Source organism: Salmo trutta, chromosome 10 (assembly GCF_901001165.1).
Source record: "Salmo trutta chromosome 10, fSalTru1.1, whole genome shotgun sequence".
NCBI classification, from domain to species: domain Eukaryota; kingdom Metazoa; phylum Chordata; class Actinopteri; order Salmoniformes; family Salmonidae; genus Salmo; species Salmo trutta.
In genome coordinates this window covers 9,803,602-9,913,177 of record NC_042966.1, presented here as the reverse complement: position 1 = coordinate 9,913,177, position 109,576 = coordinate 9,803,602, and the positions used below count along the sequence as shown (strand labels likewise).

Genomic DNA, 109,576 nt, shown 5'->3' with positions numbered 1-109,576 from the left:
CGAGGTCAGGCAGACGTTCAGATGGGTACAGGACGACAGGCAGGCTCGAGGTCAGGCAGAAGTTCAGATGGGTACAGGACGACAGGCAGGCTCGAGGTCAGGCAGAAGTTCAGATGGGTACAGGACGACAGGCAGGCTCGAGGTCAGGCAGACGTTTGTAAACCAGGTCAGAGTCAGATGGCTACAGGACGGCAGGCAGGCTCGAGGTCAGGCAGACGTTTGTAAACCAGGTCAGAGTCAGATGGCTACAGGACGGCAGGCAGGCTCGAGGTCAGGCAGACGTTGTAAACCAGGTCAGAGACAGATGGCTACAGGACGGCAGGCAGGCTCGAGGTCAGGGAGACGTTTGTAAACCAGGTCAGAGTCAGATGGCTACAGGACAGCAGGCAGGCTCGAGGTCAGCGAAGACAGAAAAGGTTGGAACCGGGACTAGAAAACAGGGACTAGAAAAACAGGAGTACGGAAAAAAACACGCTGGTAGGCTTGATGAGACAAGACGAACTGGCAACAGACAAACAGGCATCTCCAAACTCTGATGCTGCTAATGGTTATTAGCAGGGCCGCAACTTTCACCGGGGACGGGGGGGGGACATGTCCCCACCACATTTATGAAATTGCATTTTGACCTCCCCAGTTTAATCATTGGAATGTGATACAAAACGATGCAATAGGGTGCTTTAGGACCAGACTTTTTCTTAAATGTAGATGTTCCAAAGGTCTTGATTGATGGCTTGATTGGCTATGGGTGGAAGCCAGGAGATGCTAAATGTGTTTGTTAATTAATGGTCAATTACCGTGAGACCGGCAGTTATTTGCTTGACAATCACTGGCTGACAAAATTGAATGACAGCCATAGCCCTAGTTAAAGGTTTCATTTCTATTAGGGCTAGGGAGGGGGTGTTGGTGTTGGCCGACAATGAAGATAACAGGAAGTAGACATTGTAGATTGGCCATTATTGTACCTTAGGTGTACAGAGGGCTTAGATGTCAAGGTTCTCACACAGTAAGATTATAGATTTGAAGGTTGAGGGTTTTATCTGAATGCCTAACTTTACAGGGAACGGAAACTTTACAGTGGTGCATGTACAAGAATCAGGATTACTTTCTGAAATTCCTACAACTTTGCACTGGAACCACACATAATAGTGAACAAATATGAAAAAGGACAACTTTACAAGTTATACTTTGGGATAAGGTTTATTCTTTTCCAAAACTGACGAACTAAGACACATTGGAAACCCGTAAACCTATGAAACATAGTTTAGATACTGTACCTGTGGTTAAGTTAGTCCAAGTGGTTCATACAGTTATGAGAGTACACAGACACAGATAACCTGTGAAGCGTTGTCTGTGCGTGAGGATTGTTTAGATCCACGGCCTTCCCTGTCATTACAGGGTTGAGTTGTTTACTTTCTAAATGTAATCCATAACAGTTACTAGTTACCTGTCCAACATTATCAGTAACGGTAGAAATCTGTCTTTCTGCCCCTGAACAAGGCAGTTAACCCACTGTTCTTAGGCCGTCATTGTAAATAAGAATTTGTTCTTAACTGACTTGCCTAGTTAAATAAAGGTCAAATATATATATTTTTTTAAATCTAAATGTTTTTGCACCTCAACTTTATTTTACCAGAAAATTATCATAATCCATTTGATAATTTGTACATTCTATATACATAAATAAAATTGTGCTAGAAACGTCACTACAGATGTGGTTTCGATCCCATGCTGTGTCACAGCCAGCTGCGACCGGGAGACCCAAGAGGCGGCACACAATTGGCCCAGTGTCATCCGGGTTAGGGCGTGTTTCGGAGGACGCATGGCTCTCGACCTTCGCCTCTCCGTACGGGAGTTGCAGCAATGGGACAAGACTGTAACTACGATTTGGATTTTACGAAAAAGGGGTAAAAAGTTTTTTTATATAACTATGAAATAACTCACTGGTAGAAAACAAATCATGTAGAAACCAAATAAGTGTTAAACAAATACAAAAATGTTATATATTTGAGATTATTCAAAGTAGCCACCCTTTGCCATGACGACAGCTTTGCACACTCTTGGCATTCTCTCAACCAGCTTCATGAGGTAGTCACCTGGAATGGATTTCAATTAACAGGTGTGTCTTGTTAAAAGTTAATTTGTAGAATTTCTTTCCTTCTTAATCCGTTTGAGCCAATCAGTTGTGTTTTGACAAGGTAGGGGTGGTATACAGAAGATAGGCCTACTAAAGGACACCAATAATAAGAAGAGACTTGCTTGTGACAAGAAACACGACCAAATCTATCGTGTTTGGAGGAAAAAGGGGGACGCTTGCAAGCTGAAGAACACCATTCCAACCGTGAAGCACGGGGGTGGCAGCATCATGTTGTGGGGGTGCTTTGCTGCAGGAGGGACTGGTGCACTTCACAAAATAAATGGCATCATGAGGCAGGAAAATTATGTGGATATATTGAAGCAACATCTCAAGACATCAGTCAGGAAGTTAAAGCTTGGTCGCAAATGGGTCTTCCAAATGGACAATGACCCCAAGCATACTTCCAAAGCTGTGGCAAAATGGCTTAAGGACAACAAAGTCAAGGCCCTGACCTCAATCCCATAGAACATTTGTGGGCAGAACTGAAAAAGTGTGTGCGAGCAAGGAGGCCTACAAACCTGACTCAGTTACACCAGCTCTGTCAGGAGGAATGGGCCAAAAATCACCCAACTTATTGTGGGAAGTTTGTGGAAGGGTACCCGAAACATTTGACCCAAGTTAAACAATTTAAAGGCAATGCTACCAAATAATAATTGAGTGTATGTAAACTTCTGACCCACTGGGAATGTGATGAAAGAAATAAAAGCTGAAATAAATCATTCCCTCTACTATTATTCTGACATTTCACATTCTTAAAATAAAGTGGTGATCCTTACTGACCTAAGACAGGGAATTTTTACTTGGATCAAATGTCAGGAATTGTGAAAAACTGAGTGTATGGTGTATGTATGTAAGGTGTATGTAAACTTCCGACTTCAAACTGTATATAAAATAGCTTAACTGGCTAAGGTAGACTATGAGGCTTAACAGCCTAATAGAAGTAGGATTTTTTTATTAGGCCTACGTACAATTGCAACTGGTCAAAAATGTAGCATCCTACATAAAACAATCATTTAAAGAAAAAAAGTCTGCACATTCGAACTAAAACAATGTAACTAATAATTAAAAGCACACATTTGTAAATCCCAAACTCTAAAAGTAATTGGAAATGTAGATACAAATTATGTGTGACATTGTGGTTACAATAAAGAATGTAGCCCATCATGCAAATGTTTCCTATTAGCAGGACAATAGACTTTTTATAGCCTGGCTACTGTTGTGAAAATCCCTCAACTTGCAATGTATTCAATGCTTAAGTACTCTAAAGTGTTACATTTCAAACTCAAAACAGCATTTCTTCATCAACATCTTTATGCTTTCGTTAATCTTCTTGATCTTCTTCCTTTTTTTTCATGTAGCAATTTTGAGCAAATTGCTCAAGGGCCACGGTTGATTCGTCTGTGGAGATGACGTTATTGAATGTCTCGCCAGCTTTGATCCATGCCTGGGCTTGCAGGACGCAAAGTTATTTGTTTGTCAGACGAATCATTGACTCACTCACGCGTTGAAAAGGGCGAGGATCGAGATGAAGTCACAATCCATGCCAGGCACACCTGTGAGCTCTGGAACTCCACCTCCGACATACCTGGCGGGTTCATCAGGTCTTCGGTTCACCCTGGCATTTCCATTCCTCTTCTGACAACAGAACTTGACCAACTGCTCACCAGGCACAGCAAGGGCCGCCCGGACCGTTACGCTGTTCTGCTATTCCAAGGATGTGTAACTGAAGAGAGATACCACGAGTGGGCACAGAATACATAGCCTTCCTGCTGTGGACCGTTTCACGCTGCTCTGAAACAAATATGCCATGATATTCTTAAAATGTGTTGACTGAATATATAAGCAAGTGATGTCTGATAAATAATCAAGTTAGGTTTCTCCAGAAATAAATCATTCTAAATAACAAACTGTCTTTATTTACAAATTAGTGAGAATGTCTCACCCCATGTTCAAGAATTGTCTATTTTAAATGAAAACGAAATCTCTATTGTTACTTTTTAAACAAAGCGATTATTATTATTATTTTTGAATTATATAAAAGCCCCTTAGATATTCTCAGATATTCTCACAGATCCAAACAGAAAATGCACCTTAGATATTAATGTAGATTCCTCCAACCCTCTAAATGTAATTATTGGCGGAGAGTCACGTCATTGAAAAAAAGATTTTTCCATATACCGTAGGCCTACCATAGGCTTAAAAATATATATATTTTTTAAACACTTATGCAACTAAGGGTTACCTTCTTTTTTTTTTTATAAATGTGCAGAATTGTCTAAAAAAACTGTTTTCGCTTTGTCATTATGGGGTATTGTGTGTAGATTGACGATGGCACAGCTGTATTTGGGGAGTTCCTCCCATTCTTTTTTGCAGATCCTCTCAAGCTCTGTCAGGTTGGATAGGGAGCGTCGCTGCACAGGTATTTTGAGGTCTCTCCAGAGTTGTTTGATCGGGTTCAAGTCTGGGATCTGGCTGGCCACTCAAGGACATTCAGAGACTTGTCCCGAAGCCACTCCTGCATGTTGGAAAGTGAACCTTTACCAGGTTTTCATCAAGGAGCTCTCTGTACTTTGCTCCGTTCATCTTTCCCTCGATCCTGACTAGTCTCCCAGTCCCTGAAAAACATCCCCACAGCATGATGCTGCCACCACCATGCTTCACCGTAGGGATGGTATTGGCCAGGTGATGAGCGGTCCCTGGTTTCCTCCAGTCATGAAGCTTGGCATTCAGGCCAAAGAGTTCAATCTTGGTTTCATCAGACCAGAGAATCTGATTTCTCATGGTCTGAGGGTCCTTCAGGCAAACTCCAAGCGGGCTGTCATGTGCCTTTTACTGAGGAGTGGCTTCCGTCTGGCCACTCTACCATAAAGGCTGATTGGTGGAGTGCTGCAGTGATGGCAGTCCTTCTGGAAGGTTCTCCCATCTCCACAGAGAAACTCTGTGGAGTTAACTACCTCATGAAGCTGGTTGAGCGAATGCCAAGAAGAATCTAAAAAATACTACCGGTCAAAAGTTTAAAACACCAACTCATTCAAGGGTTTTTCTTTATTTTTACTATTTTCTACATTGTAGAATAATAGTGAAGACATCAACACTATGAAAGAACACATATGGAACCATGTAGTAACCCAAAAAGTGTTAAATAAATCAAAATATATTTTATATTTGAGATTCTTCAAATAGCCACCCTTTGCCTTGATGACAGCTTTATACACTCTTGGCATTCTCTAAACCAGCTTCACCTGGAATGCTCTTCCAACAGTCTTGAAGGAGTTCCTACATATGCTGAACACTTGTTGGCTGCTTTTCCTTCACTTTGCGGTCCGACTCATACCAAACCATCTCAATTTGGTTGAGGTTGGGGGATTCTGGAGGCCAGGTCATCTGATGCAGCACTCCATCACTCTCATTCTTGGTAAAATAGCCCTTACACAGCCTGGAGGTGTGTTGGGTCATTGTCCTGTTGAAAAACAAATGATAGTCCCCCTTAAGCCCAAACCAGATGGGATAGCGTATCGCTGCAGAATACTGTGGTAGCCATGCTGGTTAAGCGTGCCTTGAATTCTAAATAAATCACAGACAGTGTCACCAGCAAAGCACCCCCACACCATAACACATCCTCCTCCATGCTTCACGGTGGGAAATATACATGCGGAGATCATCCGTTCACCCACATCACGTCAAACAAAGACATGGCGGTTGGAACCAAAAATCTCAAATTTCGACTCCAGACCAAAGGACAAATTTAAACCGGTCTAATGTCCATTGCTCATGTTTCTTGGCTCAAGCAAGTCTCTTCTTCTTATTGGTGTCCTTTAGTAGTGGTTTCTTTGCAGCAATTCGACCATGAAGGCCTGTTTCACACAGTCTCCTCTGAACAGTTGATGTTGAGATGTGTCTGTTACTTGAACTCTGTGAAGCATTTATTTGGGCTGCAATTTCTGAGGCTGGTAACTCTAATGAACTTATCCTCTGCAGCAGAGGTAACTCTGGGTCTTCCTTTCCTCATGAGAGCCAGTTTCATCATAGCGCTTGATGGTTTTTGTGACTGCACTTGAAGAAACTTTCAAAGTTCTTGACATTTTCCATGTCGACTGACCTTCATGTCTTCAAGTAATGATGGACTGTCATTTCTCTTTGCTTTTTTGAACTGTTCTTGCCATAATATAGACTTGGTCTTTTACCAAATAGGGCTATCTTCTGTATACCCTATTGTGTCACAACACAACTGATTGGCTCAAATGCATTAAAAAAATACATTCCACAAATGTACTTTTAACAAGGCACACCTGTTAATTGAAATGCATTCCAGGTGACTACCTCATGAATCTGTTTGAGAGAATGCCAAGAGTGTGCAAAGCTGTCATCAAGGCAAAGGGTGGCTATTTGAAGAATCTCAAATATAAAATATATTTTGATTTGTTTAACACTTTTTGGGGGGTTTCTACATGATTCCATGTGTTATTTCATACTTTTGATGTCTTTACTATTATTCTACAATGTAGAAAATAGCAAAAATAAATTAAAACCCTTCAATGAGTAGGTGTGTCCAAACATTCGACTGGTATGTATGTATGTATGTATGTATGTCTGTATGTATATATATATATGTGTGTGTGTGTTACCTGTTAGATATTGGGGGCTTCCAGGGATATGCTTTTGTATGTTATTGCTGTAAGAGTGAGTTAGCTAGCATGCTTAATTGTAATAAGGCATTAGCTCCCTGCTAATTCACAGTTATTTCCATGCTAACAGACAAATCATGAATCTACAGCCTCTAACATACTGTTGTCCTGCACATCTAATTTGCTTCCTTGTATGTATCGTCAGGTAATTACATTTATTGTATTTTGTACTGTTTTTGTAATTGTTATTTTTGATTACAAAATACCCAATCTGATATTGACAAGCGAGTGATGAATCATGAATCTACAGCCATCAATATATTGGGAGGAGGTCAGATACCTGGCAGCGTGGGGCCGGAACAACAACCTCTCCCTCAACGTCAGTAAGACCAAGGAGCTGATCGTGGACAACAGTAGAGCGGGTCGAGAGCTTCAAGTTCCTCTGTCTCCGAATCACTAAGAACTTATAGAAAAATGGTCCATATAATTGTGCACAGTTGTGAAGAAGGCGCGACAGTGCGTCTTCCCCCTCAGGAGGTTGAAAAGGTTTAGCAGACGGCCCAGTACATCACTGGGACCGAGCTGCCTGCCATCCAGGACCTCTATATAAGACGGTGTGAAAGGAAGGCCCGGGAAAATCGTTAGACTCCAACCACCAAAGCCATAGACCGTTCTCTCTGCTTCCGCGTGGCAAGCGATACCGCTCCATCAAGTCTGACACCAACAGGCTCCTGAACAGCTTCTATCCATCCCCATGCCATAAGACTGCTAAATAGCGAACTACATAGTCCATGTAGCCATTTTGTTAGCGATCTGAGTTGACCATTATATTTTATTATTATTTTTGTACTGTCTCGATGCACACTCACAGGACCTTACACACTTACATACACTGACACACCAACACACATAAAAACACTCACTCCATAATTTGCTCACACACATAATATGCACATACATTTATACTGACTCTACTACACGCACAAACACAATGTATGCTGCTACTACTCTGTTTATCATATACTGATGCCTAGTCACCTTATCCCTATACATATCTACCTCCTTTCTTTAAAAACACAATGCAAAAGTGTAATGAAGTATGATCACATCGGTTACAGATCCATGGACTTTTTTCTCTGACAAATATTTTGCCTATAATAAGTCTATAGCTACTCATAACAATAGATGGTCTGTGTCCCTCAACAATTCTGCCTTTTATCTGTGTGATGTAGGCATGGTGCATACCATTCATGTTTTGAAGACAATCCATCATGTTGAGAATAATTCATCACGAGTCCACTAACATCTGTTATTTTGAGTTGGAATACTTCAGTAAAGTTTGTGTTTAAAACAAGCTTTGTGGATTTGGGAAAGAAGACACCCTGATATATCACCTCACTGGAGAGTCAGTGCACATTGAGTTGAATGACAGAAGATTCTACTACTTACTGCATTGATCCGAATCTATTATCTGCCACTGCACACCTTGCATTGCCAATGAGAATCAAAAGTAGTTGGCTAAAATGTGTAGCTAGTTTCACTTCCTTGTCTACAAATCCTTTCGGCCCCGTGATTGGATAACATGGTATAACAGGAGGGGTCTTTAAATATAATGGGCGATATGATTGGATAAGATTAATAGTAGGAATTGCCCACACACCGGTGTCTCATGAGCTGCGCAAAACGCCATTTTGGAGTGACTGAAAGAGACGAAAGATCGAGAAGCCGTGTTCTAAGGTGAATATATCATACCTACATAACAGCGTACATGACGTTATGTTAACATACAATAATGTATATGTTCGAGTGAACTAAAATCAGACAAAAATGTCCCGTTTCCGCTTGCTCGAATGACGTCATCATTTCCTCTACATCTGACGCGTCATTAGCTAGCTACATATGCTATTGCTAAGTTAACTAACATTGCCTCGTCCTTCAGGCCATTTGCTGACCATAGTTTTGACATACGATTGGTACCAAATGTGTGTAAAACGACACGTTCGGTCAACGTATGAAATACCTGAGATCCTCCGTTTGTTGTGTTATGGTTGTCTTAACTAGCATCCGCCCATGCTGGCTAACTAGCTAAGCTTCTTCGTTTAGCTTTAGCTAGCTAGAATAAGAATATTGTCGGCCGTCCAGTTCACTGTCTACCGGGTACGACTGTTGCGAAGTAAATGTTTATATTTGAATCACAATTGTATGGTGCTTTCTAGATCTGATGGGAAGCATTCAGGCTTAGCTAAGCGAGAGGCCTTCCTCGGCCAGTACTAATCGTGCTGTTTGGATAGCATGGCTAACGTAGGTGCATTCATAATTGCATCGAGTATTGAAACTAGGACGGAGGAGCAATCACAAACTTGGCAAAATAATGACTACATTATGGTGATGATTATTGTCCCAGAACTCCAGCTATCGAGCTCATACCCCTGATAGGCTCAAAGCAGCTTGCAGTGGCCTGTCAGCTGACATCAATTGTACTGCAGGTTGTATGCAGCGATGAAGGAAACGGGATATTTTCGACTTGGAAAGTCGTAGACGGAGGTCCGACTTTTCCAGTTGGAAAGTATCAGAATCAACCAATAGGAAGCTCCACGGAAAAAAGCGTACGCAAATTTTAACTCGTAGGTTCCGAATTGTGTTAAACAAGGCAGTAGTTTATGCTATGTGCACTTAACGTGGGTGGGAACTAATTTTGTGGGCCACATTGGGTTTTAAAAATTCAGCAGAGCCACACTGATTTTTTTTCTGGACTGATTTGTTAGTCAAAAGCAATTTGCCGGGCTGATAAAGTGCAGTTATTTGAAAACGTATAGGTTCATTATAATTTCTACATACGTTGTCTAGTTTTAGAAGTTCAGGAGTGGCCTGGAGTTTATTTTTATTTTTTTACCCCCCAACCCCAATTTTTTTGTTGTTGAAATATATACATAAAAGTACAATACCAGTCAAAAGTATGGACACACCTACTCATTATAGAGTTTTTCTTTATTTGTACTATTTTCTACATTGTAGAATAATAGTGAAGACATCAAAACTATGAAATCAATCAATAAAATGTATTTATAAAGCCCTTCTTACATCAGCTGATGTCACAAAGTGCTGTGCAGAAACCCAGCCTAAAATAAAACACGTGGAATCATGTAGTAACCAACAAAGTATTTAAACAAATCAAAACATATTTTATATTCTTCAAAGTGGCCACCCTTTGCCTTGATGACAGCTTTGCACACTCTTGGCATTCTCTCAACCAGCTTCATTGGACTCCCGAGTGGTGCAGCAGTCTAAGGCACTGTTTAGCCCTATTTGGTAAAAGACCAAGTCTATATTATGGCAAGAACATCTCAAATAAGCAAAGAGAAATGACAGTCCATCATTACTTTAAGACATGAAGGTCAGTCAATCTGAAACATTTCTAGAACTTTGAAAGTTTCTTCAAGTGCAGTTGCAAAAACCATCAAGCGCTATGATGAAACTGGCTCTCATGAGGACCGCCACAGGAAAGGAAGACCCAGAGTTACCTCTGCTGCAGCTGATAAGTTCATTAGCGTTAACTGCACCGTCAGATATTGCAGCCCAAATAAATTCTTCAGACTTCAAGTAACTGACTCATCTCAACATGAACTGTTCAGAGGAGACTGAGCGAATCAGGCCTTCATGGTCGAATTGCTGCAAAGAAACCACTACTAAATGACACCAATAAGAAGAAAAGACTTGCTTGGGCCAAGAAATGCGAGCAATGGACATTAGACCGGTGGAAACCTGTCCAAATTTGAGATTTTTGGTTTCAACCGCCGTGTCTTTGTGAGTAGGTGAACGGATGATCGCCACATGTGTTTCCCACCGTGAAGCATGGAGGAAGAGGTGTTATGGTGTGGGGGTGCTTTGCTGGTGACACTGTCTGTGATTTATTTAGTAATCAAGGCACACTTAACCAGCATGGCTACCACAGCATTCTGCAATGATACACCATCCCATCTGGTTTGCGCTCAGTGAGACTATCATTTGTTTTTCAACAGGACAATGACCCAAAACACACCTCCAGGCTGTGTAAGGGCTATTTGAACAAGAAAGAGAGCGATGGCATGCTGCATCAGATTACATGGCCTCCACAATCACCCGACCTCAACCCAATTGAGATGGTTTGGAATGAGTCGGACCGCAAAGTGAAGGAAATGCAGCCAACAAGTCCTCAGGATATGTGGGAACTCCTTCAAGACTGCTGGAAAAGCGTCCCTCATGAAGCTGGTTAAGAGAATGCCAAGAGTGTGCAAAGCTGTCACCAAGGCAAAGGGTGGCTACTTTGAAGAATCTTAAATATATAATATATTTTGATTTGTTTAACACTGTTTTGGTTACTACGTGATTCCATATGTGTTATATTATAGTTCTGATGCCTTCACTCTTATTCTACAATGTAGAAAATAGTCAAATAAAGGAAAAACCCTTTTAATGAGTAGGTGTGTCCAAACTTTTGACTGGTACTGTATGTGGACACACCTTAAAACTAATGGATTCGGCTATTTCAGCCACACCCATTGCTGACGGGTGTACAAAATCGAGCACACCGCCATGCAATCTCCATAGCCCAACATTGGCAGTAGAACGACCTTACTGAAGAGCTCAGTGTCTTTCAACGTGGCACCGTCATAGGATACCACCTTTCCAACAAGTCAGTTTGTCAAACTTCTGCCCTTATAGAGCTGGCCCGGTCAACTGTAAGTGCTGTTGTTGTGAAGTGGAAACCTCTAGGAGCAACAACTGCTCAGCCGCGAAGTGGTAGGCCACACGAGCTCACAGAGCGGGACCACCGAGTGCTCTGAATCTTATTTAATTTGGTTGATTCTGGTACTTTCAAGTGAGGAAACTCATCTTTCTACAATGAGTTTCCAAGTCGGAAATGTCTACGTTTCCTAGTTCCGACTAGCCAGTGAACGCGGCATTAGCTCTGACGTGCTAAATGCACTGAATGCATGCACAGTCATACATCTAACTAAAGCTGTAGGCTACATAACATAGGCTGTTGGGTTTGGGGAATATGTCGGTGGTTGGGAGTTCATTTCTGCAGACTTATCTGCCCCCTTGAATTTACATAGCTAATAGTATTCCGTTTACTGATTACCTCATTTCACCTTGCATTCCTCTTTCTCCTCATATAAGTTACCATGGGGAATATGTTTGGAAGCCTGTTCAAGGGCCTATTTGGCAAGAAGGAGATGAGGATTCTCATGGTTGGACTCGATGCTGCCGGAAAAACAACCATCCTGTACAAACTCAAACTAGGAGAGATTGTCACCACCATTCCTACAATTGGTAAGGACAATTTTCCTTGAATGCATTAGCCTATCACCAAAAGGAATTCCACTGCCAGATTCGGCTACGTATGGAATATGTGCCTCACTAATGCCTCTGTAACATTCTGTGTTCTTTGTCCAGGTTTTAATGTTGAAACGGTAGAATACAAGAACATCAGCTTCACAGTGTGGGACGTTGGCGGTCAAGACAAAATCAGGCCGTTATGGCGCCACTACTTCCAGAACACTCAAGGTAAGATCCAATGGTGCTTTGAAGAGCGTTGGCAACGGTGGTCCATAGATGGCCCCATCATTACAAGAACAAGGCTCGCTAGTCAGAGAACCAGTGTCACATTCTCAATATCTAACTGTGTACCTCTGCAGGGCTTATCTTTGTGGTGGACAGCAACGACAGGGAGCGAGTGAACGAGGCGAGGGAGGAGTTGCAGAGAATGCTCGCAGAGGACGAGCTGAGAGATGCCGTGCTGCTCGTTTTTGCAAACAAACAGGTGAGCTTGTTTACTTTGTGCAAAGGAGGGTGTTCATATCTGAATTCTGACTGCCCTACCTCCTTGTAGTGCTCTTTTCTCCTGCTGAACATTATGTGAGTGGACTGATCATGCACACATAATCATTATTTGCATTGCCAACCCCTTGCGCTATCACTGGGCTTGAGTAAGATATTATAATTGCACAGTGTGGTAGAGGATAAATCATTTGAACCCCCTTTCTCAGGACCTTCCCAATGCAATGAATGCTGCGGAGATCACAGACAAGCTGGGGCTCCACGCTCTCCGCCAGCGCAGCTGGTACATCCAAGCCACCTGTGCTACTAGCGGGGACGGCCTCTACGAGGGCCTCGACTGGCTCTCCAACCAGCTCAAGAACCAGAAATGATCCATTCCACCATTTCCCCCCCCCCTTCTTTCTGTCTGACAAGATGGCAGCACCGGTTCCAAGCCCCTGGACCTTCGGAACTCCTCTCTCCACAATCTTTCTCCAAAAACCACATCCTCCATCTCTTTTTCTGTATCAATCCTTACTCCTGGGGCTCTAGCCTGTGCTGCTTGTGTGTGTGTACTGTGTGTTTGCAGTCGTGTGTGGGTGTGAAGGAGTCCCTGTGTCTGTTAGCTGGGATTGGGAGTAACCCTGGCGTGCCTTTAACACACCTCCGGTGGAAATGGTGGTCTGGCTCCTCAAGCGCCACCCCACCACATCCCACCCAGGCCAACTCTGTCTTGCACGATCCCCTCTTCCCCATACCAAGCATGGTTTTTACAAGGCAAAGAAAGAGCAAGAGTGCAAACGGTTCTCCTCTCTCTCCTTGGTAGATATTTAACTTTATTTGTCCCACCAGTGTTGAGACTGAATAATAGGCCTTGCATTTTAACGTGTTTGTTTTGAAACCTTACCTAGCCCCACCTGTGATAAAACCACATCGTGACCTGTATCAGGTTGAAACAAATCAAAAAGATCTCCTTCCACTCTTGGTCGTTCTTTGCATCATTTGAAAACCATGCTTTTCTTTTTTTATTATTATATTACCAACATCTCTTAGCAATGGTTCTCTAGCGAACACTACCCTTTTCCCTGCAAGAGAGGGAGAGACCATGAAGCACAAACCAACAACCATAGGGAAATATTCTCCCTCTAAGGTTAAAATTCGCTTTGAATTTTAAAACGGTAAATGTTACATGACTTCCTTTTTGGTCATTTTTGAATTGTGAAAACTTGACACATTTTGACCAAATTTATTGACTGAATTTAAAGCAAAGGTTGTCCTAATGGCAAAAGTTGTTCCTGCATTTTCAATTTGTCACCTATTTATTCAACTGAGCATTTCGACACATGGTTGTTTTCATAGGCTGCATTGGGCTGGTCGACTGTTGACATTCAGAAGCTTCAAACTTTATTCCTTGAAATGTTCCATGTCTGTTGTCTCTAGTTCTAGCATTTCTGTTTGTTCAACTGCTGAACCAAATGCAGTATGACAAATCTTGTATATTAAACGTAGTGTACCCTCAAGGGTGTAAACGCTCTACATTTTGTGTTCTACCTGGAAATGTTCAAGAGATTATTATTATTATTATTCTTGTCTCAGAGGTTGGCTGTACCCAGCTTCTTGCTCATTTTGTGGCTGTGATGAAGGAAAAGCACCAAATATGCTAGGGCTAGGCTAATGAAGAAAATAAGCCTAGCTCAAGGGTCTGAGTGCTAACATTGGCTACATTTAGCAACTTTGTGCTTCATACTTGAGTTACTAAGACCAACCGGTATTGGTACCAGTACCTCCATTCCAAGAGCTGTAAGAAGGACTACAGAGGGCATGGGCCAGGGGGATAACCGCCCTCTTAAATTGTGTGACTGGAGGTTATGCTGGCACTTCTGTTAAGAATGATTGTAAATCTGTAAGTTTTCCCCTGCAACTGTTTCTGTGGGGTTTTCCTGAACACATTAAACGATATGATTTGATCCGAACAACTTGTGTTGACAATGAGATGATTTGTGTGACAGTGGGAAGAGTAGAATTTAGCTTTAAAGAAAAAAATGTATAGATCCCACAAAGCATTTACCAACTGCAACGTATCTTTTTTGGTGCAGTCCGGACCGGCCTTGATTTCAACGTACGAGAACGTTTGATTTTTGGTCTGGATCAAACCAATCATAGATGTCTATGTTTGGTTCAGATTTGGACCGGCCTTGATTTCAACATCCACAGACATTTTTTGCCCAAACATAGACGTCGTCTATAATTGGTTCAGATTTGGTCTGGACCGGACCAAATCTGAACCAATCATAGACATCTGTTTCACAAGTTTGGACAGTACATTACAATACAGTACAGTAAAGAGAGTATAGTACAATACAGTAAAGTACAATGAAACTATTGTACCCTACTTTACTGACTACTTTACTGAATAAAGCTCTACTGTTCTGTACTAAACTGCCGCACTATAATAAACAATAAGGCCCGAGGAGGTGTGGTATATGACCAATATACCACGGCTAAGGCATATATCACAAACCCCAGAGGTGCCTTATTGCTATTATAAACTGGTTACCAACATAATTTAAGCAGTAAAAATGTGTTTTGTCATACCAATCAGCATTCAGGCCTCGAACATCACAGTTTATAATGTGATGTTCAACTAGTGAAACAGCCTAGACGTCTATGATTAGTTCAGATTTGGGTCTGATCTGTACCGACCAAATTTGTACGTGCTCAAGTGTTTATTTTTTCATTTACATGTTGGTCACTCAGCAAATGCTCTTATCAAGAGCGACTTAGTCAGTGCAGCCAAATAAGATAAACAACCCCATATCACAGTCATAGGAAGAAGAAAAATATCTGTAATCGTTACTGAGAATGTTATTGTAGTTGAAGTTAATTGTTTTGTTCTGTCAGTTGGAATACTTTGACCATCTTCGCTGCCCGTTTTAAAGCTTTTGACATAAGTGCATGTCACAGATGGGACCAATAACACAGTTGAAATCAAAAGTTTACATACACTTAGGTTGGAGTCATTAAAACTCGTTTTCAACCACTCCACAAATTTCTTGTTAACAAACTACAGTTTTGGCAAGTCGGTTAGGACATCTACTTTGTGCATGACACAAGACATTTTTCCAACAATTGTTTACAGACAGATTATTTCACTTATAATTCACTGTATCACAATTCCAGTGGGTCAGACGTTTACATACACTAAGTTAACTGTGCCTTTAAACAGCTTGGAAAATTCCAGAAAATTGTCATGGCTTTAGAAGCTTCTGATAGGCTAATTGACATCATTTGAGTCAATTGGAGGTGTACCTGTGGATGTATTTCAAGGTCTACCTTCAAACTCAGTGCCTTTTTGCTTGACATCATGGGAAAATGAAAAGAAATCAGCCAAGACCTCAGAAAAAAAAGACTGGTTCATCCTTGGGAGCATTTTCCAAACGCCTGAAGGTACCACGTTCATCTGTACAATCAATAGTACATAAGTATAAACACCATCAGACCACGCAGCTGTCATACCGCTCAGGAAGGAGACACGTTCTGTTTCCTAGAGATGAATGTACTTTGGTCCGAAAATTGCAAATCAATCCCAGAACAACAGCAAAGGACCTTGTGAAGATGCTGGAGGAAACAGGTACAAAAGTATCTATATCCACAGTAAAACGAGTCCTATATCGACATAACCTGAAAGGCCACTCAGCAAGGAAGAAGACACTGCCCCAAAAGCCAGACAACGGTTTGCAACTGCACATGGGGACAAAGATCGTACTTTTTGGAGAAATGTCCTCTGGTCGGATGAAATATAAATAGAACTGTTTGGCCATAATGACCATCGTTATGTTTGGAGGAAAAAGGGGGAGGCTTGCAAGCCAAAGAACACCATCCCAATCGTGCAGCATGGGGGTGGCAGCATCATGTTGTGGCGGTTCTTTGCTGCAGGAGGGACTGGTGCACTTCACAAAATAGATGGCATCATGAGGTAGGAAAATCATGTGGATATATTGAAGCAACATCTCAAAACATCAGTCAGGAAGTTAAAGCTTGGTCGCAAATGGGCCTTCCAAATGGACAATGACCCCAAGCATACTTCTAAAGTTGTGGAAAAATGGCTTAACAAAGTCAAGGTATTGGAGTGGCCATCACAAAGCCCTGACCTCAATCCCATAGAAATTTGTGGGCAGAACTGAAAAGGCGGGTGCGAGCAAGGAGGCCTACAAACCTGACTCCGTTACACCAGTTCTGTCAGGAGGAATGGGACAAAATTCAACTTATTGTGGGAAGCCTGTGGAAGGCTTCCCGAAACGTTTGACACAAGTTAAACAATTTAAAGGCAATGCTACCAAATAGTAACTGAGTGTATGTAAACTTCTGACCCACTGGGAATGTGACGAAAGAAATAAAAGCTGAAATATATATCATTCTCTCTACTATTATTCTGACATTTCACATTCTTAAAATAAAGTGGTGATCCTAACTGACCTAAGACAGGGAATTTTTACTTGGATTAAATGTCAGGAATTGTGAAAAACTGAGTTTAAATGTATTTGGCTAAGGTGTATGTAAACTTCCGACTTCAACTGTATATGAGAGGGCCATTGATCCTGATGCAGAACTCGCTCTCTTTGGCTGCTCAGAGTCTGTTCTAAGATAGACCTATGAGGAACAGGCTCTGATGTTTGGAATGGTGGCTGCAAAAAAAATTGCCTCACAGAATGGAAGTCACCCACCCCCTTTGTTCAGTAGATAGCTAGCAGAAATTATTAACACCATTAACTTGGAAAATATTTATTTTTTTAGGACCAACTCCTCCAGCAGATTTCTCAAGGTTTGGGGTCTGTTTCTGGACCGTCTGGACAGAGACTGACTGTGAAAACTGACTAGGAACACTTACTGTTGTTGTAACTGTCATTGTTGCTCTACTTCATTTCATATGTCTGGCAGCTATGTTCTTTTTTTGTTTTTTTTTGTTCTTTTGTTTTGTACTAAATTGCAAAAGAAAATCCTTTAAAATAAATATATATATTTTTTTTTAAGTGGTCAGATGACGCAGATGCTAAGCTACAGGACTGTTTTGCTTGCACAGACTGGAATATGTTCTGGGATTCTTCCAATGGCTTTGAAGTACACCACATCAGTCACTGGCTTCATCAATAAGTACATCGATGACGTCGTCCCCACAGGGACCGTACGTACATACCCCAACCAGAAGCCATGGATTATGGGCAACATCCGCACTGTGCTAAAGGGTAAAGGGTAGAGCAGACGTTTCAAGGGGCGGGACCTTATTCCGGATGCTTATAAGAAATCCCGTTATGCCCTCAGACGAACCATCAAACAGGCAAAGTGTTGAATCGTACTACACCGGCTCTGACACTCGCTGGAAGTGGCAGGGCTTGCAAACTATTATAGACTACAAAGGTAAGCACAGCCGAGGGCTGCCCAGAGACACGAGCCTACCAGATGAGCTAAATTACTTTTATGCTCGCTTCGAGGCAAGCAACACTGAATCAGCTGTCCCGGATGACTTTGTGATCAGACTCTCCATAGCCGATGTGTGTAAGACCTTTAAACAGGTCAACATTCACAAGGTCGCAGGGCCAGACGGATTACCAGGACGTGTACTCTGAACATGCGCTGACCAACTTGCAAGTGTCTTTACTGACATTTTCAACCTGTCCCTGACTGAGTCTGTAATACCACCATAGTCCCTGTGCCCAAGAACACTAAGGTAACCTGCCTAAATGACTACCGACCCGTAGCACTCACGTCTGTAGACATGAAATGCTTTGAAAGGCTGGTCATTGCTCACATCAACAGCATTATCCCAGAAACCCTAGACCCACTCCAATTTGCATAACGCCCCAAAAGATCCACAGATGATGCAATCTCTATTGCACTCCACACTGCCCTTTCCCACCTTGACAAAAGGAACTCCTACGTGAGAATGCTATTCATTGACTACAGCTCAGCGTTCAACACCATAGTGCCCTCAAAGCTCATCACTAAGCTAAGGACACTGGGACTAAACACCTCCCACTGCAACTGGATCCTGGACTTCCTGACGGGCCACCCCCAGGTGGCAAGGGTAGGCAACAACACATCTGCCATACTGATCCTCAACACGGGGGCCCCTCAGGGGTGCGTGCTCAGTCCCCTCCTGTACGCCCTGTTCACACATGACTGCATGGCCAGGCACGACTCCAACACCATCATTAAGTTTGCCGACGACACAACGGTGGGTATGCCTGATCACCGAAAACGATGAGACAGCCTGTAGGGAGGAGGTCAGAGACCTGACCATGTGGTGCAAGAACAACAACCTCTCCCTCAACGTGATCAAGACAAAGGAGATGATTGTGAACTACAGGAAAAAGAGGACCAAGCAAGCCCCCATTCTCATCGACGGGGCTGTAGTGGAGCATGTTGAGAGCTTCAAGTCCACATCACCAACAAACTATCATGGTCCAAACACACCAAGACAGTCGTGAAGAGGACACTACAAAGCCTATTCCCTCTCAGGAGACTGAAAAGATTTGGCACGGGTCCTCGGATCCTCAAAAAGTTCTACAGCTGCACCTTTGAGAATATCCTAACGGGTTGCATCACTGCCTGGTATGGCAACTGCTCGTCCTCCAACCACAAGGCACTACAGAGGGTAGTGCGCGGCCAAGCTTCCTGCCATCCAGGACCTCTATACCAGGCTGTGTCAGAGGAAGGCCCTAAAAATTGACTCCTGAACAGCTAATCAAATGGCTACCCAGACTATTTGCATTGTCCTCCCCTCCACCATCTTTTAAGCTCTGCTACTTTCTGGTTATTATCTATGCATAGTCACTTTAACTCTACCTATATGTACATATTACCTCAATTACCTCGACTAACCTGTGCCCACACACATTGACTCTGTACCGGTACCCCCTGTATATAGCCTCGCTACTGTTATTTTACTGCTGCTCTTGAATTATTTGTTATTTACATTTTTTCCCTATCTATTTTTTTCTTGACACTTATTTTTCTAAAAACTTAAGGGCTTGTAAGTAAGCATTTCACTGTAAGGTCTACACCTGTTGTATTCGGCGCATGTGATAAATACAATTTCATTTGAAGCATTTCACAGCTTTACAAGTAGGCTGCAACTGGGGTGTGTTTCATGATTAACAACTCATTGTGAAATTCTAGGAACATTCAGGAACTCAAGTCATTTTGTTCACCCGACCTAGAATACCTCACAATTAAATACCGACTATATTATCTCCCAAGAGAATTCTCCTCCGTCATCGCCAAGGCCATTTCCCACTTCAAGCCGAAACCTTGACGGCCCTCAAAGAACTTCACTGGACTTTATGCAAACTGAAAACAACATATCCTGAGGCTGCATTTATTGTAGCTGGGGATTTTAACAAAGCAGGTCTAAGGATTAAGCTGCCGAAGTTATATCAACTTATCAACTGTACTACTCGTGCTGCTAAGACTCGACCAATGCTATTTATACTTCCGGAATACTTACAAGGCCTGCCCTCCTTTCGGCAAATCTGACCACGACTCCATCTTGCTCGTCCCGTCCTATAGGCAGAAACTCAAACAGGAAGTGCCCATGCTTTGTACTATTCAATGCTGGTCTGACCAATCGGAATCCACGTTTCAGTATTGTTTTGATCACATGGACTGGGATATGTTCTGGGTAGCTTGCGAAAAAATAATCTAGACGCATACACAGATACGGTGACTGAGTTTATAAGGAAGTGTAAAGGAGATGTAGTACCCACTGTGACTATTAAAACCTACCCTAACCAGAAACCGTGGATAGATGGTAGCATTCACGCAAACTGAAAGCGCAAACCACCGCATTAAACCATGGCAAGGTGACTGGTAATATGGCAGAATATAAACAGTGTAGTTATTCACTCCACAAGGCAATGAAACAAGCTAAACGTCAGTATAGAGATAAAGTGGAGTCGCAATTCAATGGCTCAGACACAAGACGTTTGTGGCAGGGACTATAGACAATCACGGACTACAAAAGGAAACCCAGCCACATCGCCGAGACCAACGTCTTGCTTCCAGACAGGCTAAACACATTTTTCGCACACTTTGAGGATAACACAGTGCCACCGACGCGACCCGCTACCAAGGACTGTGGGCTCTCCTTCACCGTGGCCGACGTGAGTAAAACATTTAAAGGTGTTAACCCTCGCAAGGCTGCCGGCCCAGACGGTATCCCTAGCCACGTCCTCAAAGCATGCGCAGACCAGCTGGCTGGTGTGTTTACGGGCATATTCAATCTCTCCCTATCCAAATCAAATTTCAAATCAAATTTATTTATATAGCCCTTCTTACATCAGCTGATATCTCAAAGTGCTGTTCAGAAACCCAGCCTAAAACCCCAAACAGCAAGCAATGCAGGTGTAGAAGCACGGTGGCTAGGAAAAACTCCCTAGAAAGGCCAAAACCTAGGAAGAAACCTAGAGAGGAACCAGGCTATGAGGGGTGGCCAGTCCTCTTCTGGCTGTGCCGGGTGGAGATTATAACAGCACATGGCCTAGATGTTCAAATGTTCATAAATGACCAGCATTGTCAAATAATAATAATCATAGTAGTTGTCGAGGGTGCAACAAGTCAGTAACACAAGAGTAAGTGTCAGTTGGCTTTTTCATAGCCGATCTTTGAGAGTATCTCTACCGCTCCTGCTGTCTCTAGAGAGTTGAAAACAGCAGGTCTGGGACAGGTGGCACGTCCGGTGAATAGGTCAGGGTTCCAGCAGGTCTGGGACAACAGGTCTGGGACAGGTAGCACGTCCGGTGAACAGGTCAGGGTTCCATAGCTGCAGGCAGAACAGTTGGAGCTGGAGCAGCAGCACGGCCAGGTGAACTGGGGACAGCAAGGAGTCATCAAGCCAGGTAGTCCTGAGGCATGGTCCTAGGGCTCAGGTCCTCCGAGAGAGAGAAAGAAAGAAAGAGAAAGAGAGAATTAGAGAGAGCATATTTAAATTCACACAGGACACCGGAAAAGACAAGAGAAATACTCCAGATGTGACAGACTGACCCTAGCCCCCCGACACATAAACTACTGCAGCATAAATACTGGAGGCTGAGACAGAAAGGGTCAGGAGACACTGTGGCCCCATCTGATGAAACCCCCGGACAGGGCCAAACAGGTAGGATATAACCCCACCCACTTTGCCAAAGCACAGCCTCCACACCACTGGAGGGATATCTCCAACCACCAACATACCATCCCGGGACAAGGCCGAGTATAGCCCACAAAGATTTCCGCCACGGCACAGCCCAAGGGGGGGCACCAACCCAGACAGGAAGACCACGTCAGTGACTCAACCCACTCAAGTGACGCACCCCTCCCAGGGACGGCATGGAAGAACACCAGTAAGCCAGTGAGGCAGAGAACCCCAGTGGAAAGAGGGGAAACCGGCCAGGCAGAGAGAGCAAGGGCGGTTCGTTGCTCCAGCCTTTCCGTTCAACTTCACACCACTGGGCCAGACTACACTCAATCATAGGACCTACTGAAGAGATGAGTCTTCAATAAAGACTTAATGGTCGAGACCGAGTCTGCGTCTCTCACATGGATAGGCAGACCATTCCATAAAAATTTTGCTCTATAGGAGAAAGCCCTGCCTCCAGCTGTTTGCTTAGAAATTATAGGGACAGTAAAGAGGTCTGCGTCTTGTGACCGTAGGTATGTACGGCAGGACCAAATCGGAAAGATACAGTGAGGGAAAAAAATATTTGATCCCCTGCTGATTTTGTACGTTTGCCCACTGACAAGGAAATTATCAGTCTATCATTTTAATGGTAGGTTTATTTGAACAGTGAGAGACAGAATAACAACAAAATAATCCAGAAAAACGCATGTCAAAAATGTTATAAAATGATTTGCATTTTAATGAGGGAAATAAGTATTTGACCCCTCTGCAAAACATGACTTAGTACATGGTGGCAAAACCCTTGTTGGCATTCACAGAGGTCAGACGTTTCTTGTAGTTGGCCACCAGGTTTGCACACATCTCAGGAGGGATTTTGTCCCACTCCTCTTTGCAGATCTTCTCCAAGTCATTAAGGTTTCGAGGCTGACGTTTAGCAACTCAAACCTTCAGCTCCTGGCTAGGCCACTCCAGGACCTTAATGTGCTTCTTCTTGAGCCACTCCTTTGTTGCCTTGGCCGTGTGTTTTGGGTCATTGTCATGCTGGAATACCCATCCACGACCCATTTTCAATGCCCTGGCTGAGGGAAGGAGGTTCTCACCCAAGATTTGACGGTACATGGCCCCGTCCATCGTCCCTTTGATGCGGTGAAGTTGTCCTGTCCCCTTAGCAGAAAAACACCCCCAAAGCATAATGTTTCCACCTCCATGTTTGATGGTGGGGATGGTGTTCTTGGGGTCATAGGCAGCATTCCTCCTCCTCCAAACACGGCGAGTTAAGTTGAGGCCAGAGAGCCCCAGGCCGAGGGAGATTGACAGTTCTTTTGTGTTTCTTCCTTTTGCGAATAATCGCACCAACTGTTGTCACCTTCTCACCAAGCTGCTTGGCGATGGTCTTGTAGCCCATTCCAGCCTTGTGTAGGTCTACAATCTTGTCCCTGACATCCTTGGAGAGCTCTTTGGTCTTGGCCATGGTGGAGAGTTTGGAATCTGATTGATTGCTTCTGTGGACAGGTGTCTTTTATACAGGTAACAAGCTGAGATTAGGAGCACTCCCTTTAAGAGTGTGCTCCTAATCTCAGCTGGTTACCTGTATAAAAGACACCTGGGAGCCAGAAATCTTTCTGGTTGAGAGGGGGTCAAATACTTATTTCCCTCATTAAAATGCAAATCAATTTATACATTTCTTTGTCAGTGGGCAAACGTACAAAATCATCAGGGGATCAAATACTTTTTTCCCTCACTGTAGGTAGGAGCAAACCCATGTAATGCTTTGTAGGTTAGCAGTAAAACCTTGAAATCAGCCCTAGCCTTAACAGGAAGCCAGTGTCGAGAGGCTAGCACTGGAGTAATATGATATTTTTGGGGGGTTCTAGTCAAGATTCTAGCAGCCGTGTTTAGCACTAACTGAAGTTTATTTAGTGCTTTTTCCGGGTAGCCGGAAAGTAGAGCATTGCAGTTGTCTAATCTAGAAGTGACAAAAGCATGGATTCATTTTTCTGCATCATTTTTGACAGAAAGTTTCTGATTTTTGCAATGTTACATAGATGGAAAAAAGCTGTCCTTGAAATATTCTTGATATGCTCGTCAAAAAACAGATCAGGGTCGAGAGTAACGCTGAGGTCCTTCACAGTTTTATTTGAGATGACTGCACAACCATCAAGATTAATTATCAGATCCAACAGAAGATCTCTTTGTTTCTTGGGACCTAGAACTAGCATCTCAGTTTTGTCCGAGTTTAAAAGTAAAACATTTGCCACCATCCACTTCCTTATGTCTGAAACACAGGCTTCCAAGGGAGGGCAATTTTGGGGCTTCATCATGTTTCATCGAAATGTACAGCTGTGTATCATCCACATAAAAGTGAAATTTAACATTATGTATCCGAATGACATCACCAAGAGGTAAAATATATAGTGAAAACAATAGTGGTCCTAAAACGGAACCTTGAGGAAAACTGAAATTTAAAGTTGATTTGTCAGAAGACAAACCATCCACAGAGACAAACGGATATCTTTCTGACAGATAAGATCTAAACCAGGCCAGAACTTGTCCATGTATACCAATTTGGGTTTCCAATAACTCCAAAAGAATGTGGTGACCGATGGTATCAAAAGCAGCACTAAGGTCTAGGAGCAGGAGGACAGATGCAGTGCCTTGGTCTGACGCCATTAAAATGTAATTTACCACCTTCACGAGTGCAGTCTCAGTGCTATGATGGGGTCTAAAACCAGACTGAAGCATTCATATACATTGTTTGTCTTCAGGAAGGCAGTGAGTTGCTGCTCAACAGCTTTTTCCAAAATCTTTTGAAAGGAATGGGAGATTCGATTTAGGCCAATAGTTTTTAAAATATTTTCTTGGTCAAGGTTTGGCTTTTTCAAGGGAGGCTTTATTACTGCCACTTTTAGTGAGTTTGGTACACATCCGGTGGATAGGGAGCCGTTTATTATATTCAACATAGGAGGGCCAAGCACAGGAAGCAGCTATTTCAGTAGTTTAGTTGGAATAGGGTCCAGTATGCAGCTTGAAGGTTTAGAGGCCAAGACTATTTTCATCAATGTGTAAAGAGATATAGTATTAAAAAACTTGAGTGTCTCTCTTGATCCTAGGTCCTGGCAGTGTTGTGCAGACTCAGGACAACTGAGCTTTGGAGAAATAAGCAGATTTAAAGAGGAGTCCGTAATTTGCTTTCTAATGATCATGATATTTTCATCAAAGAAGTTCATGAATTTATCGCTGCTGAAGTGAAAGCCATCCTCTCTTGGGGAATGCTGCTTTTTAGTTAGCTTTGCAACAGTATCAAAAATACATCTGGGATTGTTCTTAATCTCCTCAATTAAGTTGGAAAAATAGGATGATCGAGCAGCAGTGAAGGCTCTTCGATACTGCACAGTACTGTCTTTCCAAGCTAGTCGGAAGACTTCGAGTTTGGTATAGCGCCATTTCCGTTCCAATTTTCTGTAAGCTTGCTTCAGGCCTCTGGTATTATCTTTATACCAGCAATCTAGTTTCTTATGACAAATGTTTTTTGTTTTTAGGGGTGCTATAATATCTAGGGTATTCTGCTAGGTTAAATTTAGTTCCTCAGTTAGGTGGTTAACCGATTTTTGTACTCTGACATCCTTGGGTAGGTGGAGGGAGTCTGGAAGGCATCTAGGAATCTTTGGGTTGTACGAGAATTTATAGCACGGCTTTTGATGATCCTTGGTTGGGGTCTGAGCAGATTATTTGTTGCGATTGCAAACGTAATAAAATGGTGGTCCAATAGTCCAGGATTATGAGGAAAAACATTAAGATCCAAAATATTTATTCCACAGGACAAAACTAGGTCCAGAGTATGACTGTGGCGGTGAGTAGGTCCGGAGACATGTTGGACAAAACCCACTGAGTCGATGATGGCTCCAAAAGCCTTTTGGAGTGGGTCTGTGGACTTTTCCATGTGAATATTAAAGTCACCAAAAATTTGAATATTATCTGCCATGACGACAAGCTCCGATAGGAATTCAGGGAACTCAGTGAAGAATGCTGTATATGGCCCAGGAGGCCTGTAAACAGTAGCTATGAAAAGTGATTGAGTAGGCTGCATAGATTTCATGACTAGAAGCTCAAAAGATGAAAAAGCAGTCATTTTTTTTGTGTAAATTTTAATTTGCTATCGTAAATGTTAGCAACGCCTCCGCCTTTGCGGGATGCGCAGGGGATATGGTCACTAGTGTAACAAGGAGGAGAGGCCTCATTTAACACAGTAAATTAATCAGGCTTAAGTCATGTTTCAGTCAGGCCAATCACATCGTATGTCAAGATTATGATCAGTGATTAGTTCATTGACTATAACTGCCTTGGAAGTGAGGGATCTAACATTAAGTAGCCATATTTTGAGATGTGAGATATCACAGTCTCTTTCAATAATGACAGGAACGGAGGAGGTCTTTATTCCAGTGAGATTGCTAAAGCGAACACCGCCATGTTTAGATTTGCCCAACCTAGATCGAGGCACAGACACGGTCCCAATAGGGATAGCTGAGCTGACTACACTGACTATGCTAGTGGCAGACTCCACTAAGCTGGTAGGGTGGCTAACAGTGTGCTGCCTGCTGCCAGACTAGTCAAGGATCATATCACCTCTACCTTACCTGCCTCCCTAGACCCACTTAAATTTGCTTACCGCCCCAATAGATCCACAGACAATGCAATTGCCATCACTCTGCATACTGTCCTATCCCATCTGGAGAAGAGGAATACCTATGTAAGAATGCTGTTTATTGACTATAGCTCAGCATTCAACACTATAGTACCCTCCAAGCTCATCATTAAGCTCAAGGCCCTGGGTCTGAACCCCGTCCTGTGAAACTGGGTCCTGGACTTCCTGAGGGGCCGCCACCAGGTGGTGAAGGTAGGAAACATCACCTCCACTCCGCTGATCCTCAACACTGGGGCCCCACATGGGTGCGTGCTCAGCCCCCTCCTGTACTCCCTGTTCACCCATGACGGCATGGCCACGCACGCCTCCAACTCAATCATCAAGTTTGCCGACGACAACAGTAGTAGGCTTGATTACCAACGATGACGAGACAGCCTACAGGAAGGAAGTGAGGGCTCTGGGAGTGTGGTGCCTGAAAACAACCTCTCACTCAACATCAACAAAACAAAGGAGATGACTGTGGACTTCAGGAAACAGCAGAGGGATCACCCCCCCCCCCCTATCTACATAGACGGGACCGCAGTAGAGATGGTGGAAAGCTTCAAGTTCCACCTACAGCACCCGATGTCACAGGATGGCCAAAATGATCTTCAAGGACACCACCCGAGGCACTGCCTGTTCACCTGGCTATCATCCAGAAGGCGAGGTCAATACAGGTGCATCAAAGCTGGGACCGAGAGACTGAAAAACAGCTTCTATCTCAAGGCCATCAGACTGTTAAACAACCATCACTAGCACATTAGAGGCTGCTGCCTATAGGCATAGACTAGAAATCACTGGCCACTTTAAGGAATGGAACACTAGTCACTTTAATAATGTTTACATATCTGGCATTACTCATCTCATATGTATATACTTTTTCTATACTATTCTACGGTATCTCATTCACTTAATAATGTTTACATATCTTGCATTACTCATCTCATATGTATATACTGCATTCTATACTATTCTACTGTATCTTAGTCCGTTCCGCTCATCCATATGTATATAGTCTTAATTAATTCCTACCTAGATGTGTGTGTATTGGGTATATGTTGTGTAATTTGTTAGATATTACTTGTTAGATATTACTGCACTGCTGGAGCTAGAAGCGCAAGCCTTTCGCTATACCGCAATAACATCTGCTAATCGCGTGTATGTGACCAATCAAATTTGATTTGATTTGAAATAATTGTGAAGGGTTACACACAAGGTTACATTACACACCTTGATAAAAAAATATTCAATGTGACCAATCCTATCTGTGAATCTGTCATTATTTGAACAATATGTCCTACTTTCTGGAACTGTTCCCAATAGGCGAGGAAGGACATTTAGCCTACTTTACCTTAGAAGAAAGGGGTGTGTGTAGTTTACCTACCACCTTGCACGACACGCTCCTCCCAAGTGTGTGTGTGGTAAGGGCACAAGTGAAGTTACGGTTGCGGGGAAGCTGAAAACATTACTACGTCCGAAGGAAGAGGTGGCTGAAATTCGCTGGTAGTGGTTGTTCAATATGCCCGGCAGCTGACATCTCGCCAAACCCAATTATAAGGTAAATTTCTTGGATTGAAATGGCGCAGTATCTGGACCAGATATTGCGAGGAAGCGCTTCATATTAGAATATGCGAGCGATGCGTGATCTAAAGTTGCACTGGTAACACATAGCCCTGTTGTTGACGGCTGAGGTGCAAATGATATATAGTTTGACAGTAGTGTTCTCAAAATGAAAGACAACTACCCGTTTTTCTCCACCGTGCAATGAAATGCCTAGTAGGATAGGAAAATGTATCCCAGTACAGCTTCATTTGAGGGTGAGCATAAGTTATTCTACATATGCTTTAAATGTTGATATTTAGTTGCGTTGTCAACCAAGCACATGACTTAAATATGACTTGTGTCATACAGTAAATAGCCATAGCGTAAAGTTATCTTGCAAACGAATGTAACAGTATTTAGTCAACCTTAAAATGAGTAACATCTGTGTCTACATTTTGAGGTTAGCCTAATGCAACTCTACATGTCTTATGTAATCATAAAACGCGTGTATGTTCAAGATCGGATGCAAAAGTTGCAGGTCTTAACAATTACTATAAAAATCTGCCAGAATCTCGAACAGCATTGATCACTTGCGGTATGTAATTTTAGAAGTGAACTCAACTGCAATCCAGGCTATTTGGTTGTGCTATTAGATGAGGCACAGTGATAACGCATGAAGTTGTTGCATACATACAAAACATTTAACGTCTAACATTCTCCTTTTTAAATGGTTGAACGTGCAGTGATGACGACTAAACCAAAAATCTGACATTGTTTTTCCATTAGAATTTGGTTGTGCTTTTATACTTAACAAAAATATAAACGCAAGAATTTCTAAGATTTTACTGAGTTACGGTTCATATAAGTAAGTCAGTCAATTGAAATAAATAAATTCATTACATTTACATTTTTACATTTACATCATTTAGCAGACACTCTTAGGTCCTAATCTATGGATTTAACATGACTGCAGCCATGGGTGGGCCTGGGAGGGCATAGGCTTAGAGGTGGGCCTGGGAGGGCAGCCAGGCCCAAACAATCAGAATGAGCTATTCCCACAAAAGGGCTGTATTACAGACAGAAATACTCCTCAGGAAATCCTGGGCTGGCGTGCTTACACGTGGTCTGCGTTTGTGAGGCCGGTTGGACGTACTGTAAATTCTCTAAAACAGCATTGGAGGCAGCTTATGGTAGAGAAATTAACATTCAATTATCTGGAAACATCTCTGTTGGACATTCCAGCAGTCAGCATGCCAATTGCATGCTCCCTCAACTTTAGACATCTGTGGCATTGTGTTGTGTGACACAACTGCACATTTTAGTGGCATTTTATTGTCCCCAGCACAAGGTGCACTTGTGTAATGATCATGCTGTTTAATCAGGTTCTTGATATGCCACACCTGTCAGTTGGATGGGTTATCTTGGCAAAAGAGAAATGCTCAGTAACAGGGTTGTAAACAAATTTGTGCCCAAAATTTGAGAGAAATAAACTTTTTGTGTGTATGGAACATTTCTGGGAGTTTTTAATTCAGCTCATGAAACATGGGACCAACACTTTTATATGTTGTGTTTTATACTTTTGTTCAGTGTAGATGGTTGTAAGCATAGTGATATTACATTGGGAATTCAACAAACTTCTGGCACTTTTTGAGCGGGTGAATAAAGGTGGAAATGTCATTGATCAACGTCAACCAAATATCACCCACATTTCCATGTTGAAATGACGTGGTGTTCCCAGTGGGATGTTAAATGAATTTGGCCAAGGGGTAGTGGTGGAAAATGTACTCAATTGTCATACTTGAGTAAAAGTAAAGATACCTTAATAGAAAATGACTAAAGTAAAAGTGAAAGTCACCCAGTAAAATACTACTTCAGTAGAAGTCTAAAAGTATTTGGTTTTAAATATACTTAAGTATCAAAATTAAATGGATTTGTGAAAATGTACTTAAGTATCAAATGTAAAAGTATAAACCATTTCAAATTCCTTATTAAGCAAACGAAACTGCACAATTTTCCTTTTTATTTTATTTTTTATTGACGAATAGCCAAATGGCACACTCCAACACTTAGACATAATTTACAAATTAATTATTTGTGTTTAGTGAGTCTGCCAGATCAGACGCAGTAGGGATGACCAGGGATGTTCTCTTGATAAGTGTGTGAATTGGACCATTTTCCTGTCCAAATGTAAGGAGTACTTTTGTCAGGGAAAATGTATGGAGTAAAAAGTACATTATTTTCTTTAGGAATCTAGTGAAGTAAAAGTTGGCAAAAATTATAAATAGTAAAGTACAGATACCCCAAAAAAACAGCGTAAGTAGTACTTTAAAGTATTTTTACTTAACTCTTGGCAGTGGTGTAAAGTACTTATGTCGAACAAATTTAGGTGGTACAATTAAAATCCAACGTAATAGTACAATAGGCTACCCTTGATGCACGATAGGGCCTGGGCGGCTCACAGGGATCCACATTACTCGATCACTGATCCAGTATTCAACTCAATACTTGTATTCCCTAAAAAAAAAAAAGTTTACACTGTCATTTAAGATTTAAATTGCAAAATGTTCTCTCTGTCCCCTGGCAAAATGTGGGGAATTTCCCTGGGCCCGAGATGTAGTTAGTCCAGCCATGCGCTGCAGCAGTCATAGTAAAATAACCTGTGTGCTATTTTTATCGCACTCTAAAGTCATAGTTGTGTTCTGATTTTGACACCTCTGATGAATTTGCTATCTCAAAAGGAATCGCTGGGCTAGCCTACCTGCCTACCGATTTTACATTTCAAAATTTTGCCTAGAACAATTTTCTTTCTTTTTTTTTTCTTTCTCTTCCTTTATTTACCATAGACAGGATGAGGACATGTGTCTGAGTATCAGTATGTGTTGTTGACACAGTCAGGACATGCCAGTGCCACAGACAATTGTCTGGAGTTTCTGTCTGTCTGGACTCTATGTACTGAACCTTTCTGGCAGGGTGCACAGGTGAAGTGGCAGCTCACTCTATTGCTCTCTTGTGTGGGTGATCTCATCACTGTTTGCTTATCTCTTTGTTGATTGATGGCCAACTAATCAGTTTCCAAGTATTTGTCCACCCTTGAGTCAGTATCAGGAGTAACAGTATGTTTTTCGAAGGATTATTTTTTTATTAAGTCTTGTGACCTAATTATGTAATACTATTTGCTGGTGTATTTTAAGAACATACAAACACACCATCACACTGCCCTATCCCGTCTGGACAAGAAGAATACCAATGTAAGAATACTGTTCATTGACTATAGTTAAGTATTCAGCCCCATAGTACCCTCCATTCTCATCATTAAGCTCGAGGCCCTGGGTCTGAAGCACGCCCTGTGCAACTGGGTCCTGTACTTCCTGATGGGCTGTCAACAATGACGAGACGGCCTACAGGAGGTGAGGGCTCTGGGAGTGTGGTGCCAGGAAAATAACCTCTCACTTAACGTCAACAAAATAAAGGAGATGATCGTGGACTTCAGGAAACAGCAGAGGGAGCACCCCCCTATGCACATCAACGGGACCGTAGTGGAGAGGCGGTGAAACGCTTCAAGTTCCTCTGTGTACACATCACTGACAAACTGAAATGGTCCACCCACACAGACAGTGTGGTGAAGAAGGCGTAACAGCGCCTCTTCAACCTCAGGAGGCTGAAGAAATTTGGCTTGTCACCTAAAACCCTCACTAACTTTTACAGATGCACAATTGAGAGCATCCTGTCGGGCTGTATCATCGCCTGGTACGGCAACTGCTCCGCCCACAACCGCAGGGCTCTCCAGAGGGTGGTGCGGTCTGCCCAACGCATCACCGGGGGCAAACTATCTGCCCTCCAGTACACCTACGGCACCTGACATCACAGGAAGGCCAAAAAGATTATTAAGGACAAAAACCACCCGAGGCACTGCCTGTTCACCCGGCTATCATCCAGAAGGCGAGGTCAGTACAGAGGCATCAACGCTGGGACCGAAAGACTGAAAAACAACTTCTCAAGGCCATCAGACTGTTAAACAGCCATCAGTAGCTTATTAGAGGCTGCTGCCTATATACATAGACTAGGAATCACCGGGCCACTTTAATAAATGGAACACTAGTCACTTTAATGTTTACATATTTTGCATTACTCATCTCATATGAATATATTGTATTCTATTCTACTGTATCGTAGTCTATGCCACTCTGACATTGCTCGTCCATATATTTATATATTCTTAATTCCATTCCTTTGCTTAGATTTGGGTGTATTGTTAGATACTACTGCACTGTTGGAGTTAGAAACACAAGCATTTCGCTACACCCGCAATAACGTCTGATAAACATGTGTATGTGACCAATAAAATGTAATTTGGTAATTGGCGCTCAAATAAAGAGAAGCAGCAGGCTTCACCCGATACACATTGTACATCTTCTCCATACAATGGCCCTTTGTCCACTCAGCGGGAGCCCCATAACTCTGCCTTCCACTGAAACAATTACCGCACCTCACCCAGTCTAGTCTGCCTGCCTGATTCAGGCAATTTGTTCCTTTCAAAACTGAATGTCTGCCAGCATTCTTCTGATCATTATAAGCACTATGTTCTGCATAGCAACACTAAGCAAAGGATATAGTTTGTCAATTTGAACGAGAGAGAGAGAGAGCTTTGATGTCTTGTCGGGCCGGCGTTGTGGCTGAGGATGCCACGGACTTGGGAGCAGGTGTGACGTTTTCATTCTCAACTGTTGCTTCTGTGACTAATACGTTGTCATAACACTGAAACCGAGCAAGGTGTTAGACATTAATACATGTTGTGAAATCTGTCACGTACTATAGAAATACTGGTTTCCTTGTTTATCTTAGGCACATGGCTCATTGGCTGTAAATGTTTTTTTGTTTTTTTTTTGGTCACAAAACTCTGGCTTAACTCTTGAAAATACTGCATGTGATAACTAAGATACTTTCTCACTCACTTACTGAGCCAGGTCATTTTTAATGGAGGTCCAAGGGCAATGGGCGGAGGTCTTCGAGGGCTCTGACAGACAAGAGGACTCTGGTGGGGAGGGTGAGCTGCTGGGTAGCTCCACAATCACCTTGGCTCCTCTGGTGGCCAACCCTCCTCCTCCCCCCGTTCGCCGCTCCCAGCCCCTCGTCATCCACAGAAGCAGGTAGGGCTACCTGACTTAACTTACACAATGGCCATGACTCCATTGGTTGTCAGTGACTGACTCAATAGCATTTGACACGTCTTATACTTGCAACCGGCACAGAAGTCAATGAGTCATGTTCGGATATTGAGTCATATGTCACATCCTGTTGTTTATGAAGGTTACAAAAGACTCCTAACAATAGACAGACCCTTTTTAATTGAAATGTATTGGTTATATTGTGTGAATGTTATAATCCTTTTTATACATTGTTGTATCCATTTGTATTGTATTTGCGATTGACTTATTCCATTTAAAAAGTTATTTTTTTTTCCTTCACATTTTTCCAGAATGAATACCGTGGAACGGTTCTCTGTTCCTTCTATACCCAATCCCTTTCCAGAGCTGTGCAGCCCCTCTCAATCCCCAGTCCTGATTGGCTCTCTCTCACCGCCGAGAAGTGACACGCATGTAAGATCAAGGGCTCGTAATTGGCTATGCAATCTTCAGGGATGTTGTTCTGAATTAAATTGATTGGCAATGGGTAGGTAGAACTGTCACATTGATAACATTGCCTCTTTGGAATACAGTATAAGTTAATTTGACTGGTCTGGCAGAGGGGCCTCCAGAGGGGATAGTATGGATTCATGTTATTGACTGAGTGGTTCGCAGGGGTTAATTTGATTGGCAGAGGCCCCTGGGTATGCTTGTGCGTATTTAACGCTAGGCGACAGACTGTCACAATGCCATAGATGCTCCTGGGCATGACACTCACCACATACAAGCGTGCCACAAGCACATTCTAATACACACACATAAAGACAAACAAAAACACACCTTGTTCCTCCAATTACTGCCACAGCATCTTTACTTGTGGTATAGTTGCACAGACAAATTCCACCATGTTGTGACACCATCCATCATTGTCTGGATTAACATAGATTTATTCGTTTGTTTAAAATGCCATACTTATGTGTTTAATGTACTGTATGTACCTAGCTACTAGGTACAGGTTGGTTTTGTTTTGCCCCGTGGCTATTGCAAACATCAGAGCAAAAATGTTCAACATTTAACTAAGCTATTTTGCTGAAAGGATGAATTCAGCGGATATTGATACCTTGCTCGGAAAGAATGTGCAAACATCCCCCACGAGCAGTGTTGGAGAACATCATTTAAAAAAAGAACTTATGCTACAACGTTACTGACTATGAAAAGTAACTTGTTACATTACTATTGCGTTACCAAAAACAGAAAACCCTCTGAAGATGCCTTACGCGTGTTAGTCATTCATTCCTATGGCCAGTAAAAGGTGCACACTACCTTTGAATGGATTGCGTAGCCTAAACCAGGGGTGCAACTTTCAACGGGGACATGTCCTCCCCCCACATTCTGAAATTGCATTTTTGTCTCCCATTGTATCACATTCCAATGATATTAACGAGACAACTGTGTGCTTTAGGACCCTGGGGCCGCCTTCGAGTGGTCGGGTAGGCTGTTCAGAGTGTTTATCTGACTGAACAAAAGAATATATAATAATTACGTCCCCCCCACTTCTAAAACCAAAGTTGACCCCCTGGCCTCAACCCTCCGCAGCCTAATCTATAGCTCTGGACTATACCAGCTCAACTAATAATGAGACACAATCTCTCCTTTACAATACTTTAAATAAATTATTTTGTTGAATTATTTATACATATGTAAATGCATATACTGTATGAAACCAACTGGGCAAAGTAAAATGAGAGTTCAAATACAAGAACAACTGGCTACCAAGCTGTTTTACCCACCGATATGTACTGGTCTGTGAACTGTGTAATTGTTGTTCCCTTTCCTTTCTGTTTATGGCGAAGACGGAGCAGGAGAAATTTAAATTCTTATCAACTGAGCCTAACTTGATTATCTAGCTACACTGTTTGCTTTATTACCAGGCAATAAATGGGTCAGTCGCCTGAACCCGATGATCCTGTGTTTGCGTGTGAATCCTGCAAGTAGCGTCAGTCAAGATTCGAGGAGTCACGTCTGTCCTTTTCTTCTACCAATTCAAAGTAATGTGAATACTGCCACGATAACGGCTATTGTCTCAGCTAGCGAGATGGCAATCTATCTGCCGGCTACCATGCCAGAAACCCACCACAACGTTTGTGCAGAAACAGGAAGAGTGTGATCAACATAGCTTAGGTAGAGGGATTCCATTTTTTAAAAATTGCGCCAACAAAGAAAAAAAGAAATATTGTAAAAGTAACTGATTACTTAAATAAAAAAATTAACGCTTTAAGTTACTCGTTACCACCAAAAAGTAATCTGAGTACTCTAACGCGTTACTTAACACTGCCCATGAGACTCCAAGCATTTGTCCATTGTCTGGCCTGTCTTCGTCTCTTGCGGGAAGGAGTCTGCTTTTGCTAAATAACAGGTGAAGTTTAAATCCGGTTGTACTGGTTTTGGAGTTGGCTGAGGAGAGAGACTGAGCTAGAGGTTGCGTCGGGGGGTGTCACAAGTCCTCAATTTAACCTGTACCTGGCTCTCCTCTCAGGCCTTGGGGGCTCGGCCGTGTGCCAATCCCATCAGACTGGTTCTGGAACAAGATAGGAGGGACAGAGGAGGTGTGAGTTCTTGTAAATAAGAGAGAGGGAGCGGGAGAGATTGAACAAGACAAGTTCAAGGGGAGGGTGAAGTGTCAAGGGAGTTAAATAAAGGATTATTATTGGCTGTCTCTATGAAAGCTGTTGACTTATTCATCAAAAACCCAGTCTCTCACCCTGGTTAAGCTTTATGTGACAGTTCCAGAATTGGCCTATTGCTGTGCATTCCTATAGTTCATCTATGATCTCTTTTAATCCTTCTAATTTCTTTTCATTATGTAATTTTTGCCTTGATTTTTGGATTTGTTTTCTTTTGTGTTTGTCTTGGTATGCATGTGTATGTTCGTTGAATATTACGCAATGTACTCTGTTTTCTCAATGTAGTGTCTCTCTGTCTGCTTCTCTGGTCTAGCTGATCAAGGTGTTCGGCGAGGACAGTCACAGCCGGTCCCTGTGGGTGATACCCAGGGCCACAGCCAGGGACGTGTGCCATTTGTTGGTGCAGACAGCCCACTGTAGCGACCAGGAGAACTGGGCTCTGATCGAGCTGCATTCAGCCTTGGGCCTGGGTAAGACTGGACTGCACACTGTCCAAACATTGCCCAGCAAATGCCATTGGCATTCCAATTATTTGCAATTGTTTTTGGAATGCTCGTGGTTTGTCTAAAGGCGAGTCGACATCAAAAAGTTTGGACGAGATGAGACAACTGGAGTACGGTGTCCATATTAGGACAGCCTCAGAGTTGGTTTGGTTTCAGACTCACTCTGACTTGAGAGAGCCTGCATACCAAGTAGCTCTCCAGTGTAGCTGTCCTACACTGTGAAGTATTTCTCTCTCTCCCCCCCCCCCCCCCCTCCCCAGAGCGAGTTCTGGAGGACCACGAGGTGGTGGTGGAGGTGCAGGCTGCCTGGCCCTCCGAGAGCGACACCAAGCTTCTGTTCCGCAAGAACTACGCCAAATATGAGTTCTTCAGGACACCTGTGGTAAAGCCTGCTGAGCTCTTCTGCATCCTCCACCATTTTGTCTAGGAAGAGAAGCCATTTCCAAGCCAAATGCATGGTCACACAGAGATCAGCTTAGATGGCTGGAAAGAAATGGTGATGAATAGTATAGCATACAAGATGCTCTGACATGCATTCTGTACAAGGATTCTGCTAGGATCTTATGTTATGCCAGATGTTAGTCAGACGTGTGAGCAACGGGTTAGTATGTTAATCATCACCGGCATCTGGATGCCCTGGTAGAATCGTTGTTAACGTTGTGTTCTTATCACATTCACGTTGCTCATCCTGTTCGTTAACACGGCTGACTTCATACACCCACGCACGCACGCACGCACACACACAATATTTTATAAATTTTTTTTGATTTCTTTACTTATAAGCATGGTAGGCAGGTTGATTCGCACAGGTGTGCGTGTCTTAACAGACCGTGGGCAAAATAAACCTTTTTTTGTCAGGTTTTAAACATTTGGTTTGCGTGACGTCTTGCCTTAACCCCCTTGAAACACTGCTATCAAGACTCAAGCCATTGCTCATAACCCTCCGTACAGGCTCTAGAGAGAGGCCTTATGTTATCGAAATAGCCCTTTGGTTTACAACTGTAGCTTCCTGTTACAGCTGTTCTTCCCCAAGCACATGATCTCAGACAGTGCTGATGTCACCAAGGGAATGACCTCAGCCGAACTCATCCAGGTAAGCAGCCTATTGTAGGGAAATAGAGCAAGGCCTACTGCTCTGGTATAGCTTCTCCTTTGTTGTGTGTGTTAGGTTTCACTCTAGCTGAGGAGAAACTAGATGTGAACCCCTATATCAGGTTGCCAGGGAAGTGTATCAGGAAACAAATTGAATTGGCAGATATTGAGAATGACATTTCCATTATGTCAGAGGATGTACAGAAACAGTCTTTTGGAATAGTTTTTAGTTCAGTAGTTGAAGTGATTCCATTTTTAACCTTGTTGATTTTCTATGCTTTTCTTCGGTTTAGACAAAGATGCATTGGATTTGACGCAGATGTTGTTTCCTTGCCTCTATCCAGAATCTGCTGCAGTCGGGGACATGTCCTGAGATCCAGGGCTTCCTCCACGTCAGAGAGCCCAGCCGCAAAGCCTGGAAGAAGGTCTACTTCTTCCTCCGACGTTCAGGCCTCTACTGCTCCACCAAAGGCTCATCAAAGGTCAGCCATGGAGCACCAGATTTTGACAGAAATAGAACATCCAGAACTGAAAGTAATTTACAGGAAATGGCGAAGGTACATGAGATGGTGGATTTCAGAAATGACTTCATTGTTTTAGCACTATGCTCAGTTTCTAAACTACGGTGTGTGACATGGTTCAACAAATAAGCACAATCTACTTTTTTTAGTTTTTTCAAATTGGTGAAGTCTTGGAGCTAGAATTGGGATCATGTATACTGTGCTAATGACGACACCAAAAAAGGGTGACGGAGAGTAATGTACAATACGTCAAACTTAGCACACGAGGCCTTTGTGGTAAGTGTATGGGATCCACCATTTTTATTAACCTCCACTATTTAACGCCCATTTAATTTAGTTTTACGCTTTTCATTTCAAATCGATGGTTAAGCGACTTGGGGCGGCATAGTTACTGTACAGGTATGAAGATATTTGTAGTATATTGTTTCAATATGCCCCATCGACGGATAGCCTGGTCGGTGTGACGGTCTGATTGTCTGTCTCTGATGGTCTGTGTGTCCTAGGAGCCCCGTCACCTCCAGTACGTGGCTGACCTGGAAGACCTGAACGTCTACAGTATCACCAACAGCCGCAAGCTCTACGGTGCCCCTGTGGACTTCACCTTCTGCATCAAGGTAACCATTACAACCGTCCAGGGCTTCATTCAAGAGAGCAATGTTTCGAAATTGTTCTGAAATAGGATGCTGACACGTTTCTTTGTGTGTAGCCCAGCAAAGACCGTATTCGTGCGCAGGACTTGAAGCTGCTGTGTGCGGAGAACGAACAAACGCGCACCTGCTGGACCTCTGCATTTCGACTATTTAAGGTGAGGAGAAACCAATACTTGGATATCAATGCATCATGACCTGAACTTTATTATGGAAGCAGATTCATGCCAAAACAAACACAAATAAAAACATTCAAAATGTGGCATACCCTTACTGGATAAGATGGTGGATACATAATAAAAATGTGACAGATGCACATGCTTACCCTTTACTTTTTCCTCCTGTGTCTGCCGGAGCAGTATGGGAGGCAGCTGCATTGTAACTACCAGCTGTCCCAGTCAGCACCTCGTCTACAGGAGGTTGTGTCTCAGCGGTGTGAGTCGGAGGCCAGCCTGGTCGCCATGGACTTTTCAGGGAAGGCGGGGGGCCGGGTCATCCAGAATGCCTGGGAGGCCCAGAGCGCGGAGAAGGAGGAGGGACAGGCATGGAGGGTGAGGATAACTGGGTAGGATGGCGGGGTGGAGAATGCAACTGGACAAGGATACAGATAGGTGACGTGTTGTAGTATTTTTATTTGTAAAAATTATTTTATCTTTTATTTAACTTGAACAGTCACATTTAGATTTACATCTCTTTTTCAAGTCAGCCCTGGCCAAGAGTGCAGCATACATACATTCCACATAAAACACAACACCACATAAAACGTAACAATGAATGGAAGTTAAAACAGTGCATAAAAGAACATGTTTAAAAACATGCACAGTCTGCGGTCAGCAGCCCTCCAATCAGGGATTTAAAATCCTCAATCAGAATACAATCATCGAATTTTAAGTCATTCTGCGACGTTCCAAGATGGAAAAAGAGCGGTGCGGTGACGAGGAGAAGGAAAAATAGGGATTGGGCTAAGAGGGTCACAGGAGGAATAACGACAAGCCAAACGGAACAAAGTTGTTGTTGGATTTGTGTGTAGCAGTCTGGAGTTACTAGTGCGTATGACCTCTCTTGTCTCTCAGAGGAGAGAAGCCTTGAGGTGCAGCCTACCCAACCTTACCCCGGGATCTCGGCCCTCTTGTGAGTCCAGTCAAACAAATACTGTGTCAAATTGGTTCACATTCACAGTTTTTCCCAAACAGAATATATTTGTTCAGATCATTGATCTAAATGGTAAATGAGTGTGTTTGTGTGTTACGCAGCCATACACCGGACCCAGCTCTGGTTCCATGGTGGTGTGTCGAGAAAGCAGGCCCAGAGGCTGATCGAGGAACAGGGATTGGTGGATGGGTATGTATGTGTGCTTGTTGTGGGCACATCTTTGCATGTAGCTCCTTTGAATGTAGCTCCTTTGCATGTAGCTTAGTTTGTAAACAACATGCTCACCTTGGATGACATCTACCACATTGTGTGTGTGTGTGTGTGTGTGTGTGTGTGTGTAGGATGTTCCTGATTCGTGAGAGCCAGCAGCATGCCCAGTGTTTTGTCCTCTCGTTGTGTTACAAGCTGAAGACCAAACACTACCTCGTCATCCCTGTGAGTGGACTTTCCTCTCCCCCATCATGTGAACCTTGCCCTTTCATTATGAGATAGCAAGGCTATAAGGACAGTCTAGTCATAATTGTACTAGGTAGACATGAAATAAAACTGTATCCCAAGTGGGTGTGACACCTACTCCCGTTGCCTGCTTCACTGCTGCTTGGATTCCACCTGGAGATCTGTTCACCATCTGCACTGGCCTGTTTCCCCCTAACCCCCCCCCCCCCCCCCCCCCCCCCCGAGTTTTCGCTCACCTCCAGCACACATGCACAGTTGGGGCGAGTGACTCTGAACTTACAATGGCTAGCCCATTGCCTCATAACTCCTGCGTGCTTTGTTGACTATGAACTCACATGTTTACCCGATCGTGGGACAGACTGTTTGTTCCCACACTCGGGACTCTGGCTCTCTATTGGTTACACAGACACTTGGCCTCCTATCCTATTGTAACCAGTGGTGAAAAAAGTACCCAATTGTCATACTTGACTAGAAATAAAGATCCCTTAATAGAAATTTACTTAAGTGAAAGTCACCCAGTAAAATACTACTTAAGTAGAAGTCTAAAAGTATTTGGTTTTAAATATACTTAAGTATCAAAAGTAAATGGAATTGCTGCAATATACTTAAGTATCAAAAGTTCGAGTAAATTTGGTTTTAAGCGTTAAACTTTCAAATGGCTCTTTGCTTCGGTGTTATCGTCCTCCATCAGCACCGGCCTGCACCCTACCTGCCCTAAGCTCTCTCCTGGCCCCTTACACTAAGTCTGAATTTGTCCTGCTAGGTGATCTAAACTGGGACATGCTTAAACCACCTGACCAAGTCCTAAAGCAATGGGACTCTCTAAATCTTTCTCAGATTATTACCAATCCCACAAGGTATGACTCCAAACACCCAGAAAAGCTACTCTCCTTAGTGTTATCCTCATAATGAATCCTGATAGGTATCAGTCTGGTGTTTTCTGTAATGACCTTAGTCATCACTGTTTTACAGCCTGTGTTCATAATGGCTGCTCAGTGAAACGACATGTCCAGATTTGTCATAGAAGCTTGCTAAAAAACTTTCATGAGCAAACCTTCCTTCATGACCTGACCTCTGTAAATTGGTATAGAATCATCTTGAACCCCTCTGTCGAGAAGAAAATTAGAATTACAAACAGGTTCCACCCCAGGTTTGAACGCGATGTGGCAGAGTTACTCCACCTCAAGAATTTCATTTAGCGACAGGCTCGGCACACGCATACTCATGCTGAATGGCTCTCGTTCAGGCAAATGAGAAATAATAGCACTCAGACTATCCGGAAGGCCAAAGTTAGTTAGTTTAAGGAGCAGTTCTCTCTCTCTCTGGGTCTAACCACAAGAAGTTCTGGAAAACGGTTAAAGACCTGGGGAATGAACCCTCCTCCTCACAGCTGCCCATGTCCCTCTGGTGGAATTATTGTAATCAAAAGGAGAGACTTTTAGGTTTCTTCAAAACAATCAAACTTTATTATTTGATTACTGCAGTAATGGAGCTGGTCGGTAACCACCCCTGGAGGTGATCACTGAGAACTCAACCAGCTGGTTTGAGCCACAGCATTTTTATAGCAAAGTCCATCCTCCTTCAGTCTACTTTACAACAGATGTATGGAATGGGTCACATGGTTAAGATTTGTATGAAATATACTTATCATTCACAGCAGACAGTATCTGCTGTAAAAAATGTCCTCATTGTGTAGAGACCAGGGTCTGCCCCCCCAACTCCATACTGGAGCCATCTCACCCCCAGTACCCAAGTGCAGAAACATTAACTCATGCTCTGGAATGCTGTATCACCCAAAGACATCGTAAATCTCCTGTCAGTGTTAAAATCTCCCAGAGGCCCACTTTCACACAGACACAAAAGAGTTATAAGAACCGTTTATCCTGTTGCATAAAATAACCCTTTGATGCAATTACAACATTATAACAAAATTTTGCTCTCACATCCCTTAATTGTGATGATATGGTTGTTACTGACAAGGAACACATGGCTGAGCTCTTTAATCACCACTTCATTAAGTCAGGATTCCTATTTGACTCCTTGCCCGTCCAACTTTTCCTCATCTCCCACCTCGTCTAATGTGACTAGCCCTGATGCTCCTCCCTCTTTTTCCACCTGCCCTGCTACCAAGTTTTCCCCTGCAGGCGGTCACTGAGTCCGAGGTGCTAAAGGAGCTCCTTAAACTTCACCCCCAAAAAACATCTGGGTCAGAGGGTTTAGACCTTATCTTCTTTTAAGGGTACTGCCCCTATCATCGCCAAGCCCATCTCTGACCTTTTTTAACCTGTTTCTCCTCTGGGGAGGTTCCCATTGCTTGGAAGGCAGCCATGGTGCATCCTTTATTTAAGGGGGAGATCAAGCTGATCCTAACTGTTATAGGCCAATTTCTATTTTGCCATGTTTATCAAAAGTGTTGGAAAAACATGTCAATAATCAACTGACTGGCTTTCTTGATGTCTATTGTATTCTCTCTGGTATGTAATCTGGTTTCTGCTCAGGTTATGGATGTGTCACTGCAACCTTAAAGGTCCTAAATGATGTCACCATTGCCCTTGATTTTAAGCAATGTTGTGCTGCTATTTTTATTGACTTGGCCAAAGCTTTTGATACGGCAGACCATTCCATTCTTGTGGGCCGGCTAAGGAGTATTGGTGTCTCTGAGGGGTCTTTGGCCTGGTTTGCTAACTACCTCAGAGTGCAGTGTATAAAGTCAGAACATCTGCTGTCTCAGCCACTGCCTGTCACCAAGGGAGTGCCACAAAGCTTGATCTTAGGCCCCACGCTCTTCTCAATTTACATCAACAACATAGCTCAGGTAGTAGGAAGCGCTCTCCTCCATTTTGTATGCAGATGATAGTCTTATAATAGTCTCTCTACTCCTCTGTAAACTGGTCATCTCTGTATACCTGTCTCAAGACCCACAGGTTGATACCTATTTATAAAACCCTCTTAGGCCTCACTCCCCCCTATTTGAGATACCTACTGCAGCCCTTATCCTCTGCATACAACACCAATTCTGCCTGTCACATTCTGTTAAAGGTCCCCAAAGCGTGCACATCATTTGTCGCTCCTCTTTTCAGTTCGCTGCAGCTAGCGACTGGAACGAGCTGAAAAAAAACATTAAAACTGCATAGTTTTATCTCCATCTCTTCATTCAGACTCGAACATGGACACTCCTACTGACAGTTGGCTGCTTTCCGTGATGTATTGTTGTCTCTACCTTCTTGCCCTTTGTGCTGTTGTCTGTGCCCAATAATGTTTGTACCATGTTTTGTGCTGCTACCATGTTGTCATTTTGTGTTGCTGCTGTGCTATGTTGTTGTCTTAGTTCTCTCTTTACGTAGTGTTGTGGTGTCTCTTGTCGTGATGTTTGTTTTTGTCCTGCATTTTTAATCCCAGTCCCCGTCCCCGCAGGAGGCCTTTTGGTAGGCTGTCCATTTGTAAATAATAATTTGCCTAGTTAAATAAAAATAATAAATATGATAGTTTTGTTGTACAGACAGGTATGCAGATTACAGCTAGTTATCTAACTCGTATGTTTTTGCGCTAATTGTTTGATCCTGACAGATGAGCATATAGATGATTTGTTTTATTGTGAAACCCTTATTTCTCTGCAGTGTGAGGAGGGCGGTAGGAAGTACTACACCATGGACGATGGCCTCACCCTCTTCATTGACCTACTGCAGCTGGTGGAGTTTCACCAGATCAACAAAGGCATCCTCCCTGTCTGCCTCAAACACCCCTGTGTCTGTGTTGCCCTCTGACCTCTTGGTTAGGAACACCTCATATGACCCCAGGGACACCTCATTATGACCCCAGGGACACCTCACATCACCACTGGGCTAGGTATATATGCAAAGTAGTTCAAACGCTGTCAGTTTCACTGTAGCTAGCTAGCCGTACGCTGGTAGACCGTGTCCTTCGCCCCTGTGTTTCGGGCACTGTTATCCAGATGGCGAGGGCAGATGTTAGGCAGGCGGGAGCGAACGACACTGTGTGCTACCTTAGCCAGCTAATCCTGAGGACGACTCCGGTACACGGGAGGCGGGAGCAACACTGTTTGCTAGCTAACTAACAAGCTAGCTAGCACGCTGTGTCGTTAACTGTCAAGTTAGCTAGTACACAGTATTTGCTCTAGCCGCCCGTCTGCTATGCTAGCAGGAGGCGGGGACGACCGGTAGACAGTGTCCTTCGCCCCCGCCTGTCGGGCATTCATGCAGGAACCAATGGGATGCTCGAGGTGGGAACACCCTTAATTGTGAGCTGCAGTTGCACACTTTTGAAAAGTTACAAATTGCAGCTTGAAGTCACATGCAGTAACTAGTGTGTAGGGGTCTAGACATGGGTGGTCACAGCTATATACACCCCTAGCAGTAGCTTTTAAATCATGTATTTTTAATTGAATCTAACTCATTTGTAGTTTCAGACATCCCCCCCCCCCATTTTTTTATGTTTTAATTAATTACTTGCAATCCCTGTGAGGGTACGTTTAATTACGCATTTTGCACAGCTTTAGGATCTTAGAGCGCCATCATTCGTGGTAGGATTTTGTGCTGTAACCTAAAGAATTTGACTTGCTAAAGGGCTTGTTCACTCCCTTGTGAAGCAATACCTCTGTGGATAGTTGGCTGGATGGCTATAACTGATATCACTGAGTAGATTCTTCAATTTTAGAAAGTAACATTGTTTACGCACATCCTTTAGGGGCTTGGTGATTTACATGTGGAATAGAGCCCCTTTCAATGTGTGGGATATACAATGTGCAGGTTCCTGAGTGTACCACAAGGGGGCACTCTTCGTACACCGGATAGTAGAGCCAAAGACGTGAGAGTTGATTTGTCATTGAGGAATTGATCAGGGGCTTACCCAGCGAGGTGCAATGTTTAGAATCAGAAATAAACTCTATAGAGCTATTGAAAATCCATATTCTTCACATCAGGAATTATCAAGCCTTTTCAGCACAATACATTTCTATCTGAATGTTCTGTAAAATTGCACCATCTTGAATAAGCCCCAGGATTGGTGAAATACTGTAGCTATCTCGGAATGCCTTCTGAATGTTTTACAATGATGTGTACATGTATGTTTTTAATTCTTATTTTATAGTTCACTGCGTATGGTTTTCATACTAGGACACACTACTAGTAAGTGCCTTGTAAATTCATATAACATTAAGCACTCTTAAATGCATTTTTTTTGCACAATGTTGGTTGAGGGAGAACTAATCTGATGTCTTGTTTTTGTCGTTAGCTGAAAAAGAGATGCGAGCTGTTCGTTCCTACCCTGTATGTTCATAGTGTATACTTGCACATATGGGTTTTCTATCAATGACATCCTGAGACTTATTTGAAATCTTGCAATTGCTCATAGCTTTTATTTGAATTAAGTGGTATACGTTGCACATCGAACACATCTCAAGTTATTCAATGCCCAAGGCCAGTTTACTTTTGTGCCACGATTTACGTTTTTTTTTTTTTTTTTTGCATTGAATTCAATTGTATTGTGTGATATGCAACATGGCAAATATTTATCTCTTTCATAACTGTTTAATAAATAATTGATTTTCTTATATGGTTTGAATTGGATCTGATTTTTACATTTTTGCACTGTAAACATGGTCAGGATCAGATGGATTTGTCTTATCACTATGGCTACAGTATCTGCATATACTGTAAATATCTTCCCATCAAAGCACTTTACAACTAAAAAAATAACAAGAATGGACCTTTTTAATGTTACTGTTAAATATACAGCCTACTGACATGTACAGTTCCTTCAGAAAGTATTTACACTTTTACTTTCTTCACATTTTGTTGTTACAAAGTGTGATTTTTAAAATTGATTTGTCTACAGAAGTCAGCGGAATAATTTTTATTAATGGAAAATAAACAGTTGATTTAAGTATACAACACCGTAAGTCAATACATGTTGGAATCACCTTTTGGCATCGGTTACAGCTGTGAGTGTTTCTGGGTAAGTCTCTAAGAGCTTTTCACACCTAGATTAAGAATAATTGACATATTCAACCAAACAATTCTTCAAGCTCTGTCAAGTTGGTTGTTGATCATTGCTAAACAGCCATGTTCAAGTGTTGACAATGATTTTCATGCCATTTTAAGTAAACTCTAACTAGGTAACTTAGGAACATTCAACGCTGTCTTGGTAAGTAACTCCAGTGCATTTGGAAAGTATTCAGACCCTTTGACTTTTTCCACATTTTGTTACGTTACCACTTTATTCTAAAATGGATTAAATAAATTCCCCCTCATCAATCGACAAACGATACCCCATAATGAGAAAGCAAAAACAGTTTTTAGAAATTTCTGCCAATTTATTAGATCACATTTACATAAGTATTCAGACCCTTTATTCAGTACTTTGTTCAAGCACTTTTGGCAGCGATTACAGCCTTGAGTCTTCTATTGGTATGACGCTACAAGCTTGGCACACCTGTATTTGGGGAGTTTCTCCCTTCCTTCTCTGCAGATCCTCTCAAGGTCTGTCAGGTTGGATGGGGAGTGTCGCTGCACAGTAGATCAGTGACACAAAATTCCAATTCAATCCATTTTAAATTCAGGCTGTAACACAACAAAATGTGGAAAAGTCGAGGGCTGAGAATACTTTCTGAAGGCACTGCTTGTGAGGTTTGAAAGCAGAGTGCACAGGCAGACCATGCTGTATAGCTTTCTGTAGGTTATTAAAGCTCAAGACTTGATTTCGCTGGTGGTCTAGAACTGTATGTGGTTAAATAAATAGCTTCGCTAACCCTTCAGATCCACTCGGGCAAGCTTCACCAACCCTACACCAAGGCGTTGCCACAGCAACAGGTTTTTTTCCATAGGCCTTTAGATGGGCAGGTAAATTTTAATGACTTAAAGAAGAGGATGTGTCAGATCGTGAAAGGCTAGATTCTAATGAATGGCGGATATGGAGAGAAGTGGACCAAGACTGCAGCAGTATAAGAAGGGTTAAATATCCTATACATATATTTGACAGATTGTCATCGTAAAAGACAATGTGTTGATATCCTGCATGGGAGGCAATAAATAAATACATCTGTTCCTGTTTAATTTCTCATCTCCCATCTTTTTCCCTCCCTCCCTCCCTCCTGTGTGGGGATTGTTGCTGGGTCAGTCTAATGAATGTAGCATTACTGAATCATTCTGCAGCGTTGCCTGGAACCAGATTCATTATTCAGTTGCTGTGCCTAGACAGTGCAAGAGGAACTGCACTTGCTGTCAAAGGGCAGCAATGAATCTGTCACTAGTCTCTCTCCCTCCCTCCCCTTATCTCTCTCCCTTCTCCTCTCACAGTCACCCTCCCTCTTCTCCCTCTCCCTCCACTCTGTCTTTTTCCTTTTAACTCCCACCTCTCACTTTTCTTCCACCTCTACATTCCCTTTTTCCTTCTGTTCACTCTTTGCCTGCTCTTCCCCTCTTCTCTGCAGACCTCATTAACCTCTCACTCTTTGTAGGTGTGATTAACTCTCCATGTCTCCATTTCTTAATTATACTCTGAAATAATTCAAGTGTTTTGAACCGCCTGGAATTCAGTGGAAACTAAGATGAGTCTTGCAGTATCTTCCCATCTTGACCTGTCTTTTCTTCCTCTACTGATGGGTCTCTGAAAGTGACGTGATGTTAGAGAGAAGCGCGCCTAGTGAATACAGTAGCTCGCCCAAGGGCAAAGTGAAGGCCTCACTCCAACTTGGCCCAGCGAGAGCATCACCCACTCACAGGACTCAAGGCCGGGCCAGTCCATCTTTAATTTATCGCGATGTTTTATTAACCAGCCAACAAACAAAACGGACCACTAGACGGGCACTGTGGTACATGACTCCACACACACACAGGATATACAGTACACAAACATGTTCTCTCTTTTTCATTTATTTTATTTAACCTTTATTTTAACTAGGCAAGTCAGTAAAGAACAAATTCTTATTTACAATGACGGCCTACCGAAAGGCAAAAGACCTCCTGCGGGGACGGGGGCTGGGATTTAAAAGAAAAAAACAACAACAGGACAAAACGGACATCACGACAAAAGAGACAACAACACTACATAAAGAGAGACCTAAGACAACACAGAAAGGCAGCAACACATGACAACACAGCATGGTAGCAACACAACAGGACAACACGGTAGAAAAACTTGGTAGCAGCACAAAACATGGTACATTAATGGGCACAGACAACAGCACAAAGGGCAAGAACGTAGAGACAACAATACATCACGCAACGCAGCCACAACTGTCAGTAAGAGTGTCCATGATTCAGTCTTTGAATGAAGAGATGGAGATAAAACTGTCCAGTTTGAGTGTTTGTTGCAGCTCGTTCCAGTCGCTAGCTGCAGCGAACTGAAAAGAGGAGCGACCCAGGGATGTGTGTGCTTTGGGGACCTTTAACAGAATGTGACTGGCAGAACGGGTGTTGTATGCGGAGGATGAGGGCTGCAGTAGATATCTCAGATAGGGGGGGAGTGAGGCCTAAGATAGTTTTATAAATAAGCATCAACCAGTGGGTCTTGCGACGGGTATACAGAGATGAGGAGTATAGAGTGCAGTGATGTGTCCTATAAGGAGCATTGGGGGCAAATCTGATGGCCGAATGGTAAAGGACATCTAGCCGCTCGAGAGCACCTGCCGATCTATAAATTACATCTCTGTAATCTAGCATGGGTAGGATGGTCATATGAATCAGGGTTAGTTTGGCAACTGGGATGAAAGGGGAGCGATTACGATAGAGGAAACCAAGTCTAGATTTAACTTTAGCCTGCAGCTTTGATATGTGCTGAGAGAAGGACAGTGTACAATCTAGCCATACTCCCAAGTACTTGAATGAGGTGACTACCTCAAGCTCTAAACCTTCAGAGGTAGTAAATACACATGTGGAGAGAGGGGCATTCTTCTTACCAAACCACATGACCTTTGTTTTGGAGGTGTTCAGAACAAGGTTAAGGGCAGAGAAAGCTTGTTGGACATGAAGAAAGCTTTGTTGTAGAGCATTTAACACAACATCTGGGGAGGAGCCAGCTGAGTATAAGACTGTATCATCTGCATGTAAATGGATGAGAGAGCTTCCTACTGCCTGAGCTATGTTGTTGATGTAAATTGAGAAGAGCGTGGGGCTCTTGCATGACACACACCCAGGCATAAACCTAGACACACACACACACACACACACACACAAGCATGCATTTCTTAAAAAGCCATACGCATCAATTTGTGTGCAACAAACAAACTAAATGGGACTTTGTGGTCAACGGACGGTAGCCTTCATGTTGTGTGTGTTATCTTGTGTCATACAGCATATGATGCATACCAGCCCTGGACTCCTCACCCTGAAAACACACTGCTACCTTCTCATTAATTCATGGCCTTTAATACTGGATTGAATTACAGCCTAAGGTGACCCAGGATTTACTTTGACTGTGTCTGTCCTGTGTCCATTATCATACTACCACACTAGCGCTTGCACACACAGATATAGCACTACTTATAGATCCTTTGTGTCCACTTCGTATCTGGAACACCCGTACAGAATACTAGATGCTAACCCACACATGGGACTCTTTTTAGTGCTCTTGTCGAGACACGTCATCTTCGTTCATTATTTATCGCAACCGTCAGTAAGTTTGGTGAAAGCGTCAGACACATCTCTAGAAAGAAAGGTATGAGATGACTCCGCACACTGTCCCAAATGTCACGCCTTCAACCAATGGTAAACATAGTGGTCGGTGATAAATACATAGTTGGGACGTTATCATTGGTTGAAAATCATTTCTCATAAGAACATAATTCCCTTACAAGTCGCACTTCCTGAAGAGTATCCGATTAAATAACATGCCTAGATTGAATCTAGCATCCCTGGTCATTTGGACCAGATATCAGTCCCTGATTTTTAAGGCCACTGTTCCTTTAAGCAGAATGTGTTGGGGGAGGGGTCCACATTTATAAAACATGAGTTTATTCAGTGGACATGCAAAAGACATGGGGAGAGGCTCTCCTGCTCTGTAGCACGCTGGCTTTCACATACACACCCACCCACCCACCCCTGCCAACCCACCCGAAACAGACACAGTCACAACCATACCTAACACACTCTCCCGTGCAGTGTGGCCGTACCAGAAAAACTGAACGGAGACAAAATATGGATGCAGAGAAAACAGAAGAATGAAGATAAGAGCAGAAGAGGATTGAAAGAAAGAAGAGCTAATAGTAATAGAAGAAGAAATACTATGACAGGAGCAGAAACCAGGGTGAAAGGAGAAAAAGGAGAGCTGTGAAGAGAAGGGATCCCGTACCAACACGACACAGGACAGTGTAGAAGTGTGACTGTCGTGGTGCAGAATGGGCAATTCTTCATCCCCAGGCATGTCAACTCTATCTCCGTGCATACTGTAGTTACTGCAGGTATTTTTTTTAACTCGAGTGCCTTTCTCTCAAATGGGGCTGGAAGTTCTCTTTGATCTGTTTACCTGGGGGATGGAAGCTGATTTGGGAATTTCTTTGGAGTATTTTCGTGTTCTCATTGATATGCTAATGTTTCATTTCCTGGTTCGAAGTCTTATTTGTGCATGTGTTTCATCGCCTTCGAGATGATGATTATTGATAAATGTTTTAAAATGTACAGCATTGTATTGACGTGCTGTATTTTAAATACTGTTGCAGGTGGGATGTCAGTGGCTTAGACTATCAGTTGGTTGAATTGTGTTTTTTAAGAATGGGACAGTTTATGTATAAAGTGTTACAGCGGTTTGAAAGGATATTTCACAGGCAAAATGGGAATAAAATTAGGTATTGATGTTGATGATATTGATTTAGTGTTGATGGTCATACAGTACTTGCTGAGAGAGAGAGAGAGAGAGAGAGAGAGAGAGAGAGAGAGAGAGAGAGAGAGAGAGAGAGAGAGAGAGAGAGAGAGAGAGAATGAAATAAGAGGATAGGGGTATGGGATGCACATGCTGTGCTCTACGGTCAAGATGTTGATATTATCCCCACTCTGACATTCGATTGGTATTACTGAACTCCACGTGAAGATGTTGCCTTGGGCTGTACATCAAGGCAGCCCTCACTTTATCTACTATTGATTAATAAACAGGAAGTTTATATACAATTGATATTGATTTTTAAACAGGAAGCTGTCTTATGCTGGCCTGAGTGGAAAGGACGTCAGAGTAAATTTAAGATTAAATATATGGGTCGTGTATTACTGTGGGCAAAAAAGTATTTCCTGTCTTTGAAGAAGTTTTGCCTTATACATGAGTTGAGATTTTTTTACTGAATGAAGAGATTGCCCTGTGTTGTTCCATAAATGTCTGTCATACGTTATGGGTTTGTATTTAGAGCATTTCTTTGACCTGTACAGAGGTTTTCTAGGTACTGTTGCGTTTTCTCAGACTTGAATGCCTGAAATTGGCCTCTTCATGTGTAGTGACAATGAGTCAAGTTCTTTTCTGAATGAGTCAAGCTCACTCTTTAAAAAGCCTCGCGGAATAAACAAACATGATATCAGATACATGGAAAGTAGAAGTGACTGACCGAGGAAGAAAAGGGATACAGGAAAGAGTCTGTCTCACGGAAACGGGGAAAATAAGGTTTTCCTGTGCAGTGGTGGAAAAAGTACCCAATTCTCATACTTGAGTAAAAGATACCAAAAGTAGAAAATGACTCAAGTAAAAGTCAAAGTCCTGGTTTTATATATACTTAAGTATCAAAAGTAAATGTAATTGCTAAAATATGCTTAAGTATCAAAAGTAAAAGTATAAATCTTTTCAAATTCCTTACAATAAGCAAACCAGATGGCACAATTTTCTTGTTTTTTTGTTTACGGAGCCAGAGGTACACTCCAACACTCAGACATCATTTACAAATGAAGCTTGGGTGTTTAGTGAGTCTGCCAGATCAGAGGCAATAGAAATGACCAGGGATGTTCTCTTGATAAGTGTGTGAATTGGACCATTATCCTGTCCTGCTAAGCATTCGAAATGTAACAAATAATTTTGGGTGTCATGAGAATGTAAAGAGTAAAAAGTACATTATTTTCTTTTGGAATGTCGTGAAGTAAAAGTACTACTTTACACCGCTGTTCGTGTGTCATTTGATCTAGCTGGTTGACAGTGGGAGAGATGGCAGAGGCAAGGAAACACACAGAGATACAGAGAACACTAGGAAGGGCATTGAAGCATAGACCTGAAAGAGCTCATTCACACCAAGCACACACAGCAGGTGAGATGACTTTGAGTCCTCATGATTACTCAGGCCAGTCAACTGTAGGAGAGATGAGATTGAATACTGTAGGAGAGAAAGCCAGTTACTCCCTGTGTCCAGGGTTAAAGTAACATATATGTAGCCCTGAAGGGAGATATGGGGTTCTTTATATTCATATACAGTATCAGTTTGGACACATACTCATTCCAGGGTTTTTCTTTATTTTTACTATTTTCTACATTGTAGAATAATAGTGAAGACATCAAATCTATGAAATAACACATATGGAATCATGTAGTAACCAAAAAACACACCTCCAGGCTGTGTAAGGGCTATTTGACCAAGAAGGAGAGTGATGGAGTGCTGGCCTCCACAATTGGGATGGTTTGGGATGAGTTGGACTGCAGAGGGAAGGAAAAGCAGCCAGCAAGTGCTCAGCTCATGTGGGAACTCCTTCAAGACATTTGGAAAAACATTCCAGGTGAAGCTGGTTGAGAGAATGCCCAGCGTGTGCAAAGCTGTCATCAAGGCAAAGGGTGGCTACTTTGAAGAATCTCAAATATAAAATATATTTTGATTTGTTTAACACTTTTTTGGGTTACTACATGATTCGATATGTGTTATTTCATAGTTTTGATGTCTTCACTATTATCTACAATGTAGAAAATAGTAAAAATATATATTTTTAAACTTGAATGAGTAGGTGTCCAAACTTTTGACTGGTACAGTGTACTTACATATGCACATATACCACATACCTTCAAACATATAACCCACAATAACCAATACCGCTGGAGAGAGTGAGAGTTCCCAAAGTGAAACTCTCAGGGAAAATTGATACATTTGGACTTGTGAAAAGGGTTCTTAGCTGAATGCCTTTGGATACAACAGTATTGAATTCCCATACCGATTTGGCCCAAATCCATTCCCAGGGTGTAAACTATAGGGTTGAAAGCTTTATGGCCGAAGCTCCCATAATATATGCCCAGTGGAAGGCTAGGTTGAGCCTTGACTGCCAAGACATGGGGGCAAAGGGGTTATTTTCACACTGGTCTTACTGACAGTGGATTGTCATGGAGGAAATTGAGCCATGATTGGTGTCTGAGTTCAGAAATAGACATCCGTCTTCAGGGTTCCCTCTCCGACATTTTGTATGTGACAGATGTGGCATTTCCCCACCCAATCTTTACTCCTAAGCAGGTTTGATGATTTGACATGTGTTGACTGAAAGCAAACAAACCCGAGACTGAAGTCTGATTACTAAATTACAGCGTGGATGTGTAACTACCCATTTGTTGATTATACGCTCGGCCCGTCTGAAATCCTGATATCTGACAGTGAAACGTCATGTTTTGTCCTGAATGACAAGAAGACGTAGCACTTGTTATTTCTGTTCCTTTTCTGTTCTGGTCTTTAGGCATCGGTTCATTATTGGGTGGCATGGATCAAAACTGATTGGCAATGGCAATCTCTTATCAGCAATCCTTTGACGAGATAAAAAAAAAAACCCTGAAAGGTAGGTAAGAAAGAGTATGGAAGAGAAAGAGAGAGGCAGAGAGGGAGTGGAGAGGAAGAGCAAGAAAGCGCTTGCTGATTAGATCGCGCTTACTTGGGTTTTTGCTCACACATTCGCAAATGAATGTGCAAGTGCGCCTGCGCGCGCACACGCGCATGCATATGCGCACACACACGCACACACACACTGCAAAAGCTTGTTCCTTACCCTGCCTTTACTCTTTACAAGTGAGTCTGTCCCTCTACATTTCTGCAACACAGGTTTCAGCCTGAATCCCAAACCAGTCTGCACTAATCAGCCCAGTTGCGCTGTTCCTCACTGCTCCTTACATCGGTGGGAATCTGGTTTGAATATAGAATTGGGGATATCATTACTACCCACACTTTCTCCCTTTTGTTAAACAAGCACCACGTGAGTCCAAATACAGCACCGTTATCCATTGTCTATATCTACATAGGTAAAAATGTAACCTTTGACACAGTGCTAAAACCTTCTACCAGTTTGATTCTGTTACAACCTTAAGGCTCTATCGCTCCCCCATAATCATGATGAACCACAAATTAGATGTGCTTGTGTATCAACATCACAACACATTATCAGTGTGTCATAATGTGTTGTGTTATGTATTGTTTCATTGTGTGTAACTGTGATTGGACCTCAGGAAGAGTAGCTGCCGCCTTGGCAGGAACTAATGGGGATCCAGAATAAATACAAACTATGTAAAAAAAAAAAAATTATAATAATTTGTCCCAATACTTAGCTGTGTAACCGCACTACAATAGTGGGTGGGCAAATACCATTCTTAAATCTATTAGCATTATATTTGAGTCGACGACCAAGACAAACAAACGCAATATTGACGGTAAACCAACATCCCCAAAAATATGTTCTCATCAACAGTGACTGGATGTGTATATACAAAGTAAACATCCCTTTCGTAAATGTGGACTCACAAACCATCTCTGAATACATAAACATCCCTAATTGAACGGGCATGTGTGTTTCACCTTGGAGTGGACCAGTGGATGTGTAAACAACACGCATGTATAAATCCAACAAAAGAGTGGATGTCTAATCGAGTACACGAGCTACGCGAGACGTTGCGGCGCCGACAGCGAGGAGGACACCGAGACGCGTTGAAAAGCAAAAAGAAAAGTGGAAGAGAGAGAAAGATACAGTTATAGTCATTAATAGAGAGAGCGAGAGAGAGAGACAGCTCTCTGCATCCTGTCTTATCTGGCGAAAGGTGGAGGCATGGGAGGATCATTGTACTGGAGGCTCATCTGCGAGTCTGAGATACAGTGAGAGAAGAGAGGGAGAGGGGAGAAAAAAAGAGGCTGATTTGCAGCTTGTCCCTGAAGACGGGGAAAGGATTATACTCACAGAGAGAGAGAGAGAGACACATACATACACACACACACACACACACACACACACACACACACACACACACACACACACACACACACACACACACACACACACACACACACACACACACACAGTCTCAGCAGCACAGTCACAAACCCTGCCTACCTCCAATCTCCAGCACTGCACTTTGCACTCCTCCTTAGCTCTTCATTGGCGCTCGATACACACACACACACCACACACACACTCCACTGCCATGTAGAGTCTCTGCAAAGAATACACCGGCACAGGACCAGCCAGGTACGATCCATCCATTCCTGCTGCTCTATAATTGACAAATTCTGCATCAGTGGACTGGATGAGTGGTGCTGAAATGAGCCATGCAGGGCAGTCAGCTCAGCTGCATACAGTAGCAGACCTTCTCCTTGCAAGCTGCATGCACCAAGATTATCTGGCTTTTGCATAACCCAGGAAGAGAAGCAGAGGGAGAGGGGCTGGATGCTCGAAGTGTGGTGGAGCCCAAATCCTCCAGTGCTCCGCTCTGCTGCCCAGGGAGAGAAGTATGCGGCAGCCAGGCAAGGCACATCAGCCTTAACCCGGATTGACCTTGATAAGTTAATGGACTATTAGACACCATGTGGAGCACTAGCCAGTCTCACCTTCTTAAATGGCACAGTTAGCCTTCATACCAGTCCATTTCTCAAGTGGCTGGGGCAGCCACGAATATGGATGAGGTTGTAAACTAAAAGACATGTCAGAGCAAGACGCAAATGGTCATGTCGTTTGCATGATATATTAATCTTGTATTTGGTTGTGAAATAGCCGTGTAGACCATTTTTGAAGGGGGAAATTCTGATGAGCATGTTGGACTATGCCGTGCACCCCTCTGGCTTTTTACGCGGATGGCTTATGATAATATCTTACTTTATTTTTAGCATACTTCGAGGTTTTGCTTCGTATATCGGAAAGAGCCTCAGCTTTGGTGATATATAAGGGCTTGTCTATACAGCCCAGAGAGAATATTGCTGACTCAAAATCAATTGGATGCTTTTGAAGTTTATGTATTTTCCAAATTCCCCGACTTAGAGAATCTAAGACTTCCGAATCCTTTTGATGTCAGTTTGATATCAGTTTGTAAATCCCCAGATATCTAGAGCTTTCTTTTCTTGAAAACAACTTTCAATGAAGTGGCTGTGTACTATTGCAGCAGAGAATGTCAGCTCCAAATTGAGGGGGAATTTGCGTTTCGTTGTCACTTTGATCCAGCTTTAAATTTTTTAAAGAATTGTGTATCTTTGATCAAATGTCACCCATCTCGCAGAGCACTTAATTATGTTTTCGCTATGATGGCTTAATTTCTCAGTACATGTGTTCATCATATAGTAATTTATAGCCAGGTTCCTATCAGAATACTCATATACACCGCAGTTAAGGTCAACTTGACAGACATAGACCACCCTTTTGATACACTCTCAAAGCTGTCATTTCCCAGTTACAAGATGCTGCATTTTTTCAAAGCTGACATGAGGGGGGTAGGGCTGGTCTGATTGTTGTTGTCTGTCTCATCTGGCTGTGGTCTGACTGCGGTCTGTCTGTGGTCTGGTTGTCGTCTGGCTGTGGTCTGACTGAGGTCTGTCTTTGGTCTGGTTGTGGTCTCTGGACTGGTTTTGATAGGGTTGTGGTCTGGCTACGGTCTCACTATGTTCTAGCTGTGGTCTGGCTGTATGGTCTAACCATGTGGTCTGGTTGTGGTCTGGCTACGGTCTCACTATGTTCTAGCTGTGGTCTGGCTGTATGGTCTAACCGTGTGGTCTGGTTGTGGTCTGGCTACGGTCTCACTATGTTCTAGCTGTGGTCTGGCTATGGTCTCACTATGTTCTAGCTGTGGTCTGGCTGTATGGTCTAACCATGTGGTCTGGTTGTGGTCTGGCTACGGTCTCACTATGTTCTAGCTGTGGTCTGGCTATGGTCTCACTATGTTCTAGCTGTGGTCTGGCTGTATGGTCTAACCATGTGGTATGGTTGTGGTCTGGCTACGGTCTCACTATGTTCTAGCTGTGGTCTGGCTGTATGGTCTAACCGTGTGGTCTGGTTGTGGTCTGGCTACGGTCTCACTATGTTCTAGCTGTGGTCTGGCTGTATGGTCTAACCGTGTGGTCTGGTTGTGGTCTGGCTACGGTCTCACTATGTTCTAGCTGTGGTCTGGCTGTATGGTCTAACCGTGTGGTCTGGTTGTGGTCTGGCTACGGTCTCACTATGTTCTAGCTGTGGTCTGGCTGTATGGTCTAACCGTGTGGTCTGGTTGTGGTCTGGCTACGGTCTCACTATGTTCTAGCTGTGGTCTGGCTGTATGGTCTAACCGTGTGGTCTGGTTGTGGTCTGGCTACGGTCTCACTATGTTCTAGCTGTGGTCTGGCTGTATGGTCTAACCGTGTGGTCTGGTTGTGGTCTGGCTACGGTCTCACTATGTTCTAGCTGTGGTCTGGCTGTATGGTCTAACCGTGTGGTCTGGTTGTGGTCTGGCTACGGTCTCACTATGTTCTAGCTGTGGTCTGGCTGTATGGTCTAACCGTGTGGTCTGGTTGTGGTCTGGCTACGGTCTCACTATGTTCTAGCTGTGGTCTGGCTGTATGGTCTAACCGTGTGGTCTGGTTGTGGTCTGGCTACGGTCTCACTATGTTCTAGCTGTGGTCTGGCTGTATGGTCTAACCGTGTGGTCTGGTTGTGGTCTTTCGTCGGTCTGACCGTGAGGCTACAGCAGGTTGGTTGTGATCGAAACTCTGACGCCAAGAAGAGCTGACCTAGTGGACCACACACACACACACATTTCTTTCTGTTTAATTGTCTGCCAGACTGAATCAATTTCACATTAGCCTTCCTTTTCCTTCTGCGCATCAGTCTTTTTAATTGCTTAGCCTACTTCACTTTCCATGTAGCAGTTGACTTATGACCATTGTTGAATATTTATGTAAAATGTTGCCAGTTATGAATTGCTGCCGTGTGAATTGCCTCAGAGTGCATCCCGTTTGCAGTCAAAGCAATTATGCTTAAGCAAAATGAGTGGATTCAGCAAATTGCTGAAGATTAACCAAATAAGTGCCGTCATGCAGTGATCTTTACGGTACACGTGCTATCCATAGAAAATGTTTCCCTTGGTTGGCATAGTGTATAATACTGATGTAGTATGCTTGTGTTATGACTCCAAAACAGGGCTATTCGATTAGGGTCTCGCAGGACTGAAACACTCCTGGTCGCGATCCAATCAGAGACCATGACTGAACTTTGTAGCTAACGAATGACATCCATTTATCAATTAACTGGCAAGCAGAGAAGAAGCCAGCAATACTTCAACCCTGCAGGGCTGGTAATTAAATAGCCCATCTGCTCCATAATAATGCACTTTCCTCACTCCAAGGATGCAATATAGATACATTATGTTATTTGTGTACCATAAGGTATTGTATGCCCTGAGTAGGCCTCTCTCATCACGCCTACTCCTCGTATTTGTCTTATTGAACCTGTAGTAAACCCTTCTTCATGACATTGTGTACACGCTCCACCCTAATGCCGCTTGGTTGCCCCTCATTCACAGAGCTAGCTGCCTGGCTGAATCCCAGTCTTAATTAGTCTGCGTTAATAGCTCACAGACTATGACTCATCCAGCCCTTCAGTCAATGACACACATCACTCAGCAAGAACCTGTGTCTGAACCCAGAGGGAGAGAAAGTCTCCTCACTTCCGAGCATAGATCCTGGCCGGGGACAACGTTCGCAATAGCAAATGACTGTGGCCATGGTTAACACAGTGTGCATTGTCAAAACTTAAAAATGACATGCACCAGCTGTCATAGTAGTTATGCACAGGTACTGTAGAAAACATATTCCAAAACATACTCCAAGGTATAGTCATAAAGTGAATTGAGGTCCATACGATATCCAATGGAATATCGTCATCGTTATGTAATTACCATTTCAACATAAAAAAAAAAAAAAAAAGCCAAAAATCTGCCCAAACTGATTTTAATTAGGAAAAACGGTTCCCATGTATTCCTATGCATAATAAAGAGACGTGATCGAGTACAAATGTAAGCAAGGTTTGAAACAATTATGTTTTAGTCAAATATTATGAAACTGTTTGAATTGTGGTCCATTTGCAGTCTACAATTGATCTGGACTTATGTTCCGGCCCCCTCGACCATCCGCTCAAGAAAATATCAGCCCGCGGCTGAATCTTGTTGATGATCACTGATCTACAGTTTCCTCTGACAAACTGTCACAACTTTGTCTCAGGTCCTCCCAGTGACACTTCACTGAACAATCTGTTCTTGATTGTAATTCCAGGGTGTCATGTGCTTAGCTCTGTGACAGGCTGTCGGCTGATGGACTGCGGTAAACTGTGGTACTGTACTGTAAGATATGAGTGGGATCTTTAGTAAAGAATGTGGTATACGCTATGAATGTACGGTTTGGGCCAGAGGCCATTGGAATAGAATGAGAGGAGGAGAGAGCACAATAATGAGAATCTGCAGTGGTGTTTGTTTGTTTGTGTGTGTGTGTGTGTGTGTGTGTGTGTGTGTGTGTGTGTGTGTGTGTGTGTGTGTGTGTGTGTGTGTGTGTGTGTGCGCGCGTTCGACGTGCGCACTCATATATATGTGTGTGGAGGACATTGAGTTTTCATCGTGAGATGTTTATCTCTGGCAGAACCAATTCCCTCTGCTGGGAGCACAGGGACACACTCAAATAATATAATTTTCATGGAGCGCCAATATATTTCAATATTTTGTCCCTGAATGGATGCACACAATTTTCGTGCTCTTCATAATTCTGAATAATACATGCAGACAAACACGACTGTCTGTACTTGATGACAGATTTGTTTCAATATCCTGTGCTCAGGACCCAGCACCCAAAACATTGATAATCTATTATTTTCCTATTTGCATTACCAATGGTCAACATGTCAAACCCTCCATTCACATTGACTAGAATTAAATAGTGGAGTCAGTAGGGTTTAATCCCCTATGTGTTCCAGTGTTATTCTGAGGGGTCAGTCGTGCTCTTCCAGTAACCAAGCTCTTCAAAAACAGGAAGAGCTAACTGAATGCTAACTGTTTGCAGTACAGCTGTTGGGTGGAAGGAAGCAGTGTGTCGAAGCCTGGTCCCAGATCTGTTTGTGCTGCCTTGCAAACGTTTGACAAGACAGCACAGACAAATCTGGGACCAGGCTAGTGCGTCCATGGTTCAGTAAGAAAGCAGAGATAGCTGTGTGATATCAAGTTGTGAAAGTAATATGGCTGACATCAGTGACCATCGACCAACTTAGGGAGGGAGTAAATGAAGGAAGGAAGGTTGGAGGGATAGGGAGGAAGGTGCAAAGGAGGCAAGGAAGGAAAGAAGTGATTACTTTAAGGAGGGAAGGAGCTATGAAATCATTTTGATAGAACTTGGCCAGAACACAAACTTGCCACTCCCAGAGCTGAGCAGAAATAATCAGGAGTCAGTGTGATGAAATCATAAAAATTTTTTTAAAAAAGGCCTCTGTCACACATCCCATGTCAGCAGCGACCAAGGTTGTTGTGTTTGCCCCATAATGAGAAATGTTTGGCCACAGCCTTGAGCCAAAGCCATTTGGAATTTGTCCAGACTCCAGGTCGGCTGAAATACGACGGCGCCCGGGGCAATGACTATCACTCACCGCGTCTTAAGTTCCCGCTTTAACTCTAATGAACACTCGCTCCGATGATGAATCTCTGGCCGCCTCACAAACTGTGACGGGATGATGACACTTTATGGACGAGGTAGGTAGAGGAGTGAAGGGAGAGTAGGAGGGGTGAAGGAGAGAGATGGCCTCCCCCTACACTGACACGTTTTACATAAAAGATTCAGCAGTGTGAGTAGGAGAAATTAAAAGGATGTTCGTCACCGGTATTAATGGTGTAATTAACGTTCCCGTAACATTTCTAATAACAGGTGAGGATGGGACCTGTGTTGGAGGTGACGGGTCATTAAGAATCCCACTGCTGTGAGTTATACTGCCATGTCAGGGGGTGGAAAAGCACCGGGAGGTACAAGGTTCCTTGTATATAGATGGATTGAACTGGTTTCATTGCAAATGTCATTTGTTATATTAATATAATTTGAATATCAAATGAAAGTGAATATGTCATCTATTAACATCACTTTAGAATACAATAGAACTGTAAATACTATTTTGTCCAATCGATGTGAAAATATGCCTTTGGCTTCACACATGTTCCATTAGAAAGCCTTCAGTCGCCGATAGATTTTCCCTGTCTCCTCTAACAGATCTTTTGCTGTCATGGCTGCATCATGGAATCCCTGGACCCCTGCCCTAATCCACCACATAAGCATCATCACAGTTATTGCTATGTACTGAACGTCTTCTACATAAAAAGAAAATAGACTGCTGACATGCACGATTTTGGGGAATTGTGGACTAATGAACGAAATACTAAAGAGTGTTTTTGAGTGAACTAACCCTTTAAACTGGGTGCAGGGCACCAGCCCTTGACTGTATTACCTTGAGAACACGGGTGGCGTTCGGAGAACCTTAACATCTGTGTGGCTGTGGCTCTCTAACCCTTGAGATAATCACACATAGAGCTGCCCCTCCACAGACTAAGTAATGGGGCTAAACTGCAGAAAATCAATATGGATCCCTCTATCAGCGTGGTCATAAGACATTTGATTTACTGTATGGATTCAGTACTGTCAGCTGTTTAGCTACTGTAGGCCGACGTGCCAAAACAGAGGGGAGTGCAACACTGAATGGTTAACGGCTCGTGTTGCATGAGGCGTGGTGAAGGGACCTTGTGGAACATTTTGAAATAATGCATTGACGCATGCACTGCTATGGCTGATCACGTTATCTGATGCTGACCATTTTCTCCTTTATTTATGAGTTAATTGGTGGACTGTATTGCGTCCAATTCTGGATGCCCAGCTGCTTTTGCAGACGGAGAGTTTGTGTCGTAAGAGCCTGTGTGTGTGGGACTTCACGTGCCTTCTCTGTCTCTCTGTCTCTCTGTCTCTCTGTCTCGCTGTCTCTCTGTCTCTCTGTCTCTCTGTGTCTCTCTCTGTGTCTCTGTGTCTCTCTCTGTGTCTCTGTGTCTCTCTCTGTGTCTCTGTGTCTCTGTGTCTCTCTCTGTGTCTCTGTGTCTCTCTCTGTGTCTCTCTCTGTGTCTCTCTCTGTGTCTCTCTCTGTGTCTCTCTCTGTGTCTGTCTCTGTGTCTCTCTCTCTCTCTCTCTCTCTCTCTCTCTCTCTCTCTCTCTCATGATCTGCCCATTCAGTTCACGGGAGACAGTGGAAAAGCTGTTTTCTACGGTCTGGTACCGCCTAGCCAGCAGATCTAGTTACTATGGATGTTCTGAAAAGGGGCATTGACTGGGTTTCCCTAGGCAGCTCATTTAGCTCCTGACCGTCCTCGCTCAATTTATTCAAGCTATACATCTCCACGGCCACATGGTGGCGCTCTGAAGGAACAGCTCACAACCAATCACGGCTTCTAACACAGAATGGTCCTGACACGCATGGGTGACAAACTTGCTGTCATCGCCAAGATTTGTGACCTCACCCTGTGACAGTCGTGTCCCCTTGAGGCCCCAACAAGATAGGCTTGACTGTTGTGGGCTTTGGCAGATGCTTCAGCTGTTGGGGCTATAGATATACATTGTTTGTGTGTGTATGTATATGTGTGTGTGTTGTGTAGCTGAATGAGATTTCCTTTGGCTCGGGGATTATCGGTAGCCAATGACTGGATCATACGTACATGTCAGATGGCTCAGAGACTCCTATCTCTCCATACAGCTCCTCCACAGGAGGTTGGTGGCACCTTAATTGGGGAGGACGCGCTCATGGTAATGACCGGAGCGGAATCAGTGGAATGGTATCAAATACATTAAACACGGTTTCCAGGTGTTCGATGCCATTCCATTAGCTTCGTTTCAGCCATTGTAATGAGCCGTTCTCCCCTCAGCAGCTTCCACTGATCTCCTCCTATAACACCCAACATATGCCAGCATTATCTATCCTGTATTTACCTTTATGGAAAACGAATGACGATATCAAATATTTAGCATTTGTTATTAAATCTACGTATAACCACAGCACATTTTCTCACCTTTCACTTCCTCTCTCCAATCCCATGTTTCCTCACTTTTGACCCCTTCAGGTCGGGAGAGAAGAAAGGGTCACAAGGCCTCCGCTGGGGATGCCGAGTTCCCGCGGGAGTACCACACCCTGGGCCACGGTGGCACGCGTCGTTTCCCTGACAACAACAACGGGGGGCAGGCGCCCACCTCGGGGGACCGCCAACGCCACAACGACGTCGCTGCCAAGAGCCTGGAGGCCCTTACGAACCTTCACAAGGCTGACATAGAGCGCCAGCGCGAAGCCTTCATGGACCTCCAAAAGAAGCAGAAGTACCCGGCCAGCCCCTGTATGTCTCAGGGCCAGGGCTCACCTAACTGTGGCCGCCAACAGCAGGTAACATCTCGATACTCTCAACACCATGGCCAGAATCAAACTCCAGCATCTACCCTGATCTCTTTTCACTTGGTATAGATCTGAAATAATTGGTGTAAAGGATATGGTGACAAACTATGTTGCTTATCAAATTCTTTAAGATCTACCTCGGCCGTAGCCGTTGCCCATCCCAGGTACAAAAACAGTTGAGAACCACAGGAGTATCCAGGTTACATGTCAATTCATCAGTTCATCATGACATCGTTGGCTAGTAGAGTTATCAGAAGGTGTCAGGGGGAGAGGAAGATGGAAACAGAGATTTGAGATAGGAAGGACAAATAGAGATACTGTATATACCCTTATCCCTCGCCATCCCTCTATCCTGATCCCTCCATCCCTCTACCTCAATCACCTCCCTGAGAATTCTGCCGTCTCTCCACACTCTCTCCTCCATTGGCCAAGTATCCCTCCATCCACTTCTCCCTTTCCTCCCCTGCTTTTCATTTGCTCTGTGTATTTACCCTGGCGCAGCCATTTATCTCTGCACACAAGCGAGCGAGAGAGAGAGAAAAAGAGGGAGAAAAAGAGGGAGAGATGGAAGGACAAATAAAGAGAGAAACAGGTGGAGTCCGTGGTTTCCATGGCAACCCCCACCCCCTCCCAATTCCCATATAAGGAAGTCAATGATATCATATGGCTGGCAATGCCTAGGCATGAAGAGAGTGGAAGAGAGTACGGATGGCAGCAGCAGAGAGAGAGAGAGAGAAACAGAGAGGGATGAGTTGTGAGAGAAAGACTGAAACTGGTATTGGGATGTAGTGGTATAGAGACAGAGAGAGAGGACACTCTACTCTGCTTGGCTCTACTTTGTATATAACCAGACCAACACTGCCTGGGATTTACTGATTCCTCGGGGGCTCGTGGGAGAACAGAGCGAATGCCGTCAGAAAATGGAGAGGGGGGAGGAGGAAGGAGAGGGAGGCATGTGGAGCAGCATGCGAACCGACGAACCACCACCAGTCGCCAGCAGCGGCAGGCTCGATAAGTAACGACAACGGTACCGGTTCTCCCTTTCATTATTTATTGGAGACGTGCAGAATCCTGTGTGTTCTGGTGTTACTGTGGGAGAGATGACTTTCTGCTGCCTCATGTGATGCAGAGAGAGGGAGAAAAGGATAGACAGAAAGGGGTGAGGGAGAAAGAGAGCGCGTGCAAGAGAGCTGTGTCTGTACCTGACTGCGTGCGTGTGTGCATGTGACCATGATCAGCAAGTGTCTGTGTGAGTCTGTGAGTGTGTAGGGGAGACCAGTGCAGGTAAGACATGATGTAATGGGTATGCCTCTCCTCTACTCCCTGCTTTCTGCAGGGATCAGAGGACGGGTGTGTGAGTGTGTGTATGATATGTGTGTGGTGTGTTTGGGCTGGCTCATGTCGGGGTGGTACTGGCGTGCAGGTGTTGGCCAGGTGTGGATGTGGTGCCGCAGTGTCTGAAAGACTAGGAGGGGGCTTGCTTTGTGTGTGTGTGTGTGTGTGTGTGTGAGAGAGAGAGAGAAATTAGCTACTTGGCATGCAGGTCAGGCATGTGTCTCTCTCTCTCTCTCTCAGTACATGTCCATCGTGGGATTCAGCTTGTGTGATTGAGAAATATGGCAGCTCATATGGGCATTGTGTCACGGTGCATAGGGGCTCGGGTTTATTGTGTGAGGGGCAGATTTAATGTTCTGAAACGCCCTCTTGTTAGTGCATATTGGAGGAGAGGTAGGCAGGGGGAGGCTGAGGTAAGAGGAGTGAAGACAGAAAGGTGGATGAAGACATGAATAGAAAAAGAGTGGGATGTGGGAAAATGTTTTCAAGAGGATGCATATGCATAAGTCTACTGGTCTGTTAGCGGGTGGAGTTGAGTACAGTATGGACGTCTAGCGGTAGGTGCTAGTGAGTACGTGTTGAGTTCAGGTAGACGTGTATGCTGAGTTCCACATCTGACCGTAGCACCTACTCCCTAGACGGTAGGGATTGATTTGGAATTCAGCATATGGTTAGGGGTAGAGTGTTCAAGAGAGATCTGCTCCAAGATGCTAGCAGGGTCCCAGTCTTCCAAGTAGATATACACAGTCGGACACATACATGACATCCAAAACAAACAATGTGAGCAACTATTCTCAACATCATACTTCAAGTTCAAGTAAAAGATGTAAAAAGTAGACACTGATATACAGTATGGGTATAGGGTAATACAAATCAATAAAACACAATTTAAACAGAAAAACACAAGAACGATGAGGACATAGAATCCTAAAATAGGGGTCCTAGTGACATTTATCAATAAGAGCCTTGTGACTGTGTGTCGAGGCATGGCCTGTAGAATGGGGTCTGATTGGTGGTAGTATGGCCGTGCAGGCTGACAAATGTTCAGGTAGACACATGATTGCTAGCTCCGACTCGGACAGAAGCCTGCAGGACACACAATGCTCTATGTATCTGGGTCACAGGAGCCCGCAGGCCTCTGTTCTGTTGGTTTTTTATCCCCAATTCGTATCTTCCTCCCCTCCTGCCTATGCTCTGCTCTGTCTATCCTCATCCAGCTTTTCTCCTCCACATCCTCTCTCAACAGAGGGTAGGAACTCATTGAATATTTCCTCTCAAACCAGTGTAGGACAATTTTGACTTTGCAGCTTGCCCATCTAGCCGGAGTCAGTTCTGCCTCAAGGGCATGACTCATCCCAATAAACGTCAACCTGCTCAAGAGCTATCTATTGCAGGATAAATCATGTTAGATTAAACATAGCTGGCCATAAATGGATGATACAATTCACTTTATGGGTTGGTTATGTAGGCTTCTACTACAGATAATAATATGATTAGACTATATCTTTGTATAAAACAAAAAAACTGAGTTTGTCAGATTTCCAGTCATTCCAATTAATTTTATACCCCTTGATCTTCAAGAATAGGACTTGGAAATATGGAAACATAGATTAGCCAAACTGTTTACCTGAGCGTAAGCCAAAAACAAAGGACTTATTAGCCTACTCTGTTGTTTATGATTGTGTTATCATGGAGGACTGATTGGGCTCATTGCTTCGAGTTGAAAAGTGCTATTTGCGTGTGAAAAATGAGCGCCGTATGCTGCATTTGCTATACTGTAGGCCTATTGTTTACGTTTTTATTGGTGACACGTTGATATCTTGATCATTTGCAGCTGTTTGTGTCCGTTCAGCATAAGGGTATTTTTGGAGGGAATCAGCACAAATAAGATTGAGAAATAAAAGCTCTACTTGTGGTCATCTTAAAATAAACGACTTTTGACAGTATGGAGCACGACACCACGTGGGGTTTACACAGGAGGAACTCCCTTAAAAATGTTATTCCATAGGCTGGGATCTGCACTGCAGCTGTTGCAAGAGCACATTTCTCACTAGCTAGGTGTCCTCTAGTCGCAAATATAATGATTGATAGGCAGCTTAAACGTCTTCAATTCAACCATTATTGGGTTGAAATATGCATGTACATTTGGGAACAGCCATCCGCAATCTGAAAGGTGCAGATTGTCACAGGGGTCGTGGAATGGAGACCAAGACGCAGCGTGGATAGTGCTCATTCTTAATCTTTAATGAAGACACCTCAACAAAAAAACAACAACAAACGACCGATAACAGTCCCGTCAGGTACTAAGACTAAAACGGAAAACAACTACCCACAAACCCCAAAGGAAAAAAGGCTGCCTAAGTAAGTATGGCTTCCAATCAGAGACAATGAAAGACACCTGCCTCTGATTGGAAACCATACCCGGCCAAACATGGAAAACAACACATAGAAATAGAAAACTAGAACACTCCCACATAGAAAAAATAAAATAAAAAACCCACACAAAACAACCCCCTGCCACGCCCTGACCATATTACTATGGCAAATGACCTCTTTACCTGGTCAGGACGTGACAGGTGCCCCCCCCCGAAGGTGCAGACCCCGACTGCACTCCACACCAAAACCCACAAAAACAACCCTAAACATAAAGGGAGGGCAGGGAGGGTGGCCACTGTCAATGACGGCTCCTATGCTACACCCAGACCTTCCGCCAATCCTCCAGCTCCGGTGATGGCTCCGGCTCCGGGCGTAGCCCCCGTTCTGCCCGCAGATCCCTCTGCTTCTGGAACCCTGACCTGTGGATCATTACCAGAGGTTCTGCGTTGCCGACCACCGCTGAAGGCTCTGAGTTGCAGACCACCGCTGCAGGCTCTGGGCTGCAGACCACCGCCGAAGGCTCCGGACTGAGAGGCGTCGCCGAAGGCTCCGGACTGAGAGGCGTCTCCAGAGGCTCCGGGCTGAGGGGCGTCGCCGGAGGCTCCGGGCTGAGGAGCGTCGCCAGAGGCTCCGGACTGATGAGCGTCGCCAGAGGCTCCGGGCTGAGAAACGTCGCCGGAGGCTCTGGACTGGTGACCATCGCTGGAGGCTCCGGGCTGAGGAGTGTCGCTGGAGGCTTCGGGCTGAGGAGCGGAGGGCGCACTGGGGGACGAGTGCGCGGAGCCGGCACCGGACGTACTGGGCCATGGAGGCTTACTGGAGGTCTGGTGCTTGCGGCTAGCACAACCCGTCCTGGCTCGATGCTGACACTAGCCCGGCAAGGGCGGAGTGCCGGCACAGGACGAACTGGGCTGTGCTGGGGAATGCGGGGTACCGTACGTGGAGCAGGCGTAGGATATACTGGGCCAAGGATTCTCACTGGAGGTCTGACGCTTACAGCTAGCATAACCCGTCCTGGCTCAATGCTGACTCTAGCCCGGCAAGGGCGAAGCGCTGGCACAGGACGAACTGGGTTGTGCTGGGGAATGCAGGCTATCGTACGTGGAGCAGGCGTAGGATATCCTGGGCCGAAGAGCCGCACTGGAGGCCATATACGTTGAGCCGGCGCATTTTTACCTGGCTGCCGGCTAACTGTTGCACGACAACGTTGAGGAGCCTGTATCGACCGCACCGGACTATGAGTGCGTATGGGCAACCTAGTGCACATTACTTCATACTGCATTGCTCGCCCCGCTGCGCGCCTGCTCCATCATGCCCTTTCCGCCAGTCCCTCTCTCAGGAATCTAGCGTCGTACTCCTCTCTTGATTCCCTGACTGGTTCTGGTTTCCTCCATGGCTCTCTCCGAAATGCCCGGGAAGTTAGGTCAGGGCCCCCCCTGACCTAGCCAAACTCCCCTTATGCGGAGGTGAAGAGGCAGCCCCCCCAAAAAATTTGGGGGGGCTGCCTCTTCACCTCCTCAATTGGAGGATACAACGCCTCGTAATACCGTCGTTCCCTCTTAGCTTCTTCCAGTTCCTCCTTCGGGCGCTGGTACTCCCCAGCCTGGCTCCATGGTCCCTTTCCATCAAGGATCTCTTACCACGTCCATGACTCCAGGTACCTCCTCTCACGCTGCTTGGTCCTTTTATGGTGGGTAGTTCTGTCACAGGAGTCGTGGAATGGAGACCAAGACGCAGCGTGGATAGTGCTCATTCTTAATCTTTAATGAAGACACCTCAACAAAAAAACAACAAATGAACGATAACAGTCCCGTCAGGTACTGAGACTAAAACGGAAAACAACTACCCACAAACCCCAAAGGAAAACAGGCTGCCTAAGTATGGCATCCAATCAGAGACAACAAAAGACACCTGCCTCTGATTGGAAACCATACCCGGCCAAACATGGAAAACAACACATAGAAATAGGAAACTAGAACACTCCCACATAGGAAAAAAAAAAATAAAAATACACAAAACAACCCCCTGCCACGCCCTGGCCATATTACTATGGCAAATTACCTCTTTACCTGGTCAGGACGTGACACAGATAGCTAAATGACAGAGCAGCAGTGTGATTCACATCAATTCGCTATGTATATCCAACCCAGTATTACAGATTATTGTGAAATAGACACAAATTGCTTATTGGAAATTTGTGACAGGCACATGAAAAATATATATTTTTTGTGTGCTGTACATGATTTTGTATACAGTGCATTGGAATCCCGGATGAAGACAGTAGGTTACTTAAATTGAATTGAAGACGTTTAAGCTGCCTATCAATCATTGTTTTTGCGACTAGAGGACAGCTAGCTAGCGAAAAATGTGCTCTTGCAACAAGCTGCAGTGAGGATCCCCGGCTTTGGAATAAATGTTTAAGGGAGTACCTCCTTTCTGTGGTGTTGTGGTCCATAATGTCAAAAATAGTTTAGAAGGGAGGTTGGTCGGGGAGGATGAGTAGGCGTATAACGGGAACGTCTATCAACCCAAAGGTTGTGTGTTTGAATCTCATCATGGATAACTTTAGCATTTTCGCTGATTAGTTACTTTGCAACTACTTAGCATGTTAGCTAACCCTGACCTTAACCCTTTAACCTAACTCCTAAACCTAACCTTTTAAGTACAGCTAGCATGTAAACTAGCCCTAACCTTAACCCCTAAACCATACCCTAACCTTAACCCCTAACCCTAATGTTAACCCCTAGCTTAGCTAACGTTAGACACCTAACTAGCCTAGCTAACATTAGCCCCAACAAATTGTAGTTTGTGTAATGTACACAAATGCATTATGAAGAAAGACACAAACCGGTGTGCGTGGCACCTACTACCATACCCCGTTCAAAGGCACTTAAATATTTTGTCTGGCCCACTCACACTCTGAACGGCACACAGACATAATCCATGTCTCAATTGTCTCAAGGCTTTAAAATCCTTCTTTAACCTGTTTCCTCCTAAATCTACAGTGATTGAAGTGGATTTAACAAGTAAAATCAATAAGGGACCATAGCTTTCACATGGATTCACCTGGTCAGTCTACGTCATGGAAGCATGTTTTGTACACTCAGTGTAGCTTGGAATGTAGCGTACAAAAGCCTATTCCTGCCCTTTTCCCGCGATCCATCAAACGCATTTGGTGTCATAGTGGTCTCTGACTTGTGGTCAGACTCGCTCAGGCGGAGCAAACTTAAACTTGCAATGATGATTTCAATGTCGTTGAGAAAACAGAAATCCGTTTTTTTGTTATCCATTACATGTAACAGTCTACATGTAATCCGTTACTCCCCAATCCTGAGTATGATATATTTGAATGTAGCAGGGTCATTCTTGAATTGCGGTGGTGTTTGCGTCCCTCGCCTTGAAAAACACTTGACAAATAGTTACATATACATGGCATTGTTGAGTACTCGTTTCTGATTGGGTTGAACAGCATTCTAGAGCATGCATTATTTCCCTTTATAAATTGGGTGGTTCGAGCCCTCAATGCTGATTGGCTGAAATCCGTGGTATATTTAAGCAATATGGGGGGGGGGGGGGGGGGTTCGGGGGGGGGGGGTGATATATGGCCAATATACTATGGCTAAGGGCTCTTCTTAGGCACAAAGCATCGAGGTGCCTTATTGCTATTATAAACTGGTTACCAACGTAATTAGAGCAGTAAAAATAAATGTTTTGTCATAGCCGTGGTATATGGTCTGATATACCACGGCTGTCAGCCAACCAGCATTCAGGGCTCGAACCACTTTATCCCTTTCATATTGAACTGTTTATTAATCACAAATCATAATGCAAGTCCTTTATACTGCAAAACTTTAAGTATATGCATTGTTTAGGGCAAGCATATTGGCTTAACCGAGTAGTGATGAGTACAGTTGTAGTGACATGTTTTTGGCATTTAGGGATATTTATCTATTATTTTGAAAGCTAGAAAGAAAACATAGTATTTAGTACTGTATATTGTATAGATCAATGAAAACAAAAAAGGCTATTAAAATACATTTCTATTTGAAAAAATGTAATATTTGCCCCTATGTTTTATGTAATTTGTGCTACTACCTTGAAAATAACTTATTACAAAGATATGGAAGGACTTCGACCATTCCTTCCAGTGGCAAACTGTTATCGGGGGAGGGGTCTCAAGATGCTATTTTCGAAACTTGGTTTTACATCAGCAATTTTCCTGTTATTATACTGTATGTCACTTGGTAAATTAGTGTAGTTAGTTAGTCTAGCCAGCTACAGTATCTAAACGTAGTAACCATGTCCGAATTACACCCAGGCACGCAGGGAACGTGCCCAGGGGCCCTGACTTCTAGGGGGCCCCATTTGATTTTGTTAGTCACTCTCACTCAGATATCATATTAACATGGCTTAAGTCATGTGTAGAATTGCAGGAAATTAGCTTTTAAAACTGCAAAAATGTATCCCCACCCCATGGCAAAATGTGTAGAATTGCAGGAAATTTGCTGTAAAACTGCACAAAAATATGTTTAATGTTACGCAAACGTATTTGTTAATTTTTTGTTAATAAAATACTTTTTAATCCCACCGCTGCGTTAATGTGAGTTAATGTGTAGTGGCTAATTGTATAGCTAATAGGCTATGTGTTTGTAGATCGACTGAGGTAAATGAAGCTACAGCAACCAATGTGATAATGGCTGGGATAATTTTTGCTAGTTTTCGCTGTTCTCCAAATTGCATTCTAGTGTTTTAACATTGTAAAGAAATGCAGTAAATGAGCTTCAACTTTCTTAAGACTTCCCTTCGGACCTCACTTAAACTCAGACCCTGACTAAGAAAAGTATTAGCTAATTCAGGGCCGGCTCTAGCCTTTTGGGGGCCCTAAGCGAGATTTGGTTGGTATTTGGCCATGATTGTCACTTTAGAAAATCCAAAATTACCTAAAATGTGTCATTGGTGTTAGCGTAATTGGTGTTACTAATCCTACTGGTGGCACAGTGTTATCATAATGGTAAAAATTATTTAAAGTCATTAAGCTGCCATATTAGTTGATGAAAATACACCCCCCCCCCCATAAAAGTTAACTTTTTCCTAAAATGCCATGCCCAAATGCCACTGCAATTCAAGAACGACCCAGTTGTTTAGATTAGTGATAAACTAGTCCGCTAACATCCCCAATTTAGACAAACCAAAAAAGTATAGTGTACTTGACAGGCCTACATAATGTTGTGACAGTGTCTTGGTTATAGCCTACCATTGACACTGTGACTCAAGGACTCTACACACAGTTACAATAGCCAAATACATCCTAATAGATTCAATGAACTTTGCCCTCTGTGTTGGAGGCTGCCCAAATTCCATTAAAAAGCCAAGCTTCTTAAATCCAGTGTCTGTGTATTACTTTAATCCGCTCCTGAATTTGAGCCAGCTAATTGTGTGAATGGTAGGCATTCAGTTGAATTGCTAGCCAGCCGGTGTGGGTGTATTATTGGTATGGGTGTAGTGTCTGGTAAACATTTGATTAATTGTTCGGAAGCAGTTACAAGCAATTAAAATACTATTATGATGGCACTGAAGGACATTGGAAATTAATCTGAGCTATCATCACAATAATTAGCCCCTCACTTTCCGACTGGATCTGATGGAGAGAGAAATATGATGATATTTTATACCTCTCCTTTTTTAGTCTTCAGAAAGACTTAAACTTCTCCCTCTCTCTACACCGATAAAGTATACTTTCAAACCTTCCCAACTTTATTTGTCACAGCTGCGTTATCTCTGAAACGTCTGACTGGCAGCGGATAGACGGGTCTTTCTCACTCGCTCCCCCCTTTTCTCCCTCTCACACATTTCTCTCCATCCTTCTCTCTCTCTCTGACAAAGTGTTGTCTGGCCTAATGGATGGAAACATATCTAACTCTCTCTCTCTCTCTCTCTCTCTCTCTCTCTCTCTCTCTCTCCCCCTAGCAACAGCCAAACTACTGGAGCTTCAAGGTCAGTTTGTGTTTTAGTGTGAATCTATGTCTCTGTCTCTGTGGATTGGTCTAGAATGGGACAATCTGTGTGTGCATCTTTGTGCTTCTCTTACCTCAATGTGAGTGTTGTAGTGTTGGAACACACTACTGAGACGTATCACTGGTGTTGAAGTACATCTGCTGCTATGTTTTGAGTCCCTCATAAAGGGCCAAATCCTAACTTGATATTCATGTGCTGAAATTGCTCATCACGTAAAATCATGCATTGATGTCAATGGGAGATTTGTGCGAAAAGTAACTTGTGCCTGGAACTCAAGTTAGGATTCGGGCCAAAGAGAATTACAAAAGCAGGCATCCTTGAATAACCCTAATGAATATGTAATATTTTATATAAAAATATATGCATATGTAAATAATTTGCCTGATTTGCAAAAGTTTGGGGTTACATTCCATTGCTTATAAATCACCATGGCTGTAGAACAGTTCTGTCTACAAGGTTGAGGTACTCTTAGTGGACACAAATCGCATTCTGGCCCAATATGGCTGCCGTGCATCACCCAGGTGGGCACTTTATATCGATTCCCCCATATTCTGGAATGTCACTATGTAAAGCTGATACAGATCATGTGGAATGGAAGGGCTACTGATTCTGTTGCCTCATCAGATAAGGCCCTATCATATGGAGGGGGCAAGTGACGCTACAGTACATATGTGACCAACCGCCTCAATTCGGTCTTATGTAGCAAAATTTGAAATTGTGTTTTTTACATTGGATAAAAGTATAGACTAAGAGCTACAAAATGGTATATCATACACTGCAGTTGATGAACAATGGGAAAGTAATTCTGCTTTGAAAGTTGATAAACTTGCAGCCCCACTTTTGAGAAAATGGCCCTTGAATGTTTTGGTACACCTACTGGATAACTATTCTTTGTCTACACCCATTCAGCATTGTTCACACCCTCTTAAGCTTTAGCCACACCCATCTCTTTAAGGATTCACATGTGAGGCCATGTGCTAAACAGAGTGAGTAAAATAGTGTAGTAAACAACCAAAAATGTCAAGACTAAAAGTGGTGGAAGTAGTAGCCTACAATAAGGAAAACATCCAGGTAAAAATACACTTTATCTAGTTCATGGCCTATATCCTAATCCAACTTTGGTGCAGGTCATGTTGTTCTTCACATTACCATCTCTGGTAAACACACACTATTTTAAAGGAAATCTAAGTGGCACAAGATACAGAAGGTGTAAACTGTACAGTGAAATAGTTATTTGCAAAGTTGCATAGTTGCAATATCAAAAATAGAAAGTGTTCAGATAAAATATTTAATAATTATTAGATGCTTACCCAGACACACTTGTCTAAATTGATGGGTCATGTGAAGGAAATGCTATAGATGGGTCTCTATTGAAATACAACAGATGGCCGTAATCACCCCCAGACACACCTGGCTAACTTGATGGGTCATGTGATCATCTGGAGTCTTTTGTTTAGAAATGCAACTAGCTAGCTAGCTAAGCAATGAACTATAATTCCAACCCATAGCTACAGTACAAACAGATTGTCATAGATAGCCACCATGCATGAAATGCTGTAGTATGAATCTGCATGTCGCTAAAGCTAGCCAACTAGGTTCAATGTTAGCTATCTAGCTACTAATAATCTAGATACTAGATACTAATAATATTACTACACAGATCATACACGTAACATTAGCTAGCGAGCCAGCAAGCTAACATTCGCTAGCTAGCTAACAGTACGCTTTAACTTGCAATGAAAACAACTTTCTGACAAAATTAGAAATGTATAATATCTGAAAATATAGCTAGACTCTTAAGGCGTCAGCATGCTTCAGTTTGGCTGGCACCTAGCCGAACTCGGCTAGCCGAACCGAACCGAAGAGTGCTAGCGGTGGGAAGGATTATCTACACATACTGAGCAGCTCATGTTATAGACAGAAGCGTGCTACATGGCAGACCAATCCGAAATCGGCATGTACAGCCCACCCATTATCTCAGCCAATCATGGCTAGCGGGAAGGTTCCTGCCTTTTTCTGTGGCTAAACCAACTAGGCTTGGAATTTAACTATTTTATTAGTATTTACAGATGCCATGCAAATGCGTTATTAAGGCACATGAAAGTTCACATGTTCCAGAAGGCATTTCTGCCCATTTTGATAGAAAAAATATATGAAAACAAATTACGTTCAAATGCCTATCCTGTGAAGTAGTGACGTGTGACATAGGGAATAATTCCCTATGACAGAGATTTGACTGCTGTGTGTTGCTGACAAAAGAACAAAGCAGGAGAGGAGAGAGGAAAGAACAAGGGATGGCAGGATGTTTAAAGCCCATGTTTTTCCTACTACAAGTTTCTACATTGGCATGAAGGGCAGAGTTGATGCTATCAGAATGAATGGATGACAAACAAACATTTACAGTGTAGGATGGTACTGTCAAGTATCTGTGTAGCATCTACACAGAAGCCTTCTACACACAGAGGCATTCCCTTAGTGTTACAGTCGCTCCACTGCATTTCCATTGTAAATGTACAGAATATTTCATAGTTTAGTCACAAATGCGCATTTCCTATTTGGATTTACAATCCCTGTTTGATCAACTTACATGTCATACAGTACATCCCTCACAATTACATAACTGGTGGTTTCCTCATATGCCAGAAGTCCATTTCCCTCTTATCTCGGTCAATGTCACACACACTAGCTTTATTGAATCCCATGTTTGCTGTCGGCTCCCAGCTCTAACGGGATTGGTTATCACCCGTCTTCCCTTCCTCTCAGGGAGTCGGGTAGTCTGCTGCTCTGCTCTCACTATTCTGCAGCGGTGCTCCTCGCTCGCTGCGTGTTTCTGTGTGTGTGCGTGTGTTTGTGTCTCAATGTGTGTTGATGTGTGTGTTTGTAACGTTCCCATGCTGGTCTCTTTTGATGTTTCATTGGCTTGCTTACACTCCACATGAGCATGTACACACGCAAACACACACCCTGTAGATTATCATACAAACATGCCTACATTCACGTGGACGGGCGTGGATGGACCCATACTGTAAATACACACACGCACACATCAACACCTGGAAAAAAATGTGGATAATAATGTTCCAAGGACTCCCCTCCTCCTCAAATTCTCTCACATGCTCCAACAAGACGGTGGGATTGTCTGTCCGTCTGTTTAAACTAGTCTCCATAGGGAAGGCCCTGCCGCGCATTCATATGCTTGCAGTGCCCTCTCTCCACCTCTTGACTGCGAAGACTGCTAGGCAGCAACAGAGGAACGGAGGACTGTATAATTCCCTCCCTCTTTGCAAATCTAAGCCCCACTAATAGAAACGTTAGTACCGTCGTCTGCACCTCATAGGCCTCTGTCTGTCTCGAGCGGGGAAATAATCCAAGTCCATTGTCTCCTCTCTCCAACCTTACTGCTGAATCAGGCTCGGAAGTCTATATACTATAGTTAAGGTGCATTCCAAATGGCACCCTATTCCTGACGTAGTGCATTCCTTTTTGACCGGAGTCCTATGGGCCCTGGTCAAAAGTAGTGCACTACAAAGGGAATAACACAAGCTTAGAACCACGTAAAGGCTCCTATTCAGTGACACTCTCTGTATTCACATGTACAATGAGTCATTCATCAGATCCAGGGGAAGTAATCATGTGTCCTAAAGTACATGGATTCCTTGAGCTCGACTCCTTTCATCCAGAGCTGTTCACCAAAGAAAATGGATTCAATGCAGGAGCTATTGTTAGGTATTCTGTAAGTGGCTTCCAAGCTAGCACATTTGGTTCCTTGGAAGTTGTGGGAACATATGTTTTTGGTTTCACATTGGTTGTGGGAACAAAGTTATACATTCCCTGACCGGTAAAACGGAACATTTTTAAATGTTCTGAGAACACATGAAAGTGTTGCCTGTTCTGGGTAAGTGTATTTTTAGGTTGCGGGGAGGTTCTGAGAACGTTTTACTCTGGTCCCTTCTTGGGAGGTTTTTATTAACGCTCTGAGAATGGAAATGATAGATTATTTGGAGGTTTTTTAATAACTTCCTTAAACTTTCACTCCACGTTTCAATAAGACTGGACTGTTAATAACATTGCTAGCTTATTTTGGAGACTTTTTTAATACTCCAAGCACAAATAGGACACATGAAAATGAATTTCCTTAGGCATTCATTTTTTATTGTGAAACGGCATCAGTGAGATTCAAACCTATAATCTTCTGTTCTCCATCCATGAAATTCGTCCACTGCGCCACCAGGATGGAGCTAGCATGCCATGTTTTTTTTACGCATACAAAGCTTTGCGCCACCAGGATGGAGCTAGCATGCCATGTTTTTTTTACGCATACAAAGCTTTGCGGTTTGCTGAAGTACTGAAATTCCCACAGAAGAACATTATTTCCTAACGTTCTTGAACAATTTGAGAACATTCCAAATGTCAAAACAGTTGGAGAATGTTGCTAGAACATTGCCAACATTTAAATGAAATGTAACCACGTTTGAACATTTAGGAAATGTTCTGTTAAAGTAAAGACATACCAACACATTTAAGATTTTTTGACAAGTTCCGTAAATGTGCTGAGAATGTTCCAATGCCAAGCAACTATCCTGCACTATTCACAGAAAGTTGTGAAAGGTTGTATGCAAAATTACCATAGGACAACCATGCTCTCACCAAGCACTAAGAAACGTTCTCAGGACGTTATGTAATAGCTGGGTTAACAAAGAAGCAGAGTTGAACACACACACACACACACACACACACACCCACACACACACACACACACACACACACACACACACACACACACACACACACACACACACACACACACACACACAACACCACCAACAACAATAGCAACAACAAAAACGCTGTTTCACGTAGATGAAATCCCTGGACCATCCATGACACTCGGGGTCCTATGGCTAGCTCAGTAGCTAAACCATTTGGACAGCTGCTATTGTTGTCTTTGGCTGTTTGTGTGTTGATATGACATTGGGTGGAAAATTACTATTCCCTGATATCTCAGAGAACGGCCTGCGTGGTGTTTTTTTACAGCCCTAAAAGGCGTAGGATGCCAGCGGCTGCCATGTTTCCCCTAGCGACTGCCTTATGCTGTGGCACGTGGTCAGAATCACTTATCAAGTGCTTGACTATGATTCGCCAAGACAAAGACAATGTTTGGTGCTTAAGTTAATAATTTAATGAGAACTTATTAAGGACTTCTTTTACACTGGAGATGCAAAATAAAAATCCTCAGAAAAGTAACTGCTTTGTTAAGTAACTGTAATTAGATAAATGTTATATGAGGCGAGATCGGCTTTATGTATACAATTTTTGCACAAGGAGTGGTTGTAAGGGAAAATGTATGGAGTAAAAAGTACAATATTTTCTTTAAGAATGTAGTTAAGTAAAAGTAAAAGTTGTCAAAAATCGAAATAGTAAAATAATGAACGAAACAACATCAGTAGTACTTTAACGTATTTTTACTTAAGTACATTACACCACTGCATTGTACATCATATGATTCAATTGTGCAGGTCAAACCTGTGCTCATACACATAGCCCAAAGACACTGAGGTCAAAGGCTAGCCTAACTCCAAAGCATACACTACTTTGCTTTATTGTCCATTACAACACTATTACTACGGCTTATCAATGAACATCTTCTTCAAGGCTTTATATTCAGTTCAGTTAAGCAACTTAGGGGTGAATCCCCACTTCAGTCAAATTTTAAATTAGTCTCCCACTGACATCAATGCTAAGTGAAAATGTGACTTCGGTTGTGGTTAGGATTTGCCCCATCAGGATGTCCATTGAGTGACTCCTTGGTATTCGTTTTTAGGGATTTGTATAGACGGGCCTCATCCCCCAATTACAGAGCTCACTGGAACGGTATGCCAGGACTGCATGGTGCTAATGGCCATCAAATAGGAGGGGGTTGCCCGAGTTCCACAGGGGGGCGGAGACAGGGGTGGGGAAGGGGTTCAGGGGGCGTGGGTGGCACAGCTGTGCACAGCTGCCGTGTCAATCATCACATACATTGCTTATTGATCTGAGAAAATCCACGTTTGACAAAGCCAGCCAATCGGTGGTGAGAAATCTGTGATGAGGTATTGGCATTTGGACAGACAGGACTTAGGGGAACAGTAATATAGTGAGTTTAAGGATGGTCAAACAGACCAAGGGCAATGTAACTATACAGCAGTACATGAATGACTGGAGAGAGAGAGCGAGAGAGAGAGAGGGAGAGAGCGAGAGAGAGAGAGAGAGTGAGAGAGCGAGAGAGAGAGAGGGAGAGAGCGAGAAAGAGAGAGCGAGAGAACGAGAGAGAGAGAGAGAGAGAGAGAGAGAGAGAGAGAGAGAGAGAGAGAGAGAGAGAGAAAGAGAGAGAGAGAGAGAGAGAGAGAGAGAGAGAGAGAGGGGGGGAGAGAAAGAGAGAGAGAGAGAGAGGGAGAGAGAGAGAGAGAGAGAGAGAGAGAGAGAGAGAGAGGGGAGAGGAGGGTACAGAGATGACTAAGGCAGCATCTGCACAGATAATACCAACGTGATGACATTCTGGTAGAGATACAGTAAAGTGAATGATGGAGACTTAGGATTGTGAAGAAATTGTTTTAGACAGTTGACAGTTTGAGACAAACAGTATAGTCATACAGAGACCCACAATAAGGGACCAAGATGCTGAACATAGAGGTAAGAAATGATTGTGCAAATGAGTGACACTTTCTCGCTGCTACTAAACTTATCAGTAAACGTGTTGTCTGTTACTTGACAAATTATTGATTTCCAGTTATATTGCTTATACGGTTGTCCAGTGTCATACATTGTATTGTTTTGGTATTTTCTCCTCATAACGGAAGAGTTATCCATCTGCATAGTTCTTCTTATTGACACAGATAACACTGACCGCTCCATGACTGATATATGATGCAATATAGCCTTTGTATTTTCAGTAATAAAAGAAATGGCTTTATAAAAGCCCATGGGATCTCCAGTAAAGATTACAGCGCCTTAGCAGGAGTCAGAAGAGAGAAGCACTGTCATAAACCAAGGGCAAATGCATTAGACAGAATGTCTTTATAAGACATAGATGAGGTCATGGGGTAACAGGACAAGCTAGTTCTTCTCCAGCAGTCGTAATGGCTTCGTAAGGCTGTTGACATAATGACGTAACACTGTCACAACAGATCATAATAGTTTTCCGACAACCAAACTGACTTATAACGGTCGGACCGGCTCGGATGTTATTTATTCATTAGAGGAGACCTTTATTACAGTATCTATCAAAGTTTGATTGCATAGGTAGAAACTTGTTTATGATTGACGAGGGCAAGGGTGGAATTCACTACTGTGAAATCTCCAGGCATCCCCTTCAAACATTTTTTTTGAATTTCCCCTGAGATTTTCAGTTTTGAAACCACATTCCCAGGTGCTCCTCCCCGATTCCTCTCCTGTCCTCCCTCGGAGTGTGTTGTTTAAGAGGACGGTTGTGTAGAGGTTTATTGGCCGTTATCCCAGTGAAAATAGCAGCTCTTAAAGTAGACAGACGCAGCGGGAATAAAACGTGGGCATACAGAGTGCAGCCGAGCTTGTCCTCTGGTTCCCAGGAACACCTGGAGAGAAGGCCTGCCCTCTGAGCCTCTCCGCAGCTGCTGCTTTCACACTGAAATGAGAACTAATTAGGAGAAAGCGGAGTGGAAGTCAACCACCATATTGCACTTTACGCCTTTTCCTCTCGTTTTTTGTTGGTCTCCCTCACTTGGGCTCAACATCAAGTGGCTATTGCGCTCTTACGGGCTTGCACGCAAACACCTGCATAAACACTTGCACATGCTTATTTGCTACACATACAAACTCCCGCTCTGTCTCTCGCCTTCCCTCCTCACACTTCTCCCTTGCTGTATGTTTCCAGTCTCAGGCTTCCTCCCTCGGCCCTTCTCTCTCTCTCTCTCTCTCTCTCTCTCTCTCTCTCTCTCTCTCTCTCTCTCTCTCTCTCTCTCCCTCTCTTTCTCTCGCTCTACCTCTCCCTCCCCTGCTCCCCACTTCCTCTCTACAGCTGACTAACCACAAACTTTGTAATTCCCTCGTGCCACCAACTTCTTTGCTCAACAGCTTGATGCTTGTGGGATGTTAGGAGCAGAAGGTGTACCGCTTCTGGCTCACACACGTGTCATACATCTCAACACAAATGAGGGGCACCACTTGCAACCTGTCATCCCACTCAATTCATGACAGAAGTGTGTGTTTGTGTGTGCAAGCGTGCGTGTGTGTCCATCTTCACCTACTGTGTGTGTGTTTCTGTATGTGCATGTATTTGTGTGTGTGTGTGTGTGTGTGTGTGTGTGTGTGTGTGTGTGTGTGTGTGTGTGTGTGTGTGTGTGTGTGTGTGTGTGTGTGTGTGTGTGTGTGTGTGTGTGTGTGTGTGTGTGTGCATTAGCGTGTGCGTGTTTGTATGTATTTGCGTGTGTATGTGTGAGTATACCCCCATGTACAGCTTGGGTGTGCCTATTGCTGGCACAACAAATCAAAGCGAGCCCAACTGTGGCGGTTGGGAAGAAAAACAAATGCATAAGTGAATGTGAGCAGTGTTCACAGAGAACTGTCAGAGCTCATTAGTGTAGTCTTTGGGCTGGAAAATGTCTGTCCGTAGGGATTCATTATAAACAACCTGCTCTAGCGACTCCTGCAATGCGCTGCTGTAACGAGAGGTCCATTTCCTCATATTTCCTCACATATTCATCTTCCCTCTGTGGTTCAAATTGGGCAGGTGAAGTCTTTTTTGTTCACCTTAATTTAACCAGGTAAACTAGTTGAGAACAAGTTCTGAAGTCTGAAGCCTTAGCTTTGTTCGTTAGTGTTCTTTTGGTTCCTCTAATTCTCTGTGGAGTTGATACTGGTGAATCTGGCATTAAACACTCAAGACCATATGATTTACATGGCGTTAATAATAGATATTTATATACACGTCAATAGATTTTCTGGGAGCTTTGTAAGATATGTTTATTGCAACCGTTTTGGTGGCTGCTGCGTCGTTGTGTTTTATGCAGTTGTCTCATCCTGAGGAAACTGCTATCCTGTTTTGTCTCTCTGTCTGGGATTGTTTTGTTGTGTCTGGTGGTTTTATCTCGTGCTATTGGTTTTCTTTCTTGCAGTGGTTGTGTTGTCTTGTCTGTGTTTTTGTGCTTGCCTTTTTGCAGTGGTTGTGTTGTTTTGTGTGTGGTGATTTGACAGCAGCTGTGTGGCTTTGCTGTTGTGTTTTTGTCGTTTTGTCATTTTGATTGTATCAATCTGTCTCTCCCTCTATCCCATAGGCCCGTACCCCCCGTGTGATCCGGCCCAACCCCAACCAGCCGGCTCTAGCCGACCAGGCCAGCAGAGTATCCTTTGCCTCGGCTGAGAGTCTGGAAACCATGTCTGAGGCTGAAGTTCCCCTCGGGTTCAACCGCATGAACCGCCTCCGCCAGAGCCTGCCCCTGGCGCGCTCATCCAGCCAGGCCAAGCTCCGCGCGCCAGGTCAGAACAACCATGGTCATATCAGGGTCATTTCACGGTCATATTAACCACAGTCGTAGCAGCCATCATCTGTGCCATCTTTGTGGTTGCAGATACGCTAGCTCTCAAGGTAGTTCTATTCGTATTCACGAGAGGTATTAGGATCACATTCTCAATATTTGGCTAATTACAGATCTAAGTGTGTACGTGATTCTATTTCGAATGAGTCACAAATTCATTTTGAAAAAGCCCCGGCATACAGGTGAGATTATTATCTCTGTCCTCTGTCCTGTGTGTAGAAGATCAGTGTGTGAGTGTTTGCGTGAACAATCAGGTCCCAAATTATTGTCACCCTTGACAAAGATGAGCAAAATATACTGCATAAAATAAATTAGATTGTATATTTTGTATAAATATATTGCATGTATTGTATGCTCAGAAAAATTCTGAAATTATATTATGTGATACTAATAATAATTGCTCAGAGAAAGATATTTTGTTGAACAAGTAATATTGTTTTTTCTCTAAAAGATAAGGGTAAAAGTTATTGTCACCCCTCTTTTCACTACCTTTCAATACCTCACTTTGCGAGGATAATTGCACTGAGCCTTTAAAAAAAAATTATGTCTTGATTGGAGAACACACTGGGAGGGATATTAGAACATTCATCCATACTGTCACGCCCTGACCTTAGAGAGCCGTTTTATTTCTCTATTTGGTTAGGTCAGGGTGTGATGTGGGGTGGGCATTCTATGCTGTATATTTCTTTGTTTTGGCCGAGTAGGGTTCCCAATCAGAGGCAGCTGTCTATCGTTGTCTCTGATTGGGAATCATACTTAGGCAGCCTTTTTCCACCTGTGTTTGTGGGTAGTTGTTTTGTATTCTGTACCTGACAGAACTGTGCACTTTTCGTTTTTGTTATTTTTGTTCGAGTGCTTCATTGTATAATAAAAATCATGAACATTTACCACGCTGCGCTTTGGTCCACTCCTTCAACTTCCGACGACAACCGTTACACATACAGAATCTTTCCAGATCCTTGATATCCTTCGCCTGCTCTTATGGACTGCCCTCTTCAATTCAAACCACAGGTTTTCAACGTGATTCAATTCCGGAGACCAAGATGGCAAAATGTTGATTCTGCGGTCAATTGGCCATTTATTTATGGATTTTGTTGTGTGCTTGTGGTTATTGTCTTGCTGGAAGATCCACTTGCGGCAAAGTTTCAGCCTCCTGGCAGAGGCAACCAGGTTTTTGTCTAAAATGTCCTTGTACTGGGTACAGTTCTTGATGCCAATGACCTTAAGAAGGGCACCAGGACCAGTGGAAGCAAAATAGCCCCATAACATCAAAGAACCACCACAATGTTTTACAGTAAATGTAGGTACAGTGCATTCGAAAAGTATTAAGACCCCTTCACTTTTTCCACCTTTTGTTACGTTAATGCCTTATTCTAAATAGATTAAATCAATCTACAAACAATACCCAATAATAACAAAGCAAAAACTGTTTTTTAGAAATGTTTGCAGATTTATAAAAATGTATAAAAACAAATATCACATTTACATAAGTATTCAGACTCTTTACTCAGTACTTTGTTCGCGCACCTTTGACAGTGATTACAGCCTCGAGTCTTCTTGGGTATGACGCTATAACCTTGGCACACCTCTATTTGGGGAGTTTCTCCCATTCATCTCTAGAGATCCTTTCAAACTCTGTCAAGTTGGATGAGGAGTGACGCTGCACAGCTATTTTCAGGTCTCTCCAGAGATGTTCGATCGGATTCACGTCCGGGCTCTGGCTGAGCCACTCAAGGACATTGAGATTTGTCCCGAAGCCACTCCAGCTTTGTCTTGGCTGTGTGCTTAGGTTTGTTGTCTTGTTTGAAGGTGAACTTTTGCCCCAGGCTGAGGTACTGAGCGCTCTGGAGCAGGTTTACATCAAGGATCTCTCTGTACTTTCCCTCGATCCTGACTAGTCTCCCAGTCCCTGCTGCTGAAAAACATTCCCACAGCATGATGCTGCAACCAACATGCTTCACCATAGGGATTGTATTGTTTCCTCCAGACGTGACGCTTGGCATTCAGGCCAGAGTTCAATCTTGGTTATATCAGACCAGAGAATCTTTTTGGCAAACTCCAAGCGGGCTGTCATTTGCCTTTTTCTGATGACTGGCTTCTGTCTCCCACTCTACCATAAAGGCCTGATTGGTGGAGTGCTGCAGAGATGGATGTCCTTCTGGAAGGTTCTCCCATCTTCACAGAGGAACTGTGGACCTTTGTCAGAGTGACCATCGGGTTCTTGGTTAACTCCTTGACCAAAAGGCCCTCCTTTACTGATTGCTCAGTTTGGCCAGCTCTAGGAAGAGTCTTGGTGGTTCCAAACTTCTTCCATGTAAGAATGATGGAGGCCACTGCGTTCTTGGGGACCTTCAATGATGCAGACATTTTTCTGTGCCTTGACACAATTCTGTCTTGGTGCACTACGGACAATTCCTTCGACCTCATGGCTTGGTTTTTGCTCTGAAATGCACTGTCAACTGTCGGACCTTATATGAACCGGTGTGTGCCTTTCCAACTCATGTCCAATCAATTGAATTTACCACAGGTGGACTCCAATCAAGTTGTAGAAACATCTCAAGGACGATCAATGGAAACAGGATGCACCTGAGCTCCACTTTTTGTCTCCATAGCAAGGGGTCTGAATACTTATGTAAATAGGGTATTTCTGTTCCTTGCTAAGATTTCTAAAAACCTGTTTTTGCTTTGTCATTATGGAGTATTGTGTGTAGATCGATGGTGAAAAATATTAATTTAATCCATTTTAGAATGAGCTGTAACGTAACAAAATGTGGAAAAAGTGAAGGTGTCTGAATACTTTCCCAATGCACTGTATTTGATTATTTTCTGCATATGCATATTTTTTCTACAGATGTGCATGGCCAAAGTGTTCTATTTTCATGCCATCCAACAAATGTAAACGCCTGGAGTTTGGTAAATGGCATTGGCACTTGGTTTGAAAAAGGTGCTATGGTCAGATGACTGGAAAATATACAGTAGCTCTTTGGCCATTCACATACCATGGGTTTTGCTTCGAACGAAAGATGCATATGCAGAAAAGAACCCGATACAAACTGTAACAAATTCCTACTGTAAAATATGGTGGTGGATCTTTGATGTTATGGGGTTATTTTGCCGCCACTGGTCCTAGGGCCCTTGTTACGGTCAACGGCATCATGAACTTTACCCAGTACAAGGACATTTTAGCCAGAAATGTTGGACCTGACTGTACAGCATGTGCATGTGTTGATTCATTACAGTCAAATGACACTTCTCTCCCCTCCCCTCTCCTCCTGCCTCCTGTCATCCCCCCCTTAGGCATTCTCTTCCTCCAGCTGGGGGAGGAGATGAGGAGGGTGCACCTGACCCATGAGCTGACCAGCCTGGAGACCCTGAGGGCCCTCATCGTCCACATGTTCCCCCAGAGGCTCACCATGGCAATGCTCAGGTGGATTTATCACACTCTACTAGAATGCTCTGTTATAAAGGCTACATAACACTGTCATAACAATTGACTTTACAAAAAAAATACTCTCGCTAAGATAATATCAGATTCATTAGCTGATAAGATGCAGATGAACCATATGAATTGAAACAAAAAAGTTTTTTTTATTTTTATTATGTAATTCAATTGTAAACGAAAGGTAATGTAGAGGTCAAATGCTCAGGTGTCAATGCCCATGTTCAGGTGCCCCAGCACGGCCCTGCTCATCAAGGATGAGGCCCGTAACGTCTTCTATGAGCTGGAGGACCCACGAGACGTCCAGGACCGCTGTGTCATCAAGATCTACTGCAAGGAACCTGTCTACGGCACCTACTCCGGTCACCACAACCCACACCTGGCCAACGGGGACCTCCGGGTGAGAGTAGAAGGGGGGTATTTGTGTCTGTCTGTCAGTCAGTCTCTCTGTCTCTCTGTCTATCCATCTGTATGTGTGGGCGTTGTTCGCCATCAGGAGCGGTGGTCACTAAAGGGTTACAAGGACCTCAACAAGCTCTCTACAGAATTGAGTACAAATACTGAGCCAAGTACTCCTTCGCCCTAAATACCATTATATTTGTAGCTACTCATGCTGTTCTGACATTGATAGTATGTTGTTTACAAATGGAAAAAAAGGATAGTCATTATGTAACCTACTAGAGCACAAATTAAACTCAGCCAGTCTCTATTAAATGAGTCCGCACGAACAAGCAATATGCTAGTACAATAGTAGCACCACTGTTGCTGTTTTGAATCCATGCCAACCTGTTTCCCTCCAAGGCAAAAAAAAAGTCTGTTTGCTGACTGATAATGTTGTGTAATGTTGTACATACACAGCTGTTCTCAAATGGTGGGTCGGTTAGAGGCACGGCTCTGTGTATTTAATGGGACACTGCAAAGTGTGATTTGAGAACCGCAAGTTCCTCAGTGTCCACATCACTAAGGACCTATCGTGGTCCAAACACACCAACACAGTCGTGGGTACGACAACGCCTCTTCAATCTCAGGAGGTTAAACAGATTTGACAGGGGCCCTCAGATCCTCAAAAAGTTCTACAGCTGCACCGTTGAGAGCATCTTGACTGGCTGCATCACCGCTTGGTACGGCAACTGCTTGGCATCCGATCTCAAGTCGCTACACAGGGTGGTGAGTACGGCCCAGTACATCACTGGGGCTGAACTCCCCGCCATCCAGGACCTCAACTCCAGGCGGTGTCAGAGGAAGGCCATAACATTTTTCAAAGACTCCAGGCACCCAAGTCATAGACTGTTCTCTCTGCTACCGCATGGCAAGCGGTACCGGAGCACCAAGTCTGTGAGCAAAAGGCACCTGAACAGCTTCTACTAAGACTGCTGAACAGTTAATCAAATGGATACCCGGACAATTTACTTTGACCCCCTTTATTGTTTCTTTTTTTATCTTAGTTGTTTTGCGCTGACTCCCTTGCACTGACTCCCTTGCACTGACTCCCTTGCACTGACTCTATGCACACTCACTAGACTCTAACCACACAACCAGCTCGAACCACTGCACACTGACTAGGTATTGGAGCTCCTTGTAAATTGCCTCGTTATTGTTTTTATTGTGTTACTATTTCCTTTTTTTATTTAGCAAAAGTACTATTATTTGTCTTACTCTTTAACTGCACTGTTGGGAATGGGATTATTAGTAAGCATTTCAGTGTGAAGTTTACACCTGTTGTATTTGGTGCATGTGACCAATAACATTTGATTTGCTTTAGGCTTTGGTGGACGACAACTCAAATACAGTAGATTGGGAAACGTTGGCATACACAGTGTAGAACTGGCATTGTGTTACTCTAGCCAGAGATGAAAAGAAGGAGAAAATAAGATGATAGAAAGTGAGAATAGAGGGGGGAAGAGAGGGGAGAGAAAGAGAGAGATTTTTCCACTTCTGCCACTTCCACTCATGTCAATCAACCACCCTAGGGGGCCCTTGTGTGTGTGTGTCTGTGTGTGTGTGTGTGTGTGTGTCTGTGTGTGTGTGTGTGTGTGTGTGTCTGTGTGTGTGTGTGTGTGTGTGTGTGTGTGTGTGTGTGTGTGTGTGTGTGTGTGTGTGTGTGTGTGTGTGTGTGTGTGTGAATTGCAGCTGCCCTGTGTGTTTTGGAGGTCAACTATCCCATCTCCCCCGAGCTTTACTTTGCAACCACCCTTGCGCACAATACAGCTCACCACAACTCAGCTCCGAATTTTCCCTCCACTCAGCTCTGAATTCTCCCTTGCGTTTCATGGCTTTATCAAGCGACTTGGTTTACCTTGGGTTTTATGTGCTGGAGGATAGGAGGAATCTGGGAGATAGGAGCTGCGAACAGAGGCGAGTAAAGGGGGCTTGACATTAGCCAGCCGAGCAGAGATTACTATCTGATTACAGACCGTAAACCATGACTGAGGACCACCGAGTAGCACTGCACTGAGACAGGGAAGGATGGAACAACAAATGGATGGACGACAAGGCTTAGTGGAGATTGATTGGCATGTTGGTTATGAGGTGACAGGCTAGAGTAGTGGGAAGAGATACAGCGACAATGTGATCTGCTGTGATCTATAACGGACATTCTGTATGACAGTGGGGCTTGGGGATCTAGCGTGAGATGTGGTGGTGGTCAGCCCCTGCCTAGTCGCTCACATCTAGTGGGATTATTTTCCTGTAGATATAGAGGCAGTTGCTAAGATACAGGATGGCGATGGTGGAGATGAAGGCGCTCCAGTCATTACTCCAGTGTGTGTGTAGAATCCATTGGGGGTTGTATTGTCAGGGAGGTTATTATACAGCAGGTATATACACTCAGTTGCCAGTTTATTAGGTACACCCATCCAGTACCAAGTCAGACACCCCTTTGCCTCCAGAACAGCCTTAATTCTTCGGGCATGGAAACGTTTCCCAATTGGTATTAAGTTACCTAACGTGTGCCATGAAAACATCCCCCACTCCAATACACCACACCCACCAGCCTGTACCGTTAACACCAGGCAGGATGGGGCCATGGACCCATGCGGTTTACTCCAAATCCTGACTCTGCCATCAGCATGACGCAACAGGAACCAGGATTCGTTAGACCAGGCAATGTTTTTCCACTCCTCAATTGTCCAGTGTTGGTGATCGTGTGCCCGCTGGAGCCACTTCTTCTTGTTTTTAGCTGATAGTAGTGGAACCCGGTGTGGTCGTCTGCTGCAACAGCCCGTCCATGACGAGGTCCGACGGGTTGTGCGTTCCGAGATGCCTTTCTGCACACCGCTGTTGTACTGCGCCGTTATTTGCCTGTTTGTGGACCGCCTGTTAGCTTGCACGGCTCTTGCCGTTCTCCTTCGAGCGCTCCTCAACGAGCTGTTTTCGCCCACAGGACTGCCGCTGACGGGATGTTTTTTGTTTGTCGCATCATTCTCAATAAACCCTAGACACTGTCATGTGTGAAAAGCCCAGGAGGCCGGTCTTTGATGTGCAATCTTTCAATCACCTGTAATATTGTGTGGTATCTGCTCTATTGTATTCTATTCTGTTGTACCTTAACCTGTTCTATTCTATTCTACATCAAATCAAATCAAATGTATTTATATAGCCCTTCTTACATCAGCTGATATCTCAAAGTGCTGTACAGAAACCCAGCCTAAAACCCCAAACAGCAAGCAATGCAGGTGTAGAAGCACTCTGTTCTGCTTCTGCTCTATTCTGTTATATTCCCTTCTATTCCACTCTATTCTATCATGAATGTTGCTGTTTATTTCTATCCTTCCTCTCTTCCTCTGGTGACAGAGGGATATGGTGTACACGCCCCAGCAGGATTCCCCGCCCAACCGTCGCCTCAGCAACGCCCCTGCCTCCTCCGCCTCTGCCCCCTCTGGCTCGCCGTCCCGCATCCGTCTCCTCTACGGTGGGGGCCGCCCATCCTCTTACGCTGGGCAACCTCACCCCCAGCATCATCCCCAAACCCACTCCCTCCCCCACCCCCACCACTCCTCGCCAGGTGGCCAGAGTGCGGCCCACCACCAGCATCACCCCCAGCAGCTCCACCACCAGCCCCAGCTACAGCACCACGCCCAGGCAGGTTTCTCCCCCAGTGCCATCCTGGAGCGTAGGGATGTTAAGCCCGATGAGGAGGTCCACGGCACTGGCTCCAGGAGCATGGTGCTCCTGCGGGGCGATGCAGGGGGGATCTATGCCGACCCCTATTCCCTGGGCCAGGAAGGAGGCCGCCTCAGCCTGGCGGGCCCCCACTCATCTCTACCCCCGAGAGGGGACGCCTACGGCTCTCTCTACCGGCGTGGAGGAGGCGGAGGGGGCGGAGGAGGGTTGGGACCCGGCTCCGTGCGGTCCCTCACTTCCTACTCGGCGGCGGCTCTGCAAGGAGAGCTGATGGACAGTGGCGTCCTCTACAGGCCTGGTGGCCCACTGTATAATGATGCAGCCTACGCCGCGTCCATGTTGGCCATGGGCTTCCGGGTGCCACCCCCCTCGTCTCCGCAGAAAATCCCCGACATGAGGGACTCGTATTCAGGCACCATGCCCGGCCGGGGCTCCCCTGGGAGGCAGACCCTGCGGAGGGACTCAGTATCCTCCTCCGTGTTCGGGGAGAGTCCCAAAGCTAGGGGTCAGGGGTCAGGGTTGGGGTCTGATCAGCTGTGCTTAATGGCTGGACCTGGAGGGGAGGGCGGTGGTTTCAGTTCACCGCTACCAGGCAATGAGACAGAGACCAGGTAAGAGTGCCAGTGTGTGTGTGTCTGGCGCGTGTGGTGTGTGCATGTACGTTTTATGTGTCTGTGATGGGTATTTTGTGTGCATCTAAACTGACTCACACCCTACGTTTGTCATTGCAAAGGGGGCGCATGGAGGCCATGGAGAAACAGATAGCCAGTCTGACTGGTCTACTGCAGACCGTTCTGACCAGGGGACCAGAGGCCGAGAGCCCGTGAGACACACACCCAAGCATGCACGCATGAACACACACAGGCGCACATGTAACGGTGGGGGACAGTGGAGGAAGCTAAACTGTTAGCGGCACACTGACGTCCATTTCACTGGTGCCGTGACCTGGATTGGCAGTTGGGCTCAGCTCAACGGCCGGGTCTCGCTTGCTGTGTAGCGAGTTTAGAAGGGGTGAGTGTAACGCAGTTAAGAACGTACCTTAAGCTCACTCCACAGCTAGATGGAATGTCGCCGATGGAGCTATCCAATTAGATATTTTTCAACCGCTCAAACGGTTGGTCCGTTGGCAAGGAGGACTGTCGTGTGTTGCGAAGCAGAGGATCAATGGTTAAAGCCCGGTATGGGGACACAGACAGTGGAGGAAGATATACTGTTAGCATCCCACTGACGTCCGTTGCACGCACGCACGCACGCACGCATGCACACACACACACACACACACACACACACACATTCAGTACATACAGTACACATGGAGTGGGGACCTAAAGTTATTTTGTCTTTTCCAGGGACAAGATTGAGACGGCCAATGACTGCTCTGAGACAGACAGTAAGTATCAATCAGGGATACCTGAAAACAAATATACATTGACTTTCACTGTATCCCATTGACTTGGCAATATAAAGAGTAAGGGTTAGGGTTGCAGAGCATGGCAGTATAAAGAGTAAGGGTTAGGGTTGCAGAGCATTGCAGTATAAAGAGTAAGGGTTAGGGTTGCAGAGCATTGCAATATATACAGAGTAAGGGTTTGGGTTGCAGAGCATTGCAGTATAAAGAGTAAGGGTTAGGGTTGCAGAGCATTGCAATATATACAGAGTAAGGGTTTGGGTTGCAGAGCATTGCAGTATAAAGAGTAAGGGTTAGGGTCGCAGAGCATTGCAATATAAAGAGTAAGGGTTAGGGTTGCAGAGCATGGCAGTATAAAGAGTAAGGGTTAGGGTTGCAGAGCATTGCAATATATACAGAGTAAGGGTTTGGGTTGCAGAGCATTGCAGTATAAAGAGTAAGGGTTAGGGTTGCAGAGCATTGCAGTATAAAGAGTAAGGGTTAGGGTCGCAGAGCATTGCAATATAAAGAGTAAGGGTTAGGGTTGCAGAGCATTGCAGTATAAAGAGTAAGGGTTAGGGTTGCAGAGCATTGCAGTATAAAGAGTAAGGGTTAGGGTTGCAGAGCATTGCAATATAAAGAGTAAGGGTTTGGGTTGCAGAGCATTGCAGTATAAAGAGTAAGGGTTAGGGTTGCAGAGCATTGCAATATAAAGAGTAAGGGTTAGGGTTGCAGAGCATTGCAGTATAAAGAGTAAGGGTTAGGGTTGCAGAGCATTGCAGTATAAAGAGTAAGGGTTAGGGTTGCAGAGCATTGCAGTATACAGAGTAAGGGTTAGGGTTGCAGAGCATTGCAATATAAATAACATGATCCATTGCGTAGCATTGTAAATGTTCTGTAGCTGAGCTGCTTACCATATGTGTACTGCTCACGTGTGACCAATATACACGAAGAACCATCAAGTGTGTGTTTGCTTATGCTAGTAATGGGTGCCATGCTTCTTGTGCCTTATTTTAGCTGGACGGTTAAAAAACAAGAAAGGTATCTTCTTGTCTGAAGTCCTCATCCTCTTTCCCCTGTGTGTCTCAATGACAGACTGCTTCCCTTATAGTTGGTGTCTCTCGTTTGATCCACTTTGAGTTTTTGTGAGGACTCTGTTTTGATTCTCTTGTTCTTTAAGTCTGCGTTCAGTGTCTGGATTCAGGACTGGGCTCAGAATATGTTTCCCAATCCCTACTGTTCATGCTGGAATGTTATTTCGCTCGCCTTGTTATCATCGGTAATGGTATGGTTAGGTTACTTTGTGTGCATGTTTGGTTCTTTGGGTAGATCAAGATTTATTTATATTCCTGATACCGTTCACACAGACCTGCAAAACAATGGTTAATTGCAGGAAGTCGTCTGTGTGAAAGGGGATTTTGTGCTGTCAGATGAAAATAGGCTATTCACCCCTTTATCTACGCCCATTCCAGACAGGTATTAGAAGGTCAGCTATTAGTTAGACAATGAACCTAGAAATGCACAGTAACTGTCACATGCCCTCCCCCAAAACAAGGTGTTCTTCTACAATGAGTTGTGCCAAGCTCCAATTTCCCTGTCTCCCAGTAGAGGTTAGACATCTTCCAGGAAGTCAGTTGAGCAGTATACTGCAGTACGTCTGCTCCTCCGTTCAAATTGTAACATTCTTTACGACCTTGTGTTTTATCCATCGCCTCTGAAAGAATAGTTCACCTAAATTACAAAACCAATTTTACGTTTCTTTGCCTGGAAAGCTATCAATGCTAATGGGCTATTTTCGAAACAATTCAATTGTTTTCCATGTCAAGCAATAAGTGATTTTGTAGTTCGGCTGAACTCCAAGTTTGTGAGTGAATTAGTCTTACCAAACCACTCCCTTTATTTTGTTATGCATGAGAAAACGTGCCTGAGAAATTGCCATATAGCAAAGCTATATGTTCATTGTGATTTCAATGGACCATTGTGTCATTTCAACCCCAAGCATCGAAGACTTGCTCGCTCGGGCTTGTTGTGGATGCTCTGTTGTTGCCCCTGGAATTGAAATGTATGTAAAGAAATACAGCTTCGGATATGGCTCTGTGTGTCCTAAAAACCTTCCCCATTCTGTCAATCACCATTACGCCTGCGAACAATCCTGTAGTCCCTCCCCACTTTACGATGGATGATATAATTGGCTACAGTGACAGTAGAATGCATGAGACCCTAATCCTACTTTCTGATTGGCCAGCCCTGACACCGTCGGCTCCGTTGGCCCTGATGCCGCCACCGCTCATAGGGTCCTCCCAGCCACTGACGGTGTCGCGGCTGCAGATGCAGATCCACCTGCATGGCCTGCAGCAGAACACCAGCGAGCTGCGCAAACAACTGTCCCAGCTGCGCAACATCCAGGTGAGCACCAGAGAACAGTGTGGCCGTACGCACACACACACACACACACACACACACACACACACACACACACACACACACACACACACACACACACACACACACACACACACACATTTCTCAAGGCACTGTTTGTTTTTACATGTGTTTATGCATCAATCACTTCTCTTGCCCGTATCACTGCTCTTTAGTAAGCTTTACGTATCGGCCTCAAGGCCTTCGTCAGAGTTTTGTGTGTGTAGACTGGACTTTGTGCTTGTTTTGACTTATGCTTGTTTGATGTATTGTCTAAGTGTGTGTATGTCCCAATAACATCTATTTGGGTCTGTCGGTGTCTCCCCTCCCAGTTAGAGAACCAGGACTCAGTACAGTCCCTGCTGAGGCAGACCGAATCGGAGCTGAGCCTTATGATGCTGGACGCCATGCGGACCCAGGAGGACCCTTTGCAGAGGCAGCGCCTCCTAGTGGAGGAGGAGAGACTCAAGTACCTCAACCAGGAAGAGCTGCTCATCCAGCAACTGCAGTGAGTTTAGCCTTTAATTCAGGGTCTCTAACTCAAGATAGAGTCAGTGTGAATGAAGAAATAGTGCCAACTGCTCAGACAGACAAAAAGATGAAGGTGTGTTTGAGCTGGAACCGTGCAGTGCCTGCATACTTGGTGGCCATTTTGTTGTTATGCTATACTGATGTCATTTTTTTGGTGTCCACAGTGATCTGGAGAAGTCAGTGGAGGAACTGCAGAGGAACTTGTCAGTCAACCACGGCCTGGTGACTGAGCAGGAAGTGGAGCAGAAGAGTATGGAGCTAAGGTCTTTGGGAGAGACCCTCACAGAGCTCAAGAGTAAGCATACACTACCAGTCAAAAAATGAGATACATACTCATTCCAATGTCTTTCTTTATTTTTACAATTTTCTACACTGTAGAATAAAATTGAAGATATCAAAACTATAAAATAGCACATATGGAATCATGTGGTAACCACAAAAGTGTTAAACAAATAAAAACATATTTGGTATTTGAGATTCTTCAAAGTTGCCACTCTTTGCATTGATGACAGCTTTGCACACTCTTGGCATTCTCTCAACCAGGTTCATGAGGTAGTCACCTGGAATGCATTTCAGTTAAAAGTTAAAAGTTAATTTGTGGAATTTCTTTCCTTATGCATTTAAAGCAATCAGTTGTGTTGTGACATGGTAGGGTTGGTATACAGAAGATAGCCCTATTTGGATAAAGACCAAGTCCATATTATGGCAAGAACAGCTCAAATAAGCAAAGAGAAACGACAGTCTATCATTACTTTAAGACATGAAGGTCATTCAATCTGGAACATTTCAAGAACTTTTAAAGTTTTTTCAAGTGCAGTCGCAAAAACCATCAAGAGCTATGATGAGACTAGCTCTCACGAGGACCGCCACAGAAAAGGTAGACCCAGAGTTAATTAGAGTTACCAGCCTTAGAAATTGCAGCCCAAATAAATGCTTCAGAGAGTTCAAGTAACAGACACATCTCAACATCAACGATACAGAGGAGACTGCGTGAATCAGGCTTTCATGGTTGAATTGCTGCAAAGAAACCACTACAAAAGGACATGAATAAAAAGAAGAGACTTGCTTGGGCCAAGAAACACAAGTAATGGACATTTGATCAGTGGAAATATGTCCTTTGGTCTGAGTCCAAATTTGAGATTTTTGGTTCCAACCGCCGTGTCTTTGTGAGACACAGAGTAGGTGAATGGATGATCTCTGCATGTGTGGTTCCCACCGTGAAGCATGAAGGAGGAGGTGTGATGGTGACACTGTCAGTGATTTATTTAGGATTCAACGCACACTTAACCAGCATGGCAACCACAGCATTCTGCAGCGATACACCATCCCATCTGGTTTGCGCTTAGAGGGACTATCATTTGTTTTTAAACAGAACAATGACCCAACACACCTCCAGGCTGTGTAAGGGCTGTTTGACCAAAAATGAGAGTGATGGAGTGCTGCATCAGATGACCTAGCCTCCACAATCACACAACCTCAACCCAATTGAGATGGTTTAGGATGAGTTGGACTGCAGAGTGAAGAAAAAGCGGCCAACAAGTGCTCAGCAAATGTGGGAACTCCTTCAAGAATGTTGGAAAAGCGTTTCTCATGGAGCTGGTTGAGAGAACGCCAAGATTGTGCAAAGCTGTCATCAAGGCAAAGGGTGGCTACTTTAAAGAATCTGAAATATAAATTATGTTTTGATTTGTTTAACACTTTTTCGGTTACTACATGACTCCATATGTGTTATTTCATAGATTTGATGTATTTTCTACAATGTAGAAAATAGTAAAAATAAAGAAAAACCCTTGAATGAACGTGCCCAAACGTTTGACTGCTACTGTAGTATATGGGGGCTAACGACACAGGAAGATGCAACAATGGGCCAATTAGCTGTGTGAAAGTCTGCTCCGTTTGGATGGAATAAAATTGACCCCTCGTGTAATTACCTTTCTAGATAATTGCAATCTGTCACATCGTGTTAATGGTGTCAGTGATTAGGCAGGTGAACGTCCATAATAGGAGTGTCTGATTAAGAAAGATGTGCTCGCACATGCAGACGTTCACGTGTAGCATCATGGCTAAAAACCACACAGTGGAACGAGATGCTTGTTTAACAACTGATCTGATACCAGATTTGTTGTGCACCTAAATTACCCTGAAATCATTTCCCCCACGCGGTAGCTGAACCACAGGGGGCAGAGAGTACAGCGAGCCCCGGTAGAGAGCATGACAGGAGACACAAAGACACTGCAGGACTGTTTTACAAACAAGCTTGGATATATCCTCCTTCCCTCTCTCGTTGATTTAATTATGCTTATTTCTTCCTCCTCTATCTATCTCCCTCCCTCCCTCCCTCCCTGCCTCCCTCCCTCCCTCCCTCCCTCCAGACCAGTTCCCCAGTCTGCAGAGTAAGATGCGCGTGGTGTTGAGGGTGGAAGTGGAGGCTGTGAAGTTCCTGAAGGAGGAGCCACACAGACTGGACGCCCTGCTGAAACGCTGTAACACCATGACCGACACACTGACCACACTACGCAGGTATGGTTTAACACAACGCAACCCAATATGCGCTGTATGCACCTTGTTGTCACGTTGTTGTTAAATTGCTATAACCTGTTGTTACGAGGGCCCCGTTCAACTGGTGACTTGGTTTTCAAGATAAGTAAAAATGATACTCTTTCAATACAACGAGAAAGCATGTTCATATTTTTTGACTGATCCCGGAAACCTGGTCACCAGAATAGATGCAACAGGGCCCTGATACTGCTGTGTGTTGTTAGTGTATTGTATGCCACCTGTATGTACAGAAAAGTGACTGAGGGCCTGTGGAAAGGCCAGGATGACATCTCCAGCCAGTCAGCCAAGCGAACGGAGCACACAGGAAAGAGCTTGGACCTCGACATACTGACCAGTCCACCACTCAGCCTCAATGACCTGGGTGGCAGTGCCAGCCTTGCCAACTGGATGCCCGTATCAGGCAGTGACCCAGACGCTTCGGGACCTGAGCAGGACCCCCACCCTACGGCCAGCTACAGAAGCCGGGTCCTGGACGAGCTGCCGAGCCGTCGCGGTGCTGGCAAATCAGTGTCCGCGGAGGTCAGACTGGTACGGAAAACCGCTCCTGTATTTTTACATTCTATACAATCCCCCTCACAATGCTAAACGTACATTTCTACTGGGGAATCGGTACATTTACCAGTGTTTTCCCTGGAAATGTACAGATGTTCTGATTTTGACAAATTTTCCCTATCATGTACAGTATATCCGTGTACATTTCCGCAATATATTTCCAATATACAGTATTTGAGTTGACAAATATGTGTGTTTGTATAGGCTGCAGAGCGGGACTGGGAGGAGAAGCGAGCTAGTCTGACCCAGTTCAGTGCCCAGGACATCAACCGTCTGCTGGAGGAGACCCAGGCTGAGCTGATGAAGGCCATCCCAGACCTAGACTTTGCTGCCAGGCAGATCAACAAGCCTGCTGTGCCCCCCAAACCCCACCCCAAACCTCAGTTTACCACCCCTATCACTACCTCCACCACCACCTCCACCACCACTAGCACAACCACCACTACCAGTACTGAGCACCAGCCCAACATGGTGCAGGTCACTGCCCAGAAGCTGGAGGGGGGCTCACGTTGTGGATCTGGTGAGACTGAATACCACATGCACATTATATCATTTGTGTTTTAGTTATGACTGAGCTGCCCTGTAAAGATATATTATTGTGTGTTTTAGCAGAGCTGACCGTTACCAGGTATCGCACTGAGAAACCCTCCAAGTCTCCGCCTCCACCCCCTCCTCGCCGCAGCTTCCCATCAGCCCATGGGCTCACCACCAATAGCACTGGAGAAGTGATCGTCACCACCAAGAAGGTACAGTAAGAGAGAGAGATGGCTGAGCAAGAAATAACTGCAAAGCACGAAAGTACGCATGAATGTTTTTGAAGATACTTCGAGATAGGCTATTTGGATGTATGGGTGTTCTAAACCTCTGTCACATACTGTAGACACGTCGCCAACCCGGTTTTGTTTTTATAAGAAGCTGGAGCCAGAAGACGTCGTGGCTCCGAAGACCCTGGTCAAGCTGAGAAGGACGCCGTCTGATACCCCCCGCCCCACCTCCACTCCCCCCGTCATCGCCGCCTCAGCGATTAAAGATGAGGACGACGAAGAGAGGATCATTGCTGAACTAGAGGTAGGCGTCCTTTTGTTCCCTAATGTAATTTACAGCGTGTTACACTGGTGCTAAATTGTATACCTCGAGTAGCCGCATACGAGATGTATAAGAATATGACATGCGGTATGTATTTTGTTCATTGCAGTCGATGTTCGGTGTGCCTTAGCAATGTGATAATTGTCTCTGCGACCCTTTCCCACACGACACCACTCACCACCCGCCACACACCACCTGACAGATATTTCAGCGAACCACTGTCAAAGTGTCCCCTCCCCACTCACTGCCCAGCACGCTACCGAGGCCTACTCCTGCAGCCCGTACCCTTCCTTGCGCCTCAGGCTTCCTGGGAAGAAAGGTAAACCTTAAGCCCCTCCCCCCAAAAATGCCCACTTTTTTTGCAGTGCCTGCGGCCCTACTGTCTCCTGTCCTCTCTCCCCTGCTTCAGTCACTGCTGTTCCACTGCACTTGTTTCTTAAAGGGCCACTAACATGCCTGTTGATCATGGAGATTCTCCTCTAATTCTGCTTGATACAGAAGTTCTCTGGGCTGAAAACACGACATGGTGCTTATCTTGTCGGATTCGACTACCAAACATATACTGTCTAATTCCATTCAATCTAACTCCCCTGTCTCACTTCGCTAATGACTATCCCCCCCCCCACCCCTGCTAGTTCCACTGACTGCATTCTACATTCTGATCTGCATTCAGTATTCTAACTAAGCTGTGCTCTAATTCTCTAACAAACTAACTGTTATGATGAATGACAGTCCTACATTTCTGGCGTGCATATTGGAATTACATGTATATTGCATGGAGTGTGTTAAGGCGGAATAACGTATTTCAATTCAAGGTTTGCTGACAGACTAAGGCAAGTGTCAGAACTCTCTTACTGCTCAAATGACACATTTATCTCTGTAAAGGTCTCGTTTTATCGCTCCCAGATCAAAAAAAAAAAGACACATCTCACTAGGGAAGCTATCAAAACAGAGGTGGTACAGCCACTTTGAGATTAACAGAATTGATCCGCTCTATTTGGACCACCTTTCAAAACACAAACCCTTACAAGGCAAAACTGATCAGCACCAGTGAGAATGTCTGCACCCAAAATGTAATCCTATTTCCTATATTGTGCACTACTTAGGGCTCTAGCCAAAAATGTCATCTCAGATATGACCATAACCTTCCTCATGCTCATTGTCCTTCCGTAGAATGCCAGCAACTCACCAGGGGGATCCAAGGGACCCCAGTCAACTGTAGCGGCTAGACTGAAGAACCTCCAGCAAGGCAGCCTCGAGAGGCCCAAGACCAGGAAGCAGAGAGAGGACTTCCCCAAGATCCAGGGCCAGCAGCAGGTATTCCACTTCTAGAATGCCCCTCGGGGGAGTAGCCCTCTTCAGAACAGCTCTGGTGGCCTTTGACATTGACAACTGCCCCATCTCACAGCTGTCTGGGCAACTACTGGGCTCTTTTAGGACTATACTGGGATACAATATGTTATCAGTGGGCAATGTCAGGTGACGAGAAAAGGGTTGGGCTCATCGGAAATCACCAATGTTGGTTGTTATATTATTTGACTTTGAGCTGTGGTTGGATCCAAAATGGATTGTGTACTGAGCGTGCTCTATCCCATTGGGCTGGCATTGATGTTTCTGAGGAGGGTAAAGGTCATGGAGGTATTGTGCACTTAACAAGCTAAGTGGCACCTAAACTGCACTTCTCGATTATGCCATGGAATAGTTTAACATGTCAATGCCGAACCCCTGACTTTTCACCAAGTAGATGATGATCCTACAGTACCACGGTTGTCTGACTCTGCTTCCTTTATGTGAACCGCTGAATCATTCTGTCTCCAGCTGAGTCATTTAAACCACAGTCTAAAAGTGAGAGGGTCAGGAGATGAAAAAGTAATACTTCTCTGAATATTTGCCCTTTTTTTCCCCTCGGCGGAGATGAGAATATGGAAAAGGTAGGATAAGAGAAAGAAGGACGATAGGAACGACAAAAGACAGACAGAAATAACGAAAGGCAGAACAAAAAAGCAAAGTGCATCACACCTCCAACGTTTCTCTGGAGCAAATACAGTACCAGTCAAAAGTTTGGACACACCTACTCATTCCAGGGTTTTTCTTTATTTGTACTATTTTCTACATGAAATAACACATGGAATCATGTTGTAACCGAAAAATTGTTAAACAAATAAATATTTTATATTTGAGATTTTTCAAAGTAGCCACCCTTTGCCTTGATAACAGCTTTGCACACTCTTGGCAAGGTAGCCACCTAGAATGCATTTCAATTAACAGGTGTGCCTTGTTAAAAGTTAATTTGTGGAATTTCTTTCCTTCTTAATGCGTTTGATCCAATCAGTTGTGTTGTGACAAGGTAGGGGTGGTATATAGAAGATTGCCCTATTTGGTTAAAGACCAAGTCCATATTATGGCAAGATCAGCTCAAATAAGCGAAGAGAAACGACAGTCTATCATTACTTTAAGACATGAAGGTCAGTCAATGCGGAACATTTCAAGAGCTTTGAAAGTTTCTTCAAGTGCAGTCGCAAAAACCATCAAGCGCTATGATGAAACTGGCTCTCATGAGGACCGCCACAGGAAAGGAAGACCCAGAGTTACCTCTGCTGCAGAGGATAAGTTCATTAGAGTTACCAGCCTCAGAAATTGCAGCCCAAATAAATGCCTCACAGAGTTCAAGTAACAGACACATCTCAACATCAACTATACAGAGGAGACTTCATGAATCAGGCCATCATGGTCAAATTGCTGCAAAGAACCACTACTAAATGACACCAATAAGAAGAAGATACTTGCTTGGGCCAAGAAACATGAGCAATGGACATTAGACCGGTGGAAATCTGTCCTCTAGGTTTGATGAATCCAAATGTTTGATTTTTGGTTCCAACCGCCGTGTCGTTGTGAGACACAGAGTAGGTAAACAGATGATCTCCACATGATCTCCACATGTGTGGTTCCCACTGTGAAGCATGGAGGAGGAGGTGTGTTGGTGTGGGGGTGTTTTGCTGGTGACACTGTCTGTGATTTATTTAGAATTCAAGGCACACTTAACCAGCATGGCTAAAACAGCATTCTGCAGCAATACGCCATCCCATCTGGTTTGCGCTTAGTGGGACTATCATTTGTTTTTCAACAGGACAATGACCCAACACACCTCCAGGCTGTGTAAGAGCTATTTGACCAAGAAGGAGAGTGATGGAGTGCTGCATCAGATGACCTGTCCTCTACAATCACCCGACCTCAACCCAATTGAGATGGTTTGGGATGAGTTGAACCCCAGAGTGAAGGTAAAGCAGCCAACAAGTGCTCAGCATATGTAGGAACTCCTTCAATACTGTTGGAAAAGCATTCCAGGTGAATCTGGTTGAGAGAATGTCAAGAGTGTGCAAAGCTGTCATCAAGGCAAAGGGTGGCTACTTTGAAGAATTTGTTGAACACTTTTTGGGTTACTACATGATTACCTATGTGTTATTTCATAGCTTTGATGTCTTCACTTTTATTCTACAATGTAGAAAATAGTCAAAATAAAGAAAAGCCCTTGAATGAGTAGGTGTGTCCAAACTTTTGACTCTTAAGACTGAAGCCCTCCTCCCTCCTCTCCGAAGCAGCAGTCTTACATGGTTCAGCAGGCACTCCAACCCAGTAGGCTGATCTGAACGGCCCTGTCCCACCTCAGCCCAAACTGTCCCCCTCAAAGGACCTTCTGGCAGCTCTCAAAGTCAGGTAGAGATAACACAGAAAGCCACTCCGTTCCAGCTAGCACCTGTCCTGAGCCAGTCAACCCAATCCTCTCATTACCCTAACGGGGATAATCCACACTCCATTAGCTAACTAAGATAGAGGCCACTTCATCTGAACTCTAAGAAACAGGCCCCATGTGGTGCTCTTTAGGCTTAGGGGGTCTATTCACAGGCTATTAGAGTTCAAAAGACTACCCGTTGGACTGAAAAACTGTTGCCATGGTTCAAAATGTTGCCATGGTTCAACTCGCTTCGGATGGCTGGATTGATGCACTTCTACATTCATCTTGATCAGATCTGAAAGGTTTTTACCTTGTGTGGGGCAAATTCATCTCATCCACCACCAAAGCTGTAACCACATCCATTTTGGTGAAGCACAAGGTTTTGCACCAGAACAAAAACCATACTTGGAATCCGTGTAAAAAACATAAAAGTATCATACAAATGCAGAAGATGACCTCCCAGGGAGGTCAGTGCGCTTCACAACAATGCCCATTAGTGAATACAGTAGTTAGCATATGGCTAACATGTTAACCTTTATTTGACACTGGAGGAATACACACCAAGCATTAGTATTCATGTCTATTTCCAACCTGGTCTCAGAGCATTTTGTGTTATTCTGTACATAAATCTGATTTCGTATGGTAAATCAAATCAAATCAAATTTAATTGGTTGCATACATATTTTTAGCAGATGTTATTGTGGGTGTAGCGAAATGCTTATTTTCCTAGCTCCAACAGTGCAGTAATATCTAACAATACAAAACAATACATGCCAATCTAAAAAGTAAAAAGTTGGCATGTATTTATTTGTGGATGTCCTTCAACCATTTCGTATGATATTTTACGAATTTGCTAAATGTACAATATGTTATGATTTTGCAAAATGTAGGATATGTTACGAATTCCAACTTGTTGTTGCTAATGTTAGCTAGGTGGCTAACATTAACATTAGTTAGCTGGCTAACGTTAGCTAGGGTTAAGGGTTGGGGTTCTGGTTAGGTGTTAAGTTAAAGGGTTAAGGTTAGGGTTAGGGGAAGGGTTAGCTAACATGGTAAGTTGTTTCAAAGCTGCTAAAAAGTAGTAAGTAGTTGCAAAGTTGCTAATTAGTTAAAATACTAAAGTTGTCCGTGATGAGATTCAAACACACAACCTTTGGGTTGCCAGACATCCGCGTTAAACGCTCACCCTTCCACCCCGACCAACCACCCTCCTTTCGTTTTTGCCTTAAATGTAACCTCCTGTCTTATGTAACCATACCAAACGTAACATACTAATTTAATGGTCCCGAATTTATATTTACTATGTTAAATCTAGCCTATGAGACCAGGCTGCTATTTATGCTAGTTTGCTGGAAACCACTCAATTGTGTGAGATTGCGTATGCCTCCAAGTGTACCTTCCTTCCCTATCCCCATTTTGTCATGATGTCAAATATGCCCTCTGAGTCTACGGATGCTGTTTATTAGGGTCATTACACTGTGCAGATTTTTTTTGGGTGCAGATTACGCTCATTGCAAGAGTGAGTCCTCTTATGATGCAGATGATGTATTTTATTAAATGTCTGATCTGATGTTTGTAACATACAGTAAATACAGTAATATATATCTAGGCAATTGGGTCAGTAAAATGTAGTAAACTGTCTGTGATCAAACAAACAAAAGACCTGTTCAACTTAAACTATATGTTTAACATATGCAAATAATATGAATGAATATACTGTATGTTGGAGTCAGTTGAATATATTGGACATACATGCATCTGTGTGACCTGTATGTACAGTGTGGGTAAAATAAAACCCCATGGGTAGGCTATTTTGTGTACTGTAATGCATCATGTTAGGTTAATTCTTTCAACAATACAGGACTGCTTCAGACATGAACCAATGAGGTCATTTTTGAACCAATAGGATTTAACCAAGACCGTACCATAGAGTAACCTTGTCCCCCCCCCTTTATTTTATCCTGAGGGGAAAATGTGCACGAGCTTAAAAATTGTTAACGTCAACAAAAGTGAAGTTTGTGTGTGCACAACATGTGAATGCCTTGGGGTTATCTGATTTTAAAAAGGCTTAGTTGGTATTCTGCTATTTGATATCTTAGCCCAGTGCCTGAGGACATTGTGTGGACATTGTCCCAACACAGTGCTATAGCTACATTCACTGTTCCAATACCTGTCCAGAAGGAATGCCAACAGGCCATGACCAGGTGCTGTCCTTTATATCTCTCCTGAATCGGTGGACTTTTTCTTTGGCCCCTGAATGGATGATTTTGGCATGAATCCTTTTTTCATGATCTAATATGAATACGATTTATCTGGGGAATGGAGGATCTCGTGGATGGCAGAAAGTGGGACGATCCCTCAATCTTCTGTGGGGGGGATGGTGCACCTGTCTGTTCATGTCCTTGTAAAGGATATTTTGTGATACAGGCTCCAAGAGCTACAGATATACCGGTGTCCCTCAAGTCAAAATTAGAGGGCGTGTAGTACGTCTTACCCGGTCGTACTATAGCATACGAATTGTACGACCGGGTTAGGTGAAAAGGGTTAAGGTTAGAATTAGGGTTAGGGAAGGATTTAGGGGAAGGGTTAGCTCAAATTCTACAGTTGTCCCCGGGTGCAACTCGAACACGCAACCTTTGGATTGCCTGACTGTCACGGAATACGCCCACCCATCCTATCCGATCAACCTCCCTACTTCCGTTTCTGTCTAAAGTAACTAGACCATTAGTGCAGATCGTATGTCTTGAGAGGTGCTCAGAAATGTGTATAGCATATTCAAATCAAATCAAATGTTATTGGTCGCATACACATATTTAGCAGATGTTATTGTGGGTGGCTCTGCGGTTCTGAGACCAGGCTGCACTGTTTGCCCCTAGTGCTCCTTCCATAATTACCAATTGCTCCTTCCTCTCCCCACATTGAATGTCCTAAATGTACATATCTATAACCTCCATGCCCCATGTTGACCAAAGCTAATGTAGGCTTCTACTGCTCTTCATCCCACCCAGTCTATCTCACTTTGAGCAGTGGGCCTCCCAAGGACACACCCCAGCCCCATCTATCATGAGGAGAATAGAGCCAGAATATAGATGACATTGATCTAAATCTACATCAGTGCAACCAGCTCTCTTGGCATCCTTAAAGGCACGCCTCTCCTCTCTTCTCCTCTCCTACCTCCCTTTGTCTATGCTCTTGGCTTAATAGGAAGTCTGCGTCGTTAATCTTAGGCTTTTGTCTTGTTTCTCCCCTTAACCCTTTTGCCCCGTTGAACGGTTGGATGTGTAAACCAATGTGGCAGCGGTGTGGGGGCCCTTAGACATCTAATCGGAGGAGGAAATCTCTTGTTCGCTAAAGGCCAAGGCAATTCATTAGCATTGGCATCAAATTGAGCTTGATGTTGTGTCCAAATGTGTCAGCGAGAGAGGCTCAGCGCTGGCTTTTCTCTCCTTGAGTTTGTTTGTTTGGGTCTCCAAGGCTCTTATGGAGAAGCCCCTGTAGGTGCAACGTGATGGGAGGATAATTCATTTCCATTCATTTAGTCTGGGAGGCAGCCCACTGTTTGGACAAAGAAAGCATCTTAACTGTTTCAGACATTACCAATTCATTGAAAATGTGTATTGTTTCAGGGGTGAGGATTGTTTGGATTGATCCTAACAGCCAACAGTAGCTTTGGGTTTTAGCCCTGAATGTGTCCAAACGACCCAGCAGCCGAGGGCAAAAGTACAAACAAAAACATAATTGACCAATCACAGAGCAAGAAAGTATGCCTAGGGTTAACCAGGGTAAAAGCAGAGTTCAGCCTTCACTTATAAAGATCATATAACTCGAGGACACCTATTATCCTGTACTCTAGAGTATACAATAGCTCCTCCATTACCTACTCCTTTTCCTATCCTTCTCTTCCTCTCTCCTTCTGAAATCTCAATCCGTATTTCTTCTCCTCTTCTCGCTTCACCCCTCCCTTTCCTCTCCTCTCCCAACTCCTCCCTCTCTTATCCACTGTGGAGAAGCTGCATCGGGACAGGTAGCCCGTCCTCAAGTCCTGACAGCAGTGCAGTACTGATCACAGCATCACTTCCTCAGTTTTGCCTATGCTCTGCTTAGCGACAGCCACATGGCTCAGATCTTGACAGGAGCGTGACGACTGTCGGGCTGATACACCAAACACAGCACACCCCTGTGGCCAGTCAGGGGAACTGCACTGGCTGAAGCATACAGTAGCACCCCATGTGACCACGTAGATGTAAGATAGCCAATGACCAAGACAGTAGCTTGACCCTTGTCTGTCTCTATCTGGAAGGGGTCACCAAAGAACAGGGAAAACAAATGTGATCTTCAAACACTATTAAAGCCCTTAAAAAAAAAGATGAGAATGCAACAGAAAAAAAGCGGCAGGCTTTTCCCAGACACCCTATTGCATTAGGTTAGGTTAGGAGTTAGATAGAGATCATGTGAGCAATGTTCTCTCTTCTTCCAGGTCTGAGGGCAACTGCTGTATATCCTCTGCTATCATGGTCAGTATGAGTACTGGGATAAACACTGAAGGTATAATGGTGGACAGCAGAATTCAGCACAGGATCCCACTTCTGACACCAAATGTTGCAAATTGAACACATAATGAGCCTAAAATCCCACAGTAAACACCGGTACTCTATCCATAATCTGAAAGGTTCTGGACTCATTACCACCATTTTATACACTAGCCACCGTTGTCATCATTGCCACAGCAATATGAAGATTTCCATCCCAACATTTTATGCGTGACATTTCACTTTTTTTTTTTTTACCACTCCACTAAATGCAAGTCAGATAATCCCACAGAAGGGTTATGTGCTGTCTGGACCTGCAGGAGGAAAGTGTAATAATATTGCCATGGAAGCTCTCTGTGTACAAATATATACCACTGGCACAAAAAAAATATACATAACTGGAGATAAAACATCACCTTGTTAAATCCTAGACATTAATATAATGTATTATTCATCTTAAATATAGAAATAAGAGCTAATATGAAAAGGAAAATAAAGACCACGCAATTAACCTCAGAATAATCTAAATCCTATCGGAGATATACTGTATTGTGAGAAAATAGCATACTGCCTGATAGTTATTGTTTGCAGTGATGATATCATGTACATAATTCAATCTTCATCTATGTTTTATATTATCAGGACTGTATTTTTATACTTGAACAGAGGATTCATAACCACATTTTAGACATGTATTCTGTAAATGAATTTGTGTGCGTTTTGTTTTCTATTGCCATCGTTTTGGTTCCGTACTACTTACTTACACCATTGAGCAAATTGTTAGTATCATTTCTTGTCACAGACTAATATGGTTCATGGCAGGAGACAAAGAACACATGCGGTGACATTTGTGAAAAATCGGAAACGTTTGGGAGGCTTGCTCGGGGAAACAATAGAAATCAATGATGAAGGGTTGTGAACTACTTAAAGCAGCACTGCACTTCAGCTTGCGCGGATAGAGGGGAACGAAAGAATTAGAGAGACCCAGAGCACATTTCCTCATCCCTCTTGACAAGTACTCACTGGTGACTACCCACAACCGTCTTCCTCTATCCTAATCAAAAGTCAACAATATCGTATGGACAATATGGTTTCTTGATGAATGTGTGGTTGTTTAAAGTAGCCTGTGGGTGTTATACATCATGTAAATAGACCGAGAAGATGTTACTTATATGGATTTTTATGTGAATTTCTTTTTGTGTTGTTGTTGAGAGAAACGTAATCCAAACAGCATGCACATAGTGTACATTCCCGGAATTTGCACGCTGGGTCAACAAAAGGTTCTGTTACTTCTGTCAATACCTCTCCTCTGTGTATAACTGTTGGTGTATATTAGATTAAACATTGTACAGGATAATAGATTTTTGTATCATGTGCAACAGGGTCAGTCAAAACAAATGTTACTGTCAACGTTGATGTAAAGAAAAATAGATGAAAACATCGTAGAGCAACTACTCTTCCGTTATTCTGAGAGTGATTCTTGCTGTGCGTGTGAGATAAGTGTTGTTTATGAGTACTGAAGAAGAATGACACAGCAATACGGTATGCTAAAGACCAACTAACAGTGCAAATGCTACGCCAATTCTACATATTGCAAGAACTGTTGCTGCTTTTTGTGAGATCAACTATGGTACTTAACAAAGACTGCTGCTTTTGTACCTTTCTGTTGTGTTTTTGTGACAATAAAAATGAAACCTCTTATACAAGAAAGGATTTGATTCAAATTCATTCAGGGTCTGAAATGAACTCCAAACCAATGTCATGTTTCATGACTTCTGATGTTATAAAGTAGCAGAAATCACAGTATAAAATATTTATTAGGTCAAACTCAAAATAGTGAAACAAAGAAAGGGTTAATCATTCAAATATTTTGAACATAATACAAATATTGTTCTAAGCTCTGTTCTGAGCTGTTGTAATCCAACTAGTCCTAGGACAGACAGACAGACAGACAGACAGACAGACAGACAGACAGACAGGTCAATATGCCTTTACACCAGATACAGCAGTTATTGGGTTTGACAATCTGCAGCCATCTAAGTACCACAAATGGAACAAACTATTCATTATGAAACACAAATGTAGTCTTGCCTAGCTTTCACTGATTGTTAATGTATGTACACTGTCCCAGTGCTGAACCTCCCATACACGGGTCCTAAAGCTCTAATGAAGATTGTAGAGAATGAGGGGGATTCTCATTTAAATCATTCCGTTGAAC

The 109,576-nt window shown here is 43.7% G+C and overlaps 3 protein-coding genes across 7 annotated transcripts; all 3 read left to right on the top strand.

Annotated features, from left to right (window-relative positions):
- The first annotated feature begins 8,390 nt into the window (after positions 1–8,390).
- arf2b (ARF GTPase 2b) lies at positions 8,391–14,531 on the top strand. The gene is made up of 5 exons (XM_029764318.1): positions 8,391–8,496; positions 11,920–12,072; positions 12,196–12,306; positions 12,438–12,562; positions 12,789–14,531. Exons 2-5 carry the CDS (start codon positions 11,925–11,927, stop codon positions 12,948–12,950), a joined length of 546 nt encoding a protein of 181 aa, XP_029620178.1. The 5' UTR covers positions 8,391–8,496; positions 11,920–11,924; the 3' UTR covers positions 12,951–14,531.
- A 13,235-nt stretch (positions 14,532–27,766) lies between these two features.
- On the top strand, positions 27,767–45,682 carry grb7 (growth factor receptor bound protein 7). Of its 4 annotated transcripts, XM_029764316.1 has the most exons (15): positions 31,697–31,801; positions 31,849–31,879; positions 32,900–33,082; positions 33,412–33,532; positions 36,056–36,212; positions 36,506–36,627; positions 37,264–37,338; positions 37,682–37,819; positions 38,362–38,472; positions 38,565–38,663; positions 38,865–39,056; positions 39,579–39,636; positions 39,759–39,846; positions 39,999–40,092; positions 43,731–45,682. In XM_029764316.1, exons 3-15 carry the CDS (start codon positions 32,910–32,912, stop codon positions 43,875–43,877), a joined length of 1,575 nt encoding a protein of 524 aa, XP_029620176.1. In that variant the 5' UTR covers positions 31,697–31,801; positions 31,849–31,879; positions 32,900–32,909; the 3' UTR covers positions 43,878–45,682. The 4 variants fall into 4 exon arrangements, with proteins under 4 accessions (XP_029620175.1, XP_029620174.1, XP_029620177.1 ...); XM_029764315.1 differs by lacking the exons at positions 31,697–31,801; positions 31,849–31,879 and adding an exon at positions 27,767–27,951 and having other exon boundaries at positions 32,896–33,082; XM_029764314.1 differs by lacking the exons at positions 31,697–31,801; positions 31,849–31,879 and adding an exon at positions 27,768–27,951.
- Positions 45,683–63,535: 17,853 nt separating this feature from the next.
- LOC115201074 (SRC kinase signaling inhibitor 1) lies at positions 63,536–101,176 on the top strand. 2 transcript variants are annotated; one of them, XM_029764312.1, is made up of 19 exons: positions 63,536–63,716; positions 73,404–73,430; positions 82,739–82,940; positions 86,297–86,426; positions 86,667–86,838; positions 90,231–91,171; positions 91,294–91,383; positions 91,910–91,950; positions 92,965–92,988; positions 94,193–94,353; positions 94,701–94,876; positions 95,064–95,194; positions 97,272–97,419; positions 97,662–97,986; positions 98,215–98,530; positions 98,620–98,756; positions 98,923–99,078; positions 99,299–99,415; positions 100,270–101,176. In XM_029764312.1, exons 1-19 carry the CDS (start codon positions 63,630–63,632, stop codon positions 100,426–100,428), a joined length of 3,540 nt encoding a protein of 1,179 aa, XP_029620172.1. In that variant the 5' UTR covers positions 63,536–63,629; the 3' UTR covers positions 100,429–101,176. The 2 variants fall into 2 exon arrangements, with proteins under 2 accessions (XP_029620172.1, XP_029620173.1); XM_029764313.1 differs by having other exon boundaries at positions 99,349–99,415; positions 100,270–100,452.
- Positions 101,177–109,576: the final 8,400 nt, after the last annotated feature.

What these genes read in the sequence shown, in the direction of transcription:
- arf2b (XM_029764318.1), top strand. Translation starts at nt 11,925, where the DNA reads ATGGGGAATATGTTTGGAAGCCTGTTCAAGGGCCTATTTGGCAAGAAG. An exon ending in CACCACCATTCCTACAATTG is followed by an intron (nt 12,073 to 12,195) that starts GTAAGGACAATT and finishes TTCTTTGTCCAG; the next exon opens with GTTTTAATGTTGAAACGGTA. An exon ending in CTACTTCCAGAACACTCAAG is followed by an intron (nt 12,307 to 12,437) that starts GTAAGATCCAAT and finishes GTACCTCTGCAG; the next exon opens with GGCTTATCTTTGTGGTGGAC.
- grb7 (XM_029764315.1), top strand. Translation starts at nt 32,910, where the DNA reads ATGGAGGTCCAAGGGCAATGGGCGGAGGTCTTCGAGGGCTCTGACAGA. An exon ending in CGCCGAGAAGTGACACGCAT is followed by an intron (nt 33,533 to 36,055) that starts GTAAGATCAAGG and finishes TCTCTGGTCTAG; the next exon opens with CTGATCAAGGTGTTCGGCGA. An exon ending in CCTCAGCCGAACTCATCCAG is followed by an intron (nt 37,339 to 37,681) that starts GTAAGCAGCCTA and finishes GCCTCTATCCAG; the next exon opens with AATCTGCTGCAGTCGGGGAC.
- LOC115201074 (XM_029764312.1), top strand. Translation starts at nt 63,630, where the DNA reads ATGGACCTCCAAAAGAAGCAGAAGTACCCGGCCAGCCCCTGTATGTCT. An exon ending in CTGCTCATCCAGCAACTGCA is followed by an intron (nt 94,877 to 95,063) that starts GTGAGTTTAGCC and finishes TGGTGTCCACAG; the next exon opens with TGATCTGGAGAAGTCAGTGG. An exon ending in GGATCATTGCTGAACTAGAG is followed by an intron (nt 99,079 to 99,298) that starts GTAGGCGTCCTT and finishes ACCACCTGACAG; the next exon opens with ATATTTCAGCGAACCACTGT.